At 40.5% G+C, this 144,179-nt stretch overlaps 1 pseudogene; it reads left to right on the top strand.

Annotated features, from left to right (window-relative positions):
- The first annotated feature begins 22,551 nt into the window (after window positions 1-22,551).
- LOC132955117 (U2 spliceosomal RNA) lies at window positions 22,552-22,712 on the top strand (annotated as a pseudogene).
- The last annotated feature ends 121,467 nt before the right edge of the window (window positions 22,713-144,179 follow it).

Consider the following 144,179-nt stretch of genomic DNA (forward strand, 5'->3'; position numbering starts at 1 on the left):
CTAACCTGCCTCCGAAGTTTATTCATTAATTTGATTCACTCCGAGTTCTTACTTATTAAGAGCATAAATAAGAACTTGATCATATGAACATCACCATGTCCATATATGTATGTAAAATTATCTCAGACATTAAACATTTCAAACAAATATGCAATGAATAGGCATTACGTCAAACCTGAGGACAGTTAGACGATTTCTGCCTGTATGGAAATAAAACCAGCGTTATAACAGTCAACATTCTCAAAAACACATTAATATAGTATGAAAAGTATAAAATCATATCTTCAAATACTATTTTCTATAACTAGCACAATCAATTAAAAAACTGGACTACCACAAAACCATCACCATATCCTCAACTCTGACAGCCTGGTGGAAAACTCATAATATCACCAAGTCATCACTATCACCATGTAGATACACCCCAATATGGCATTACCCAGACTTCCAGCTATGCAACACCCCCATCTACTTCCCATCATGGCAACAAAAAGGAATCACTCACCTCAATCACCTGTTTCAAAACAATCAGTTTATGTCACTCAATACATTAATCCAGAAGTACGGGGTTGGGAGGGACCAGTTCCTACAGTATCAACAATTAAAATCAATAGTCAAATCCAAAATTAATATAACTAACAACACTCTGCGACCCTCCCAACTTAGTGAAGAAATCATGAAAATCAACAGTTCAAATAAAATCATCTCTAAACTTTATAAACTTATAGCCACATCAACAACCTCCATTACACTCCCCACTACAAAATGGGAAAAGGATCTGATGCTGCCCCCCAACCCTGACTTCTGGACACAAATCAATAAAAACATCTTTTCTATGACCAATAATACTAATTTACGACTTATACAATACAAAACCATCCACAGGACACTCAAGGTAAAATGTTCAAAATGGGTTTAGCTAACACAGACATCTGTTCACAATGCACTCATGATTTCACAAATGACTATCTTCACGCCACTTGGGCTTCTCAACCAGTTCACTCATTTTGGATCACAGTCACTGAAAATCTCTCCACTATCTTGGGCTGCAGAATCCTCCCGTCCCCATTACTTTGCTTACTTGGAGACACATCACAAATCACCATCCCAAATAACTACAAAAACCCGCTACTCATTTCTCTATCGCCAAGAAAATCATCTATCAGAACTGGAAATCAAAAAGATACTGCCACATAACTCACTGGACCAACCTACTCACAGAACACATTGTAATAGAAAGAATCGCAGCCTGCAAGAATAACAATATATCAGCCTTTAATAACACCTGGAATCCATTCATAATTCACCTAAATCTCAGAAAAATCATACCTCAAACTGAAATTAAAATTTAAAATGTTCTTCTTTCCTTTAATGTTGACACATATATATCAATCAATCAATCAATCAATTTTTATTTGTATAGCGTCAACTCATAACAAGTGTTATCTCGAGACACTTTACAAGAAGCATGTAAAATACCTTACTCTTTGTCTGTTAACATTACAAAAGAGCAGGTAAAAAGACCTTACTCATTCTTATGTTACAAAAAGCAGGTAGAAGACCTTACTTATTGCTATGTTACAAAGATCCGGCCTATCCATCATGAGCACTTTAGCAAAGCAGCAAAAGTTACAGTGGTAAGAAAAAACTGCCTTATTAAAAGGCAGAAATCTTTGGCCGGATCCCCGGCTCATGACGAAACAGTCTTCACAGGCCTAGACTGCGCCGGGCTTGGAAAGGGATAGGGGGAGAGATGGGATAAGATGCAGGAAGAGGGATAGAGAGCAAGGGGGTGGGGGGAGGTAGACCGTCCATCAGCAATCCGGTGGGGAGGGGAGGGGGTGTGTGTGTGGGGGGGGTTGTTCTGGCAGGCCGCCAACCCACAATCCGGTGGGGAGGGGGTAGTGGTTTGGTGGGGGTTGTTCTGGCAAGCCGTCAACCCACGATCTTGAGGAGCCTAGGAGAGCTCAAGAGCTCCCAGGAAAGTAGGTGGTTAGTGACTGAGATTTATAGATAGATACCAGTACCAGTTGAAGAGTCTTTAGAGATTTGCCAGAGCACCCTGACAAAAGAGAGTTACAATAATCCAGTCTGGAGGTAACAAATGCATGAACTAGTTTCTCTGCATCACTTTGCGACAGGATATTCCTGATCTTGGATATATTACGAAGGTGAAAGTAGGCTGTTCTTGAAACTTGACTGATGTGAGAGCTAAAAGACATATCTTGATCAAAAATAATTCCTAGATTCCTAACAGTGGTGCTAGATGCCAGGCTGATGTCACTAAGGACAGTCAAATCACTAGAAAAAGTCTCTCTGAGGTTCTTATGGCCTAGCACAATAACTTCAGTCTTGTCTGAGTTAAGTAGCAAAACATTTCTGGTCATCCAGGTCCTAACGTCCTTAAGGCACATTTCTAGCTGACATAACTGACTGGTACCATCAGGCTTCATTGATACATAAAGCTGAGTATCATCTGCATAACAATGAAACTGTATGGAGTGTTTCCTCATAATATTTCCCAGAGGAAGCATATATAATGTAAAAAGAATTGGTCCAAGCACTGAACCTTGTGGGACTCCATGGCAAACTTTAGTGTGCATAGAGGACTCATCATTAACATGTACAAACTGAGATCGGTCTGACAAGTAGGATTCAAACCAACTTAAAGCAGTCCATATAATTCCAAGCAAATGCTCCAGTCTGTACAACAGGATCCGATGGTCAATGGTGTCAAAAGCAGCACTAAGATCTAACAAGACGAGCACAGACAGAAGTCCCCTGTCTGAGGCTAGAAGTAGATCGTTTGTAACTCTAACTAGTGCAGTCTCAGCGCTATGGTGGACTCTAAAACCTGACTGGAACTCCTCAAATAAACTGTTGTCATGGAGAAAGTCACACAGCTGTTTAGCTACCACCTTCTCCAGGATCTTCGAGAAAAAAGGAAGCTTGGATATAGGCCTGTAATTAGCCAGAGTTCCTGAGTCCAGAGTAGGCTTTTTAAGTAGAGGTTTGATTACCGCTACTTTAAATGCCTGTGGTACATAGCCTGCCAGTAAAGACATATTGATCATATCTAATATGGAGTTGCTAACTAAGGGAAAGTCTTCCTTAAACAGCTTGGTTGGGATTGGGTCCAAAATACAGGTTGACGGTTTTGACGCAGAAAAAATGGAATATAACTCTGAAAGGGCGATTGGAGAAAAACAGTCGAGACTAATATCTGGTCCTGGAACTGTCTCTGCCGTATCAGACGTATCCGCACCAGGTTAAGGGCAGGAGGTTACCAATTTTGTCTCTGATGTCTAGAACTTTGTTGTTGAAAAAGCTCAGGAAGTCATTACTGCTGAGGGCAGCAGGAATACAAGACTCAATGGAGCCATGACTCTCTGTCAGCGTGGCTACAGTGCTGAAAAGGTATTTAGGATTGCCTTTGTTGTCCTCGATTAGAGAGGAGTAGTAGGCAGCTCGGGCGTGATGTAGAGCCTTCATATATCTTCTATGACTATCCTGCCAGAAAATACGAGATTCTACCGTTTTGGTCGAACGCCATATTCTTTCAAAATTCCGCGACGATTGTTTCAGAGTACGGGTTTCTGAGTTGAACCATGGAGCCACTCTCCGCCGCTTGACAACCTTCTGTTTCAGGGGAGCAATCGAATCCAGAGTAACTCTCAACGAATCCACTGCACTATCAACAAACTGATCTAGCTGAGAGGGACTAAAGCTATCATAAGAGTTTCCAACTGGGTTGAAACACGGTACTGAATCAAAAACAGCTGAAATAGCTTCCTTAAATCTAGCCACAGCACTATCCGACAAACTTCTAGAGAGCACACCTCTTCCAGGCAGAGGTAATTCTGGTAGGACAAAATCGAATGTAATAAAAAAATGGTCTGATAGCAGAGGATTTTCTAGGAAAACTGTAAGGTTATGGATTTCAATTCCATAAGCTAAAACAAGATCCAGGGTGTGGTTAAAACGATGAGTAGGTTCGTTTACACCCTGGGTGAAACCAATAGAGTCTAATAGTGACATGAAAGCTGTGCTCAGGCTATCATTATCAACATCCACATGGATATTGAAGTCACCTACAACAATTATTCTATCACTGCTAAGGTCTAAGTCTGATAAAAATTCTGCAAATTCAGATAAAAACTCAGAATATGGGCCAGGAGGGCGGTAAACTACAGCAACTAGAACTGGCTGAAAGGTTCTTGAGACTGGATGTGGAAGACTAAGAACAAGGCTTTCAAAAGAAGAAAAGTTCAGCTTTGGTCGAGGGTTAACTAAAAGACTGGAATTAAAAATAGCTGCTACTCCACCACCTCGTCCGGTGTCTCGAGGTATATGAGTACAAAAATGACTGGGAGGAGTGGATTCATTCAAACTAACATATTCATCTTGACACAGCCAGGTTTCAGTCAAAAAAGTAAATCAATGTGCTGATCTGATATCAGATCATTCACTAAAAGAGACTTGGATGCTAAGGACCTAATGTTCAAAAATCCGCAGTCAATCCTCCGATCTTGTAGCAAAATCGTATTCGTAGTTTTGATTCTAATGAGATTTTGATGATCCACGCCGTTTGGATGACTTATAAAAACGGGTCTGGGCCGGGGGACAGACACAGTACCTATAGTATAACTACAGTTCGATTCAGAATTACAGCTATAGTGACTGGGAGACAGATCTAAGGGAGGCGCAGAGAAGTGTGTAAGACTGCAGCTCTGCCTCCTGGTCTGAACTCTGTGTTGTTGTCAGGGATTTGGTCTAATAACCTCTGCTATGTTTCTAGGTAATAGAGCTGCACCGTCCAAAGTGGGATGGATGCCGTCTCTAGCTAGCAGACCAGGTTTTCCCCTAAAAGACTGCCAGTTATCTATGAAGCCCACATCATGTGCTGGACACCACCTCGACAGCCAGCGGTTGAGTGATGACATGCGGCTATACATGTCATCACTGGTGCGATTTGGGAGGGGACCAGAGAACACTACGGAGTCCGACATCGTCTTAGCAAAAGTACACACCGACTCCACGTTAACCTTAGTGACTTCCGACTGGCGTAGTCGGGAGTCATTTGTGCCGACATGAATTACGATTGTATCAAATCTACCTTTAGTCTTTGTCAGCAACTTTAAATGAGATGCGATGTCGCCCGCTCTGGCCCCGGGTATACACCTAACTATGCCTGCTGACTTCGCTAGCTTCACGTTACGGACTATGGAGTCTCCAATAATCAGAGTTTTATTCTCAGTGGGTGTGTCGCTGAGTGGGGAAAATTTGTTTGAAACGTGAAGTGGTTGGTGGGGAACCGTGTGCTTCGATTTTCGACTATGCTTCCCTCGGACAGGAACCCTCGGAAGCCAAGCTATGTCGGCCAGCACCGGCTACAGGTGGCTGGCTAACTACTGCTGCTTATGATGACTCTGACTCAATGGTGCGGAGCCGTCTCTCTAACTCAGACACCCTCGCCTCCAAAGCTAAAAGTAAACTAGATTTCTTACAAGTATCATTATCACTAAAGGAGGACGAGGAGTAACTTAACATCTGACACGTAGCGCAGGAGAGAGCAGGAGAGGGAGAGACAGAAAAAGAAGCCATTGTAAAGCTAACTGCTAAGCTAAGCTAAGAGTAGGTACACAGTAACACAGTGCAGAGGAGGACAGAACAAGAAATTATGTAATACGCTCACCGTAGTACGCTGCTCTGCTCAGGTGCTGCTCGCTGCTCTGCTCAGGTGCTCTGCTCAGGTCAACTATGTGCAGTAGTGATCAGATGTTTCGTTTATCTAATTCTGTTTTTCTCCCCTCTTTTCTCTTCCTCTCAATTATCTTCAATTTTGTTGTTATTTATTTTTCTTGCTACTTCCCACTCAGCCACTCACTTTAATGTATTATACTGCCACACACACATTCACACGTTTCTTATACACTACCTCAACTTACTACTTTTATTATATCTACTTAATTATATTTGTCTTTGCTAATGTTTTGCGTATTTTGATTTTGTTTTGTTTATTTCTGTTTTGTCTGTTTTTGTTTATTTGCCGTCGCTTTAATTGTCATGTCTATGTGCACATTTTTGTTTTGTACTTGTTCACCTTATCACAATAAAAAAAAAAAAAGTAAGAGTTCATAAAACTGATGTGATCTGACTTCCTGCGCTTCTTGTGGTGGCCACAAGGTGACACCAGCCAAATCCCCAAAGAGTACTGGATGCTTGTACACATATTTGGTGCAGTGTCCTCCCAAGCTGCTCAAGTTTTGCCTTGCGAAAAACAGCTGATGACAATGGAAGCTGTTTCCCCCCTTCAGGTAGCTGAAACAGTTAGACACAATTTTTATGTAGACGACTGTGTAAAGTCTTTGGCAACAGAACCTGAAGCAATTCAGCTGGGCAAAGATCTCACAACACTGTGCAGCCAAGGTGGGTTTCAGCTTACTCAGTGGGTTAGCAACAGCCGAGCAGTTTTAGCCTCCATTCCCAAAGAACAAAGGGCAAAGGAAGTAAGGACATTGGATCTGGACAAAGACAGTCTTCTTGTTGAAAGAGCAGTAGGACTGCAATGGTGCAGGATTCTGACCATTTCAAATTCAATATCCATCTCGGACAAAGACCACATACCCGACGAGGCATACTGTCTGTTGTAAGTTCAATCTTTGATCCACTTGGATTTCTTGCTCCTCTCATTCTACCAACGAAGCAGTTGCTACAGGAGCTATGCCAGAGAGGCTTTGGATGGGATGAGCATTTGCCTCAAGCTATCTCAGATAAATGGATGGAATGGATGAGCAGTCTAGAAAGGATAAAGAACTTCAGCATTGCACGTTGTGTGAAACCTCAAAATTATGGAAAATCAAAATGTACAGAACTGCATCACTTTGCAGACGCCAGTGAGAGTGGCTATGGTTCAGTCAGCTACATCAGGCAGGTTAATACTCAATATGTTGTGTATGTCACCTTTGTTCAAGGAAAGTCCAGAGTTCTCCCTTTAAAGCACATCACAGTACCTCGTCTGGAGCTGGCTGCAGCGACACTTCTGGTGAAGGTGGACAAAGTGTTGAGGAGAGAACTACACCTTGAGCTCAAACCCTCAGTCTTCTGGACAGACAGCCAAACAGTGCTCAAGTACTTAGCAAACAACCATGCAAGATATAAGACATTTGTAGTCAACAGAGTGTCTTTTATTCGTCAAAACACAGATCTTTCTCAGTGGAGACACGTCAGCAGCAAAGACAATCGTGCTGATGATGCTTCAAGAGGATTAAGTGCAGTTAGGTTCATGCAGCAAAGCAGGTGGATTCATGCCCCCAGAGTTCTTATGGGGGCCGGAGGAAAGTTGGCCAGTGGAGGGAGCATTGGGCTCCAAGAAAGTTTTACAGGACGATCCAGAATTCACCACAGTGGTGAAAAGCACTGAAACTCCCACAGATCAGCTTATTTCTTTTTTCTCAGATTGGGTGAGATTATTAAAAGCAGTGGCATGGTATCTGAAACTGAAGAAAGCTTTGATGTTGACAGTCAAAAAGAAAATGGAACTCACCTCAGGTCACATGGCTACCTGTGCATCCAGCCAAAAGGTGGGCATTCACCTTGGCATTCAGGCAATGCAAGTTTATTTATATAGCACATTTCAACAACAAGGCAATTCAAAGTGCTTCACACAAGACATCAAAAGCATCATGACAGAGGAAAGAAAAGAAACATTAAAATAGAAAATGTAAAAATCACTGAAATTATTAAATCTGAACATATGTTCAGGACCACACTTGGTGGACAGCTCCTAAGCCTGGGAGAGATCTTCCACTGTGAGGAGTTAATGTTCAGAGACAATCATTCCCACTTCAAATGGAAACAGTGCAAAAATTCCCAGGAAAAGTGAAAAGGAACAGCAAGATCTGTAAGCTTGACCCAGTACTGGATGAAGAGATCATTAGGGTAGGTGGCAGATGTAGTAGAAAAATACTATCTGTCTGTTGCCTTGGTTTGACCTTAAAAGATTAGGTTGATCGTGCGTCATTTAGCAATTAGAAACTGTTTCTCTGTATGGCCTTGGTCTGTATCTCCAACAGGTACGCTCCTCAGGATCTGGGTACAGCATGACCCTAAATCAGTGCCCTCCTGACAAAGGAGTTTCTGTTGGTGTTCCTCTGTACCAGGTGCCTTATAGAAGCTTGCATAGATAAATCACCAGGCAAACTAGCAGAAGGCGTAGTCACTAGGGCAAGCTGAAACCAATGACGATGTATCACTCATGTATATGCAAAATACCTACACCCTGTGAAAGTATAAATATGCTCTGCAACCGGGACTGCCCCGGGAATCTTTGATGCACTTGTGACTGATGTTACTTTTGCAGCTGATTACCCCTTTTGCAAAATAACTTTTTATTATATGCAATAAAATACACAAAGACAAAAGACTTTGACTTGAGATCTTTTATTACCAACAGAAAAATCCACAACACAGACTTCACAGATCTGCAATGCCTGAAGAAACTAAACACTGCCTGTATCTTGCCCAAAGATGCCCACATCTCAATTCTCGTATTAAGACAAATCCACAACCGCTATGGGCACAATGGGAGAGTTCCCTGAATGACAAGAAAATCAGTAATGCTCTACTTCCTGATGGAATTCAGTGGAGTTTCAATACACCAGCAGCATCACATCATGGCGGGATCTGGGAAAGACGAATAAGATCTGTCCGCCAGGTGCTGAACTCCACCCTCCATCAGCAAACCATCAATGATGAAATTCTTCAAACTGTCTTCTATGAGGTGGAGTGCATTCTCAACAGCCGCCCCGTTTCAACAGTTTCCTCTGAACCTTATGACTTAGAACCACTGACTCCAAATCACATCCTCCTGCTCAAAACACAGCCTATCTTACCCCCTGGAACCTTCCTTAAATCGGACCTGTACGCAAGGCGCCGCTGGAAACAGGTCCAGTATATGGCCAACCTTTTTTGGCACCTATGGACGAAGGAATATCTTCTGCTGCTTCAGGAGAGGCAGAAGTGGACTAAAGTACGAAAGAACTTTAATGTTGGAGACATTGTCCTGGTGGTTGACCTCACTCCTCCTCGGGGCTCATGGCCACTGGGCAGAGTCCTGGAGACCAGACCTGATGGAAAAGGTCAGCTCAGTGAGGCTAAAGACTAAGACCTCTGTCCTTGAAAGGCCCATCTCCAAGCTGTGCTGCATCTTTGAGTGTGCAGAGTGACTCCCTTCAATTAAAGTAACACAGAAAGGGATGTAATGTATACTTTATTTATTCAAGCACATTCATTAATTATTGTAAATGTATGGCTCCTTTTGTAGTTAATGATTTAACTGATTAATCACTAATCACTAATCACAGTGTTTCAGAGCCACATTTAAGTTTATTGTATTTGCATTTAATTTATAATTAATTTTGTGTGTGCGCCCTCCATAGGCAGAGTGGCGCGTCTATAAGTGGGAGTGCAGAGCACACCTGGGAGGAAGACGGGTCACAGCACATACCGTCATTGACCACAGGCTCAGCAGTCGTCTTTAATTATAGGAATTACATGTTTTTTAGGTCATTGGAGTTAAGTCAAGTTATACTTTAAGGAAAAAGCCCTTATAATAGAAAGATGCCACCTACATGCATGTTTTGTGATTTCACTGGGTAAATGCTACAATCAATCAATCAATCAATTTTTATTTGTATAGCGTCAACTCATAACAAGTGTTATCTCGAGACACTTTACAAGAAGCAGGTAAAATACCTTACTCATTGTTATGTTACAAAAAGCAGGTAAAAGACCTTACTTATTACTATGTTAAAAAGATCCGGCCTATCCATCATGAGCACTTTAGCAAAGCAGCAAAAGTTACAGTGGTAAGAAAAATTGTTCTGGCAAGCCGTCAACCGACGATCTTGAGGAGCCTAGGAGAGCTCAAGAGCTCCCAGGAAAGTAGGTGGTTAGTGACTGAGATGTATAGATAGATACATGCAGTAATATGATGTACTGTATATGCACACAGAGAGAGAGAGAGAGAGAGAGAGAGAGAGAGAGAGGAGCTCAGGGTGCCAGTTCCCCCGGTAGTCTAAGCCTATAGCAGCATAACTAAGAGCTGGTCTACACCAGCACCAGCCCTAACTATAAGATTTATCAAAGGAAAGTTTTAAGTCTAATCTTAAAAATACAGACTGTGTCTGCCTCCCGGACCCCGGCTGGAAGACGGTTCCAGAGGAGAGGAGCCTGATAACTGAAGGCTTTACCCCCCATAGTACACTTAGAGACTGTAGGTACCACCAGCAGGCCTGTACTCTGGGACCGTAATGTTCTCGAGGGACAGTACGGCACTAGTAGCTCCTTCAGGTAAGATGATGCCTGGCCATTTAGAGCTTTGTAGGTGAGAAGAAAAAAATAAAAAGAGAGCGTTACAGATTACCTGCAATTCAAAAGAAGTGTGGTGTACAATATGTTTTGTGAGCAATACCTTTGAATAAACTCCAGCGTTGTGACTGCTTCAACCTGATCCAATGTTGAGGATGTAGAAACTGGCGAACAAGACAGCCAAGGCTGTGGCGAAATCTGGAATGGGAGGTGAACTTGGGATAACATAGCCCTCTATGGACAGAATCCACTTTTTAGCAGACCACAACGTGTCTCCTGCAATAATCAAACATAAAACAATTCAAGTACCGTACAATGTAGAGGAAAGAGTTGCGCTTCAACTAGGGCTGAAAAGATTCCTCAAGTAACTCGAATAATTCGGGGATAAAAAAATCCTCTACGACAATTCTTTGCATCGAAACTTTGTTTGTTCCATCACATCTCAAAATATTGATCAAGGCTCACATCCAAAAACAAACACTTTACACGTTTTCTTCTCAAAGACTTCAAAGTGCTTATATCTTATTTATTTAGTCAGAGGGCTCTGATGAAGTCACATTTTTGACGTGAGCCTGAATAAATAATTACAATTTAAGTTACTCAGTCGTTTTTGATCAATATTTTGGGATGTGCTACTTTTTGCGTTTTTTTGGCTTTGTTATAAATTCAATTACATACAGTAATGTCTGTCTTGCTGTGAACACTCAATTGTATTGCACTCAATTTATCTTCTAAAGTCTACTTTTATTGAAGGAGTCTTACCAAGGACAATGAGGGAAGGGAAGGGAGAGCTGGGCCTCGGCATTGGCAGGAGTTGTAGTCACCTATGAGTATTAGAATTTAGATGAACAAAGGCATAGAAAAATACTCAAATGAATTAGTCTGAAGAAGAAAAAAAATTACAGCCTGGTCTCAATATGATCTGTCAATAATGTGCAAGCCAACAAGCAATACATTAAAAGACCACTTTGCTGATTTTCAATCACATCTCTAATCCATCCGCATTATCGAGATGGATGATTGTGGGCCATGTTCTTTGTAGCTCAGCTTAGCGCCAACCCTAAAAATGTGTCAGTATAAACAGTAAAAACCTAGAATAAGCAAAACTCCACTGATGAAGTAGCTGCCACAGAGACACAGAACATTGCCAACAACTGCAGGTTATTTTCACACAATAAGTACCCTTTACTTTTTAAGACCTTTTTAATGCCACCTTGAATTAAATTTAAGACCGAAAACACTATAAATACAGGCGATGGTTGGGGGATCCCGCTGTATTACAACCCAAGCATAGCATGTGTGTCACTCAATGAGACTCATTCAAGTTTACTTTTTGTCTGTTTATTGAACATAAAGTGATACTCAGTGCTCTCTGGTTCAATAGCTGTATGTACAAGTGCAGTTTAACTGCATGTTTCCGACCAAGTATACAAAAAAATATACAAAAACACAAAATATACAAAAAAATATAGTACATTTATTCAAACAGTAGTGTGCAACTGGAAACATCTAACAAAAAAAACTAATGGACCTACTGAACACGCATGTCATGATGAGCCTCAGTTCTGTGGCCTTAATCTCCAGTTCTGCCTCTATTTTTTTCAGCTCACTCAATTTATCTTTGTACCTCTTCCTGAGGACGTTTGACTTTGTGATGAGCTGAGCCATCAAGGTGCCGGACTTACCCTCAGCTTGCACAGCAAACATGTCTGCATCCTTCTCCAGAGAGCCACATACCTCCAGGAGAGTTTGCTTTTTCTTTTTAAGCTCAGCGATGTGGTTTTCTGCAGCTTTGCTCTTCTGCCCTTGTGCAGCGCTTTGGCTCTCCCTCTTCAGGTCAAGGTGTTCTCTGTATTCTGACCTTGCTGATCCCACCGAGGTCAGCAGCTCCTTGGTGAGAGGGACATTGGCAACCCCCCCACAAACTGCAACATAGTCACACCACCATACTGCTCAGCGTGCTCCTGCTGTAGAAGCTTAAAGAACTTCCAATTTACATTGGGTCCATCCATGGAGATAGACACCATGTTCCTCAGATTCAGCTTCTCCACACACTCCTGAGAAAGACATGAATATGATTATAATGACATGATTGCCAGTGGTTCAGCGTAATTTAACATTCTGTCTGCACACATCCTCAGTTAACATTAACTCTCTCCCTCTTCCTCATCCATTCACTCCCTCTCTCCCTACCCCCTCAGATACTCCCTCTCCCCTGCCCGCTCCCGCTCTCAGGTCCCCTCTATCACTCTCTCCCTCTTAGTGGCGTGGTTCAAAGTCTCGTCGAACATTAAAACAAAAAAAGACTTGTTGATGCTGCAGATTAGCTCGCTTCTGATGAAAGGCGCTAGTCCAAAACGAGTTATATAGACCATCTTGTCCTTTCCAGAAGTAAACATGCTCGCGATTGTGAGTCAGGGAACATCAAACGGAAGAGATCTCCTATCCCCTTATTGGAGTTGTAAGACTGGTGCTTGACCACTGTGTTTAAAATCCACAAAACCTCCAATTTCAGTGTTGGTGTCGCACCAAATGCTGCTCTCAGGTCAGTGCTAGTAGCAGTGGGGACCGTTGTCTGCGGCGCTGGCCCCGGGGCAGAGACGCAAAACTGTGATATGGCTTGGGTCTGTTGGCTCCTGGCAGCGGTTTTGTGCTTTTCGCACTGCATGTGGCTCTCGACAGCCTTAACCCCCATGGTGCCGAGCTTGAAGGTCCTTTTGCACAGAATCCATCTGGCCTCATTTGGGTTGGCAACAGACGTGAGCCAACTTTGAAAACGGACGTCGTCCAGCCAACTCTCAATAAATTTGCACTTTCCCATAGTCGCAGACTAGCTAGCAAGCATGCAGATAACCATTTATATCAGCAGCTAGTAAGAAAGTAGCCTCTCTACATCTCCTTCTCGAAAAGTCCCGCGAGAAAAAGAAAAAAATATATAACATTAAATAGTCCTGCCCCGACAAATTTAAGACCTTTGAGTAATGTATTTAAGACCAGCATATAACATTTTTAATGAATTTAAGACATTTTAAGGCCTTCATTTTAGATACATGAATTTAAGACTTTTTAAGACTTTTTAAGGATGCATGGACACCCTGTTACAATATGATTTCTACAAGACAAACAGTGAGAAAAAAAACCAAAAAAACTTTCATCAGCAAGGAGAAAAAGGGCCTCTTCTGCCACTTTGAAATGTGCCATTGTGACCAGCATCGACGCAAGATCATCGGTGCCCTCTCTGTCCTCCTTCAAGGCTTCTTTCAGAACAGCTTTAACATCCATTCATGAGAGCAACCCATCCGGGTACTTTGCCCAAACGATGCTGGCCCCGCCCTTTCTGGGTGAAATCATTCCATCTGAATGAAAGAATGCTGGGGGCAGGGTCTGCATTGATGTCCTCACGCTGTTTTATATATGTGATTGTCATTAGCTCCTTTACCCTCCCCCTCTCTGTTGCCCTTAGCCCTTCTGACTGAATATATCCCTCATCTCTTTTCTCTTTTCTTCAAGTGATGCTGATGTTTCCCCCTCTGGGTACTCCTGTGGCTGCCAACTTATACAACCATAACTGTCAATTCTTGCACAGTTGGCAGCTGACTGCTGGCAATCATCACTTGCCGGAGAGCATCTGGGCTTCCTCAGACGGGACAGTGTGTTTCCTCTATTAACATACTCAAGTCGGGTCTTGAGCTGGTCCAGTAAACTGAAGTATCCACAAACAATTATTTCTCCCTCCTCAGTTTTATCTAAAAAGCTGTCTGGATACTTCTGGGTTATAGCTTTTGCTACAGCTGCGCAGTCTTTGCGTGTCAGGTTCACAGAGTGCTCTCTCATAGAATGGACAGTGACTTTCACCATGTGTCGACGATCTTCACCCTCTGACCTCTTACCAGCATCGATGGCACTTTTGAGAGGGGGCCTCATTTTGTCCCATGGCACCTGGTAGCTTTCCAACCAATTGCTGTTCTCACATGGAGTGGTTATTTGACTGCAGGAAGACACAGTCCTGGAGCGAGCAACTGTCTCAGGTGAAGAGGGGACTGACTGGGGACTTGTTGGTGTTGGATCTGCATACAAATAAATATGAGCACAGAAAAAAAGTACAGTTAGTACCTTAATGATAACATATTTTGCCTACATTGTGCAATATGAATGGGATCCAGTGTTACCCACTGAATTACGCGATATATGGGCGGTGGAGTGAACAGCGTGAAGTCGAACCAACCGTTTGACCGGATCATGTGTGTTCCGGACTCGGCCTGTACGGATCAACTTTATGCTTTTGCACTTAAAGTAAAAAGTTGCGCTGGCGCTCCTGTGTGTGTGTGTGTGAGCTGTTGTGCAGCAATGTACTGTATGTTGGTGTGTCTCGCAATGCTCACAGTCATGACAGTGTAACGTATTGACCTGGAGTAAACTCAAACTCACCAAAAAAAACCTTTCCTGTTTGCTGATAAGAAACACAACTCATTTCAACTGTTTGAAAGATACTTTGCATTGGAATGTGAAGACAGGACGTCATAAAACCCTTTGAATAATCCTTTAATCTACATTGGTAAAACAGAACACTTGGATACGTGTGAACGACCTCAGAATAAACAAAACTCAGGAACACAGCCGTCTGCTGAGTTAATCAATACGTCAGGGGATGCCTTTGATGTGCTCTGGACTATCTCAGCAACTAACCTAACAGCTTTAGACCTGTTGAACAATCTGTCCTAACCAACATACTCAATTTCTGATATAAAAGAATGTCAGTTGAATCAGATATATATAATCATGACATCAAAAGTAACATTTTCATGTGAGTTAGATTCAAGAGCGCTGCACAAATCTAAGCTTCAGGATTGAAGAAATGATGATACGTTAATTATGTTATTTTGTTCTAGGAAGGGAAGGTCTGCAATTGAAGTGGTTTTACATTGTTTTTTTTTCCAGTTCTAGCCATTGGTTGTTGTGTTTTTCTTTTTTTTGCGTCCATTTGAATAAATATTGTAATTGATTTGACAGATGGTAGTAGAGAAAGTTTGGTGCTTCGAGGCCACCCTGTGACTTATGGTTTTGTAATGTTTTTAATGAAATTCTAGCTCTTTCGTTTTTCCAGTAAAATTGTGATGATAATGAATCTATTGTTTTAAACCATTTGTCAGTGGGAGTGATGGGGAGCATTGAGAATAAATAATTCATCTGTGGTAAGGTTTTCATTTTAACTGTGGCAATTCGTCCAATGAGAGTGAGTGGTAGTTTGGTCCAGCGCTTAAAGTCATCCTCTATTTTTTTTAGCAGGGGGGTGTAATTAAGGTGAAATAATTCTGACAGCCTGGCGGAAATGTTAATGCCTAGGTATTTTAAATTGCCAGTGTTAAATGGGAGGGTGAGATCTTGGGCTGCAGAATCCCAGGCTCCTTCTGATATTGGCAGGATGGTTGATTTATTCCAGTTTATGGTATAGTGAGAGACGGAAGAAAAATTTGTAATAATATTGAAGGTTTCTTGTTATGACGCTGAAGGATTTTGTAGGTGTAATAATAGATCATCTGTGTCTGTTTTTGATAAAACCAGTTTGGTCAGGGTGGATTATCATTGGAATGACTGTCTCTATTCTTGTTGTTAGTGTTTTTGTAATAATTTTTAGATCAGTGTTGATAAGTGAGAGGGGGCAGTAGCTGGAGGGGTGGGTAGTGTCCTTATTGGGTTTCAAAAGTAGTGTCATTACAGCAGTGTTCATGTGTGTGGGTATGTTGGAGGTTGCCTTAATTTCTGTAGTTACTCTATGGAATAGTGGTGATAATATGTCCCAAAAGTGTTTGTAAAATTCTGCAGGACATCCGTCTGTTCCAGGAGATTTATTGCTTGGCATTTTATGTAGGGCTTTGTGTAGTTCTTCAGTGGTAATGGGTGTATCTAAAAAGTTGGCTTGTTCTGATGGCAGGGTTGGTAGTTCTAGGTTATTTAGAAAGGTGTCTATTTCTGATTGGTTGGGTTCATGATCGGGGGAGTACAGGTTGCTGTAAAATTTATAAAATACTTTATTTATATCTTCTGGGTTATGGGTGATGGTGCCGTCAGTGTTAAGTATAGATGGGATTATTGCTTTTTCCTTTTTGAATTGTAGAAGATTAGCCAGGTATTTGCTTGATTTGTTACTGTATTGAAAGTTCTCATATTTGAGCTGTTGGATAATGAACTGTGCTTTTTTTATGTATGATGCTTTCCAGTTGGCATTTAAGTTGATTCAATTCATTTTGTGTTTGTTCACTGGGGTTATCGCTGTGTAGTCTTGTTAATTGTTTGATTTTTGTGTCTAGATCATTTTCATGTTTTTGTTGCTGTTTTTTCTTGTGTGATGAATATGATATTATTATTCCTTTTATTACTGTTTTACCTGTTTCCCATAATAGTGACGGTGAAATGTTTGGAGAGTCGTTCATCTCCAGAAAGAAAGCCCACTCTCTCGTAATCAATGACATATAATCAGGGTCTTGTAGAAGTGATGTATTAAAGCGCCATCTTGTGGGTGGCTTGATGTGTGATTTGATGTTTATTGACAGGGAGACTGGAGCGTATCACTGATTATGATGGGATGAATTGTATTTTCTCTAATATGTCGGGAGAGTGAATTACTTATGAGGAAGAAATCTATTCTGGAGGATGATTGGTGGAGGGGTGAAAAGTAAGAATATTCTCTGGATGATGGATTTCTCATTCTCCAACTATCGCCAAGTCCAAGATTCTTCATGTATTGCTTAATTATTTCAGTGGAGTGCCAGATTCTTGAGTTAGCAGGGGTGCTCTAGCGGTCAGTTGTGGGGTTGATAACAGTATTGAAGTCCCCAGCTATGATGATATTGGATGAGTTATTTAGTAGTGAGAAGAAGTTTTGGAAGAAGGATGGGTCGTCGTTGTTGGGGCCGTAAATGTTTGCAAGTGTGAATGTTGTTTGGTTTATTGATCCATTAATGATGATAAATCTTCCATCTGGGTCAGTGAGAGATGAGGTATGTGTGAATGGGATGTTTTTATTTACTAGGACTGAGACGCTTCTTTGTTTGCTGTTGAATGTTGATGAATATATTTTATTGAATTGTTTGAAGTTGAGGTGTTGTGTTTCTGAGTGTGTGAGGTGGGTTTCCTGTAAAAAAAAACATCTATCAGCCTTTAACTTTATCAGATGATTTATGATTTTGATTCTTTTAGGTGGAGTACGGAAGCCACGTACATTCCACGTTACCAAGTTAAGTGAGTGCATTGTTGTGTGTTATGTATGTCTTGGTCTGAAAAAAAGGGGAGTGGTGGTGGGGGGGGGGGGGGGGTTGAGGGTGACTGCATTGATTGCCTGGGGCTGTCTGTACAAACAGGTATAACATAACGTATAATATAACGTATAACATAAATACAGAGAGACATACACATCACAGGACATAAACGTGTTAAGAGTGAGGGGTGAAGAACAAAAACAAAGCAAAACATAAGCTTCTGCACAAATGACAGAAGGGAGAAAATCTGAGGGGTCATGGGTAGGTCAGGATGTCGGGTAAGAAGCTTAGAGTGTAACAGAGAGCGATATATATATTATTTTAGGAATGTTTAAATCAGATTAAGTCCGTTCATTTAGAAAAGCCATGGTGTGATTTTTGTGTTTCGGAATAATTGTCCTTCAATATACAGCTTGTCAACGACCAGAGATGCACGGTTGTTGTTGCTCCTGTTTTCTTTCAGAATGGGGTAAAGTATTTTCCGGCGTTCATTTATTTCTCTTGGGTATTGGTCATTCATTCCAAATTATGTTCCTTTGAGTTCCCTTCCTTTTTTTTTTTCCTGTTCTTTTTGCTGATAGTGTTCAAATTTTCCGATAATTGGTCTGATGATCTGCCGAGGCGGTGAGCTCTGTGAAATGTTATGTTTTTGACGGTGTTGGCTGGTATTTTCAGGCGAGTTGTCATGAAGTTTTTGATGAGAGATTCCGGATTGTCGGGTGTTTGTTCGGGAATGCCGGAGAAGATGAGGTTGTCACGCATGGAACGGGTTTGTATGTCCAGCACGGTTTCTTTTAACAGTTTGTTTTTTAGTAGCAGCATGCATTTGTTCATTGAGAGCTTCGACGGAGGTTACTAATTCCTGGTTTGAGATCTGTAGTGTGACGATGTTTTGATGAGCGAACTCCAGGCTATTGCGAATGTCTTTAATTTCTTCGTGCAGTGATATCAGGAGGTCTAGTTTTTTATTGATGCTCGCCAGTACACTCACCTCTATTTCTGTTGTTTGTAGGTCGTCAGTGTCTGTAGAGGAGTCTTTTGCGTTTGTTGGGGTTTGCTGTGTCCGGGTCCATGGTGGGTTGCAGCTGGTTAGAAACAGTGATTGATGAAAGCCTTGAGGTCTGTTAAGTCCTCCACCGTAAGGGTCTTACGTTCCGGGTAGATGGGATGTTGATGATTTTAGATTGTCTTCGGATCCTTTGACTTATTACTTTTAGATTTAAGTTACAAAGTAAATGAGAGAAAGCTCGTTCTGCTAGATGTGGTTTCCAGCGTTAGGGCGCCGCCATGTTGAATCTCGCTTCGTCCGACTCTCGCGATACACGCACTCACACGGTCATCCTTCGACTGTAGTGTCCTAACAGTTTGTGTTTGTGCTGTTGTGGGTGCAGAGCTCTTATGAACTCTTACTTGATGGAACATTGATTCTATGTCAGCCATGATCCCAATCGGCTCTTTGTGAAATCTTAAAATGACTCCTAGAAGAGAGTTGGTCAAGTCCGGACCCTGCAGAAGCTCTGTGTTGAGGGATACTCCTTGATAAGAAGCTGCGCAGTCAAAAACAACCATGAGCTTTTTCTTTTTGGGGTGGTACACCTCATGGTGTGGTATGTACCAAGTTTTTCCAGGTGACTGTCTCAGCTCTTCCTGTGGGATCTCCTCTGCATATTTATTCTCCAACATGTCGTCCATAAATCCAACATAATCCTGTTTGTACTGTTTGTCTTTTTCCATTTTCCTTTTTAGGTTCTGGAGGTTCTGCAACTTGATGGTTGTTTGGCATCTGGACATTTGCCTTTCTGAATGGTAACCTCAAATGGTAATGTCCATCTTGTAGGAATGCCTAGTCAACTATCTGCAAAAACTTTTTGTCCTCCGTTGACATCTCAATTTTTTCCTCAGATGTCACCTCACTGAAATCCTGATTATACTGAGAGATCAGAAGCCTTTCCAAACTAGCTACTGATATCCTGTTAACAGTAACATTCTCTGCCCTACCATCACTACCACCTCTCAGCAGCCCATTTACTACCCACCCCAATAGGGTTCTAACTGCATAGGGCCCCTCCCCTTGGCTATTGATAACTTCCCATGGCTCTAATAACCTTGGATACTGGGAAGTTTAACTTTACTAATGTACTCCCACTGAGCTAAGCTATCTTGCATGGGGATGTTGTTTGTTGAGACAGGCATTTCTTTCTGTGTGAAAACTTCGGGCAGCTTGTTTTTCAATGAAAAATACTAGGTGTACAATTCTGACCCTACAATGGCGTTGTTCTTGCAGCTCATAAGCTATTTTGCGCCATCTCTCTCTGAGTTTGAATGGCAGCTTGAGCACAATGCTTCTCATATTGGATAAAGTGTCCAATTCCTCCATGTACTCCATTTCCTCCATAGCATTGCAGCAGCTTCTTAAGAACATGGCGTAGTCCTGCAAACATCTTGAATCCTCCGATCGTATTTGGGGCCAAGACAGAGCCTTTTCCAGGTAAGCACAAGAGATTTTATATTCATTTCCAAAGTTTTCTTTTAATAAAGCCTTTGCTTTTGGGTAGCCTCTGTTTGGTTACATGTACTCACAGCTTTTAACAAGTCTTTGCGCTTGTCCTTTAGTGAACTGAATAAGAAACTGCAGCCTGTCTCTGTTGTTGTCTGTCTTATTTTCAATCATATTTTCAAAAGAAACAAAGTGAGAAAAAAAGTGGATGAAAGACTTGTACTCAAGAATTTGTCCGTCGAATGGTGGCAGGCATCCATGTGGTAGAGAGGACTGAAGCTGCTGTTTCACCAGAATCCTTGTTGTATGTGGCTGGGAAGACATTGGACGGTCAAAGACCAGGCTATGAAGGTGAGAGAGGTGATGAGGATGGTATCTGGAACTGTTCCTGGAGGGTTCCTGTCCAGCAATGGCAGGACCCTCAGGGCTTTCAGGGTCTGAAACATCTGCCATCCGTGATAGTCCTGGGACACAACTGTGGTTACGTTCATTATCAAGGCCAGCCCAAGCCGGAAGTGCGGTGAGCAAGGACACCTTGCAGAAGCGTGTAAGCAGATTATTTGTGGAAAGTGTAGAGAGATTGGTCATACTTTCGAGGAATGCACCAATGGCAGAAAGTATAATCTTTGTGGAGAAAGCAACCATCTCTTCAGAGATTGCCCGAAATCTTTTGCCAACAAAGTTAAGGCAGCAAAGAAGGTCGGAAATTAAATAGAAAATGGCGGACAGGATGCAATGTTTAACGAGCTATTTGGAGAGCCTGAGACACAAAATTCAAATCTCCCTCTAAATCCTGTGACTAGAGGAGAGGAGTCGAGTGAGGAGGGAGAGGGGGAGGGGCCTGCAGAAACTGCCCCTCAAGTGGAGAGTATGGAGGAGGAGGAGGAGGAGGAGGAGGATGCAGTGCAGGTAGAGGGCGGAATTAGCTCTGACTCTTCTTGCTCTGGGAGTGAGAATGAGGAAGTGCCCCTCCCCCCGGCCCAGCAGGCTAAGAGGCCATCATCAGAAATGTCTCCGGAGTCTCCAGTAGTCTTGGAGAAGAGGGGAAGAGCTGGGAACTTCTCAGACAGTTAATCTGTGGAGGAGCCCAGAGTCTTCCCCTCAGATTCCCCCAATGAGGCCTTTTTTTTTAAACATAGCTCTGCAATCAACCCTGAAGGACTCGCAGTTTAACAAAAGACTGCAGGAAAGGCCACCCCCTAGAGTCCGGAAGGGAAATGGAGCTCAACACCCTCACACTTCTCCAGTAAGAGTGAAGGAAGAGCCTCATTCACAAGAAATGTAACACCTGTTTATTTTTAAGTGTTTTTAAAATGCTCTGTCTGTTGGTTTTAAACATACTTATGACTTTCATCCCCTTTTGAGAAGTGTGACATTGAAAGTTAGAGCTCGTGGTTTTACCCCATCTTGACCATTTTATGTCAGATGTGTTTTTAAAACAGGACGGATACCCGCTGTTTTTAACCCACCAGCGTTATTTCAAGGACTTGAAGGGCAGCACTCTAGTGGGAAACAGTAAAAGCATCCTTTTAACACACTTGACTTTTATTAGCTCACCAACAGTTTTCTTTTAATCTGACCATTTTAAGAGACCTTGGTTTTAAACAAGAGTTGTATTTTTTAACTAACACTGTTCTCTCCTATTGTTGTGCAGGAGCGAGTACCAGTGAGTCCAGCGCGCAGGATTGCACTAGGCAAAGCCACCACTGTTTGCCGCAATGTGAACCATCTACTCTGCCAAACAGACTCCGGGACCTGTCAGCAATGGTGGCTCATGAGATCCTCCCTAATGCACTCCCGGAGCTCAACAATGCACTCAACTCGCTGCCGACCAGGTTGTGGCGTCCCTGAGTCCGGCAAGGCATCACTCCGGGAGTGCAGAGCTGCCTTCAAACAATGGGCACTAGCCGGCTCCTTACTAATTCCTGTGCTTGCCAGCAAGGGAGGTCCCAACAGCGTAGCTGGTTTTGCACACAAGCCGCCCCCAAAAGCGGTGGCCTGACTCTCTGGGAGAGGCAGGTGGGAAGGAGCAGCAGGGTGAGGGTCTCCTCTGAGCACCAGGACAGGATCCCGAGAGACCACATCTGTTTGGGAGAGCATACTGAGTTTTTCTTGGTAAGGGCTCACTGCGCTCCTGCACAACAATTAACTTTTGAGGAGAACCTTTTTTCCAGCTTCGCTCTTGAATTTTTTTTGCATGATTTAAAAGCAACACAACAATAAAACTTTTATGTGCAGTCTTTAATTATTAACATCCCTGTAACGGTGAAACATATTCATTTATTTATCGTTTTTATGCATATTGTAAGTGTTCCACTCATGTTCCATCCCTTGTTTTAATTGCAGGAAATGTTTATTTATTCAAGAAGTGATTTTAAAAGTTTGATCACTTGTTAGAAATTGTCTTGAAATTGTTTTTGTGACAATAAAACTTTTTTGAAAGAAATAAATCTGTTCTTATCAGTTTAATATCTGATACGTCATATATTAAACTGATTTTTGGACTTAGGAGATGGAACAGGGGCTTGCGCCGTCCACTCCACGCATTGACTCGGTATTGAAGTACCTCCGGGAATGGTGCACCCTCCTCTCTTCAGTGTTTAAAATAATGCTTTGTTTTCACTGCATTAAAGAGAAATGTGTGTGTGTGTGAGTCCGGCCTGGCTTTGTCACTGCATTGACAAGCTGCCGGGACGCAAGCTTTTTGAAATGAACAGGAATTTTGGTCAAGTTTGGGGTTATTTGTCTGCCAATTCCCCCATTTGCTACTCCGTGTATGCTATTGCTGTAGTAGCACACAGACACACAAGAACATATCAACAGAGAGGCAAATGTTTTCACCTACTTCTTTTTTACGCCATCGTTTAAGCTGCCGTCATGCGCTCAGTATACAACCTCGTCCCCATTCCAGAGCACTGGGTGGCAGCAGTTGCAATGTGAGAATAAAGGGAGATGCCAAATGTTGTTGCCTGTCTTTCTTTCCTCGGCATCTTAAATGTGGGTCGACCGATTGAGCATATTCTGTCCGTGTAGTCACAAAGTGTTGGTGTTTTTAGCCTAGCTGCTGCTTTGACTGTTCTTTTGTTGGCGGTAACAAAACACACACACACCACACACACACACACACACACACACTGGTTTTAGTGTATTAGAAGGAATATTTTTTGCAACACTAAAGTGACACCCCTTTCCACTTGTGATAGAAATATGTAGTAAATCTTTAAAAAAAACATTTTTGAGCTATACAACACAAATCTCACTTCAAAATTTGAATAAACACATCAGAACTACCGTGAATGGGTGGGTGTGAGATGTGGTGTAAAAGCACTTTGAGTAGTCAGAATACTAGAAAAGTGCAATGTAAGCTGAAGTCCATTTACCATTTACCATGCTGTATTAAGAGGACAAACGTTAATTGGGTACTTAGCTCCGCCCATGACACAAATAGTAATTAGCAGGGCAAACTTTATTTGTCAGGACCATGGCCATACACATACACAAACATGTAAGTTCTGTGTATTAAAGGGTCAAACATGGATAAATGGAACATGGCTAAACGAAGTCAAGTGGACTGTGTGATACAGTGCCTTCACTTCAGTATTAGAGCAACAGAATCCTATTTGTGAACAGAAATTAAAATTAATGAATGTTAAGCCACTGTTAAGCCAACTGACAGATTACACATAATCAAATTGAGTGAATGTTAGTACGTATTTTCATGGATTCATTCATCTTGATAACTTTGTGGATATATCTTTGAATTGTGTCAACCATCTTAGGGTAATTCTTCTTTTGGGTCTGTGAAGCTGTAACCTTATATGGTGAAACATCTAAATTGTAGCAGATCTATGTTTGGATAGGAGCCAACCACATGTTGTCAACAACTGTTTGCTAGACAAAGAGTCTACATCTGTTATGTATACAAATCAGTGTCATATCATCTTTATTGTTTTATACTGATGTACCCTAATGGAAAGGAATTTGTGGGTTGTACCTTCTAGCAGAATACAAGAACACTGTGTGATGAAGACTTTGCCATTCGGCCACTTTGTCCATGATGGCCACTTGGCCAATGATTGTCAATGATTGCAAGTGTTGGGCCACGTAGGCTTAGGACAGTCTGTGCCTTTGAGTTATTTACTGAGATCACAAAGAGGCCTAAAAGGACTCTTTATCCCAGAATCCCCTGCGGTACTTCACACCTACGTGTGACGTAAAGGGGGGACCGGAACCTGAGGTAAACCCACAGGCAGCTCCAGTCTTTAAAAGCAATCACCAGGCATTGCTTCCTTCTCTTCAAGTGTGGTCTGCCGACACCAGAGGATAACCTCTCCAACAAGATGGACTCCAGCATTCGAGACAAAGCCTTTCCTCCTCTTGGCTTACATAGGTTAAACTCCAGAGCTGATCTCCTAGCTCAGTATAGGTAGCTCTTCACATGCTGAATTCAAGCATCAGAGGATTCAGCTGACTACTTCCACGGCATATTTTTAGGAGTTTTGGGCGCAATCAGATGCTATCAGGTTCGAGCAAAAAGAAGAGTTTCTTTCCTTTGATTTTTCGTAAGACGTCATTGAACGCAACTGGACAGGAGCGCTGAAGGAAGCCCACTGATCCCTGAATCCACAAGGACACATAAAGAACTCGGCTCCTGCAACCAGAAGACCCTATAGAGCAGCGCTCTGGTCGAAGATCTGAATCCTGCTACCCTCCTCCTACATCTGCCACGAAGGAACCCTGCCTGAATCTGATGATTCAACATTCAACAGAGTGACGATCTAACCAGCTTTGCAACGATCACCAGGAGTTACCCCAAGTAAGAGCTTTGGTCTGGGCAGAAATAGTTTCAGAAATAGTTATGTTTCTTTTATAACCACTGATAATTATGCATCATTGTTGACGACATGTCACATTCTGTTTATTATCTGTTGTCAACTGCTGCATTTGTTTTATTATAATGAACTGCTGTGTTCGCCTATGTATGTAATGCTATGCTAGTTTACCTTCAGTCAACGGCTTTCACAATCAGAAAGACCAGTGTACCCGCCGTTGAATCAAAGTCCGGCCACTGGCTTTCTGGTGTTTAAGTAACAGTTACTGAACTCAGCTCAGAGAGCTCAAAACTATTTCAAAAGGTAGCCACACGGCTTCTTTTGTTGTCCACCACAATGCACCATGTGACTTCGTCACATGGTGCATTGTCTCTCTCTACCATCTTGTTTTCTCTCTCTCTCTCTCTCTCTCTCTCTCTCTCTCTCCTACACACACACACACACACACACACACACACACATTTACACCTCATTCACAAGGTGTGCTTGATAATGTTTGTTGCTTAGATTAGTTTATAATAGTTATTTGTTTGATTAAGTTCATTGATTTTGGATTGATGTTGCTTTGTTTAAATAAATTCTGTTATAATTTTAAGAGAGCAGTTGTTTGTGATTACTGGTTGTATTTACATTGTGATATAAGCTGGGTGCGAAGGCTTTGTGTACGGATTTCATGCCTTCAATTTATTAAATATAGTTATTAATTATTAATAATATTAGTAATTAAGTAACTAATTTGAGACTGATTTGAGTGATATTTTGGTTATATTTCCCTGAGTACAGGGTGGTGCCCCAAAACGAGATTAAACATAGTTTAATGATATTTTATTTATATTATTAATAATTAGAAATAATTATTAAAGAATATAACCAAAGTTGACTTGATACAACCCCAACACAAGCGATTGTGAGATCTTGGTCAGCATGGGTCAGCGATGGTCTGCACTTTGTCATCCATGTGTGTTGTGTTTCTGTGTTGTCTGACCATGGCTAAATAAATCCTAAAATGATCCACAGTCTGTTTCACAATTTCATCATTGTCCATCTACTATAGAAATAACTCCCACCTAACAGTAGAAATAAAGCTAAATCCTTTTGTATGAGAAGTACAGTAACCGATCCACACCAAACAATATACAGTATACTGTATAACTATCAGTATATAGTTCTGAACATATTCTGTTCAACAACCAGTTTGCCCTTATAGCTTGAACACTGTCAGCTCTCCTCTCCTCCCTCCTCCACAAGCTGAAATATTTAAATTGTCCACCAGTGATGTCATCAGAACACAGAGATTACTCATGTTCTAACCCTGAATATTCCACATGTCCTGATGACATCACTGGTGGACAATTAATCACATTCCCATATTTTATCCAGGATTTTCTTTTCTTTTCAAAGTCACGCCCCGATTCCTTACAAAATCTCTTATGTTTTGAGTAGAGCAGTGCATTGCTGGCATTCAATCATAGTGGCCAGTTTTCCTTTTTTGATATGTTCGCCAAAATGCCTCATGAATGCAGCAACCTCCATGGGAGACCATTGATGCTTTTTTGCTCTCCTAGCACTTTTCAGAGAAACTAGAAAAAAGACAAACAAATCATCAATCAAAACAAACTCTACTTTTAAATAAACAAAGTACGGAAATGTATGTTTAGTAAATTATTTATTTGTTGTAACAATGTTTCTTGGCTATTAATCATGTACTGATGTAATGCCTGTTTATTTCCCTTTTAAAATGTGCATTCATAATCAATCAATCAATCAACTTTTATTTGTATAGCGTCAACTCATAACAAGTGTTATCTCGAGACACTTTACAAGAAGCAGGTAAAATACCTTACTCATTGTCTGTTAACATTACAAAAGAGCAGGTAAAAAGACCTTACTCATTGTTATGTTACAAAAAGCAGGTAAAAGACCTTACTTATTGCTATGTTACAAAGATCCGGCCTATCCATCATGAGCACTTTAGCAAAGCAGCAAAAGTTACAGTGGTAAGAAAAAACTGCCTTATTAAAAGGCAGAAATCTTTGGCCGGATCCCCGGCTCATGACGAAACAGTCTTCACAGGCCTAGACTGCGCCGGGCTTGGAAAGGGATAGGGGGAGAGATGGGATAAGATGCAGGAAGAGGGATAGAGAGCAAGGGGGTGGGGGGAGGTAGACCGTCCATCAGCAATCCGGTGGGGAGGGGAGGGGGTGTGTGTGTGGGGGGGGTTGTTCTGGCAGGCCGCCAACCCACAATCCGGTGGGGAGGGGGTAGTGGTTTGGTGGGGGTTGTTCTGGCAAGCCGTCAACCCACGATCTTGAGGAGCCTAGGAGAGCTCAAGAGCTCCCAGGAAAGTAGGTGGTTAGTGACTGAGATTTATAGATAGATACATGCGGTAATATGATGTACTGTATATGCAGAGAGAGAGAGAGAGAGAGAGAGAGAGGAGCTCAGGGTGCCAGTTCCCCCGGTAGTCTAAGCCTATAGCAGCATAACTAAGAGCTGGTCTACACCAGCACCAGCCCTAACTATAAGATTTATCAAAAAGGAAAGTTTTAAGTCTAATCTTAAAAATACAGACTGTGTCTGCCTCCCGGACCCCGGCTGGAAGGCGGTTCCAGAGGAGAGGAGCCCGATAACTGAAGGCTTTACCCCCCATAGTACACTTGGAGACTGTAGGTACCACCAGCAGGCCTGCACTCCGGGACCGCAACGCTCTCGAGGGACAGTACGGCACTAGTAGCTCCTTAAGATAAGATGGTGCCTGGCCATTTAGAGCTTTGTAGGTGAGAAGAAGGATCTTGAATTCTATTCTAGACTGTATAGGGAGCCAGTGCAGAGAAGCCAGGACAGGAGTAATGTGGTCCCATTTCCTGGTTCTGGTCAGTACACGAGCTGCAGCATTCTGGACCCGTTGAAGAGTCTTTAGAGATTTGCCAGAGCACCCTGACAAAAGAGAGTTACAATAATCCAGTCTGGAGGTAACAAATGCATGAACTAGTTTTTCTGCATCACTTTGCGACAGGATATTCCTGATCTTGGATATATTACGAAGGTGGAAGTAGGCTGTTCTTGAAACTTGACTGATGTGAGAGCTAAAAGACATATCTTGATCAAAAATAACTCCTAGATTCCTAACAGTGGTGCTAGATGCCAGGCTGATGTCATTAAGGACAGTCACATCACTAGAAAAAGTCTCTCTGAGGTTCTTAGGGCCTAGCACAATAACTTCAGTCTTGTCTGAGTTAAGTAGCAAAAAATTTCTGGTCATCCAGGTCCTAACGTCCTTAAGGCATGTTTCTAGCTGACATAACTGACTGGTACCATCGGGCTTCATTGATACATAAAGCTGAGTATCATCTGCATAACAATGAAACTGTATGGAGTGTTTACTCATAATATTTCCCAGAGGAAGCATATATAATGTAAAAATAATTGGTCCAACCACTGAACCTTGTGGGACTCCATGGCAAACTTTAGTGTGCATAGAGGACTCATCATTAACATGTACAAACTGAGATCGGTCTGATAAGTAGGATTCAAACCAACTTAAAGCAGTCCCTGTAATTCCAAGCAAATGCTCCAGTCTGTACAACAGGATCCGATGGTCAATGGTGTCAAAAGCAGCACTAAGATCTAACAAGACGAGCACAGACAGAAGTCCCCTGTCTGAGGCTAGAAGTAGATCGTTTGTAACTCTAACTAGTGCAGTCTCAGTGCTATGGTGGACTCTAAATCCTGACTGGAACTCTTCAAATAAACTGTTGTCATGGAGAAAGTCACACAGCTGTTTAGCTACCACCTTCTCCAGGATCTTCGAGATAAAAGAAAGGTTGGATATAGGTCTGTAGTTAGCCAGAGTTCCTGAGTCCAGAGTAGGCTTTTTAAGTAGAGGTTTGATTACCGCTACTTTAAATGTCTGTGGTACATAGCCTGCCAGTAAAGACATATTGATCATATCTAATATGGAGTTGCTAACGAAGGGAAAGACTTCCTTAAACAGCTTGGTTGGGATTGGGTCTAAAAGACAGGTTGACGGTTTCGATGCAGAAATAATGGAATATAACTCTGAAAGGTTGATTGGAGAAAAACAGTCGAGACTAATATCTGGTCCTGGAACTGTCTCTGCCGTATCAGACGTATCTGCACCAGGTAAGGGCAGGAGGTTACCAATTTTGTCTCTGATGTCTAGAACTTTGTTGTTGAAAAAGCTAAGGAAATCATTACTGCTGAGGGCTAGAGGAATACAAGGCTCAATGGAGCCATGACTCTCTGTCAGCCTGGCTACAGTGCTGAAAAGGTATCTAGGATTGCCTTTGTTTTCCTCGATTAGAGAGGAGTAGTAGGCAGCTCGGGCGTGACGTAGAGCCTTCATATATCTTCTATGACTATCCTGCCAGAAAAAACGAGATTCTACCGTTTTGGTCGAACGCCATATTCTTTCAAAATTCTGTGATGATTGTTTCAGAGTACGTTTTTCTGAGTTGAACCATGTAGCCACTCTCCGCCGCTTGACAACCTTCTGTTTCAGGGGAGCAATCGAATCCAGAGTAACTCTCAGCGAATCCACTGCACTATCAACAAACTGATCTAGCTGAGAGGGACTAAAGCTATCGTAAGAGTTTCCAACTGGGTTGAAACACGGTACTGAATCAAAAACAGCTGAAATAGCTTCCTTAAATCTAGCCACAGCACTATCCGACAAACTTCTAGAAAGCACACCTCTTCCAGGCAGAGGTAATTCTAGTAGGACAAAATCAAATGTAATAAAAAAAATGGTCTGATAGCAGAGGATTTTCTAGGAAAACTGTAAGGTTATGGATTTCAATTCCATAAGCTAAAACAAGATCCAGGGTGTGGTTAAAATGATGAGTAGGTTCGTTTACACCCTGGGTGAAACCAATAGAGTCTAATAGTGACATGAAAGCTGTGCTCAGGCTATCATTTTCAACATCCACATGGATATTGAAGTCACCTACAACAATTATTCTATCACTGCTAAGGACTAAGTCTGATAAAAATTCTGCAAACTCAGATAAAAACTCAGAATATGGGCCAGGAGGGCGGTAAACTACAGCAACTAGAACTGGCTGAAAGGTTCTTGAGACTGGATGTGGAAGACTAAGAACAAGGCTTTCAAAAGAAGAAAAATTCAGCTTTGGTCGAGGGTTAACTAAAAGACTGGAATTAAAAATAGCTGCTACTCCACCACCTCGTCCGGTGTCTCGAGGTATATGAGTATTAAAATGACTGGGAGGAGTGGATTCATTCAAACTAACATATTCATCTCGACACAGCCAGGTTTCAGTCAAAAAAAGTAAATCAATGTGCTGATCTGATATCAGATCATTCACTAAAAGAGACTTGGATGCTAAGGACCTAATGTTCAAAAATCCGCAGTGAATCCTCCGATCTTGTAGCAAAATCGTATTCGTAGTTTTGATTCTAATCAGATTCTGATGATTCACGCCGTTTGGATGACTTATAAAAACGGGTCTGGGCCGGGGGACAGACACAGTACCTATAGTATAACTACAGTTCGATTCAGAATTACAGCTATAGTGACTGGGAGACAGATCTAAGGGACTGCAGCTCTGCCTCCTGGTCTGAACTCTGAGTTGTTGTCAGGGTTTTGGACTAATAACCTCTGCTATGTTTCTAGATAATAGAGCTGCACCGTCCAAAGTGGGATAGATGCCGTCTCTAGCTAGCAGACCAGGTTTTCCCCAAAAAGACTGCCAGTTATCTATGAAGCCCACATCGTGTGCTGGACACCACCTCGACAGCCAGCGGTTGAGTGATGACATGCGGCTATACATGTCATCACTGGTCTGATTTGGGAGGGGACCAGAGAACACTACGGAGTCCGACATCGTCTTAGCAAAAGTACACACCAACTCCACATTAACCTTAGTTACTTCCGACTGGCGTAGTCGGGAGTCATTTGTGCCGACATGAATTACGATTGTATCAAATCTACCTTTAGTCTTTGTCAGCAACTTTAAATGAGATGCGATGTCGCCCGCTCTGGCCCCGGGTATACACCTAACTATGTCCGCTGACTTCGCTATCTTCACGTTTCGGACTATGGAGTCTCCAATAATCAGAGTTTTATTCTCAGCGGGTGTGTCGCTGAGTGGGGAAAATTTGTTTGAAACGTGAAGTGGTTGGTGGGGAACCGTGTGCTTCGATTTTCGACTATGCTTCCCTCGGACAGTAACCCAGCCACTGCCTCCCGGCTGCTCGGGAGTTACCGGGGGGGAAGCCAAGCTCTGTCGGCCCGCACCGGCTACAGGTGGCTGGCTAACTACTGCTGCATATGATGACTCTGACTCAATGGTGCGGAGCCGTCTCTCTAACACAGACACCCTCGCCTCCAAAGCTAAAAATAAACTACATTTCTTACAAGTATCATTATCACTAAAGGAGGACGAGGAATAACTTAACATCTGACACGTAGAGCAGGAGAGAGCAGGAGAGGGAGAGACAGAAAAAGAAGCCATTGTAAAGCTAACTGCTAAGCTAAGCTAAGAGTAGGTACACAGTAACACAGTGCAGAGGAGAACAGAACAAGCAATTATGCAATACGCTCACCGTAGTACGCTGCTCTGCTCAGGTGCTGCTCGCTGCTCTGCTCAGGTGCTGCTCGCTGCTCTGCTCAGAGACACTCTGTTATTCATAAATAACATACATTAGTGTGACGAGCTGCAGAAATGAGTATGTGGGTTGCACCGATGAAAATGTATTTCTGCCAATGCCAAACAGCTTATTCTGCCATTGACTCTTGCTTGGTACGTTTGGTTGATTGGATGATTGAATTCCGAAGAAAAGACATATTGGTAATTTAACAATGTATTAATTTGACAAATGGGCCTCAGTAGCGTGTAAAGAACCATCCATAGCCAAAACAGGCTAGCCCCTCCTCCTCATGCTGGTCCCTAGCCTTGTTTTTCCAGTGTGAGAGATCCCACTCAGCACCATCACACTTAATCCATCAAAAGATGTTTCTCTACAGGTGCAGCGTCAGCATAGTGTTCTTCACATCTTCTCCACACTTTGACTACGATTCAACTGCCATTGGCAGAATCTTGACTCATCGCTGTTCTATTCATTTTAATACAAGGTAAAGTTTTACATGGTATGTAGGTGGTAATTTATCTAATTAAGTCAGTTGATATAATTGGCTATCTGAGTTGTAAGATTACAGTGTCCTGCAGAAAGATGAGAATGGTCACCATATTGCCTTTGGGTGGTGTGGATAATTTCTTTTGACCATGCTTCAGTTATGCTTAAGTAACTTGGCGTTTAGTGACTTTTGTTTATGTGTGGCAGCATTTTCATTGTTTATTCTTTTTTCTGCTGGGCTCTTTGTCCTTCTTTTTTAGTTTTCTGTTGCGTTCTTTGCCCTTACCATCTGCGTTTTTACTTTGTGCTGAAAAGAAGAAAGAAAAGATTTAAAACACAAAAAATAACAATTGTCACTTTAAGCATTTATTTTTTGTATTTTTCAAGTACTATGAAGTTCAAGATGCTCCTATATTGGGTCAAGCAACTAATGGACCCTTTAAATCATGAATTTAGTCTTTGTAAGGTGAAATCCAGATTTGCAGCCTGGACTTGTAGTTCACAGTGACACATATGGATGCATGCTATGCCCAGTACTACTACAGCTTATACCAAAAGACATGGAGCTGACTTATGCACTTAAAAAAAACTCCAGTGGTGAGTGGAAAGTTGACCAGCTCATCCAGTTGCTGCAAAAGGGGCGAGGATGTGGAGAAATGTTTGATTAAAACATTTAAATACAGTTCAAGTTGGATTTGTGTGTACTTTAAAATCAGCTGAAAAGGAAAGTTACAATATGGTTTAAGTTAAAACATATTTACATTATTTACAGTGACTGAGAAATAAACAGTTGAAGGGCTAAGAACATTATTTGCTTATAAGTTAATTCATCGTTGTGAATGATTTGATAGGAAGTGCTTTTATTTTGAAGTGGAAGAGCAAGCTGAGACTCTGTAGTTGCTGTTGTGTGCATTGAAAAGCGGCAGCCATGCCTATGTGCATTGTTACACTGCAACTTTTTAATGAGTAAATTGTTAGATTGAAAAGAGTGTGTCCTGGTCTACTACTGTACTCTACATCCACATCACTTGAAATTTAGCTCGCGTGCCTCCCATTTATCTGAATTGTTGCTGTGACAACAAAATTGAAACAAGTGAAGGAGGTCTGAATGCACTGTGCATTATTTCATAACCTAAAAGCAATCAAAAAAGGTGACATGTTAGTAGACTGAGGATAAGGGCTAACCTTGTGATAATGGCGCAGACATGCCTGGAGGTTCCTCGACAGGTTGCCTAGCCATCAGCAGTCCTGCAGAACCTGTAATAAAATTTAATATACTCCATTAAATACATACACACAAATAACAAAAGATGAGTAGAAGTATTACAGAACTTGCCATGTGCAAATTAGACAAAGGTAACGTTTACTCTCCTGTATCTCGTTTCTCCAAATAATAATGAGATATCCTATGTTTCTTTGCCTCTTCCACTGAAACTTTTAATTCCATGTGACTGAATTTCATTTGGCGAGTGCAGTCAGTCTACTTTCGTCCAAACTCTTCGCAGAACATACCAGGAAACGTTCAAAAATCTAATTGGTATACTACACCCTTCGCCATCTTTGCATGTGACCTCATATCAGCCCACCTGTAAAATGCAAACTAACTGTGTGTGCAGTCTGTTTGTGTGAGCGGTCAATTGCTATCTGGGACCTAAGTCGATCAGGCCCTTACTGTTTTCTTGTATTTCAGATTCAGCATTGACCTCACTCTCTGCACTTGAATCAGTCAACTGTAGGTTATCTAACAAAATACATTTTATTACCTTGATGAATTATGAGGTTAAATTGCTATAGATTGCCTACATGCAATGTGTGTTCCATTTTGCTACAACACATTTGCTAGAAACAGTTCTAATTTTTAACTTAAACATAACTTTAAATGGCATTACCTTCGATTTCAATCTCCTCAAGTGTTTTGCCTTGAAGGCTTCTGAGAGACCCTTTCTCCATGGCAAGCAGTAGTTTTCATATTTTGGCCAGCTGGGTAGTAGCCTCTGGAAGTCTGTAATATTCCCGATGAATGTGAATATAATGGCCAATGAAATCAGCAACTTGGTCCAACTCGTGATTCTTGAGGTTCAAGATCTGTGACAAAGTTGCAACATATTTGCGTAGACCTGAGGAGTTCAGGGTTTTCAGCCCCACATTCACTCGCATAGAGCCTCAAACAGTCCTGTCCTCTGTAGGGAGTCAGACAATGAGGTCTGGCAAACAGGAACAGGTTTTCTGCCAGAACACCACAGTCTTTTCTTTTCTCTATTAGGCGTGTTATGGTCTTCACCATGTCTGGTGAAAGTAACACTGCTACTTTCCGGCCTCTTTTACCCCTTAATTCAACACGACTGAAGTGATTCATTGATGGTAGCTTTACAACGTTCACTATATGATTTTGGTGAACTGTGGTCTTCCAAGTCCTTCAATGCTTGTTCTGTAGTCTTCTCCAGATGTCTATGAAGACACTGAACATCTTCTGTGAAAGGAAGAGTGGAAGACTTGTTAAAGTGCCGCTCATTCAGCGTAGTTAAAGCGGTGTGGGAGATGAGTTCAGACCACTTTGTAGCATAGAGGGTTTTGAAACTCTGGGTTGACTTTATCAGCTTACTGTCTTGTGCCATCAGTGCTCTGCAATTTAAAATGTCACTGACTTTCTGCAGCGAGTGACCTAACTTTAATGCAAGGCTTGGAGTACGGTAGCAGTGCTTTTCTTCATCATACCCATACACTTTCTTGACCGCTTTGATAACCACATCAAAATTTGCAGGTCTCACAGCATCCTCAAGAGTATGTATTGAGAATTCCTTGCGAAGCATAAGCAGTAGTCTTCCACTTTCTCTGAGTGTCTGGCGAATATAGTCATATTTGGTGGGATCTTGTCCATCTTTGTTAAAAAATGACTGGGCCAGCTGAAGAAAAGATTAGTCACTTTGCACAGTAGCAGTTATCTCATCATCTTTCATGACAGCTAACATTTTCCAAACACCTGGGGATATTTGCTGACACAGAGCTGACTCATTCATAGAGGCCAAAGACAAGACCCTTTTTCTTCCAGTCTCTGAATTGGCTTCTACTGGTTTTGAAGAACATTTTCGAACATGTCGCCACAGATCTCTACTGTATGGTGGCCCTGAAGTGCTAAACACAACAACAAATAAGAAAACACAACCACAAATCACAACCACAAATCAAAAAACACAAATCAAAAAACACAACCACAAATCAAAAAACACAAACACAAATCAAAAAACACAACCACAAATAAGAAAACACAAACACAAATCAAAAAACACAACCACAAATAAGAAAACACAAACACAAATCAAAAAACACAAACACAAATTACAAAACACAACCACAAATCAAAAAACACAAATAAGAAAACACAAACACAAATCAAAAAACACAAATCAAAAAACACAACCACAAATAAGAAAACACAACAACAAATTACAAAACACAACGACAAATCAAAAAACACAATGACATTAACTTAAACCGGAAAAGGTAAGTACCTGCAGTCGACAAGGATCGTCGCTGATGAACGCAATGGCTGTCTTTTTAACCGGAAGCAGCATGCTTCTGCGAGTTGATTTCAAAACATGAGCGAAACCGGAGAATCAGACTCTCTACGCTCAGGGAATATTTTGATGCAGGCCATACATATGAGGTGATATTGGATATGCTGTCAACCTTTCACAACATTCATATGAGTATCCGTACGCTAAAGACACGTTTAAAAGAAACAGGTTTGTACAGACGATGGAACTATTCTCCACTAGCCGAGGTTCAGACTGAGCTGCAGGGGCCCGGGCAACTCTTCGGCTATCGGACTATGTGGCAAGTTCTTCAACAAAAACACAAACTACGTGTGAAACGAGAAGTAGTAATGAGCTTGTTGAAACAACTAAATCCACATGGGACGGCTTTGGGAACACGCCAGAGGTTTACAAGAGACACGTATCATTCCATGGGTCCGAACTACATATGGCATGCAGATGGCTATGACAAACGGAAACCCTTTGGATCGGCCCTCTCAGGATGTATAGATGGCTTTTCGATGAGAATAATGCAGCTTGTTTGTGGAACTACTAACAACAACCCATCTGTCATCTCGCACAATTATATTAATTGTATATTAAAAGTGTTGGTGTGATCCCAATGAGATTAAGAACTGACCTCGGAACAGAACATGGGACAATTGCAGCAACACAATGTGCCCTCCACCATGCACATACGTGGCTCGTCAAGCCACAGTTACGACTCATCAACAGGGAATCAGCGTAGCGAGTCCTGGTGGTCCTTTTTCAGAAGAGGAAGCTATGTAACTATGTATTGCCTAGTGATCAGATCAATTATTCAATATTCACTATTATGAATTATTGTTCATAATAATTTATGAGATATTGTATTTATCTCTTTAAAATGCTGATAACATTCCTCAGCCCTCTAGATTATTCAATCAATTAAACATTTCTCCTCGTGTGTAAAAAAAACAACAACTTTACACTTAATGTATTCTTAGGTCTCAGTTTTGGATGGACCTGTTTGGAGACCTAAGAGACTCTGGACACTTCAACGGTTGCCATGAACACCAATGCTTACTGAGATTCTGCTTCAGTAATGTTCTGCAGAAAGACCTGGATGAATGTACGGACCTCTGGAACAAGCACAGGATTCGACCATCCAGACTTGCCTCATGTCCTGGAGGGATTCCAAACAAACTCTATTTGTTGCCTCACAGGTAATCCACATCAACTCAAGAGTTAAATGATCATAAACTGAATATTGTATAATAACAAATTGCACTGCACTCGTTATGGTAACTATATTTGGATTATTGTATATTTTTGTAAATGATAGTATTTAATATAATTTATAGGCTAGTTGTCCTGCCTTTGTTTACTTTCACATTTCTGTATCAACAAGCAAACACATCTTATTAACAATGGCCACTTCAAACTACATTTCTAAAATCTGGTTAAAAAACCCTTTCATAATTCTATTGTCTGAATTTGCAGGTTTGGTTCAAGGGACTGTGGATTTGCTGTTGAAGACAGGGAACTAAATGTGTTTCCGGAGGCCAGGCAAACAATTGATTCATGAGGTGACCCAGACATTCAGGTTTATGTACAACAGGCTGTGGAACAAAAATGGATTACAGCAGCCACAGAATAGCTGGATTATAGATATGGACTATACTGAAGCCCTTACCACATATTCCATGTTACAGTAAACCTATAACTGAGAAAAAATGTTTCTGCTTTAGCAGGGGATGGCTTTACATTACATATATTACTGATTGGACTGTAAGTGCTTATATTTTGGGAACCACTGAGTCTTAATTGTGAACTGACATATAAGTGGCATAAAGGGTTTTAATTGTTAATAAAAGGACAATCTACCAAAATTCTCAAATGTGGTCCTTTCTATTTTCAGGTTTGGTAACTGGAATTCTTGCAAGCACAAAATATTGTATTCTGTGTGAACTGATATTACTATTTACACTACATGTAGAACATCTAGTAGACAGTTTCCTTGTATAGTATGCCATGTTAACAGCAGATACTGTGCATTAATGCTACAGAAGTCACAAGCTAAAGAAATCACAACATCTGTACACACCAGTATTTTACCCTCATAAAGGTATTTGTTTTATTTATTGAAAACCAACATATGTTGCTGGAAAAAAATGCAGAATACATCATATTTGTTAGTGAATAAAATGTCATAGCATTTTTTTCAAATGAGAGTAAGCCATGAAAACAAAGAAACAGTAAAATAAAAAATAAGGCGCTAAAATCAGGACAAGAACCGTGAAGTGTGAACCGTCTCCAAGGTTTGAAAACATCTAAATACATTAACAGATCTGGGGCCCGTTTCTGAAAGAAGGTTTTGTGTAAACTCTGAAGAGAGTATATAATGCACTTCTTGTCAAAAGTGACAGGTCTATTGTTCTTATTGTTCTGTGTGGACCAATGAGAATGCAGCATTAGGATCAACCCCCTCCCCCTGTCCATCCAATGAAAATGCAGCATTAGGATAAGTCCCGCCTCCTGTCCATCCAATGAGAGGCAAGGTTACCTCATCATTCTTCTGATCGGGGGGTCGACGAGACGCAACATTGTCTAGTTTTGTTTAGTCTATACTTTTTTAATCTTTTTAACAACCGAATTAAAAAATATATTTACAATGGATCGAAAAATAAAAACTGCAACGATGCGTTGTAAACAGAAACCGTTAAAAAGACACACAGAAACAACCGAGGAATGTTTAGTATCAGAATCTTTAGCGATGCGATGGAAACTAGATTCTACAAAACGAGATAGCAGGGTGCTTTCTGAAACTCCTGTGACATGGTTTCAGGAAAAATGGGGAAGTCCAAAGAAACGTATAGCACATCTATGCCGCCTTCAGGCACCCCCGCCTATGCTTCTCCATAAAAATTGGCCGTTGTTTTATGGTGGTTGCTGGGGTTACTCGTTCAACTACAGCTCTAACGAAGCCTGTTTTTATCAGCTTCGAGAAGGGGAGATCTATAGCCCTTAGACAGAGTTTAAGGCCAACCTTACCTCCACAGATTGGTCTATCTTGTGCGTGTTTGGATCAACAACGTCAAAGCCAGAAGCCCCTCAAAATGGTGAAAATGGAGAAAGAATTGTATCCAGCATGGTGTGGGAGTCCAAAACTTCAGTCTCCGGCAAATGATACTTTAGAGCTAGCCATCAGATGTGTACAGAAGCAGAGAAGACCGTCGAGTATTTTGTCCTGGAGTACTTTAGCAGCAAATGTGGGATATTTCAGCCAACATTGCGCATTCCTCTCGAGGAATGGTTGAAAGTGATGGAGGTAGAAGACCCCAATGTTAAGCAGCTATATGTTATCAGCCGAACCTTCAGCAATATAATGAGGGTGAAGACGGTTTTGTAAACCGTAGACACTCCCATCTTCTCTACAACAGCCAATCAGGAGCTTCTCCCTCCTCCTCCCCACAATCTAAAGTGTTTAAAAGACACGAGAATTTGTATCTACAAGTACTTTTTTTTTGGCCCGCCTCGAGACAATGGAACTCACTCAGGAAAATCTGCAGCCCACTCCTCCTCCTTCACCGCCTCCTTCTGACCCTGAGTCAACGCCGTCGCCGACGCGTAGACAGCCAAGACCAACCATCCTGGCGCTTAAACCTAAGCGTACAGCTTCACCACGGAGAAGGGTTAGTAGTAGTAGTCCTTTTCCAGAGTGTCGCAAGAACTTGTTGAATTTTTTTTCGGAGCCTGAGCTTCCGTACCATTCTTGTTCTTCTCTACCATCAACCATGCAGGAAGAGACCGAGCCAGGGTCTCTGCTCGACTCTCAACCATCACCACCGGCGGAACCTCAACCGCTAATACCGGTGCCACCTCCTGCATATTCACCGGCATCACCATCAAACCCGCCATCTCCTGAGCAGCGAGAGGACGAATCAGAGGACGTTTCAGAGGACGACTTGGAAGCCAACAAAGAGAATGAGACCGACGGTCATCTGTCAGCCGTTCTCATGAACACGGTGAAAGCTGTGGTGGTGTACGTGTTGGACCACGTACTGAAGTTGTATCGACAGGAGATTTGCAACGGCTGTGTGGTGAGTCATCCTAGCCAGCATCAGCACCCGTGCTTGGACGAAGAACCCGACTTCTTCTACATGTCACATTTTGAACCTGTGAACAAAAGGCTGTTGAAGGAGACGCTTATTTCAGCCGTCTCAGGTGCTCTTGAGAGACGGTTCATTCGTATCTCATCCGGCAGGATCCTCGGGCTCGTGGAGGCCTTTCTGTATGATCTGAAATACGCCACTCGCATTAGCAGTAAAATACAAACGGTACTTGACACGTTGGTTGGCGACAACAGAGCTAAGCAGTGCATGTTGAAGGATGCATTTGAGATATGGGAAGACAAACAACCAGAGGAGGGTAAAATTGTGCGTGTGGAATTCTAAATACCGCAAGTTGTGTTGTCGTGATTAAAGATTTCTTCATATTCTCCTGAAAACAAGTAAAAAAAAAACATGGGGAATCTTCCTCAAAGAATGTGGGCCTGTGTAGAAGAACACATGATCGTTTAGTATCTGTTTTGAATCATGTTATTAAAAACAAGACAAATTGCTATCTGTTTAGAGATGATGAGGTTATTCACAGATTGTGTTTTTTGCTCTTACTTTTGTTGTAGCTAAAATAATGTGTTGTGAATAAAAAACATAAAATGCTATTCATGTTTTGTCGTTTTTCATAAACTTTGGAGAGACGTGGGGTAAACATGTCATGAAAAAAAAATGTTTTTTGCTCTTACTTTTGTTGTAGCTAAAAAAAAAATGAAAATAATGTGATGTGATGTGAATAAAAAAACATAAAATGCTATTCATGTTTGTCGTTTTTTCATAAACTTTTGGAGAGACGTGGGGTAAACATGTCTGAGAAACGTGTCATGAAAAAAGTGTATTATAAACCCTCTCACCCGGGGAGTTTTGGAGGGTTAGATAGACTACACAGAGCTGTGCAGGATGAAATCAGTGAAAAAGTAAATATCAAAAAAGTCAAAGAATTCCTCTCAGAGCAGGACACTTGTACTCTCCATAAACCAGCCAGAGTACATTTTACCCGAAATAGAGTGTTTGTACCCCGACCTCTGGTTCAATTTCAGGCTGACCTTCGCGATATGCAGGCTTTGGTGAAACACAACGACGGTTACAATTATCTCTTGACCGTTATAGATGTATCTTCAAAAAAGGCCTACGTAAGGACACTAAAGAGAAAAACAGCCCTCGAGGTTGTCAAGGCCTTTGAGTCTGTTTTGATAGAGAGCCAGAGCCCTGAAAAGTTACAGACAGACGCCGGTAAAGAGTTTTTCAACAGAAATTTCAAGAGCCTGATGAAGAAACACGGTATTACTCATTTTGCCACAGGGAGCGATCTCAAAGCTTCGGTGGTGGAGAGATTTAACCGCACGTTGAAAACGAGAATGTGGAGGTATTTCACAGCCAAAAATACATGCAGGTACTTGGATGTGTTGCAGGATTTGCTCAAAAGTTACAACAACAGCTACCACAAGAGTATAAAAATGACCCCTGTGCAGGTCACGGTTGAAAATACTCCTCAAGTTTTTCAAAACCTGTATGGTTCTTTTCCTCTCCGCTACAAAGAAAAGTTTAAGCTTAATTTTAAGCAGGGGGATCTGGTGAGAATATCTAAACTGAGAGGTGTGTTTGATAAAAAGTACGAACAGAGCTTTTCCGACGAGTTGTTTACTGTATCTGAATGCACTCCTCGTCTACCTCCTGTTTACAAACTCAAAGATTTTGATGGGGAACCAATAAAGGGGACCTTTTATGAAGCCGAGTTGCAAAAAGTACAGGTGGCTCCCGACAAAATCTACCGAGTGGACAAAATTTTAGACAGGAGAGTAGTACGAGGTGAAAAACAGGCTTTGGTACGGTGGAAAAATTGGCCCGAAAAGTTCAACAGCTGGGTCAAGGTCAAGGATCTGAAAGACGCATAAAACCGCTTCTCTACCACCCCACAACCTTCACTCTGTTACTACAAGTACTCCATCATGGATCAACGGCTCAAGGAGGGTTTTTACATTACCCTACCCTCTAACGCTAGCCTCAATGTGTTTAAAAATAACACAGCCTCTAGATTTCAGGTGGATTTAGCCCAACATATAGATTTAGAGGGTCCCTGGCAGGTTGCATTGACGGAAATCTCCTACCCTCACACCTGGTTTAACGTGCCTATAGACACGGGATTCTTTGAATGGAGAGATAAACCTGTTGAAGGTGCCGCTTCAGAGCCCGAGGTCAAACGTCAAAAGATTAGAGGAGGTTATTACAGTAACCTGACTCAATTTACACACGAGTTAAATGCCTTTCTAAAAAAATTGGAGCGGATGTGCAAGTAGTCTATAGCAACATTCAAAAGAGATATGAATATCAGGCAGGGGGTGCAACTCATCTACGCTTTCATCCCCCCTTGGCCTACATTATAGGGGAAATTCCCGGGAAATGGGCTATTTTCAACGAGAGGATGGCTCCCTACCCGGCAGATATAAAGGGAGGATTCTATCACCTCTTTTGTTACAGTGACATAGTAAGGCACCAGGTGGTGGGTGATGCTTACGCTCCTCTCCTGAGAATCGTTGATGTGAAAGGTACATTCGGGGACGTGATTACCCAGCATTTTAACCCACCCTACTATCTTCCTGTAGCCAAAAACCACATTGAAAACATTTCCGTCGAGATTAAAACGGATCAAAATCAACCGCTCAAGTTTACCTTTGGCAAGACGGTGGTGAAATTACATTTTAGACCCGTTTCTTCTCAGCTGTAAAAATGATGCATCAAACCCTCGACCCTCACCGTTTTGTGAGCTATTATGAAAATCAGGTGGGAGGAGCCCTCCCTGGTTTTTACGGGGCCCCTGTAATGTACGGGAGAGGGATAGGTTCTATATTTTCAAGGCTATTTCGTTTTGTATCGCCTCTGGTTAAGAAAGGTTTTGCCATTGCTAAACCCCATCTAAAAACTGCTGCTAAAAACATAGCCTCACAGGCCATCTCCCACACCATGAGCAGAATAGCTGGAGAAGGAGATTCTCAAGAAGGCTCCGGAGGTATTATGGTGTTGGCCAGAAGACCCAGGAAGAGACCCCGGGGGACCGTGTTTTAGCAAGGTCTAAAAATAACCGATGCGGGGCAAAGAAGAAATCAGTAGGGAGAGGCCTTGCTAAGGGAAGGAGGTCCATCGCAGGCAGAAACCTAGACTCTGGAGACATATTTCTCTAAACAAAAGTTTCAGAGAAAAAACAAAACAAAACAAAAAATAAAATGGCTTTATTGCATCACAAATCGGCAGAGTGTAGCATGGCTGAGCTGGATTTATTTTCAGCTCCCATGACGCAGTTGTCTATCGACGAGAAACTCTACACAGAGGTCATGCCTCTGTCGGCCATTACAGATACAGGTCCTATAGAGTTTTTTATACCAGGGGACAGTGAAAAATATTTGGATCTAAATGACACCTTGCTCCATCTCAGGGTGCAAATTACCAACGCCGACGGCACAAACCTAGTGGCCGATGCCCCTGTAGGGTTAATCAATTACCCTCTGAATACAATCTTCAGCCAATGCGATATTATTCTGGGGGATAGACTGATATCGCAGTCCAGCGCCACACATCCTTACAGGGCTATGATTGAAGCCCTGCTCAACTTTTCAGAAGCTACTCTACAAACACAGTTTAGCTCAGGGCTGTTTTACAAAGACACCGCCGGCTCTATGGACTCTGTGGTGACCGTCAATGGTCCCAATCGCAGTCTACGCAGCAGAGCCGAATTTACAGAGCACTCCAGAGAGCTCCACCTGTTGGGACCTCTCCACGCTGATATATTATTCAGCGAGAGGCTCCTTTTGAACTCTGTGGACTTGAGAATTAAGCTGACCAGAGCGTCCGACTCCTTTTGTCTCATGGGCGCTGCCAACAGCACCTTCCGTCTGAAAATACTGGGGGCTGCTCTGTTTATGAAAAAAGTCACCGTTTCTCCACCCGTGCGTTTGGGTCATGCTGCCGCCTTGATGAAGGGCAACGCTCTCTACCCTCTGTCACGGGTGAACGTGAAAACCTACTCCATCCCGCAAAACTCGAGGATATGCAACCAGGAGAACCTCTTTCTGGGTACTATGCCAAAGTATGTGGTTATAGGCATGGTACACCACGAAGCTTTTACGGGGAGCAGGGATCTGTCTCCTTTCAATTTCATCCATAACGATGTGGAATACCTGGCCTTGTGTCAGGATGGAAGACAGGTGCCGGCCAAAGCTTTTCAGCCTCAATTTAACAACGGTGTGTCTGTCAGAGAGTTTTACAACATGTTTACAGCTACAGGGAGACACTTGAAGGATTTACCTCTGAGCATCAACAGGAGAGAGTTTGAACAAGGATACTCTCTGTTTGTCTTTAATCTCAACGCTGGGGAGGATGCTGACGCCCTATCCCCCGTCTCCAACGGGAATTTAAGGCTGGAGATGAGATTCAGAGTCCCTTTACCTCAGACCACTACACTGATTGTGTACGCCTGCTACGAGTCTATTTTGGAGATCAACTCTAAAAGGCAGGTCATGGTGGATTATTACTAAAAAAAAAAAAAAAAGAAGAACATGATCAGCCATCAAATAGAGAGTCTAATGACACGCTTGGTGGGAGACGCTTTCTGTGGAGTGTGGGCCTCGGATCAGCTGCAGCTACTGATGTCATCTTTTAAAACCCCCGCCTACTTCATCGTCAACACACACCCTGCGCATGAGCCGGGGGAGCACTGGCTGGCCTTAACCCTAGAGAAAGATGGAACGCCAACTTTTTTCGATTCATTTGGATTTCCTCCTCGTTTTTCTCACTACCCTAAACACATTTTACAGTTTTTAAAAGACCGTTCCAGCGCTATTTTATATCACATATCTCAGTTGCAGCATATCTTCTCTTTAGCCTGTGGTCAACACTGTGTTTATTATTTATGTCATAGAGCCTGCGGGCAAAGTTTTGAAAATGTTTTAGCGTTGTATAAAGAGGATGAATTAAAAAATGACGAGACTGTAACTGCGTTTGTGAAAAAATATCAAAGCTGTGTGAAGCGTTATGAATGTCAATCTTTTCACCACACCGTGTGTTCTTTACAAATGTTTAAACATTGTTACAACTTGTGAAATAAAAGACAAGAAAGACGAAACCTTTTTTGAAATGACGAGTTTTTATTATTATTAATAGCAAAGTTACAACTATAAAGTAAAACTAATCCAAGGAGATTTTGTATTTTTTGTTTTAGTTTGTCTCTTAGTTATAAGCGGGGATGCATCCCAAGCTTTGTCTTCTCCTTCTTGTTCTCCTCCATCGCCTGCCCTCTCGGTCATAGGCGTGCTCCACTTTGGGGATAAAACAATTGTTCTCTTTGACCCTCGCTCAGTCTGCGGTATTGTTCACGAGCATCGGGGTTGTTCACGGTGGATAGAGGGATGTTTAACACGCTCAGAGTATTTAAAAATCCAAACCACCCCTTGGGCTCAGATCTCTGGGCTCTTTTGTAAGATAATGACAGGTGTTTAATCAGATCCATCATATGGGAGCCTCTGATCACTTTTCCCTTGTAAACAAATTCACTCTTGTCAGTCCATAGCGTCTCGCCGTTTTTACTCATTTTTCTCAAGATATAAGAGGCATTTTTTCGATCCCTCTGGGGAAGGGATTGTAACAATTCAGCAAATGTCTCATCAGTCCATTGTTGTTGCCGTTGTTGTTGATGATGCTCCTCTTCTTCTTCTTCTTCAGAGACTTTAGACGGTCTTGTGTGACTTTTCTCGTCTTTTACATCTTGTTTGATAAATGCGAGATATCTCTGCAACAGCGCGTTGTATTTTCGCGTAAGGATTTAGTCCAGGTTCGTTTAGCACTGCCCTCATTTGTTCATCCAAATCACCTTCAGCCGTGCGTCTCATTGATTGAGTCTGGGTCTCACCGACCATCGTGGGCGTAGGGTTTGAATGAGTCAGACGACTCATTTGCTGAGCGTTCAGCAGATACATCTTTTGAGTTGCTTTTTGCTGATTTGCCATCTCTGTCCACAAAGTTATCCTCTATTCACCAGACCTCCTACAAGCTGAGCAACGGTAAAAGAAACCCTCCCGATTGTCTCACCAAAGCAACGTGTCTGTTTTTCAGAGATTTTTTTTTATCAGCCAGCAGTCTGATGGTTTTTTTCTGCTTTTTCAGTTTCTTATATTGACAGGGCCTGAGAGGGACGTTTCCCTTTAATAGATTTAAACAGATTTCACTGATACACTGAAGAAAGTCTGGTGAGCAGCGTCGGAGAATATCTCTCCGCTTCCGAGGTGTGCAGTGACATAAAGCGCTCAGCAGAGGAGCGTTCCTTTTTATGCGCTCAGACATTTTTAGGCAGATAAACCACGGGCCACTGATGAGGCAGTATGCCGGCTCTTAGTCTGTAGCGCTCTGGACAACTCGGCGTGAGATCTACAACTAAATATGAAAAGGGGTTCTGAGTGGCGTCTTCAAAACTCTGAAGAAAAAAGCTTTTTCTCCCTGGAAATATTTGCTGAGCCAGCACATTGATCTGCAGCTTGTCTCGCGGGTTGTTAAAGAGCACCAGGTAGTTGGTGTTCAAGCTGATGGTGCGACTGTATTTACCTTTGTAAAAAAGATTTTGAGTAAGCAACATCACGCTCATATTTTTATGATGCCTGTATTGCGTGAAAATTCTTGCCACTTCAGGATGCTCAGCTGCCTGCAATAACACATCGTCCAATATAACGAGGTGAGTTTGATGAGGGGGAAACAAATCAGGGTCGTCAAAAGAATCAGGCAGTCCTTCGATGAATTTAATATTTTTATTATTTTGTTGCAGTTCATCATACATCGGTTGACAAGAAGTATAAATCCATACAATATTGTCAGGGACTCGTTGCATAACATCTTTGCAGTTTTCTAAAACATTTTTTACAAAATGGGTCTTCCCGCAACTACTAGGTCCTACAATCTGACATGAAAAGGGAACACACAATCTAGGATCAAACTCTATTTCTTCAGCCATATGTGACATTTTTTTTTTTTTTTTACCCCCTCAAAAACCAAAAGGCAGAGTATAACCGTTAGGCAGCAGCCTTCTCTTGTCAAACACTACACGAAACCTTTTTTGAAATGACGTGTTTTTGAGAAGGAAACCTTTCTTATCACGCTGAATTCCCTGTTGGGGGGTTTCAAGAAAAAACCCCTCCTCATCCTCCTCATCCTCCTGCTCCTCATCCCTCTCTGCACCCTGCGCTGCAGGGTGTCGTCTGCGTGAACGCTTCACAAAACCCTCCACCAGTTTTTTCACACTGTCAAAGTTGATTTTCTCACAGCACGCGTGTGTCTGTGTTATACCCTTCACCTTCAAAACCACTTTGTTTTTTTTCGTTTAATAGGCATAACTTTTTGGCCCCGCGGCTGCAAATTCCTGAATGGTCTCTCCCCCCAACTCGTCCGTCAAGTCCCCCAGATAATTACCCAGCTCCAGCGCATTCTCTCCTGTTTTAGTCGTGTAAATGAGGCTGTCTGTATCAAAATAAAGCACTCTCTCCTGCAGCCGTTGTAAATAGTCGTACAATTTTAGACGCCCGTACGCCGTTGTGAAAGCGGCGATGAACACGTTGTCTACTTTATTCGGAGGGGCAATGTACCGCTCGCCGTAGATCCACTGGACCAGAGCCACTCTGTCGTTTAGAAAAGAAAAGTATCTGATAAAGTGTTTTTCTGAGAACATTAACGAGAAAAACTCTTCAGGCTCTGTAACGAGCACCGTCTGGCAGAGGTTGCTTCTCTGCGCAAACTTTCCCCAAAAACTGTTGAGGCATAATTTCGAGACTTGTCTTTTGGCAGGATTTGGTTTAATTTTGTTAGCGTCCAACAAGATGCCCTGATGCTCTTGATATTCCGTGATGTATTTTTCTCTGCTCTCCTGGTCTACAGCCTCGGGAGGGTAACCCGATGCCTCTTGCTTTCCTTTTAAAAACGTCTGCATGTACTTTAAAAAGATTGAATCGTCGCGACGTTCAAAATGCCAGACCTCTGTGATTTGTGACAGGCGATAATCCATCTCCAGAGCCTTGTTAAATTCGGGAGTGACCCATACCCCCTTTAACGCTCTGGCCTCATCGTCATGACTACAGGGTCCGCTTTGAGCATTCAACTCAGCGCAAGTGCGGCACAGTGTAAACACCAGTTTACCAGCGAGTGTTCTGTAAGGTAACACGGGAAAATACAAACCCCTCGGCGGATACACCGTGGCTCTGATTAACCCAAAGTAGGCGCTCGGATCTTTAAAATCTCTGTAAATGATTTCCGGGTGACCTAGAGGATAAGGGAAGCTACAGTTTACATACAGGTAGAGAGACTTGACGTCTACGTAACGCACGCTCTCATTCTGTTCTGCCGTATGTCGCAGTCTCACAGCGCAGGTCCTCCCCCCATACAGAGCGTCGCGGGGAAGGAGCGGCTGCGGGGGGTCGTAACGCCTGAGGAACTCTTTCATGCTTGCGTCACTTTTTTTCAATTCATTCCATCTATGCTCCCTCATAACTATCACTTTTACCCCATACACAGATTGTAGGGTTTCCAGCCTCCTCATGGTGCTCGAATGAAGCTCTTCGAATGTGGTGTGGGTGAGCGGACAGCGGTCCTGCGGCTGAAAGCACTGGGGGCATCCGTGATAAAAACAGCCTAAAAATTCCCACACATACTTATCGCCCCCCCTCTCTGCATAACCGTCTACACAGTAGGTCCCCAGCTGTTTTTCACCCGCGTTAAGCGCGTGGCGAATAAAGATACCTTCTTCGTGAGAGACCCATTCCAACCATTGTATGCTGCAGTGTGAGAATGATCTGTATTGTCTTTTGTAGTGGTCGGGTGAAGGTATGGCCAACGAGTTTGGGGTCAGAAAATTTGTGAGAAATACTTTCATGCAAGCCGAGGCTAGTGGAGCGACTAAATGGATCTACTCCCGTCTCCTCAATGAAACCTTTTCTAAATGTTGTACAGGCTTCTGCGAGAATGTCGACGTCATTTTCACAATAAAGGAGCGACTCTTTTGCAAAGTTAAACACGCCGTGACGTACCTGCTCGTACCACGTCTCAAATTTAAGTTTGCCTTCTACCGTCATGCGCTCTGTGCCGTAGGCTTGGGATGAGGGATAGGGACCCACGTACTTCAAAGTCGCTTTTGAGCTAAATCTGTGAGGAAAATAGCCTTTAACTTTATCTTCAAAACCCAGAGCCCTGGGCAATGCTGAAAGAGGCATAGTTAAAAAACACAGAGAATCTATGTATTTTTGTTGAAAATCCGGTTCTGTAAAACAGATTACTTTACTCCCATGCATGATAAGAGAAGGTTTTATTCCTAGAGCTATCATAGCGTTGAGAACTAGGTACCCGTCAAATCCTTTTGAATTGTGCGCTATAAACACAGCGTTGCGATAGGATGTGTTTCTGAAACGCAGAACAAAGTCGGTGGCACACGAAGAGCCCCAAGAGCTCCATTTCTCTCCCTTTAAGGATTTTGTGCACACCAGGAACGGTCTGTGCACGGATCTCTCGTCTGCGTATGTTTCAAAGTCGTAAAAAACAATGTTTTGTTTGTGATCTTTGTCGGGTTTTAACTGTTGAATGAAACACTGGTGTTTTTTTTGTCATCGCCGTCGGGAAGTATTTCTCCACATATTTTACATTTAAATTTTTCACATACGTGGGTTTTACAACCGCCGTCAACCCCTGTGTACCATAAACGGTGACATTTCTGGCATTGTTTATACAAATCGCATTGGCTGCGTTTGACGGAGGTTTCTCGCGGAGCCGAGCTTGTTCTATCCACCTGCTCTTTATGCTTTCTCATACAGTAATCCGAACGACACGTACGGTGACAGTCTGCGCAAGAAACGGGCTGAAATGTCAGTTTACAACACCGGGGGTCTAAACACACAGAGCAGTGATCCCAACAGCGATGGCTGCATACGCTGTCGTAGCCTGTATAGCACTCTTTACAGACATAAGAAGTGCCCAAAAAAGACTTTTTTATGCCATAATAATGATTTTCATGGAGAAAAAGATACGCTGTTTTGTCTTTTTTGGGAGTTGCTGTGTGAAATTTAGCGAGGGTGCGGCTGCCTTTATTTCTGTAAAACACTACGATCTTACAGTCTTACAGCCTTTTCAAAGAGTGACACATCACTAAAACTCACATCTCTGTGATCTGTGAATCCCACTCTGTTCTGAAACTCTGCCCCTATTCTCTCAGCCTCGCTGTGACTGATGGACGGGTGTAGCAGGAGAGCCAGATTAATGGCAAAACACAGATTGTTGTCTGGGTTATCTACAACGTAGAGAAATCTTCTCCTCTTATTAACCACTTCGTTATCTAGCATAGAATCCAACTTTATTCTACCTGCACCACACGGGTTACGAATCAACTGAACCGCTAATTCTAGATCCTGATCGGTCATGAGTGACATATTAGACTGAACGAGTTCATCCAACAAGTTTTGAAAAGTTGCAAGACCTGTGTCATCTTCGTTTGTTCTCGCTAAGCGGGACACGTTCTTACTAAAGTGTTGTCCCCTCAGTTCCATTTGAATAATATCCTGCGCTTGCGCTTGGGAAAAAATTCTGTCACACAGTTCCTGTGCCGTACCCATGACACTACCGTAGAACCCCCTTACCCCCTGTCTGAATTTCCAAAAGCTCCAGGGCATCATCTAAATCTCTGAAGCGTTCTATTTGTGATACTCCGGGGTCGGGTTCATTGTTGGGAGAGCGTGCGGCCCTGTGTGAAGGCGTGCAGGGCTCTGAGAGGTATGAATTGGAGGTTTCATTCTCTAAACTGACAGTCTCTAACAACGAGTGAAAATGATCTAAACTTTCGACAATGGAATGAGCATGATTCAAATTCTCTAATGCATTGTTTAAAGCTAAAAATGGGTCCTCATGAGGATCCATGATTTACTAATAAAAGATAATAATAAAAAATAAAAAAAAAACATTAAAACATAATACCCCTTCTTGCGTTGTTGTTGTTGCAAAAGTACTCTAGAACCCTTTGGAAGTTTTGGCAATATCTACAGACAGGACCCCATGGTACGTAGGTGTAACGGCTTCTCCTCCTGTCTCGTCTCACTCTCCGTTGGCGTCCTGGATTAAAAAAAAATAATAATAAAATAAATAAAAAAAATAGGGTGTGTGTGTGAGAGAGAGAGAGAGGGGGGGAAGAAGAAAAGGGGGAGATGGCTTCGTACCCACGTGGTCTCTCACGATGGCGCACCTAACAAAGACCTGGGTGTGTGCGTGCATGTGTGTGTCTGTGGATGAAATAGAGATAGAGGGGGGAGATTACTCCGTCCCACGTGGTCGCCTCTCCGATGGCGCACACCTAACAAAGACCTAATGTGGCCTTAATGTCTAAAAGAGACCGAGTTCGGCCCTACACGATCTGTGTCTCTGAGGCGTCTGGATGGCCGCGAGTGTATAGATCTCTCTTTGTGTGTGTGTGTGTGTGTGTGTGTGTGTGTGTGTGTGTGTGTGTGTGTGTGTGTGTGTGTGTGTGTGTGTGTGTGTGTGTGTGTGTGTGTGTGTGGCCTATGTGCGTAATAGCGCGATGGTGGATTTAGTCTCCAGATGTACATCTACCCGGGAATGTGTGTATGTGTCTGTTAGTAAAAGGGGGAGAAAATGGGAAGAAAAGAGGATAAAAGAGGAGCGTAGAGGAGGAGAGAAATGCGTGCCTGAAGAGGCCGGATCACAGTCTGAATCCCGCGCCACAACTCGGAGTAATTCCCTTCATTCACAGAAACAAACCAATGGCCGAATTCAAGTTAATACGGCTTACACTGGCCTTTCTGATCAAAAGAATAATACCCGGTTATAACGCTGTTACGCTAAACACATACAGGACGCAGCGGTCCGAAACAACAACAAGAGTTTTAAACAGGTAAAACTCAGGACGTGACGTGGTGTCAACACCAGGAACAAAAGCGGTTTTCAGAAGCGCTACCACAAAATGCACAGGGTTATGGAATAAGGCTAGTCGGTCAACGGTGGCCGCAGAGACTGTGCATGATGTTATTTCAAAGAAGCTGTTAGTCCCATGCACCACAAGATGGAACTCATTTTATGATGCCCTGGCTCGTATATGTGGGATTCCTATGGTTGAGCTGAACAACATCTCGTCCAAGTTCGGATTGACAGCCATCACAGAGCGAAAACACCAGTTCATTGGGGAGTACTGTATGGTCATGAAGCCACTTACAGTTGCCTTAGACATTCTTCAGGGAGAAGATCATTGTTACCATGGCACACTCCTACCCACACTGGAGACATTGATATTCAAGACCATGCAACTGAAGAGTGGCCTGCACATCCTAATTGACCTTCCAGAGGCAATTATCACAGTAAGAACTTTAATTTATTTTAGATCTTTAACAAATTGCCCAATAATTTAATTTCATTGATGTAGATGGATGGGAAAAGTTAACTCTATTCTATTCTAGCCTAGCTTTTACAGTTATGATACCGGTATTAGGACTATAGATGATGGACCTTCAAAGCGTTGTTGTAAAGAAATAGAATGTATAGGCATTATTTCAAAATGTATTTAACATATATGGAAAGAAATATAGGCTAATGTAAAATTAAATATATATAAATATGCTCATAATAATCTATTATGCTCTCTCTCTCTTTCTCTCTCTCTGGATAGAGAGATACAGATAATATAATATGGACTTTGCCTCCTTATGTATCAGTTCAGGCAATCAAAACAAGATTTGCAGAGGTGCTGGAAAGCGAGGATGCTGTCTTGGCTGCTGTGACTCTGCCCAAGTTCAAACTACGTTGGCTGCGGACACAGGACAGGAAGGACAAGGCCAAGGCAAGTCTGCTGGAAGAGTGTCGGAAAATTGTCCTGTACCAAGACCAGCAAGCATGTACCAGCCCACCAACACGCCACCTCAGCACATACTCTGCCATAGAGGATGAGTTCTTTTACTTTGAGGATGAGGATGACACCTCTGCTACTGCTGAAAGTCAAGTCGCAGATTATTTCAAATCAGGAGAACAAGGGATAGACTCTCTTAATGGATTTGCACTGATAAAGAAAATTTCACTGCAGCATAATGCAGCCACTCCACCCAGTGCCCCAGTAGAGAGACTTTTTAGCCTGGGGAAGCTAGTCTTGACTCCAAAGAGGAACAGGCTCTCTGACCAGAAGTTTGAGAAGCTTTTGGTTTTGAGATACAACCACTGGTTCAATGGCAAGAATGGATGGATGGATAGGTAGATAGGGTGGCTTGGATGGATGCGGAGAATGGAATGATGGTTGGATGACTTGGTTGGATGGATAGATTAATGGATAGATGAATGAATGAATGTTCAGGAGCTAAAGTTGGATACAGTATGTCTACCTGTTGTCTGAAGTTGTGTTGCATCTTATTACATTTGCACTAAAAAGCGTGTATATATTTTTTTGAATACATTTATGGTACATTGCTTAAAGAGCATAATTTAATTTAGATTTATTTGTTGGCTGGCTGTGGCCTCTTGAGGTGAGATTGTCAATGAGAAAGTCATAGAGATTTATTTGTAATGTATTTTTTGTTGTTCATGTATTACCTGTTTATATTTGGATGCCTTAGTTTTGCTATACGTTGCACTTTTCAGTAATATTGAAAGCACTTCATATTGTTACAATGTTCTACTTTTTCGAGGAAGAAAATACTTAAAGTACAGTATGTCTACCAGTTGTCTGAAGTTTTTTTAATTTGCACTACAAAGAGTGAATATATTTGTTATTTATTTTTGGTACATTGCTTAACAAATATAATTTAATTTTGCCTTTGCGTTGAGGTGCAATAAATATCAAAAGTTCCAAAACATCTATTATGTCATTTTTACAAATCCACTATATAAACATAGTAATTATAATATCTACAATAATACATGACATTTGATTGGAGGCTAGTCTCACTTTGTCCCACAGCAACATTAAAATAGTTTAGATTTGTGTAGACTGTTTCTGTTAATTATTGATTGTATTAAGTGTCCATTTCATTATAATATTCAGATTTATCATAAATAATTGAACATGCACATGTATTTTAAGTTCTGTTAAAGAGTGGTGGAGGTGGGGTCCACATTCTTTGACACATTTGAGCATTTAAAAATGTACTTGAAAGTAACAAAATAGTTACTATCCAAAGTAACTAATTACTTTTATAATTTGTTACTCAGTAACTACTTTAGTTACTTTTTGGGAGAAGTAACTAGTAACTGTAACTAATTACTTTTTTAAAGTAACTTGCCCAACACTGCTCAAGGTATCCTCAAACAATTTTTATGTTAGGCCAAATTGAAGTTCATACATTTTGTGGTCAAATTACTCCAATATTACGAATTTTAGGATTTGGAAAATATATGTGATCTAATGCCTCTTGCGCATGCTCTATAATCACATTGCAAGGGTATGCGATGTCAGTCATGTGACCAGAAACAAGTTATGCTGCCATTTATCTGTTGCTTCATTTAAAATAACTCACCAGTTTCTCTTTAACCATGAATAATAATAATGATAACAAAAAGGTCTGATATCACATAAGTTCAGCCTATCACCAGATCAAACAGACAACTGACTGCTTTACATGCAGGCTTTATATGCAGAATGTGAGCAGACAAAAGAGCCCTGCATTATTTTATAATAATGCATTGTTGTCTTGTACTTTTAGTACAGGAATTCTATGCCAGTTAGCCAGCTAACAAACTATATTAACCTAATAATAAAAATGCAGTTTAAACAGTTTCAAGATTAAATTATTATTACTGTTTTTTTGTTTTTTTATTTCAGGTTCCCAGCAGTCCCACCATCGGTGAGAATAGAGAGGCTGTCATTCATTGTTTGTTGGCTTATCTTGGGGAATCTACTGATCAGCTCTTGAAAGAGTATGATGTAAGTTGAAGTCCATCTTAAAAAATGCAAGTGCTGTCAGTGTTAACGCAAGTTGTGATTTATTCAGAGACCCTGATGCAACTTTTTTTTTATGCATTCTGTGTGTGTGAGTTCAGGTAATTCTATGTATTTCTACAGATTTTGGACTTTTGCATTGTCTCCATTTTCCAACAGAAAAATGAAAATGCTAAGTTTTTAAACAGCGTCAACTCTGTTGTAGTGTAAACTGGCAACAAGCAGTTCCTCTAAAAACAGAACTGCATGTGCTCATTACGCAGCCATTAGTGAGTAGGTGTAAAACAACAACCAAACCTTCTCAGTGCCAGCGTCTTTCTTCAGTTGTTTTCAATAGGTAGAGAGCGTTCGCAGCCGCCTGAAGAAAAAGTGCAGCGCCCAGCGTCTTTTTTACAAGCTCTCTGCTGTCTTTGTGCGGCCGCTCCGAGCGCTTAGATTAAAAATCTTTCAACCTTTCAGAAAGGCGCTGTTGACGTCACGGGCGCTCTTTTCAAAATGTATGATATACCTCGTATTTTAGCCTCCTACAGATCGTATCTTGTACTCACATCGTCTTTGCTCTGTGTCTGCTTGGGTAAAAATGTATCTCAAATATAAAACATGCAGTAAAAAGTAACAGAGCTGTGTCAGTCTTACAGCGGCCGTTGTCAACAAACTGTTGTCATCGAGACAGGACGGATGCATGCAAACACTCCTGAGTGCACAGCCAGCGCTTTACTGCCCAGAAAAAACGTTAGCTGGACACGGGGCCTTAGTCACTGTTTTAAGCAGGGTGAAATATGTGCCATAGTTTTGATAGACCAAGGCTATATTGTCCAAAGGGGTGTAGAGAATTTGGTGATTATTAAATAATCAACCTCAACTTTATCGTCCCCTAGGGGAAATTAGTTTTTGCAGCCAGGTGAAAACAAATAAGGTGTGGATCACACAGGCACACAGACTCCGACATTAGGAACAACATTCAAAAACGTTAAATACATAAATACTCCCTCCTTATTAGAGTTCATTAGCTTGATCGCCTGAGTTTATAATAATGACCTTTGTCTGTACAGTCTGATATACACAATATTCTTGCAATTCCAGGATGCTGATGAAGACAGTGTGGCACGGGACCTGGCTGTACAAAGCATGAAGATCTACAGAATCAAGACCAATGTGTCAGAGGACCCTGAAGACATTGGAATTGTGGTTGACGGTGTCAAAGCTCTTACTGCTTTGAAGAACTTTCCCAGGGCCTGCTCCATGCTTGTTGGGCTGACATATGCAGTGGATCTTGCCTATCCAAAGGAGCTTCAATCCACATTTGAAGTTTTCCAAAAACTCCTTCTTAAACTGGATAGTTCAAAGCTGTCCCCAAAAGTTACCAGCCTCAAGAATAAACTGTTAGCTTGAATAAAGGGACAATTGAAGAATGAGGTGGATGTTAAAGTCACTGTCAGGTGTTACTCATAGACGTTCAAGTTCTTGTTAAATGCAGTAATTCCACCGCTCCTGATAAAAAAAGCTTGTCTGAGGATTTTCTAATGTTTTTTTGACTCAATATTGGCACAGGAAGCACTTTTTCTTCCAAATGTTTTAAACGGGTATTCCATAAATTTAATTTTGACATGTTTATATTACAAATTGCAGATGAATGTAAACGAATTATATATGTGCCAAGTTATAGCAAGATGTAAGGTAACTCTCCTAAGGTCACCCGATCTTATTGGAGCTTGCTGCTCAATGAAAATCTGATCAATCAGTTACTTGTTGATAAAACAAATTTCCTGAGGATTTCTATTAGTGTATGTTGTACACAAAATTTCATACAGTACAAAGATAAGAATACATACTTGCAGTTCAGAAATATTGTTCAAATGCTAAGTACTTAAAAAAAGCTAAGAATATTCTATGCTTGTGATGGACAGAGTTTATTGTGCAGTGTTGTTAAATGCTTATAAGCTTTTGAATCTTTGAGTAATGACAGGTCTTTGTTAGTACACTGATGGGAGCCTAGTAACTATGTGAACAAGACCCTGTGTTAAGCATTGTTTACCAAAATGATACACTATAAGGCCAGTGGATGTTCTTTGCCTGTAGTACACATGGTTTACAGCCTTTTTTGTAGCTCCTCCCAATATTTTATATGTGCATAATATAGCACTAAAAAAGGTTTTATAAGCTTGTTTACACAAAGTTGCCCTAATACATGTTTTTGTACTGTCCTTTAATGCACTGTGATCTTTTGTTGTGGTATTAAGTAAAGCTTACTACGAAAAAGCCAAAGTATTGAGTAGATTGTGCTTAGAAAATGTATGGCAACAAAGTGACAATCAAATGTATTGAATAGATTTAAAGCACTGTGATACTTAATGAAGCATAAATTTGATCAATTATTCTAGGTAAAAATAATTAGGAAAGGCCATGTAAATGTGTTGAATTGATTGTTTTTATTAATGTTACTAAGTGAGTCCAAATATCTTTTATGTAGATTATCCATAAAAATAATTCAATTTTGATTCAACAATTAGTAAATTAAAATACATTTCTACCAAATATTAAGTACATATTAATACGTTTCCTCTATATTTTCAGTAAATTTGAATTAAATTGAATTAATTCCACCAAATACATAATTAAAAAAAAGTTAAATTTCCTCAGTTACCCCATAAATATAAATAACTTTTTCTTGAGAAATTTTGTTTGATTTACTTTTTCTTTTTTTGCTATATAACTCATCTTTTGGCATCATGTTACTAAATGCAATACATTTAAACACATTTTTAAAATAGTATGTACTAATTTAGTTTTTTTTAATTTGGTTAAATAATTCAGTAGTTTTTATTTAAAGTTGAAGAACTAAATCTACTTAATAAATGTACGTGTCACTTTGTTGCCTTCATTTTTTTAAGTAACTAATAGTCAAACTTTTTACGGTGTAATAGTGTTAATCCCAGAGGACAATATACCCTGTATCTCTAGTATATTAAACACTAGTTAGGTGTACAGTTTACACCATAAATTGTTACTTGATCACTAGTGCAGTGTTGGTCAGTTACAGTTAGTGTCTCCAGTGAGTGAACTTTGAACACCGATTTAGTGTTCTTGTCATCCATTGTGGTGTTAAAACTTTACACTATTAAGAGTTTGTTTGGTAACACTGTCAAAGTGTTAATAATGTTTACTCATCCATTACGGTGTCAATATTTATACACTATTAGAGTTGGTTTTATAACACTGTCAAAGTGTTAATAAGTTAACTCTTTCAAAAATGTTAATTTAACACTAAACCAGTGGTTCCCATATAAACCCTCGGCGGGTGTTAATTTCAACTGGGTGTAAAATTTGTGTTTTCAAATTTGCTGTGTATATTCAGTTTCTATACTTAAAGCCTGAGCTCAGTGGCTAACTCATGTTTACTTCCAGCTGTTTTAGAAGTTGTGTTCAGTTACGGCTGCAGAACATAAAAAGGGAAGTCGTTGAAGACCATCATGACACCTGCTATGTGTGTGTTTGTGTGTTTACTGAGTTTAGCTTCGAGATATGCAAGTCACTGAGAGAGATTGAATGAAATGTCTTGCAATGTAATAAGATACATGAATTTTTATTCATTTTTGTATTCATGTTTTGTTTAGAGATATACATTTTTAAGCTACAGTTATTCATTTTCTCTGATTTTTGTCAGATGTTTGTAGCTATGTCACACAAAATGTTTTTTGTAATTTTCACATTTCACTTCAAAGATAATACATTTTTCATCAAAAATATGTTTGAGTGGAAAGTAAATCGAATTTTATTTCATGTTGAAGCATTATCTTGAAAGTTATTTAATATGAAATGTATTAAAATCTAAAATAAAATGTTTTTCTCCACAAAAGATGTCCTAGTGTGATTTTGTGGTTCAAAACCCCCGTTTTGTTAATGCTTTTCAAAAACATTACTCATCTTTATGTATTAACAGATTCATCAATCTTTACAAGCAGTGTTCCCACTTTAGCTCCAGTAGCTGCAAAGGAGCTTTATTAACTGTTAATACATGCATAATAAAAGATTTATTAATCTTTGTAAGGCATTAATATTAACCTCTTGTAGTCTCATAAATGTCATTAAACATCTTATTAACATTGATAAGTGGTCTATTAACTGTCAACAACTTTCTATAAAGTGCTAATAAATATCTTACAAGCCAATAATACATGTTTTTTTAAACTATTATTAGCAAATATTAAGTCTTTATAATGTTAATTAACATCTGATTAAGGTTCATAAGTGTTGGGACCAGCTATGTGCTGGACAGAGGACTCAGGCCTGTATCCCTTGTAAAGCCTGACTAAAGTTATTCCGGGTCATACAAAGAGGCTTAAAAGATTCCGACTCCCAGCAGCCCTTGCAATACACCTACATGTGAGAAAAAGGGTGAGCTCTACTCTCTATCTTCTCATTGGAGTAGACCCGAGGTAACTCCACAGGAGTCCCCATGAGCCATGCCTGGCTTTAAAAGCTTCAGCCTCCCGTTCTTCTTTTTCTTCAAGTGCAGTTGTTCCGTAAACAATGTTATAACCAGGGTAATACCTTCACGATCAGAAAGACCAGTGTAAATACTGTCTAACTTAAATTCGGCCATTGGCTTCTGGCATTGAAGTGAATTATTCCTGAGTTGTGGCACGCTGAGCTTTGAATAGAGATCCAGCCTCTTAAGGCACGCTTTCTTTCCTCCTCCTCTTCCTCTAACGCACACAGACAAACACGCGCCTTCCCGTATAGTCTCACATCTGGAGAGCGTCGGCGCACACCTACACACTCACACAGGGAGATCTGTACACTTGCTGCCAAAACGTCTCAGAGATAAGCCTACAGATCGGGCAGAGATCGAGCTTAACTCGGACAATTAGACAATAGACCACGCCAGGTCTTTGTTAAGTGTACGCCATCTTAAGGGCGACCATGTGGACACACCGCCACCTTCCCCCCTCTCTCACCCCCTCCTTTCTCTCTCTCTCATCCACACACACCGACACACACACACACACACACACACACACACACACACACACACAACTACACTCTTACTCCTCATTCACAAGTTTTGCTTGAAAATGTGATAATGTTTGCGTTCTTTAGATTATCTTGTAATAGTTATTTGTTTGATTGATTTTCATTGATTTTGGATTGATGTTGCTTTGTACTCTGTTATAATTTAAAGAGCAGTTGTTTGGGGCTGTTGGGGTTGTATCAAGTCAACTTTGGTTATATTCTTTAATAATTATTTCTAATTATTAATAATATAAATAAAATATCATTAAACTATGTTTAATCTCGTTTTGGGGCACCACCCTGTACTCAGGGAAATATAACCAAAATATCACTCAAATCAGTGTCAAATTAGTTAATTAATTACTAATATTATTAAAAATTAATAACTATATTTAATAAATTGAAGGCGTGAATCCGTACACCCAGCTTATATCACAATGCAAATACAACCAGTAATCACAAACAACTGCTTTCTTAAATTATAACAGAATTTATTTAAACAAAGCAACATCAATAAAAATCAATGAACTTAATCAAACAAATAACTATCATAAACTAATCTAAACAAACAAACATTATCAAGCAAGGCTTGTGGAAGGGGTGTGTGTGTGTGTATGTGTGTGTGTGTGAGAGAGAGAGAGAGAGGGGGGGAAGAAGAAAAGGGGGAGATGGCTTCGTACCCACGTGGTCGCTCACGATGGCGCACCTAACAAAGACCTGGGTGTGTGCGTGCATGTGTGTGTCTGTGGATGAAAGAGAGATAGAGGGGGGAGATTACTCCGTCCCACGTGGTCGCCTTTCCGATGGCGCACACCTAAGAAAGACCTAATGTGGCCTTAATGTCTAAAAGAGACCGAGTTCGGCCCTACACGATCTGTGTCTCTGAGGCGTCTGGATGGCCGCGAGTGTATGGATCTCTCTTTGTGTGTGTGTGTGTGTGTGTGGCCTATGTGCGTAATAGCGCGGTGGTGGATTTAGTCTCCAGATGTACGTCTACCCGGGAATATGTGTATGTGTCTGTTAGTAAAAGGGGGAGAAAATGGGAAGAACAGAGGATAAAAGAGGAGCGTAGAGGAGGAGAGAAATGCGTGCCTGAAGAGGCCGGATCACAGTCCGACTCCCGCGCCACAACTCGGAGTAATTCCCTTCATTCACAGAAACAAACCAATGGCCGAATTCAAGTTAATACGGCTTACACTGGCCTTTCTGATCAGAAGAGTAATACCCGGTTATAACGCTGTTACGCTGAACACATATAGGACGCAGCGGTCCGAAATGGGAACAACAAGAGTTTTAAACAGGTAAAACTCAGGACGCGACGGTCCAACAAAGGTAAAAATTACAGTTTCTGCTTCAATCAAACAATTGTTAAAAACACTCTCTAAAGATAATTCTGCCCAGACCTAATTAAGCCTCACTTGTGAATCGCTTTGCCTGCGATCGGTGAAGGAAAAAGGAGTCCGGCGATAAAACAGATCTTCTGTCCGTCCTGGTGCAGAGTTTTTTCAATACAGGTTATTAATTATTAATAATATTAGTAATTAATTAACTAAATTGAGACTGGTTTTGGTGATATTTGGTTATTTGTTCTCTGATCTCAGAGTGGTGCCCCAAATTAATTAAACTTAGTTTAATAATATTGTTAATTTATATCAATAATTGATTAAACATAATTATTAATATTCTAACCAAATCTGACTATATAAAACCCCAATATAAGGGATATATAAACTGTTAGTTCTTAGAAGAGCCTGTAAACACTTGATAAATTCACACACATACACACCCATATACAGCAATCTGCCCTTCAGTGCTACATTTTTTATCTGGCCTTTTCTACAGCTTATGAATTTTAATAGGCCTCAATCAGAACATCTCAGCATTGTTTTTCTACCTCCCAAACTAATGGACTTGAACCACCTGAGAGTTCTTAGTCAGCTCTGTAGTCCGAAAGCAAAGGAAGTCCCACTGAAAAAGGAAGGAGAGGAGGCATGAATGATTTCCATAACATGGGTTTTAATTCTGTATTCATGACATCATCTGCATGTGTATCCTTCCTGAAAGAGGGATAAAGAAAAAAAAATGTTCACCTGTACAAGTCAGTGGTAATGGGATATTGTTTACTGTGAAGATTATTCAGCCAAATTTGTTAATTTTTGGTGACAAATTAATAAAATATTGTGTACGATAGTTTTGTAGTAACTTAAATGATTTCATGGAGAAGGCCCTTTTCTTTGCAAGGAAATGTATTGACAAACAGATGAGTACTGAGGTCTGCAGAGTCCAGAACTGAACAATACACAATTACGTTTGTGTCTCTCATTCTCAAACCTCTTGCTTTTTTTTGTATGAGGAATTTATTGTGTCATACCAGTGTTTTGACGTTGAATTGTTGACTTATCTTTGTATCATTTTTGTATTTGTTTTGTGTCAGTGTAATGGCACTAGGGAAATGTTTTCTCAAATGTGTGAATAATTCCATAAGCAGTGGATAGTGTTTAGACCAGACACAAAAATAAAGATTCATTAATTCATATATTTGTGTATCATTATGATTTCCTTCCCCTGGTTGAACTTATCAACACTTTTCTCCAACCAAATATCCAATTTCTGTTTTAACTTGAGCATGTCATTCATGTCACTTGTACTGATTGGTTAGACTTTTCCTGCTTGATGAACTGATATACCCCCCCCCCCCCCCCCTCCATTTGCATATCCTATTGATGTAATGCTTTTACAACCCCCAGGATTAGTCAGTCACACATTAAAGAACTTGATGTCTTTGCTTTTCTGAACAGAACTCTTTATAAGGGAAACATCCAGACATTTTTGGTAGGACATTGCAACTATATTTGCAGGTCAGGTTACTGTATATGGCTTGATATTGTTAAATATCCTAACCAAACATTAATTTTATTACTTGAAAATCTAATGATACACGCAGATATACTTCAGGTTTAATTATGTATCAAATTTCCGAGTGAAAACAGCTCCAACTCCTCCCTTGTGGACACAGAACAGAGCTATGGTTGATGTTACTAGAAACATATGTATCTAACCTACTATGACATCATTTCCTATTTGCATTCACAAAAGAAATACAAATATTTAATGAGCAAATCCTCTTTTGTCTTGTAATGGGCAAGATGAACAGAATAAAATGGCATGGATTTTCAAGGTATACTTTCTTATTATGGTATGAAGCTCGGGGTCCTCTTTCCATCCACCAAAAAAATCTTAAAAACACAGGCGTAGTCGCAGACTGCAAGTGAAGTGTTTTTATTTTTGCTGGCCTCCCAAAGTGCAGTGATAGATATTTACAAAAATGCAAAAAACAGGAAAAAATGGTATTTAAACTATTTACAAAACAAAAGTCTTTCCAAAAACAAAATCCACATAACTGAGCAAACAAATTGTACTTAAAAAAAAAAGTCTCTGCAGTAACATGTTACCTTTACTGTAACCATCCTACACAGTAAACCTGAACAAGTTGAAAGTACTCAAAATGTTTGTCGTAACTGATTACCTCAAAGTTTTTAAGTAGTAGAAATAACAATTTTGAGTAGAACTTAAGTCAAAATGTTTAATTCAGTTAACTCAATTGTTTTTTTGTTTTTTTTAAGTTTTCCCAACTCAAATTTATTACTTAATTGTTTTAACATTTTTAAGTTATGCATACTAGGTTAAATTGATTTGATGAAACTCATTTAAATTAAATCCAACTGACATTCTGAGGTATATTATCCAATGGAACATTATTAAATAACATTAAGGTAAAACCTACATTATTAATATAACTTGCTGTAAGCTTCAGTAAACATTTTGAACATACTGATTAACAGTAAGGAAGTGCATTTTGGACTTTTCTGCCAGTTTGTAACATTCTGTGACAAATCCTCTCAAGCCTCCTTTAAATTACAGTTTGAACTCATACAACTTGACAGATTTCTTTACACACATGCCTTCAAACTTTGAACAACTCATTTTTTAGACTCAGCAGGCAAGGTTTGAGTGGTCTGTTATCATCCAAACACATGAGTATTTTCTGAACAAAGGTAAACGTGTGGATGAGTTTCTTTGGATAATCTAAATGCAATGCATAGATCAAGCCAAATAAGATAACAAGCGCATCGGCCAACCTGGTGAGACCTGTAACTACGAAGTCATCTTCAATGACGACAGAGATGCTGTCGGGGTTGAACTCCATGGTTCCAGTGGAATTTTCCGTTACCACGGTGAGGATAGCAACAGGAGTTTCTGCAAAGTGTGGCTCATCGTCCAACTGCAAAATACAAGAAAATAAAAAAAGATTATGTAGACAATTCCAGTAACAAGATTGCGAATACTGCACTCTTTGCTCGTGCTCCTCACACAATTTTAAGGATGTTGTATTTCTTACAGTTCTGCCTTGCCTAAGACCATATTGCCTCATGGAGAGGAAGAACGATGACAGTCTTAATACTATTTTCCTATTAAGATACACTTTAGAAAAACCCAAACATATATTTGCTTCTATTAAATGTATGTAAAATCCGCTGCCAGGGGGCTCTCAATCTAAACAATAACAAAAGATGACATTGACTTATTAATTTAGATATTTGAAAGTAAATATTGTCTTAAAATTCTACATGTTATACATTTCTTCTTCCTTCTTCCTGTACAAGGCTAGAAGTGTTGGTGTGTGCCTGTCAAGCTGGCTATAAAATGTGTTACGTAGGTTCACATTTGTGATTCGGTGAAACTCAGCAAACACTTACAGACACACAAACAAATAAATGGATAAAGATTCAGGCAGACGTTTGAACAGTAAAATTTAATGTATTTATTACTTTTTTAAGACGCATGGCCTACTCTGTGATAAATAAATAAAAAAGACAGTTTTCACCTGTGACTCCATTTTTAGGGCTGGCCATCGTTCCAAAAAGCCCCTCACCTGTGGACTTCCCTGCACGATCTCTTTGCGGCGAAGGGCAAATGTCATCTGCATGAACTTTTCAATCAACATTTGATCTTTGTCTGTCTTTTCAACTTCTTGAATGATTTCTTGTCTCATTTGTTCCAGAGAGTCCTGGTTTTCTCCTTTGGGAAAATTGGGTAGGTAGTTTACTTCAGCTTGTGTGGCTCTTTTGATGTTGGAATGGGAAGGCTCACTCTCAGGGTGGTTTCTGCTCCGCCTGCCTGCGTTGATGGACACCTCTGCACAGCCAGATTTGGCCAGCTTAGTATGATAGTTTCCCATCTTGAACTTCAAACAGACCTTCCATCCATACCATCCATTCCTGCTTCCAAGTTCATGGAGACATGGATATGCTGTAACCAACGCTTCAGCTGCCATACCCACCTCCCTGTCATTTGGGTATGGTTTGAAGCTGTACATGGTTTCTGCCATGTTCTCCAGAATGTTGTGCTTCTGTGACCTTGTCAATTTCACAGTCTTTCCAGAACTTTCAAACACAGTGTTTCCTTCTTGAAGTACATGGTCAACTTCAAAAGAAAAAGCCGGCAGAGGGAAACAATCAGGCCAATTCTTCTGACGTTGTGTTAGAGGAACATGCGGGAGGATGTCCGTATCAGAACTTGCAGATGAGCTTGAATCATTTTCAGATCTCATGACTTTTAATGTGCCCTTCTCTGGCAACTCTTGAATATCTACAAGAAGGGTAAGTTGTCCGTCAAAGTCCGGATCCTCATATTGCAAGCTAAAGTCACCGTCCAGTCTCGGCTTGAACCGTTCTTGCATTATACTCCGTAGCTCCTCTACTGACTGTGGTCGCTCAGTTAGAGTGAGCTTCATTGCAACATCTGTGGCAACAAATACACGAAGCACAAATTTGTTGGGAGTAGCCATCTCCTGATTTGTGCTGGTGTTTCAACGTTCTGTTAAAAAATAAAATAAAAAGCTAACAAGTTAGTTTGCAAGAGGTAAGAAACTTTTCAGAAGAGCTGCAAGATGTTACAAAAAACAGACATAGCAATATCTTTTCTTCTTGCAATATATTTAGCTTTGTTTTTTAGTCTTTTTGCTGTTCATCATGTGACATGTCCCTCCTGAATCCAAAAAGCAGGGTTTTTTTTGACACCAATAAATATGAGGGTAGCTGATAGTAAGCTTTTGCTTCATCTGACTGCATTAACATGTTGTTGAAGCATGGCCAGTAAACCTGGGCCTTCGTTACAGAGGTCAAATGTTCACTCACTGCGTGAGAAAAAGTCTATTCTTAAGATTTTTTTTTATTGTGAAAAATGTAGACTTTTGCGATGTGTTTATTGTGAATTCTCACATTGTGTTACTGATGCCCATTGGGATTTATTTGTGCTGCCATACTTTTCAGTACAGTAATATGAACCGCTTGGGTGATAACAGTGTTGTATGCAGAGAGAGGTGATGTGTCATTGAGCTCAGATAAGTTGTATACAGTTAAACTACCTGGGGACAATTCATAGGATCGCAGGTGTTCAATGTAGTATGATTTGTGTTGCCGGCAAAGAAGGACAATGACATTGTTTAAGAGGAGAATCTGCTCAATTTTGCAAAACTGTGGCAGTCCACCCTCTTGTCCAACAGAAACAAACATTTCAACACCATAATCAGTTCCATCAATGGTGACCTTTGATGTACTGTAAATCATGCTGCTGTCTGTTATTTGGTCAATGTATGCCCTCGCAACATCAGGAAGCGCTGATACCATCACCGAAGATACATTTGATGTCTGCTGATGAGGTTTAAAAAATGACGGGGCGCTAAGATAGTATGCCAACATTTGTTGATGCCTGTTTGCTAGAGTTTTTATCACATTCTTAAAGTTTTGTGTGTCATGCACAACACGCTTAAAAAAGTGGTGTTTGCCCTCAAATCTCATCGTCCACAGGTGGACAAGGGGCCCAAAACAGCGTATGAGGTCCGGATAGTGTTCAATGTAGTGATGTTTAGGCCGTAGTTTGAAATCAGGAAAAACCTCCTGCAGCACGTGTCTGTGATCCTGTATCTTTGTCTGCAAATACTGAATGGATTTGTCTGTAAATGCCAAGCACAGCACTATCTCAACCACCTCCTTCAAATCCATCAGCACAGTCCATGCTCCATCTCCCTCAGGAACCATATGACCAATCATCAAAGGGAGCAGTCTAAGCAATGTAGTATTTTCATGGCCATTGCCGCCAATGGTTTTCTTTCCAGAAAAGGTCTTTGGAATAGGATGTGGTCTGTCAACTTTGTCTGTGTGCTGGTATGGAAATGACACAATTTTCCTGTTTAAATACTCAAGGGTAAAGTATTTGTGACGGATCATCTCCCCAATGCACAGAGCCAGTTCTACAGGGACAACACCCTCAAAAAGATCATGGAGGACATCAGGTGGGAAACCAGTGACTGTGTGAAAATGCTCCAGTGTCTGGCTCAAGACACACTCTGCCTGAACACCACACTGAGCCTGGCTATCTCCATGCATTATAGCATGCACATCTTTGTCATGACTGGCTTTAGTCCTACAACTAAATTCTCCACTCCCGGCATCATGAGACTGAACTTTGTCTCTAGTGGCCAAGCAGAATCTGCAAAAATATTCTGCTCTGAAACCTTGCAGCCCACACTTTAGCAGGCTTTATCTTGGTAAAGCCTGCTAAAGTGTGGGCTGCAAGGTTATCAGAAACCACAAACATGACTGTGCCATGAACTGCCTTACCGATGGACTCAATGAATATTCCATCTTGCTCAAGAGTCTTGAGGTCTCTTAACAAAGGACCAAGGGCTCTTTCATAGCCAAACATTTGAATGTCAGACACTTTACATAACGCTGCAAGCTGAATCACATGCAAGCTTGATCTGTATTTACTGGGTAGATCAGCAAGTATCCAGTACACTGAACTGAGTTTGTGGATTTTCCTTGATGTGCCAAGTGGATTTGCTATTTCAAGATCATCAATGTACAAAACTAGTGGCAGCTTTAGCTCATCTGAGGAAGATAAGAATTCATTCTCTTTAAAGTATGAACCGTCTTGGTGGCTCACATAATGACCTTTTTGTGCCATCTTTGTTTCTTTAACTTTGTCCAGAATGTCAGTATGTCTGAAAAGTTTCTGGATCATCTCAAGAATGGGAATGTGCACTGCTGTGTGTCCTGGCTCTAGCACATACTGTACAGGATTTACCACAGGATAATTTTTCTCAAAAAATGTTCTTCTTCTCTTGGTTGAAGATAATGCTTCCCCTTTAGCTGTAGCATTGACAAGGATGTTGCTGTCCATGACAGCACTGACTAACTCATCCAAAGTTGTTTCACTAGCAGTGACATCATGTCTCTGTAGGACTTCTCTTATAGTCTGTTTAAGAAGAGGTTGGGACAGAGAAAAGATCTCAGTCAGATGATTCACTATTTCACGAGATGCCATGTCAGACACGTGAAGGATAGTTTTCATCTTCAGGAATAATGATGCCATGTTAAGTCTTAATCTGTCAGTGTCACATTGACTCTCTATCTCAGAAAGATCAAATGCCTCTGTGCTCTCACACTGAGCATTTCCCTCACCAACACATTCACCAGTAGGCAGCTGTGGATCAATTGGTAGAGTCATCACCTCTCAACCGCAAGGTCGAGGGTTAGATACCCAGCTGGCCAAATGTCCGATGTGTCCTTGGGCAAGACACTTAGCCCCAAATTGCTCCTGCTGCTTCAGTGGTGGTATATGAATGGCATTAGTTACTTCTGATGGATGATACTACATAGTGATCACCACCATCAGTGTGTGAATGGGTGGGTGTGACATGTGGTGTAAAAGCGCTTTGAGTAGTTGGAAGACTAGAAAAGCACTATATAAGCTCAAGTCCATTTACCAGTAGTTAAGTCTTGGTAACCAACATTTTCTGCTGATATAACTGTATCATCAAAGTCTGAACTCTCTCCGTGTTTTCTACTTTTGTGTGCATTAAATGATGTGTATGCATTTGTGCTGTAATTGCAGTTTCTGAAAGGGCATACTACCATTTCATGAGTTTTTAAATGACTTCTTAAGTGACCAAACAGAGTTGCCTTAGAAAAGGGCTTCTTAAAGTCACACAAGGGACAAGTAAAAAATGCATGTGCTGCCTGTACGCCGTCATTTGCATCTATTCTGGCTATGTCATTATGATTACGTGAAAAATGAGTTTTCATCGCATTAAATGACTGAAAAGTACAAATGCAATTGCTGTAGAGACATGGCAGAGGGCTGACTCTTGAATAATTGCTATGTTGCAAACGACAGTGCCTAAATAACTTTGCCCGCGTATACAGGGATGTAGAACACAATTTGCATTTCCAGTCTATGTCAAGCCTGAAATTACATTAACAGGGGGTTTAAGAGTAACAAAGAGTTCATGCTGGCATTGTAATGACAGAGTACAGGTGTTGATGCACATGGCTCAAAGATCTTGCAATGTAGTGTTTTTTTTAATCTCTGGCAATGTCTCATGTACAGTTGAGTTCATTTATTTCAGGACATCAGTAGATCCACAGCTTCTAATTTTACAACTTATAAAGTGACTGATACAGAAATATAAAAATTGCAGACATACCTTATATGTTTGTAGTGTTAGTCTGTTATCTCTCGATCCTGGGGAAACAGATTCAATCAGCAATATGAATGATCAATTTGAAGGCACATGTTGAATTATGGCACATTGAACAGTGTTTCTGTTTTACAAAGACATATGTGTGTCATTCAGTACGGTTCATCAGACCACAAACTACAGATTCAACAGACACAGTCCTAACATATTTAAATATCTTTATTTATCCTTTAGGAACTTCATGTAAAAAAAGCTTCAGTGTGCACATAGCTCACATGAATGAGAAAGTTGTCACCACAGTGGATAATCTCCCTAATATTAAAATGTAGTAGCCCAAAAAAGATGATCATTATACTGTGGGGCAGACAAAAAGCTGAGGTCACAGTTAATTATATATGACACTTTCAAACATGCTTCAAACTATTTCAAAATACATCTTACCAAGATGACTTTAAAGCTTGTCGAAAGTCACTGCTCATCCCCGACTTACGCCTGTTAGGAAAGATCAGTCACAGCAGATATGAATTAAAAAACATAAAGATGTATGTTAGATAGTTACACAGTTCTCTATTTAAAGGTTAATTAAAGCTATATGTGAGAGAGTGTGTGTGTGTGTGTGTGTGTGTGTGTGTGTGTGTGTGTGTGTGTGTGTGTGTGTGTGTGTGAGAGATAGAGAAAACGTTATTTTTTCTCTCCTACTCCAAGAGTATTAGTGTTTGTCTGAAGCCTGGAGCCTCTCGGCTCATGCCATCTATATTCATTTTGTTTCAGTGACAATTTTTTATTCAATCAATACAAACAATAGCTATTGTGGACGCATTGCAGTAATGAGCGCTCACTACAGCTAAAACACAATATGTTACATTTGTGAATGATATACTGTTCATGAAAAATCACTAGCATAAAACATTGTGTTTATTTTATTTTTCTAAGTTGTGGACTTTAAAAAATAATGGCATTGGTATATCACCGGTTTCATGAAAATGACAATTAATATACTACATACTACGTGTGTTTGTATCTAACAGACTCGCTGACGGTTTGAAAATAACTTTGTTAAGTTGTATTTTTGACCCTATTCACATTCCATTGGAAATGCCCGGGAAAGAGCCGAGGGGGTGGGGTGGGAAAGTGCATGAGATGTGAGGTCTCCAGGCTGCAGCCATACCCGACTCTCCTTGTACAGTAATATATTGAGGAGTATTTATAAAAACTTTCAAAAGAAAATGACATATAATGAATAATTATATAAATGGTGATGTTTGATGGTCTGCATGCTCTGTACACATTAAGTCTTTAAACTGAAACACCAAGACACCTAAAACAGCCAGACCGCAACAAAAGTTTGCAGTTTTCGGCCGAAACTGTTGACGTGCAAAAAGGGTCCAAGCTCCGTCCTATTTCATCATACGATTTGACAAATAGTAAATGACGAAAATGACCTTACACGTTACGTTTAGCTCAGTAGTATATACACGTGTCCACAGCTCCATAGTAGGGCCACATAATGGCTAAATAACGTTGCTGAAGTTAGCCCAAGGTATTAGCATGCTAAAGTTACAGCTTCCATTTAACCTCACTGCACCTGTAAACGGACAAGAGAAGTTTAATAAACTTTTGTACTCACCACAGCCGAGCGCAGCCTCAGACTGACGTTCATCGCTCGGATATTTGTGTATACTTTTAAATTTAGTACTTCTCCGTCCCTTGCAAACTCGTAACTCGTGTCAGTATCACCAAACAGCAGCAAGCATGGCCAGCGCGGATATCAACAACATTAGCCTGAACGTACCGACGTCGATGACGATCCTTCTGTGTACTCAAAATATATCATTTAGACTTGGATATTAACTCAAAAACATTGATTCACATGCAATTAAAACACACCACTCGTTCAGAGAACGCAATTGTTTATTGTTGGGTTAACTAAATAGCTGTTTTTGAGTGCTGTACCCTTAATGGCTTTGAGTTAGTAATACTGTTCAGGTTTACAGTGTAGACTGCTTGAAAGCAGCAAGCAGCTCTCTTTTAAAAGCAAGAAGCCCCTCCCACTGGGTGTTATAAATTGCCTAACATTTTAAAGAAAACACATTATCTCATGAATGAACAATTTATACCCTGTTAAATTAATATGGTCTACTTACCCTTAAATTACACATTTTCATCCATATTTTAGTTACATCACTGTAATGTATCGGTGGCAATACTTTGAAAACAAACATTTAATTAATCAATCAATCATGTGATCACCAATGCGTGCCCCATCTGCCTATTTAGTATGCGGAAATGGGCCGTCTCTGTTTGGCACAAACGGGACACACAGGAGCGCATATGACACGCACCACCGGTAATCCTACTTCATTCTATGTATGAAACCAAAGAGAGAGCTTTCAAGTGTGCACCCTTGATCGCGCTGTGAAACGTAGAGGGAAAGGAGGATGATGGTGTGATTTACTGCGTGATTATAGGCGCACTGGCAGAGGGAAAAGTTTGGCGGATGTGTGTGTGTGTCGGTGTGTGTCAGCGTGTGTGTTGGTGTATGTTCTGACTGCAGTCAGTGACGGAGCTGCTCCGTCACATCATCCCCCTCCTCCCGGAGGTTGACGATGTGCGGCAACCTGGATAGGTAGTCAGCCACCACATTGGACTTTCCCGATCGGTGTCGGATGGTGAACTTGAACGGCTGGAGTGAAAGATACCATCTGGTCAGGTGACTGTTGCGGTCCTTCATTGAGTTGATCCAGGTCAGAGCTCTGTGGTCCGTTTCAAGATCAAACTCCCGTCCAAGTAGGTAGTACCGCAGACTTTCCAATCCCCACTTAATGGCCAGGCCCTCCTTCTCCACCGTGGAATACCTGGTCTCACGTGGCTGAAGCTTGCGGCTCAGGTACAGAATTGGATGCTCTTCTTCTGGATCTCCTTGGGCCAGAACTGCTCCAAGACCAACTGCAGAGGCATCCACCTGTATCAGGAATCGTCGGTTGAAGTCTGGACTTTTGAGAACAGGGGAAGAGCACAGGTGGGCTTTCAGGGTGCTGAAAGCTGTTTCACAGTCATCTGACCAGGTAACAGGATTTCTCTGGTCCTTGCTCGTGAGTGCTGTGATCGGTGCAGCAATCGTTGCAAATTGGGGCACAAATGTCCTGTACCGGCCAGCCAACCCCGGGAAAGACTGTACCTCCTTCTTGGTGCGAGGTCGAGGGCTTTTCTGGATAGCTTCAACCTTATCCACTTGAGGTCGCACCTCTCCCCGGCCCAGTAGGTAACCCAGGTACCTTGTCTCTTGCCGTGCCCACTCACACTTTGAGGGATTGAGGGTCAGCCCAGCCTGCTGGATTTTCCCAAGAACCAGGGACAGATGTTGTATATGATCTTCCCAGGTATTGCTGTAAATGACCACATCGTCCAGATAGGCGGCGCTGCAATGTCCACAATCCTGGAAGACTCTGTCCATCAGTCTCTGGAAGGTGGCTGGAGCTCCATGAAGACCGAAGGGCATCACGGTGAACTGGAAGAGACCAGCTGGTGTTCGGAACGCTGTGTACGGTCGGCTCGACTCTTCAAGGGGCACTTGCCAGTACCCTTTACACAGGTCCAACGTGGTGATGAACTTTGCTGCTCCAATCTGTTCCAGCAGGTCATCGATCCTTGGCATTGGGTAGGCATCAAATTGATATAGATTGAATTGAGTTTCCTGAAGTCAATGCAGATGCGGAGGGACCCGTCCTTTTTGAAGACGATGACCACCGGACTGCACCACTCGGAGTTGGATGGCTCAATCACACCCAGTCTGAACATTTCTTCTACCACCTGTTTCAGTTTTGCCACCAGATTTTGTGGGACTGTGTAGGGACGTTGGCGAATGGCTTGTCCCTCTTTCAGTCGGATGACATGCTCAACCACAGTGGTTTTCCCTGGATTGGCAGCAAACGGAGAAGAAGCCTCCTGGAAGACCTGCAGTAGCTGTGATGCTTGTTCTGGGGCCAGATGTACCAATACAGGAGAGACAGGCATTGCTTGAGTTTCTGGACCCGTATCTTCTTCTTCCTCAAGGTCCACCTCTCTTACCAGCAGAGCCATCCCTGTAGAAGCCACTTGTCGCTCCTTCCACTCTTTGAGAAGGTTGACATGGTAGGTCTGTTTCGGTCGTTTCTTCTCAGGATGGTAAACCTCATAGGTGACCGGGCCCATCTTGCGGGAGATGGTGTATGGGCCTTGCCATTTTGCCAGGAGCTTGCTGTTGGAGGAAGGAAGAAGCAGCAGAACATTCTGGTCAGGCTGGAACTCCCGATGTCGAGCCTGTTGGTCGTACCAAGTCTTCCGACTCTTCTGGGCCTCTCGCAGATTGACCTTTGCCTCCTCCTGGTATTTAACGAGTCGCTCCCTCATCTCCAGCACAAACTGGATCACCCCTCTGTCATTAGTAGTGGTGGATGGAGCCTCCCAACCCTTACGAAGACTGTACATCCCAGTCATACAGGAGCTCAAACTGAGAAAAACCTGTCGAAGCTTGAGGAACCTCCCGGTATACAAACAGCAGGAATGGCAGCCAGCGATCCCAGTCCTTCCCTGTGTCGTCAACAAACTTCCGGAGCATCCTCTTCAGCGTCTGGTTAAATCTCTCAACCAAACCGTCCGTGGAAACCGCGTTGCATAATCACAGATGACCAGGATGTACTGATGACCTCCACTGCTTTTCACCAGAGGGCCCACGATGTCCATGCCGATCCTGCGGAATGGTGTGGAGATGACAGGGAGAGGCTGCAGAAAAGCTCGGTCAGATTTGCGGGCAGTGCACATTTTCTGGCATGTAGGGCATGTGTAGGACAAGCGCCGGTGACCTTAGCTTTGCGTATGGGACACACAGAAGCTTTGTGGCTTGGCTGCTGGCAATAGAAGCAAACAAGGTCCTTACCCGATCCTCGTTGATTTGGAGCAGAGATGGTGTCACCTGAAGGTTCCTGGTGTCTCTCTCCCCTTGTAGGCCATGACTGAGGATGCTGGAAAGCTGGTCGGTGTGTTACACTGGTGAAACGTGGCGCTGGTGCATTGGTGAAACGTGCAGCTGGTACACCTCTCTGTGCATTCAGCTGAGAGTCCCTCAACTGGCTCGTGCTCCTTCACCCAGGTCCTCACCTCCGTTGGAAGTACCCGGAGTAGCTGCTCCAAGACGACGGCTTCCCTAATCTCCTCCTTGGTGTGCTGCTCGGGCCGGATCCAGCGTTGGTAGAGTCCCTTCAGGCGGTGGTAGGTCTTGGTGGGGTTCTCACCAGAGGGCACAGCGGTGGCACGAAACTGCTGCCGGTACGTCTCTGGAAAGATGTCAAATTTTATGAGTAGGGCTGCTCTCAAGTCAGTGTAGCAGTGAGCCATCTCCTCATCCATCGCAGTGTAGGCCTGCAGTGCCTTACCAGTCAGCAGTGGAATGAGGCGGCAGGCCCACTCACGCTCAGGCCATTTCCAGGTCTTGGCAATTTGCTCAAATCTCAGCAAATAGTTCTCAATGTTTTCCCCCATCTGATATTGTGGAATTTTGGGGTCTTGGTAGGGCCTCCACTCCGGCCTCGGCTGTTCAGGTCTACTGCTGGCATCCTGAGACGGAAAAGAAGGATACTCAGATGCTGAATCCTGATGTCCTCACCGGGGTGCTGGGGTCGGCAGCTTGAATCTTGGGCTACTCGCAGTGGCTGTACTTGGAGTTGTGACATGGGCTGGCCTGTTCTGCCCCCGCGGTGCAATAGTCTGTCGGGACTGGGGCACAGGTTGATAAGGCTGCTCGGGCCCTGGAAGAGAAGCCCTCAGGCCTTGGATCTCTGCCAACAGGCCCTCCTCTCTCCTTTGCTGTGATGCCAAAAAGTCTCTCATCATAGCCACCAGTTCTCCTCCTGCTTCACCTGCAGATGCTGGGCCTTTAGGAGCTTCATGGCTTCTTAGTGAACTTTAACAATATACCTGTGCCTCTTGTACCCGTGTGTGTGTGTGTGTGTGTGATTCATATGGAGCTATTATTGTCCTTCATATGGAGCTATTATGTGTAAAATGACAGCCAATGGAGAGGCCCGCCTCAGTTGTAAGCGATCATTTGTGTGTATTTTCAGGATTTACAGCTGAAAAAGTTCTCTGCCATTAATAAATAAGTAAATATTTCAAAATTGGTCTACATATTTGCAGATTAGTTTACACATTTGTGGATCTTTTTACGCATTTGTGGATCTGTGTACGCGTATTCAAATAGTTTTGCCACAATAATAGCTCCATAGATTCATTTCATCATCTGTTATCAAGCTGGTTCAACATGCATTGTTAATATGCACTTAAACCATACTGATTTACATGACCCACGTCCTTTCACCAAGGCATACACACACAGACATAAACACTCCAACACTCCGGCTAACAGTTTAACCCTAACCGCTCACTGCCAAGGGCCTTCTGCAGCACATTGTGTCTCCAACAGCCTAGGCAAGAAATAAACACTCTTTGTGTTTGTGTATCTATTAGAAGAAGCACCAGGGTTTGACAGGTTCAGCTGTGGTTTACGGGAAGAATTGGAAAGAGGAATAATGAAGTATTGATGGGACAGGACTGAGAATGACATGTGTCCTTGATAGATTGTATAACGCAAGAGGGTCTTTAAACAATCCCATGAAAGATAAAATAATCTATTAGAAAAAAAGAACACTAAAATCTTTGATACTGTATATCATGGTGTGTTGAGATTTAAAACAAATCTTAGGGCCCTGATTCATCATTGTACATTGTACTGTAAAATGGAGTAGGCTGGCCTGCATTGTCAATGCATATACAAAATCATTGGCATGTCCTTATTTATAAGGCTATATTAAACCAGCTTCCCTCATACCAGTGTAATTGTATTCATGTGAAAAATGCTGGAAGCCACTGTCTTCGCCCTGCAGCCCAGTCACAAAGCTTAATGTTGTTATCTGTTCCCAAAGTGCGTTTTGAAATGGGGAAAATGAGTATCAGGTATGCTGCTCCTGTGGCCTAGAATCTCCTCAGGATCTTCTGTGTCTGGGGGAGCTTGTCTCTTTAAATCTAAAAAGTAGATTAAAGGTGTTGGAGGAAGAAGCTTCATGTTGTAGATGCTTTGAATAAGTACTTTTCTTCCCTGTGACTCAGGATATTGTTGATATGTGTTTGTAATTGCTCTGTGTTTTATGTCTGTAACTTGTTTATTGTGCTGCTGCACCTCTTGGCCAGGACATTCTTGTAAATGAGATTCTTAATCTCCTGGTTGAAGAAATTTAAAATAAAAAAAGAAAAGGAAACATAGATGTTTTATTTTTCTTGTATGTTGATGTTTAATGTTTCATTAAATTATCTATATTTTAGACATATTACATGTCAAGCTGTTAAAGAATGTGCAGTTTCCCAACTTCAAAAGGATTAATTGGATCTCCTTTTATTTTTGAAACATTCTGACTTTAAGTTCAACAGTTTCCATGCAGCAATTGGCTTTCAGTAAGCAGCAGTTCGTTTTCAGTTCCTTTAGTTAGTTAGTTAGCTAACAATACGTTTTCAGCAGCTACTTTTGTTCAGTGGAAAAGCTTTACAATAGAAGAAAAAATGCAAACAAGCAACAAACAGCTTCAAATTTTGCAAAGGAAATACACATTCATGCATTTCAACTGCTGTGTTGGTAGAGTCGTTGTCTCTCAACAGGAAGGTCCTGGGTTCAATCCCCAGCTCCTGCAGTAATATGTCTGACATGTCCTTGGGCAAGACACTTAACCCCGATTTTCTCTTCGTCAGTGACGTTTGAATGCGTATGAATGAGATTAGAGAGATTAGAGATCAGTCTGTGAATGTCTGGAATGGGTAGGTGGGACATGCGCTTTGAGTAGTCAGAAGTCCATTTACCATTTATCAAGTCCATTTCAAATAACATTTTAAACTCTTAATAATACATCAAATGATTCAACTGTATCTTAGTCATTTACTTTTTTATCCATGTCTTTAGTCTGAGTAATTTAATTGTTTATGTTTTTGTGTTATATTTAATAAATTTACTTTGCATAATAACTTTTGTTATTTTAAAATAGTTAGTATCTTATAACCTGTAGGTTCATATATTTGCATGTATTCTTTATTTCTTTCAATCCATTTAAAATATTTAATAACGTTTTTTTTAACTAGACCACAAACGCAGGTTTGACTTGACTTTTCATCCAACCCACCGTACCCACACTTTAGGTTGTACACTGTGTCTTCTATTAAAATCAACAGTACAACTTTTACATAAAATACATTCTAATGGCAAGTTTTCTAAACATGTTAAAAATAAATATATGTAGGCCTAAATACGTTTTTTAACATCTCCATTTTTGCTAAATGTTTGTACTGAAAATGAAGTAATGGAGAGTGGTTGTTAAGAAAACTCAATGCAAATATCCAAAGGTTTGTGCAAATACCAAACATTATCAAGTGACTGTTGATTCAATTTCGTAAGGTCGATCATACATTTCACAGTGTGTTTTTCAAAACCAAATTTTCAAATGTTGCATAATATCTGTTACAAAATATATAAACCAGCAGAAGGGTCAAATGAAAACACAGGAAGAGGAGAAGAGGATTAAAAGCAAACTATGGTACAAATATTCATCGACACACTCAAACACTTGTGAATTTCTGCGCATTCAAATTTAATTGCTAAATTATGCGCTGATAATCTTTCAAAGTGTACATACAGTATTGATACTACATACAAGTAAAATGCTCTCATATACACACGAGAAATCTGAGCACTCACAAACACAACTGAAAAGCTCTAACATACTATACTGAAACCACACACATACAAGTTCATGCTCTCACATACACAACTGAAATCTCTCACAAACAAGCTGAAGAAGATGACAACAACAACAAAGAAGCTGGCAGGAGCTAGAAGAGATAAAAAAAAACCCCTCAACTTCATGTCTGAAGAGATTAGCAAAGTGGTCAAACAGCAAGTCAATCTCATGGGTCTAATGGAAGAGGTCCGTGACTTTAGGTCCAGAAACAACCAAAAGGACCAGAGGATTGAACTACTGGAACTAAGGATTGACGATTTGGAGCAAAATGTTATGAAATTTAATGGTTTGTTTGACTACAAAATAATGCAAATAATGTTTTGAGCAAAGTCAAAGTCACACCCAGACTCTATACAAAGGTTATTCACAGTTTAAGAGAGCAAATATGATTTCAGAGGTGTTTGTAAGTTTGTTGTACAAGATGCAAAAAAAAGGTATTCAAAGGAGATGTGTTTCAGTTGTTGGGGTTAAATTATGGAATGATGCCGATTATAAATTTAAAACCCTGTAATTCACTTTTTGTTTAAAAAACAAAACTTTGCAAAGCTATTTTTGATCATTATAAATGTGATGTTTCTTTTTTTGGTTTTCCTTCTGAGAGCTGGTAGCTTAATTTGATAAGAATGTAGGATAGGCATTTATAAGCTTTTTGCTTCTGCCTTTTCCTTTTCAGTTACTAAATACATGACTGTTAACTATGTTTGAACTGTCTGTATTGTTTATAAATATTATGTATAATGGCTGAATAAATACTCATACATACACCCCTGAAACACTCTCACATACACTAGTGAAACCGTCTTGCATACTATAATGAAAAGCTCTCATATCACAACTGAAAATCTCTACCATACACACGTTTTTTCGCTTGTGTAGGTTGTGTAGTATTGTGAAAAACCATTACACAAAATAATGGAAATTGTTAAGTTTATTTATTTTTTTTTTCAGCATTTAGTATAGAGTATGGTGTAAGCACTTAAGTATATGAGAGCATTTCAGTATAGTGTATGAGAGTGGGATTTCAGTTGAAAAGTAAGGTGGTTGAGGAAAGAGGGATTTTGATAATAAAGGCCAACAGGAATAGATAAGGTGTCATATCTTATTGTATCTTATGTCATTTTTTAAGGTTCAGTTGTCCTGTTTTTTATGCTGTTCCGGTTGTTATATAAGGATTGATAAGGTTGTTAAGCAAGTCAAATGTCTGTGTAAACTGACAATGTGTTATCTAATTTTATCGAGGCGTTTGGGGCACTCAGTGGAACCGTTTTTTTATTAAAGACAGAGTGTCAAGTAGACATGAAAATTAACTTATTGTAAAGAAAATGTTTGACCACAGAAAGTAACATTAACATTACAGCAACTTGAAGATTTAAAGCGAGTCTTGCCTGACACCAGCATGAGAAAGCCCCGCTGTGAGACACTGGGATGACTGGAGCTAGCTGCAAGGCTAACCTACCACTCCCTGTACTCAGCCTGACACCAGGCAAAGTCAGCTGGTAGTACTGCTAGCTGCGTGACAAACTGAGCCCCAGGGCAGGATAAATTTATACTTAGTGCCCTCAAAAGCTTAGTATGTGACTAAAAGCTCTTGTTAGGTCCTGACACATTGTCTTTAGATTGGAGAGAGTGTCAGATTTTAGTACTTTTAAAGTTTTTGCAAAGTCTTCTAGTGTATGGACGCAAATTATTGTTTTACGTTTCTCCACAACCATCTATACTCCATATTCATATATCCTAAGTTTCGTGTGAGAAAGCTCTAACACACACGAACGCACGCACTCACGCACTATGGTGCGCGGAATGGTTCATCACATGCACGCCGGACATATGTACGTACGTGTGATTATTTCATAAAAGTCCCACGCGTACACATGCACGTGCGTTGTCTAAGTAGTACACGCAGCCTGACTTGTAGACGCACGCATGTGTGTTTTTTAAAAGCGTCACGCGTACACATGCACGTGCGTGTGTATGTACTACACGCAGCCTGACTATGGAATGCCGATTGGACCATAACGTCTAGTTCGGCGTTCGCATTAAAACATCAAATCTGTACATCTTAATATGTAAAAATATTGAAAATGCCCTGTTAACAAGTACAAGTACAAGTGTTTACTGCACATTGCACATATTGCACAAGTTTACTTTTTCTTTAAATTTAATTTAATTTTATTTACCATTTTGTACCTTTTGCACAATTTAGAATTTATTACTGTAAATATTATTTATCTTATTTTTACCTCATTTTATTTTATCTATTTTACCTTATCTTATATTACCTTATTTTGGTTGTATTGCACCGCGGGACGGAGACAAACGAAATTTCGATTCCACTGTATGTCTGGCATATTTTGAAATTGACAATAAAGTTGACTTTGACTACATTTTAACGTATTTAGACGTTTAAATTTGGGTGCTACCACTTCATCAGTTTCTGAGGGAAAACCCTATATATACAATCATTACAAGAGAGAAATCAATTCCCCACCTACATTGTATAAATTGGGGTTAAGAAATAATATTGATTTATGGTGACATTAAACACCTGTGTTTTTTTGTACTGGTTACTAATTGCAGTACATGCAGCTTGTTTACAATATCATACATGACATGTTGTGTTCGCCTATGTGCCCACTAGATGGCAGCATTAGAGTACTAATGGCAACCTGTTGAAACAAACCACTGGTAGTGGCAGTGTTGTTTTGCTAGTCCTCATTCCTCTTTCACCACAACCATCAATCACTGTGGATGTACTGTGTTCTGCAATTGACCAGGAAACAGTCCCATACATATGTATCTGAAAGCTGCCATGTGGTCAGTTTCCTTACAAACTTACATGTGAAAAGCAGATGTATAAAAGCAGCCTTTCAGAGTTATAACATTTTGACCAAGTGAAGAGCTGTCGACAGTAAAATAGGTTCCTAAATAAACATGTATAAATATCAAAGATGGTTCCAGCTTGCCTCCCGAAAGTGCATAATTCTAACTTTGATTATCAATCAATACCACTGTCATCAGTTATTAGTGATTAGTGAATGTTATGTGCAAAAAGTGACAAACATATTTTAAATAAAAATGGGTTATTGTGTAGCTCAAATCACTGCCAACTCATTATTTTAACAATTAATATAATTTGTCTTTATTTAAAAAAATCATACTATTGCATACACGGGTCATTTTTGACCCATGTCTACAAACTTAAGGTGGTAATACAAAAAATACTTTTGTTCACTAAGTAAGAAAGGAAAAATTTAAATAATTTGTGACAATAAAAAACAAAATGTTTAATGAACACCTGAAATAATGAATGTTCAAAATAAATAGGTTTAAAAAATATATAGTAAAGAAACACAAATCCCATAGGAAATCGATGCAGGTCATTTTTGACCCGTGTTGTGCATTACTGATTATTACAGGGTTAGTAAGAATTTTTATTTTTATTTTTTTCAAAAAGATAAAATTTAAATATGGATTTGTGATAATCAAAAATTAAAGAATTCATGGAATACTAATAAAATACATTCATTACAAAGATATAGACAATAAACACTCTGCCGGGTCACTTTTGACACGTGTTGTGCATCAGAGGGTTAAAGTATGACCCCTGTAAATAGTGTGTTATTCTGGGCAGAACTGTCACATGCAATTCAAAAATCACTATCAGTGATTACGGCGGGCCCTGTGCCGGGACCCAAAGCTGGACAGTGGCTTTCTGAAAGTCTGGAGCCCTCTCTAACGAAAAAAGGTGACCAAACAGCCTCCACTTCTACTGGCTGTGGCCATCAGCTGCTGCACTAAAAACTACAAAGTCCCCAAGTCTGCAGGACCGCAGTGAAAAGGCACAGATCCCCTAATAGGCTTCACAAAAAAGGCACAAACAGGAGAGTCCCACAGCTGGGAACAATTAATTAATGGGTAATGTTCCAGAATGGTAATGCCCACAACAGGTAACAACTATACAACTAATTGAGTCCTGTTGCATTACAATTAAACAGCTAGGCTATTCTGCCCGTAACAATAATTTACTTGGTAGGTTGCATTGTTTATCAATCAAGTACAAGTCAATCGCTTCGGAGATGAATTAACATGATCTGAGATGGCTTATCATTTACAGGTGTGCAGTCTAGGAGAGGTACGCCTACGCTATTGCATAAAACATTGCTCATAGTTTGAGTAAGATGCTTTGGAGAGGTAAGTGTATGAGCAATAGGCCTATTCTGGAAGAGAAAGACAAGGTACGACATTTAGAAGTGTAGGAATAAAGTGATGCACACAGAGGCTATAATTATTGTTTATAGCACTGACTTAATGCGCACCATTTTATTGGGGGACACAAGACATATCAACAATTTCAAAGAACAGGCAAGAAAGTCTAAAAATTATTTTTAAATGTATCTGAATTGTTCATTTGAATTCAACAGTTCAACTTTGATTTTTTTTCATTAATATATATTTTAATATAGACAAAATTCAAAATATATATAAATATTCAATCGGGGGAGGAAAGTTCTGACCGTTCAATCATTTTTCAGGATTTATTTTCCATTAAAATCGTTTAAAGCATTCACTTTCATGATTACAAAATTAGCCTACTGCTCGTAAATCACCCTTTTGAAAGGATAATAATGTTTTAAAAAAATGTAAAATGTTTATCTCTGTATTTCAATTATTAGTATGAGGTTTGGTCTTAGATGTTCTGTTATTTGTTTTCTGAAGCTCAAGATCTAGGCTGACAGATATGAGCTTGATTCTTTTTAACAAATTTGACCTACAGCCAGGTGCATTTTATGCCAATATAGATTAACAGGTGCAGCAGGTCTTTTATATAAAACTTTTAATAAGTTAAAGTATGAAAAGTAAATGAAGTTAGGGGGGTCTGTGGGTTAGGAGGAAAAATCTAGCTATTCTAACATTCAAATGAAGCTTTTTGGATCATTTTGAGATTAGATAATGATAAATGAGGACCTTGTTTTTTATACTAATTAGGACAGTGGAATAAGAAGCCCACTCTGTTCTTAACCTTAAGCCTAAAGTAGTAACAACACAGACATACCCTCAAACAAGTTACAGAAGTTAAAACACATCAGACTTTAGTCTGGAGTAACAAATGAAAAATAGTTACTTTGCAAAAATGTACCTTTTACAGAATACTAATTATATATATTTTAATGCATTAATGTGTTCTTCATTTTGTTGTCATTGCTACAGTTGGAGCTAATCCTACTTACATACCTGTAGATGGATACCTTGTGAATTCCCGGGGAATATAATAAAGATATTCTTGACAAATAGTTTATTCATCCTATTTTACATTATAAATCTGAATCTGAGAAGCAAACAAACTTAAGATTTTCTATAAATTCAGTGGAGTAAGAAGTTGATAATGTTCACTACCACAATAAAAGCCTCCTATACACCGAGCCGACTTCACGTAGCAGATAAAAGTTCTGACTGTAGCCTACATTGAAATGCCACACAGGCGCAAAACTACACTTGTATTACAGGAAATTAGGAAATCCGTCGTAGCGACGTAGAACTTTAATCACTGTAAGTCACTTAACCCTGAAATGAGGGAAACTCTGGGTTTTCTGTTTCAGCAGGGGAGGTCACTCAAACCCGAGAAAGAGGGGTAACTCAGGCCTGTTCGAGAGGGAGAGGTTACTTCACCGATACTATGGTAACTGAGTCTGTGAACCTAACCTGGTCGGGAGCAGGTTTTCTTTAACGAGTTTCTCTCTGACTCCTCCCTCTTTCAGAGCCAGAAACGCCGATTCATTTCCTCATTCTTTCATTCAGTCCGTATCACGTGGGTGTTAGTGAAGATTCACCGTTTGTCTGAATAAAAATCCAGGTTGTTGTTTTAATACTAGTCTATATGTTAGGTAGGCTATAGCCTACTCTAGCGTATAAATGAACTATTTTGTCGAACGTGGAATGTATTTTAGTCAAGGAGCCTCAAGATGGAAGGGGCTGCATTACTCCGCAGGGAATTAGAGCCTACATTTACGTCAGGAGAGGTTATGTGTGTGTGAATACAGCATTATGTTGGGGATAAAGATAATGCACATTCAAATAGACTCTGAATGAAGTTGTTTAATATGATTAAAATACCACCATGAGCCTAGTTTGTTCTTATATTTCATTTTGATCTTTTTAAAGTCGCTTTTCTTGAGCCGGCAAAGGAACAGAGAGAGGAACACCTGCGTGTCAAGGCCAGTCTGACGTTGGTGCCCACTGAGCCACAGCATCCACAAGAGCTGAGAAGGAGGCAGTGTCAGACAAACACGCACTGCAAGTAAAATATGACCGTTGTCTCCTGCAAGGGGTGCAAGCACCCCGTGAGTGGGAAGTGCACCGTAAAGGTTGAGCACTTTTGCAGCAGGTTTGTGCATGACGTGCCGCGGCACTGTCCAAGGTGCTGATCGTTCATTTGTTCATCTGTTTGTTTGTTCGCCGCTGCGTTATGGAGTTCTACAGTTATTTTTGTAGGCTATATAGTTTGTCATGCCCATAGATATTTTTTGTTGTTGTTGTTGTTGTTGTTGTTGTTTTTGGCGTGCGTGTGTGTGTTGTTCAATGATGTCGAGGAAACAAACCCAGTTGCAGAGAGGAGGAGGAGCATCGGTGTTTATCTCTTTATTTGCAGTGTTTTTATTAAAATGCATAGCCTAATATAGTCAACAATGTAATAGACTAAAAATTATGTATGTTTCATTTTTGTAGAATGTGTTTTATCAACGGGACACGTGGAGCAGCAGTGAAAAACGGCGCACTAAAAAAGCCGACAGATATTGTAAATTGACATGCGACATTTAAAAGGTTACCAATCCTGCCTTATGCTGATAGTCTATTTGGTTTGTACATAAAAGAAAGTTATATTTAAATTCATCAAAAAAATGCATTATTTGTGTGCTTCTGAGCACAAACAATTACATTTGCTTATACTGTGCTTGGAGGGGGGTCTAGAATGTTGGCGGTCCTAGTGTTAAACAACTTCCGCCATGCTCAAAACTACCAAACATTCAATCATTTTTTAGGAATTTAATCCTTTAAATGCCAGTTTGATTACTTGATGTCACTGTTGTTTTTTATGAGAAAAAATGAGTTATTTTCCATATAACAAATATTTGGTGGCTGGGGGATTTTTTTTAAATCAGTCTTGGATATGACAAAGATTATCCAAAATATTGACTTTGATGCGTTGTTAGGTTTTGTGTAGCGTCAGTTTTAAAATGTACTACCCTCTTGAGTCATTAAGGACAAAAATGTCCACTTCCAAAAACCGCAATAAAAATAGTTCAGATTAATATTTTTTTCTACATTTTTGGTTTAAATCTTTTGAATGCCTTTAAATGACAGTTTGATTACATGATGCTAATATTTTTTATGAAAAAAAACTCAGAAATGAGTTATTTTCCATATAACAAATCTTGGGTGGCTGTTTTTTTTTTATTTTTTAAAATCAGTCTTGGATATGGTAAATGGTAAATGGACTTGAGCTTATATAGGGCTTTTCTAGTCTTCCAACTACTCAAAGTGCTTTTACACCACCTGTCACACCCACCCATTCACACACTGATGGTAGTGATGATCGCTATGTAGTATCATCCATCAGAAGTAACTAATCCCATTCAAACACCACCACTGAAGCAGCGGGAGCAATTTGGGGTTAAGATGCATTGTTAGTTTTTGTGTAGTAGCCATTACAAAATATAATCATGCATTCTGTAATATAAAGGTTTCATTTTTGAGAAAAATAGTAACATTTAACATTTTGACTGTTCACCACTAAAATCAGCCATTTTCCTATGCATAAAATTCTAGTCATTTCATTAGTTTTTGTGCTTGTGTTATTGAGCTTAGTAGGTTATTTTCAGAAAGTGTGTGTGTGTGTGTGTGTGTGTGAGAGAGAGAGTTTGCTGTTTCATGTGTCTTTGAAGTAGTCAGATAGATTGACCTTATAGTAGAACTTGTAATGTCTGATAAAATTACTTCATACACAGCCATGCATGCATTCTTTCAAGTAAATAAAAACATGGGACAAATGGTAAAATTTGATATTTTGACTGTTCACCACTAAAATCAGCAATTTCCCCATTATCAGAATCAGAATCAGAATCTGGGTTTATTGCCAAGTACATTTACACATACAAGGAATTTGACTTGGTGTATTGGTGCTAAACAATTAACAAGGAAATAAAGCAGAACTAGCAACAACTTAAATAATACAGTATAAGAAGATATTACAATATATAAAATAGAATTTAAACATGTAAAATATAAAAAATAAAAAACACAAAATGTACAAAAGGTGCAATGTAGGAGCTGTGCAGTGGACTATAAGAAAAAATCTTAGTGTGTGTAACTACTCACAGAGTGCATGTAAGGAAGATACATTTTAAAGTCCAGTGGGCGTTAATGTAACGCATAAAGAACAGTTCAGCATTCATGTTACTTTGATGTTTTACTGACTGTGGGGATGATGAGAGTCTGGGTTATGTGGGAGGAGGGGGGAGCAGGGACATTGTTCATGAGGCTGACAGCAGAGGGGAAGAAACTGTTCTTGTGGCGAGAGGTTTTGGTCTTGATGGACCGCAGCCTCTTGCCAGAGGGGAGAGTCTCAAACAGTCCAGGTGAGAGGGGTCGGCCACAATCTTACCTGCACGCCTCAGGGTCCTGAAGGTGTACAGGTCGTGGAGAGATGGTAGGTTGGACCTCAGGGTCCTGAAGGTGTACATGTCGTGGAGAGATGGTAGGTTGGACCTCAGGGTCCTGGAGGTGTACAGGTCGAGGAGAGATGGTAGATTGGACCTCAGGGTCCTGGAGGTGTACAGGTCGTGGAGAGATGGCAGCTTCTCTGCAGAGCGGATGATGCGCTGCAGTCTGCACTTGTCCTTTGCTGTGGCTGCAGCGTACCAGACTGTGATGGAGGAGGGGAGGATGGACTCAATGATGGTAGAAGTGAACCATCATGGTCTTTGGCAGGTTGAACTTCTTCAGCTGCCGCAGGAAGTACATCCTCTGCTGTCCTTTCTTGATGAAGGAGGTGATGTTCAGCTGCCACTTGAGGTCCTGGGTGATGATGGTCCCCAGGAAGCGGAAAGACTCCACAGTAGACACTGTGGATTCATCTGCATTTTTACTAAAGTCCATAACCAACTCCACTGTCTTCAAAGCGTTAAGCTCTAGATTGTTTTCGCTGCAGCAGGTCACCACATAGTCAGCCTCCCACCTGTAGGCAGACTCATCCCCACCAGAGATGAGTCCAATGTGTCGTCTGCGAACTTGAGGAGCTTGACAGACTGATGACTGGAGGTACAGCTGTTGGTGTACAGGGAGAAGAGCAGAGGAGAAAGAACGCAGCCTTGAGGGCAGCCAGTGCTGATGGTCCTGCTGTCTCCTGTCAGACAGGAAGTCTGTGATCCACCTGCAGGTGGACTCAGGCACGTTCAGCTGGGAGAGCTTGTTCTAGAGCAGAACCGGGATTATTGTATTGAAAGCAGAGCTGAAATCCACAAACAGGATCCTGCCGTAGGTTCCTGCTGAGTCCAGATGCTTGAGGATGAGGTGGAGGGGCCAGGTTGACAGCATCATCTACAGACCTGTTGGCTCTGTAGGCGAACTGCAGGGGGTCCAGGAGAGGGTCTGTGATGTCTTTGAGGTGGGAGAGCACAAGGCGCTCAAAAGACTTCATCACCACAGAGGTCAGGGCGACGGGGTCTGGAGTCATTAAGTCCTGTGGTCCTTGGCATTTGGGGACAGGGATGATGGTGGAGGACTTGAAGGAGGCTGGCATATGGCATGTCTCCAATGAGCTGTTAAAGATGTCTGTAAAGACTGGAGACAGCTGATCAGTACAGTGCTTCAGGGTGGAGGGAGAGACAGAGTCTGGTCCAGCTGCTTTGCGGGGGTTCCGTCTCTTAAAGATCTTATTTACATCTCTTTCAGTGACTGAAAGAAGTGTAGCTGGGGTGTGGGGAGAGAGGGCTGTTGGGGCAGACAGACGTTGAGGGTCCTGAATCCATGCTGTGGTGGGGGAGGTGAGTTGTGGAGTGGAGTCGTTGGTTTCCAGGCTGTCCCATTGTCTTTCAAAGCGACAGTAGAACTCGTTCAGGTTGTTGGTCAGACGCAGGTCACTTGCAGAGTGGGGTATTTTAGGATTGTAGCTGGTGAGCTGTCTGAGACCTTTCCAGACTGAGCCAGCATCTGTTGAAGGTGTATTTAGCCTTTTTAAAACTTTCCATGTCCCCGCTCCTAAATGCCTCCTCCTTTTTCTGCCTTAACTGTCTGAGTTTAGCTGTGAACCAGGGCTTGTCATTGTTGTAATTCACCGTAGTGCGTGATGTTACACACAAGTCCTGGCAGAAGCCGATGTATGACGTCACAGCCTCTGTGTACTCATCCAGACTGTTTGTGGCAGACCTGAAAACATCCCAGTCAGGACACTCTAAGCACCCCTTTAATTCTTCCACAGCTTCACTGGTCCACTGCTTTGATGTCCTCACCACAGGTTTAAAGAGCTTTAATTTCTGCTTGTATGAAGGAATCAAATGGACCATGACGTGGTCAGAGTGGCCCAGTGCAGCGTGGGGGACGGCGTGATAGGCATTGCTGACGGTGGTGTAACAGTGATCCAAAACATTTCTCTCTCTCTGGTCGGACATTTAATAAACTGTCTATACTTAGGGAGCTCATGACCGAGATTACATTTGTTAAATTCGCAATAAAGACAATAATTAAGGAGTCCGGGTTTGTCCGCTCAACACACAGTATCTGGTCAGCAAGAGCGCGCTGTGCCTCCTGCACGTTGGCTTGCTGTGAAATGTTAACACCGGCCAGAATGAATGAAGCGAACTTGCGGGAGGAATAAAAGGGTTTACAATGAATGAAAAAAAGATTCCAGCTCAGGAGAACAATGCCTTTGGATCACGTTTACATCTGTACACCAGCCACTATTGACATAGAAACAGATTCCTCCACCCTTTTTTTCCCCCCGGAAAGTTGTGTGTCTCGATCCGCTCTGAAGAGTTGGTATCCTGCCAGCTGCAGCGCAGAGTCCGGTATCACTCCACACAGCCACGTCTCAACGTCACAACGGCACCAGTTCGTCTGCCTCGTCTTCATCGTCTCACAGCCCTGACAAAGGTGAGGGCACCTTTGACCAGAATATCCAATAATTCCACAGATTCCGTCAGAAAAGTGGGGAATAAGTCTGGTGGAGTTGTAGCCCTTATATTCATAAGCTCTTCTCTGGTGAAAGAGCTCTGTGTATCTTGACATAAAACAGAGTTGACGCACAAAAAGGCATATGCATATGCATAAAATGCTAGTCATTTCTTGTGATAAAACATCTGTAAAATTACTGCAGTAATAGCATTTCCACTTTTCCACTGAAATAATGTTTTTAATCTGCATCAGATTCATCAACCAATAATTATTTTACATACATGGGTTAGGATTAGGGTTATTTCTGTGAACCACAATTCTGTGAACCACAATCAACATTCAAAGTCAAATTAAAGATTAAAAACAGAACAATATGTAACATAAAATCAGAAGATGGATTGACAAGTGATGTAAACAAACTATGTAGATTTTAACTTTTAGAACAATTTATAGAACAAAAAGTGTGTGTGTGGTTTGTTTGTGTGTGTGCATGCACGCTCGCTTGCATGTGGAGAGGAATGAAGTTTAGAGAGAGTTCAGTCCATCCAGCAGGACATGCAGCACGGTATTTTGTGCTCTTTGCAGGTGAAGTCGCCACACCTGATGCAACTGGTGTCAACTTTTTTTTTCTTGTATGTGCACATCCAGCACAGTCCTCTCTTCTTTGTGGAGCTGCTGGCTGTGGTGTCAGAGTCACAAGCCGCAGCAGCAGACCTGTGACCTGTGACTCCTGCACCATAGTAGCAGCAGGGAGTGTACGGGGGAGGCGAACTCTCCTCATCATTTCTGCAGACACCAGGTTTTTCCCCAACTCCTCCAAGAAAAGCCTCCTCCTGTTTGTCTTTGCATGGTTCCAGGTGGGATCCACAGTAGTAAAAAACATGAAGGCGTTGAAGGAGGACACATCAATCATGTTGAAGAAAAGAACCTGTGGCCAAAAAATCACCAAGACAAGCCCAGTATTTCCGTAAGAATAAGTAGGCTTAGTTTGGAATATGCATGCATGCAGTAATAAATGTGTAAAGGCTCATACCTTGTCCAGGTTGTCGACACCTCCCTTGCAGCGGTTATAATCTGTGATGATCACAGGTTTCCTTTTCTGATCCTCATTGACAGCTGCGTCTCCATGTTTGCTGCTGAGAAGGATTACATTTTTCCCCAGTTTGGGACTGTAGGTGGTCTTTGTGAAGGCAAAAACAGAGGACAGGGCAGGTCTCCCTCTCAGCTGCAGGAGTTTGGGTGGCAGCTCAGGCTTATTTTTTCTGATGGTCCCAACCAGGGCAACTTTCCTCTTCAGAAGTTCCTGCACAAGTGAATATGTTGTAAAAAAATTATCACATGTGACAGTGACCCCTTTGAGCTCCTCTGTCATCTCCAGGACAATGCGTTTTCCCTGGCCGACCTCCACAGCATTGCCAGCAGCCTTTCCAGTATAAATCTGGAGCTTCCAGGCATAGGAAGTGGCAACATCAGCAGTGACCCAGATTTCCGATCCATATTTTGCCGGCTTGCTCGGCATATACCGACGAAATCGGCACCGGCCTTTGAAAGCGACAAGCTGCTCATCTACACACACATCTCTCCCTGGGTTGAAAAGCATTGGCAGCCGATGTGTCCACATCTCTCACATTGAGCGGATAGGGGCAAGCTTGTCCTCTCTGAGACGAGAAGGTCTGTTCAGCTTATCATCAAACCAGACTGTGGAGTTGATTGCCCTGAATTTGTTGTGAGTCATGGTGGCCCGGAAGATTGGACGTCCTGTGTGGTCGTCCCATAGGCTGCAGGTGGATTCCCCCTTTGAATGGTACACACCAGCCAAAATCAGGAGTCCAATGTATGCTCTCACATTAGTGTTATCAATATCACTCCAGTTGCTTACGGCACACCTCCCATTGTCATCTTGACAATATTGGCTATGATTTCCTGAGTGAAGAATACATCAAAAGCGGATTCAACGTTGAAAATCCTGGCCATGGCATACAGCGCCAGCCCCGGAATCAAACCTGTGGCAACAGGTACATAGTGCGTTGTCTCTTCGTTGGTAGGAAACCAGACTTTCCCGCTTTTTGATGACGACGACAATGCAGGTGGAGGCTCCTCTCGTGTCCTTGATTGTGGACTACCTGACTGGCAGACCACAGTATGTGCGCCTACAACACTGTAAGTCAGACAGAGTGGTCAGCAACACTGGGGCCCCACAGGGGATGGTCCTGTCTCCCTTCCTCTTCACCCTCTACACCCCGGACTTCAACTACAACACAGAGTCCTGCCACCTTCAGAAGTTTTCTGATGACTCTGCTGTAGTATCAGCAAGGGTGAGGAGGCTGAGTACAGGGCTGTGGTGGGTGACTTTGTCGCATGGTGTGAGCAGAACCATTTCCAGCTCAACCTGGCAAAGACCAAGGAACTGGTGGTGAATCTGAGGAGGGCAAAAGCACCAGTGACCCCTGTTTCCATTCAGGGGGTCAGTGTGGATATTGTGGAGGACTACAAGTACTTGTTAGTCTACATAGACAATAAATTGGACTGGTCTAAGAACGCCGAGGCCATCTATAAGAAGGGCCTGAGCCGACTCTACTTCCTGAGGAGGCTGAGGTCCTTTAACATCTGCAGGACGATGCTGAAGATGTTTTATGAGTCTGTGGTGGTCAGTGCTATCATGTTTGCTGTTGCATGCTGGGGCAGCAGGCTGAAGGTAGCGGACTCCATCAGACTCAACAGACTGATCCGTAAGGCCAGTGACGTTGTGGGGGTAGAGCTGGACTCTCTGACGGTGGTGTCAGAGAGGAGGATGCTAACATGTTGCGTTGCATCTTGGACAATGTCTACCACCTTCTCCACCACATACTGGTCGGACACAAGAGCACATTCAGTGCTAGACTGATCCCCCCATGATGCACCACAGAACGCCACAGGAGGTCATTCCTGCCTGTGGCCATCAAACTTTATAACTCCTCCCTTTGAGTGACAAACACTCCGTCTGACCCTGGACTATTTCCGCCTGTAAAAAAAAAATATACTAAAATAAAAAATAACTGGAAAACTGTAACCTCCACCATAACTCATTATTTATTAAAACTGCGATATATTAATAATGAATATCTCCATGATAACAAAGTGCAATATTGAAACAAACAGTGCAATAATCTTGAAAATGTGTGTATATATTCCATCTGACTGTTATTTGTGTAAATATTTCTTGTACCTATTACTGATATCTTACTTACATTCCTATTCTATTTGATTAATGTTTTTATTCTATATTTCTACTGCTATATTGTATATTTTGGAGCAACTATAACCATCGAATTTCCCTCTGGGATTAATAAAGTATTTCTGATTCTGAAATAGTGGACCTTAGTGGGAGTGGCCTGCGGTGCTGTGCATTCTGGGATTCGGTGTCTTTCATCCACATGAGCCAAAAAGACACTTTCTGCCTTTTCTCGGCCAAGAAGGCACCAACTTCAAAATGTATTTCACATTTCTACTGCATATATGACCCAATGTCAATACAGATTCATGTTTCAATGGGTGAAGTATCCCTTTAAGGTTCATCACAGATAAAACCTGCTGACATGAATATGTTGTCACAAACGCACAGTGTCTTTAGCCCTATTCACACACACACGAAACTAAGCCCTATTCACACACACACACGCACACACACACACACACACACACACACACACACACACACACACACACACACACACACTGTTTGTTTGTTTGTAGGTACTTTGTTTGCTGTAGTCATGTTTATAATAGTTGTTTGTTTGATTGAGTTTCATTGATTGCAGTTGATGTTGCTTTGTTAAATAAATTATATTATGATTTAAAGAGCAGTTGTCTGTGATTACTGGTGCATGTGCATTGTGATAAAACCTGGGTACGGGGGCTAGTGTAGGGATTCACGCTTTCCATTTACTTAAACACAGATATTTATTAATTATTAATGGTATTTAACTATTTAAATTCAAGTGTAATTTAGTTATTATTCCCTGAATTCAGGGTGGTGCCCCGTTGTTATTAATTCTGATTAATAGTTTTGGAAATTTAAATGAATAATTAATCCAAATTATTTATATTAATTTAATATCCATATTTTCCAAATACAATCAGCGGACTCCAATATTAAACTGTAAATATAATATAATATAATCAATATGAATGTACAAAGACGTGATAACAGCTGAGCTTCGTTACTGCACTTTTGAAGTTTTCCCTCGGAAAAGAGCTTTAGAGAATGGGTGAGGAGCTTAGACAGGGGGGCACTCTGGCAAGCCACTATAATTTTGAATCGAAAGGATCCTGTTGATGTGGGTTGACTTACTTTGCCGGCTGCCACTGCAACCCGATTTCTGACAAGCAGAAGAAAATAGATAGATAAAGATTATGGTATGCTCATCTGCTCTTTTTGAGAAGAGTCTTGTTGTTGTGAACTGGTACTATACAAAAAAAAGATTGATTGATTGATAGTGATCTAGATGTATCATAAAATCAGAATGTCAACATATTACAAGCTGTCATGCGTTTCTCAAATATTGTTTTTAGGTTTCCTTTGCAGAAATGTAATAATGAATCCTAGTGAGTGCTCATTAGAACTCAGTATCATGGCCAAGTGTAAAATTAAAATACTGAAAATCAAGTCTACAATGATTATAAAGTTGAGATTGTAAATGTTTCAAGATATTTTGCCCAGTGTATGTTTGTGTTGATGTGAGTACAATGGTGTCTGGCTGTCAACATGCCAGTCTTGTGTTTGCATGTGAACATTTGTTAGTAACAGCCAAGTGGTTGAAATATAGAGTGAATCCTGAAGCAGAAAGACGGAGCAAGGAGGGAAAGAGGGGAAATAGAGAGAGTCTCTGTGTGTGAAAGAACACTTTCATCTTCACCCCAGATTCCCTGGTGAGGCCTTCCATGCCAATCCATTTCCTGGAGTTGGCTTCAGTCTCACCCATAGGGACAGCACACACATACACACAAACTTGGCTTGTTTCATCCTACTGTGAAAGCTCTGCAATCTTGCACACACAGACATTTACAGACGCACACACTACGCCCATTGAGATGACAGCGAGGAAGTGAAAAGCAGCAGCTGGGAGGTCCCTTCACTCCGTTACAGAAACTGTAGCTCCCTAGAGGCATCGCCTAGCCCTATCTTTACTCTCTGTCCCCACATGTGCGTTTGAGTATGGGAGCATGTTCTTGTGCTGACAAATGTGTGTGTGAACAGAAATGTGTAAATTTCCCACAGTTCCTGTCAGGCTTGCCTCATGCTTCCAGCACTCTTGCACAAGATTGCGCTTGTGTTTTAAACTTTCATTAAGAAAAATGGAGGACAGATAACCTAGACTAGAGAGATGTAAATAAAAAACCCACAAAGACCTTTAGACTGCCCTGCACTCGGAATCTTGAAGGCAAGGACTTACTTTTTTGTGTCCAAATCCAAATCCATTTTTCTAACTTACTGAGTATATAAGTGTGTGTGTGTGTGTGTGTGTGTGTGTGTGTGTGTGTGTGAGAGTGAGAGTGTGAGATGCTAACTGCAGGCTTTCATGTCTGTTCATTAGCAGGCTTAGCTAGTGGAGGGAATTATGTAAAGATGACTAATGTTAATTTAGGATCTCACCGGCATCCCTCAATCTTGCTTTCTCTCCCTCTTTCTCCTTTTTCACGCTTCCTCTCTATCACTTTCTAGCCTTCATACACACACACACACACACACACACACACACACACACACACACACACACACACACACACACACACCCCACACACACACACACACACACACACACACACACACACACACACACACACACACACACAACTGCCAATTCATTAAGTGAATGTTTTGAGCCCCAGACTGTACCAACTGGTAGAAGCAAACTAATCTGCAATGCGCCAGTGGAGAGGGACTGAGCCAGAGAAACAGATAACATTCACCAAGGGGGACATTCCGTCTTTGAAAACAACTATTAGCATCAACATTTGGGAGGGCCTCAACTTTAAACAGGACACACAGGACTGCCATTTGGTTGTGAATAGACAACAAAACATAAAACATACACTGAATTCAAGAGCAGTAGGTGCATAGTGACGCTATTTGGCACTTGTTAATTTGCCTTAGTAAGAGCTGCCGGTAAAAACTCACAAAAATCACTTCTCACTTGCTGTTTACCTCCCCCAGTGTCTCAATCATTTAGTATTGTTACATATATAGTGAAGTTGAGCTACATTTATAGCTTCATTACATAATTTATTTGGACGACTGTCTTTCTCCCAGTTTACAAGCAATATGAGATAATCGATTTGATGTAAGCTCTTCTATAATTTTTTTACATTAGAAAATCCATTGAAAAAGCTGAACCAAAAATAAACAGAAATGTATCCCACTTACAATAATAATCTGTAATAACCTTGTAAATTAATATAATTGCTCTGAGTGTTTGAGTCAATGGCAAACGTTTTGTAAAGGATTACATACAGAGTTTGGGTTGAAATTTTTTTTTAATTACTATGATTGAAACAGTCACTTGTGAGGCTTTTGGAAGACAGTTGTGCAGCACAATGATTATTTTTCATTATGATAAAGTCACAAACACTTTACACACTTGTAGGTTTAGGATTGGTATATTTTTGTAGGTGTGCATACATACAGTGTCTTATACATAACAGGAGTGCTTTTTTGCTAAACATCAACATGGGATTGTTGAGGATGTACCGTATTGACCCGAATATAGGATGACCCTGTATATAAGACGACCCCCCCCCCCCCCCTTTCCAATGCTCATCTTTTGGAAAAATACTTTCTGAGGACCAAATCTTGTTTAAATAATGAAATTAATTTTATTTGAAAATAATAAAACACATTGAAAAAAGCAAATATGTCAGTAGTTTTTAACTTTATGATCAAACTTTTAAATGCTGGTAGTTTATTTACCGGTAATTAAATAATAAATAAATAAAAAACATGAATTTGTCACATTTATCACATACAAACTGTCAGAAATGTAGTTCATTACCAGTACGCTATAGTGCAAAAACATGTCCCAAATTTATAAAATATTTATAAAATAGCATTAAACATCAACTTGAACACAAACTGTAGAACATTCTAGAAAGAAATCTGACTTCATTGCAACAAAACTTTTCCTTTTCAGGTGTTACATCTGTCTATTACTCACAGAGGTCCTCTGCCTCACTGTCCTCTTCACTGTCAGTGTCCACACTCACGTCCTCTGGCCCAGCGGGCTCCTCCCACAGCACATCATCCTCGCTGCCATCCAAGGTATTTGAAAAGCAACATTTCTTAAATCCTTTGATGATGCTGTCTGAGGAAATTGCCGCCCATGCGTGGAGAACCCATTCACAAGGCAAACGCACGGCAGGCTTTTGGATTTTTCCAGACGGTGTTAACGTGTGGATGCCAGACAGGAGCCAATCTGTGTATCTCTTGCGCAGATTATCCTTGAATGGCTTGTTGACAACCACATCCAACACCTGTAGCTGGCACCCCCCCCGGTATGATAACGAGGTCGCCCTTCATCTTCCGTACCTGAGTATTGACAGGCTCAGTCAAGTGTCTGAGGAATGCATCCAGAACGAGCATGTTCCTATTTGTTCTGAGGGCCCCACGTCGTCTCCCCCACACAACTTTAAGCCAGTCCACGACAAGCTCAGTCTCCATCCAGCCCTTATCCTGGACACGTACAATAATGCCAGCTGGCATTGGCTCTTTCGGTAACATCTTGCGTTTCAGCACCACGTACGGGGGGAGTTTGGTTCCATCTGTGAGGCATGTTAGCATGACAGTAATGTGGCTCTTCTCGTTTCCTGTGGATTTCACAATGACAGATTTGTCACCCTTTTTAAGGACAGTGACAGATGTTGGCATGTCAAAAAACACAGACGTCTGGACAGCATTGCCCATCTGATCCAGGGGGTATGAGTGCTTTCTTTGCAAGTTAATCACATAGCGCTGAAAAGACAACAGCTTCTCTCTGAAGTCTGAGGGAAAGTGCTGGGCCAAACTTGTCTTGCGCCGCAAACAAAGTCCATTTCCCCGCATCATTCGCCGGCACCAGCTGACGCTGGCTTTAAACTCAGTGGCGGAAATTTTAAGCTCTCTGGCGATTTCCAAGGCTTTTATGTGAATGATGGCCCAAGTAATTGGCAGTCCCTCCTCTCATTTTTCAATCACATACAGACACACCCTCCGATCAATCTCATGGAAGCGGCCGGTTTTGGGACCACAGAAAGCTTTTCTCTGACTGTTCGTAGTTTTAAGACAGTCTTTTTGGGCTCGCCATTTCTGTACGTTACATTCTGAGACACCATATTTTTACGCTGCTTGACAGTTATTGGACGACTCTGCCAGGTGTATCACCATCATCTTAAAATTAGCATCAAAACTTCTCCTCATCTGTCTGTTCACTGAGTCTCTCCATCATTAGGCGAACTGTCACTGTTGTGACTTTTGATTGACAGCTCCTCCAGTCATGGGGGCACATTCAGGTTTCGGGGATTTGGCGCCACCTGCTGGTGTGGATGTATATTGCTGTTTAAATTTGTATGAGCCCTCTTTTTCAGATATATTTATAAGAAAAAAAACTTGTCTTATATTCGGGTCAATACGATATTTACTGGGGTGCTGGTGGTGCAGTGGTTAGTGCGCGTGCCTATATGCATGTATGGGGGCTGTAGTCTTCCAAGCGGGCGGCCCAGGTTCAAATCCCACCTGTGGCTTCTTTCCTGCATGTCATTCCCCACTCTCTCTGGTAACATGTCTACACTCTTGCGCTTTAACATATACATCAGTGATTGCACAGCTCTGAATTTTCACAACTCTGGACAGCTCTCTATACGGTTACTGCACATTTACAACTGTCATCACTGTTTTTGCACATTGCCAAATTATCGTACATTTGACATTTACTGCGATTATTGATTACACATCGTACAGAGGGCAAAATTATGGTACGATAGTTATCATACATCTGGCAACACTGAGGCAGAGGGACCAGCATGGTTTTTGGGATAAACCATTCAAGAATGAGGGGCGGGGGTGCGGCTGGGCGTGTATGGTGACTTGACTTGATACAGCCTACTACAACAGGTGCAGACATATAGGCAGGCAGGGGCTGCAGTTTCCTTAATATAAGAAATATTTTTTATAATTTATAATTTTTTCTGCTCTGTATTTTGAAGGGGATGAATCCCCCCACCCCCCCTTACTTTGCATCTATAGTTTGAGTCAATTATCCTGTATAAACAATTATTCAAACCTCAAGAGCAGCATAATTCCGAACAATGGATAAAGGAAGTGCAGTACATTTCCTGCAATTTTTTTTATTTCAAAATGAATAACATACATTTTCATTGGAGTATTTGTAATAGGGGTGCTCTTGAATTCATCCAGCCTTTTCTATTTCACAAAGGCATTAGCAACTGCAAACAGTAGGTTGGGGCAACACAGACAAAATTATATCAGATTTAATTCTGGTTTGTGACTTGTAATTGTAATAAGAAATTACATTAACTGACACTTTCCCCCCTGAAATCATAAACACATTAAGAAATATAGACAGACATCCGACACCTATCCCTGCTCTAAGTATAAAGGACTGTATTTACTTTTTGTTACCATGGCTGTTTTTAGTTAACTTTCTACACACCTCGATACATCTCGTTTCTGTGTGTTCTGTTAAACTACCAACCCATTGTCATGTATCCTGCAAACTAATTTCTGCAGTGATAATTACAGTATGGGATGTAAATCCCTTAAGAACCTTTGAGCATATCCAGTCAGGATCCAAAGCAGGGTGTCTGTTTGTATCAATATGTAAGACTCTTTCACCGTCTCCATAGCTGTGTTAATCATCCTAGCTGCCAGTCACTCTCAAGGTCTTAGTGGCCCTCTGTTGAAAGCTGTAATTCCAGTTGAAAAAGAAACTGAAAATGGTGTTGAACTAAGCACAGTGAATCAGTAGTAGTAGTAGCCTTCAACAGCGCACTGTGGGTTCAAAGGGGTATCATTACTTTGCTAATCCTGCTGAAATAAGCTTATAGGTTAAAATTAAAATACAAGTTACAAGAGCTTTAGCATAAGTGGAAGGAATTGGAGCCAAATGCTCCACCATGGTTGGACATACATTTTTTCTTCACTTCTTGGCCAATTTAAGATAGATCTCTTTCTGAAAATAGGTATGCTGTCGTAAAGTTTTAGTGTCAACTTGTAATAAAAAAGATATATATCCTTCATTAATATTCTATTGTAAAATGTCAGTCACACACATGCCATCTATTTTACCCTCATTGGATTAATCACTATCTTCAAGCAAAGGCAGATCCTAAATTACTTATGATGAACTTCTTAATATTTTTTTCACAATAAAGCAACAGAAAAACACCGTATGGATCGCTGTTTATCTGACTGGCTCTTTGGATTTCCAAATTACCAGCTGCTATTAAAATTGTAATAGTTATTTTTAAGTGCAACCTAATTTCGCAACAAACCAAAAAGCCAAATTCTTAACAATTTCACGACTACTACTACTATGCAGTGGATCTCAAATTTAGGTAAAGACGACATGTTCTCTTATTTGCAGCTTTTTCCTGATTCTCAACTTGACCTCAGGTAGTCCATTGCCAAGGTGATATTTTTTTGTCAGGCTCACTTTTTCGAATTTATCATCTGTGAGTGCGCCAACCGGAAGGTCGAGGGTTCGATCCCCAGCTGGGCAACATGTCCGATGTGTCCTTGGGCAAGACACTTAACCCTGAATTGCTCCCACTGCTTCAGTGGTGGTGTATGAATGGCATTTGTTACTTCTGATGGGTGATACTACATAGCGACCACTACCATCTTATTTATTAAAGTTGTATTCAATAGTCTATGATAGGTAAGTTGTTAGCTCCAATATAAATTACAAAGTTAATTTGTTTCCTTCAACCAAAGATCAACAAAATGGTCTCTCAAGAACCGCTAAATAGTGTTGCGTTATGAAGTAACTATTGGTTCATGACAGTAAATAACATATACCAATCAGCCAAAACAGTATAACCTATGCAATATAATGCAATCCAATACAACAGCTACCGTTATTTCTCTTTTCTCATGTATGTTCATGGAGTGGGTAAAATATCAGGAACACCTTTTAATGTAATGCACTTTAGTACACCACCCCTACTACCCACTATAACTCCAATAATAATTACAAAATAAAATTATCACATTTTCGGTCATTTGAACAAAACTGAAAATGTAGAAGCTTTGTAAAAGCAGAATTTGAGGATTGTAATAATGGTTGTAATGTTATAGCTGATCGGTGTGTAGTATCAAAGACTTTAAAATAAATGAAAAACAAGAAGAAAAAGGCAAAGACTGTGTAATGGGGCAGCCTAAGTGAAGGTGTGTAAGATTACCTCTGGAATATCAAAGAGTGCCAACATGTATTCTGTCATTAAGCATGCTGAGAGAAAGAGAGAGACCAGCAGCCAGCTAATTGGAGTCGATTTCTACATGACTGAAGGTGTGTGTGCATGTATTTATGCATGTGCAAGTTCATGTGCATGTGTTCATTTGCAATATGTGTCCTGTATGTTTTCTGAAGCCTATGTGTTACTAAAATAAAACACAAGATTTCTAACCGCCGAAATTGAAAATGATACATTTCCCTGGATTGTTTTTGCGCGGTTTTATTTTTTATTAGTTATTGTTTCTATTTATAGACTTCATATATATGCGCGGGAATTTAACAAAGAGTGACAGATAGATAGGAGATACAGATAGATAGATAGAGACCATAGACAGATAGATACATGCTCATTCTTGAGCTGGCAACGGAACAGAGAGAGGAACACCTGCGTGTCAAGCTGTGGCAGTTCTAGACCATTTTTACTGAGGGGGCCAAATTGGGGCCAGTTGTTTTGTCAGAGAGGAACATTAAACCCAGGTGAAAAATAGACAAAGATGATCGCTTTAATAAATATATTATGCCAAATAATAGAGCACATCAAATACCATGATTTATATTTGTTTCAGAAACATAATTAAATACGAGATTGTGAGTCCGGTTGTTGAGTCAAATACTGTGTATGTGTTATTAGGGGGCTCTTCCTTTTGGAGGGGTGGCCACAGAGGGGACCAAGCTCAGAGTTACAGGGGCACTGGCCTCTGTCTAGAACCACCAATGGTGTCAAGGCCAGTCTGACGTCAGTGCCCATGGAGCCACAGCAGCCACAAGAGCTGAGAAGAAGGCAGTGTCACAAACACGCACTGCTCCTCCTCCCCAGAGAGGAGGAGCAGTACGTGTTTGTCGGGTATATACATTACGTGTTTGTCGGTGTTTTTTAGCATTTAAAAGGTTACCAATCCTGCCTTATGCTGATAGCCTATTTGGTTAGTACATAAAAGTAAGTTATATTTAAATTAATCAAAAAAAATCATTATTTTGTGTGCTTCTGAGCACAAACAATAACATTTGCATATGGCGTCTGACAGACGGGGTCTAGAATGTTGGCGGTTGTGTTAATACAATTTTTGATTTACTTAAACTCTAAAGATTTATTCATTTTTAATTTCATTTTCAGTTTGTAGTACTCAAAAGTATTGCCTAAAATATATTAACTTAGATTATAAACTTAGATGAAAACTCTAAAAACTCAAAAACTATACTTTTATAAATATTTAATTTAAGTTCAAACTACTTAGAAAAAACACAAACATAAAACTTTTTCTGTGCAATTAAAGTTTTTTTATTTAGTCCAAACATGACTGAATATATCACAATTTTATGAAAACACAGCTGTAGCTCAGGAGTGTCTAAACATGTGTCATGGAGGTCAAAGTCTATTCAGTTTTTTGCTTTCAAAGACTGAGGGAATATCAAATTTGTGTGCCTTAAAGTGCCTTGATTACTGAAATAACCTCATTTGCAATAAACCTGCACAGGCACAGCAAGATTTGACACCCCTGCTCAAGCTTAAAATTAACGTTGCACTTAAAACATCTCAATTTGTTTTTGAGTATGTTTGAGTAAAGTTGTGTGTAATAGTGTGATTGGGTGTGAATATGTACATCTACCAACATGTCAAAACAAGTAGAGAACTCTGAAATGTGCTTCTTGAAGTACTAAGCCAAGTTTTTTAGTTGTTTTTTAAATAACTTTATATTTACGCTTACGTTTGTAAATATGTCATTTAACACACATTTCCTGGAAATAAAGATATCAATCAAAAGGAAAATTAAAAATCAACATTTACAAAGTGCCTGATCTGCAAAACTAAAAACCAAGGTTTTCACAATGCAAATTAACTTAAAAACAAAATATTAGGTTCATTTAAAAAAATGAAATAAATAACTCGGACACCAAGTATTCCCTCCCAAGACCTGATAAAAAATGAATGACCAGGAGTGTGCCGATGATTTGGTGATTACCTCTATCTGCCTGTGTGACTCTGAAGTTCTCCAAGAAGATGACTTTGAGGCGCTCTCCAACCACAGGATCATTGTTGATGTTCAAAGCGACAACTTTTTCCAAAACTCTGAAACGCCAGTGCAAAGAAGTATTCTGGTGCATTTACAACCTTGCACACAAACTGCCTACTCTTGCAAGTCTACTGGGCTAGTCCAAATGCAATGCGTATATCAACCCAAATAGCAGTGCAAATGGGTATTTATTTCGTTGACAAGATTAACACTGCTGAGAATCCACTTCTTTTTCCTTCATTTGTTTTTTTTTTTTTTTTTTTTTTCTTTGTCTGTGTTTTATTTCTCTCTTGTCTCCTATTACGGCCCCCCTTTTTTAACTATTGTAAAGCGTCCTTGGGTTTCTTGAAAGGCGCTATACAAATCCAAACTATTATTATTTTTATATGCAATTTATATCAGAAAACAAAGAATCAAAATGTGATTGATTGAAAATAAAAGGCATTAAACAACTAAACTAGATAATGGGAAGGTTTAAAACACCCACAAACAAATTAAGTTTACACATGAAAAACAGTTTGTAATCACAGATTAAGTACATGTATAAACTGAACATGCAAATATAATGATGATATTGTGATACTTTTAAAGACATTGGATTTTTTTTCCATTTATCTAAATCAAAACGCAACCACAAATTGTGCCTAATATTTAAGCATCCAAGTAAATTAGTTTACATTTAAGTTACCGTGATTCTCGATAGGCTTGCAGATATAGAATAGAATAGAATCAGCTTTATTGGCCATGTATGATTACACACACACAGAATTTGTCTTCAGTAATTGTGCTCTCAATGTACAAAGTTAAACATTAAACATAATATAAGCAAAAAAAACCACTAATATATATAAGGCTAAATAAGACAATAATGAGAATCCACTTCAGCCTACAAAGGAATGACAATTTGAGGTTCAATTTAAAGTCACCAGATGTGGTTTCCATACTTAAAGAGTAACTAAAAGCTAAAACCACTTTTTTCAACTATAAACCTCTGTATTTGAGTATTAAGTAGTGTTATGGATCAATCCAAGTCCCAATCTCGACATTTGAGTACAAAGTATTGAAATTCGAAATATTGTGTTAGAAATGTGCATAGTGTCTGCCCTTCCGTTTGAAAAATTCTAACGGCTGTGTGGAGTACAGTATTACGTAGGAGTGAATTACTACGTCACCAAACCTATAAAAGCCTCATCACCCGACTCGGCGAACTGTATGTGTGTATTTGTGTGTGTGGGGCAAACATTGTATCATGTTGCGGCTGATAACAGCGCGAAAGGAGTGAGTGGGTGAGTTTACCCCCGTACCCCCCTCCCTCTCGAAGTTGATACATTGACATTCTAAATGCATTTTTTGAAATTCCAAGGTCGAGCACTACAGCTGAAAATATGGGGTTTAGTTACCCTTTAATATTAAACACATTCTTCACACTATAGACAACAATTTATTCAGATCACCTCACACTGCCTTTGAGTTGCTGCAGAATAGTTAACCCCATCACAGATTCTTGTGACTCGTAAACAGAGGAAGAGCAGCTCTGAGCCTCACTCGCACACACACATACACGTCCATTTACTGCTGTTACTACCTTTACTCTGACTTAAACCAGAACGCCGTTACGATGCTCAACCAGTTTGTAATTTGACGGGACCAAAGTAATCACAACAAAGCACCGGAGTATCTCTCTCTCACTCGCTCACAAACACATACGAACGGCATCGCTTCGTCCTTTTACTTTCCGTCCAGCTCTATCTACTGTACTATAATTGATGCGATGGTTTCTGGCATCTGACGAAAATAAAAGTCTTGCCTTTCTGCTGCAGAAAGCACACATATTGATCAAAGTAAAAACCCTGATGAACACCCTCTGAAAGTGTTGACAGCTATAGTTTTGCCTTAATGTGATATTTGCACCTAAATAATCATAAATCATAAATAATGATTTAACCTTTATCGTGATAATTATCGATATAGACTGATATGACATTTTTTGTGAGAACATTTTTAGTCATATAACCCAGGCCTAGATGTAAGTATTTAATCTGTTCACCTTTGGGCTTTATTTCACACCTAAAAATTTGCATTTAAATTGTATTCCGGCATAAAAGTAGTACAACAAAATTGAGGAGATCATTGTTTTTGTTGCATGTAGCTGCAACATCAATAGAAACAAAGGTATTTATTCATGTGAATGTGCAAGGATGTTCTTCATTTTCATAAAAAGTGGACTAATGATGTTAGGCAACGGAAGGTAATGCTCCAGTTTAGGTATTAGTCATAATAAAGTCAGCATTTTTGAAGACTGCAACATATTCTATGCTGATGCCCTCAAATGCTGCATAGAAAAGACGAGGAGCTGGCCTTGGTTTGTTTATTTTGACATCTGTCAGGACAACTGAGGAAGCATGTCTACCACCTGTCAATCACACAGGCACAACTCATCCTATTTATACCTATGAAATGCAAAGAGAAACAAACATTTTTACAGAAAGGGTGACATGAAATAAACCAAGACATAAATAAAACCTGCGCAGTGAAGCAGGTTGTTTATTCCCCAGTACAAAACTGGCAATTAAGTGTCGAAACTCAGCCAGGGCCATTCAATATTTAAACAGAGCATATTATTCACTTTAAAAAAAATATCTTTCTATGTGTTCTCATCCTAGGTAATCAAATAAAAACCTTTCTTACATTCCTTTGGCATCTTATTTAGAGCGTTATCCTTTTGCTTCTCAAACCGGAACACATGGTAGCGTCTTTTTTCCTATTACATTTTCTATCTCCCTAACGCTAGGGAGAGCAAAAAGCGACTTGTGCTTTTGGAACATATTCTTTAGAGAACAGTGAAAATATTTATTTTGTAAAATGTTAGTGAAAACATTGTTTAAAATGTTGGATTAACTAATTTTAATCAAAGCTTTGCATGACAGAGAAAATTAATGTCGTTTTTTTTTTTTTTAAAGATGTGCAAGTCCAGAATGCACCAACTGGGGTGGAATGCCATAAATCAAATGTTACATGTGTCTAGCCTTTTTTTTGTAAACAAAACAAATACCCATTAAGAATTAATTTACAACATTACATTAAGCAGAAGTTCATTGTTCATCTAGTAGACACATATATACACAGTGGCAGTATTTCACAGCAGATCTACAACCCACCTGAATACTTTCAAGCAGTTGTATAGGACAGTTGGGTTTTGCAGTGCACACAAACACGTTTAACGTTTTAGTGAATATAAGAAAGCATCACCCGCAGGAGCCAATCACTGTATCAATGCAAAAGAAAACAGGTGTCAAACAGTTTGTTCTTGCTGTTTTTACCAAGCCTCTGGATTGCCAAGCAGAGAGGGTCAAAGACTATCCAAGTTTTTTTGAGGCATGTTTATGCCTTGTGTGTATTATAAGTGTTCAAGCCTTATTACAATGTCCCAGCCTGTGCGCACATAACTGCCAATTTCCACATATTCCGTCTGTCAGCACTAAGGCGCCATTCGCTACCACTCTAGTCAAAGTGAGCGCCTCGGTGCCTCTCCACAATGCCAGCAGTGCCACTACGCTCTGCTCTGTTTCATATTATACTGAGCCCACCAGCTCAAAGCAGGGAGAAAACATCATGGACATGAAAGGCCGCTCAACTTTGGAGTTTGGAGATATTTTGGATATTTACAGTCCGACAAAAACAAGTAACATGCTCTGTTAACTGTGCCGAAGACAAGTGCACCTAAGAGGGGCAACACAAAAAAAAACTTTCCACCATTTGAAACAATATCATTCATTATAAACCAGTGAATAAAATAAATGACTAAACGACCCACACTAGTGTTAGTGTGGACAAACTGTTATATCAGCATTTTCCAGCACAGTACACTGTGCTTGTGATGGTTAAATGTTCCTCTGTTCAAGTATAGTTTGTCATGTTCTGATAATAAAGAATAATTAAACCACAATTAACCATATGGTTTCTTTTACTTTCACTGAGAAGCAAAAATCAGACTTTGAATTTGAAAGAAAAAATTATTTGCCATTTTTTATTGTGATAAAATGTTTAGCTATATCGCCCAGGCCTACTCATAGTGCTTTATCTTAAGTTAGGTCTACTTAAGAGGGCAATACTTTTAAGCAATACTTATGGCACTGCATATTTTACATATACACTGAGAATAACTCAAACTAAGTGGATTTACTTTGAACTTGAACTGTTAAAGGGACATGAATGGGCAATTATTTAAAAACTTTTATTCTGATTTGGACAGAGACTTGCTGAGCAGAACCAAAGTTTTAATGACTTGCCAACACTTCTTTACTGCAATACAAGACTAAAGGTACGTATACTGTCAAAAGCCATCTGTTAACATGCTAAAACCGGTTTCCTACTCACGCACATGAAAGCTTTCCCATCTGAAACAGTGTAGACATGCAGGAACACACAGGTAAATGAAAAGCAAAGCATGAAAGCTCCCCCCAGATACACTCATACACATCCAAATTACATCTTACATATGCGTACTGGCACATGTTAGAGGGGAAGATCCAAAAAGCTACATGCACGCAGATACACACAAACACACTGAGACACATGCAATGATCTGTTGTCATTTTTGTTGTTTTTCTGCCTTGCCTTTCATGTTCAAAGCTTAGCTTATGATTTCTGCAGCTCCACAGAGGATAGAGGAAGAGAGTATAATCTGTGTGACTGGGTAGAGGTGTAGAGAGAGAGCTAGAGGTGGCAGAACGAATGAAAGGCAGGGGAGAATGTATAATTGAGCAACCTTGGCGATCTCACATCCTTGTAACACGATTAAGACTAACCTGGCATCTAAATATGGAAAAGAATATGTTCCTGTAGGTGACTGCTGCCACAGGCCTCCATATTAAACATGATAACATTTCATAATAATTGTTGATTGCCTATTACCTGTAGGCGGGCAAGCAGGATGTTTCTACAGCTTTCCAGGCCTTTATTAACATCTCTGAGAACATGAGAGGCCACAATAAAAATACAGCAATTAAAAAATGGTGGGAGAAAAAAGTTAAAGTGAAGAATGTTATATGTGAACAGTTTGGAGAGTTCACCACCAGCAGAGACGATGGGGTCAGTAAAGAATGTGTCCACTTATGTGACAGTAACAGAGTCAGTGTAGCCCAGCAGATATTAACAGCAAATAGGCCCCAGAATCATCCCTGTCCAAAAAAACATGCACACATGCACACTCATTCATTTCACCTCTGGCATAGGGCCGAACTGAGCAGGCGAAAAGAGTGAGAGAAGCAGCAGTTGGTAGTATTTCTGAACTTTAATCTGTGAATGTGTGCATGTATGTTGACAGCCACATACTACATGTTTGTGTGTTGACAGAGACAGCTTGACATTAAACAGGAGCAGGTTGTTGGATAAATAAATGAGGCAGTGGGGTGGCCACCACCTCCCCTATTACTTAGTAGAAATGACCCAATTTGTATGCCTTGGATTCATATTTCCACTGTGTGGATTCAATGTGTGCAAGTGTTCGTGACATCTACTCACTTCCATGGCAGCTGGTATTTTTAAATCCTGATGCTGTGTATTGCACTTTTCCTCTATTTTTTCAATTGGCATTCATATTCAACCTTTCTTCTAGTAATTTCCTATTTTTTCTGTATTTTTTTTCAGTCATGGAAAGGAGGGGGGGTTAATGGTTTGATGGATGGTAGCGAAATGTGTTTAAGTGCATTTTTCACAAATCAGGTGACTGGTTTCAAGCTTTATGTTCAGGTATAAAGGTGTGAATGATCCAAATAAACTCCTCAAAAAAAGTTTGGAAACGTTATTATGGTGACTTATTTCGCCCCTTTAATAATATTAATTGGTGTTGTATTTCATATCGTTGGAAAGCCTGATTAGTCACCTTTACAACGAGGTATAACCTGTAAGGATCGTGCATTCATGGAAAGAGCAACACAGCTAAACGTGTGGGTAGCGCCCTAAATAAATGTGCCAAAAATCCCCTGCAATATTCTCCTGTTGGTATTTACTCCTGTTTTGAGTTGCTTGTGATAACTTTTAAAGCTTGTAGGGGGTCAGCTCCAAATTACATTGCTGACCTCCTGACCCCCTACGAGCCCCCATGCAACCTGATACCCTCCGGTAGGTCATTACTTACCATACCTCGGACCAACCTTAAAACTAAAGGTGACTGAGCCTTCTCTGACCGGGCTTCTAGGCAGAATGACCTGCCGGAGGAGATCAGGTAAGCAAACACACCGTCTTCTTTTAATTGACTTTTAAAAAATCATTATTTTAGACTTGCTAGCAAATAATGAAGCCAAGACTTCCGATCTGGTGAGCATGTGAGCACAACGTAGTCTCCGTCCCCCGTAACTCAAACTTCAATTTACTCTTAAAAACCCTACTTTTTTGCCACCCCTACAAGCGAAACTGAGGAATAAACAGCATTATTCTCTAATCGCTAAGGCAAGATGTCGAAATCTTCTAAACCGCAAAGGAAAGCCGAAGCAGAAGCCTCATGCAGTAACTCGTGTCTGACTAGCATAGCTAGCCTGCTAGAGGACCACAGAGCTAGTATCTCGACTGATATAAAGAAAACTTTTGCGGCTGTGGAATCTAGATTGGACAAAATACAGACCACGGTAACAGGACACGGACAACGTCTCGAGTCTTTGGAAAACAATGCTGAACTGAATATTCAGCGTATTCAAGCACTGGAAGAGAGGTGTGTAGCCTTGACAGATATTAACGCTAGGCTAGCGGCGAAGGCTGCGGACTTGGAAAGCCGGAGCTGCAGGAATAACATCCGAATCATCGGCCTCCCGGAGTCTATTGAGGGACCCAGGCCCACAAGCTTTTTCTCCGACCTCCTAGTTGAATTGTTTGGCGACGAGACCCTTCAATCTCCTCCCGAACTGGACCGTGCACACAGGGCACTCATCGCTAAACCACAACCCGGGTCGCGGCCGCGGCCTGTAATCATCCGTCTCCATTGCTACCAGACCAAGGACCTGATTTTACGGGAGGCACGCAAGAAACGAGGTACACTCCAGTACCGCAGGTCCCCTGTCCAGATTTTTGAAGACTACGCTCTGGAGGTTGTTGAGGAACGCGTTAAATATCGGGCGGTCATGGCTAAACTGTACAACCTCGCTTAGGCCGGCTCTGCTCTTCCCAGCCCGCTTGCAGATAACATTGGATGGCGGGGAAAAGAAGAGGTTCTTGTCCCCTGAGGAGGCTAACACCTTTGTGGCTAACTATCAACACACCTTGAGGCCTGATCTTCTGACTACTCAAAGCGCTTTTACACTGCATGTCAGTAACTAATCCATTCATACACCACCACTGAAGCAGCAGGAGCAATTCAGGGTTAAGTGTCTTGCCAAAGGACACATTGGACATGTTGCTCAGTTGGGGATTGAACCCTTGACCTTCTGGTTGAGAGGCGACGACTCTACCAACTGAGCCACAGCCGCCCCTGTGTGTGTGTGTGTGTGTGTGTGTGTGTGTGTGTGTGTGTGTGTGTGTGTGTGTGAGTGTGTTTTTGATGTTGAGCAACTTCAGTGTGATCCTTCTGTGGAAGGAGTGTGTTTTGATTGAGGTCTTATTGTTAGTTGTCTTTTGTTTTGTGTTTTGTAGAAGAAGCTAGTTTTTTAATACATCGTGATGTATTAAATGGCGGCGAGGGTCCCTTACGGCAAGAGCGGCTTTGTTGGTTCTCCGTCGAGTGGCAAGATGTCCGTTGATGTCCTTTCGTTGCAGGACAGAATAAGACCGTTATCTTTCTGATAATCTGTTATAGTATGACGCTCTCCAAGAAACTGAGATGCGTTCACTGGACAATCCGAGCTCGGGATTTAGAACACTGCCGGCCGCGGATTACCTGCGCGCCAAAATTTAAAACAAAGGAAGATTTTTTGCAGAAAACAGGAGGTGAGCTTGGGTCTCCGAACACTTGAAGTCAGCGCGTGGAAAGAGAAAGAACAATGGAAGTCTTGGAGCTTTGTAGCCTGGCCTGCTCCATGGGGGGTCTACCTCAGGTCCCCTCCAATGAGGAGAGAGAGGTTCCGGCCCCCCCTTACTTCACGCGTAGGTGTGAAATACCGCAGGGGATTCTGGGATTAAGAGTCCTTTTAGGCCTCTTTGTAATCTCAGTGAATAACTCAGATGAGGTGCAGGCCCCAGTCCATTGTTTGACTGTCCTAAGCCTGCGTGGCCCAACACCTGTAAACAACCCTCCCAGACCAACAAATAGACCTCTTAGTTTAAAGACAAGAATAAAAGTGCAAGATTGGAAAACTCACAGAAAAAATAAATAATAATAATGAAAATTGACGAGACAAACATAAATAAAAAATGAATAAATAAATGAACAAATAACATTAACAAGAATGAAAGTCGTTATGTGCATACAACGTAAGTAAATAGGAAAAACAGTATAACCTGTAAAAGAGACAAAATCACTCACACACTGCTCAACTTGATCAATAAAAGGAAAGACAACAGCTGCTCACATCCAGGCTACTACCTAAGCGGCTGAAGAACCCGCGCACAGAAAGAAGTATGGTCAGAACATAAAATTGGGTATTTAATTACGCACAGGTTTGCCCTGACTCAGGGGGAGAAAAAGGGGGGGGGGGGGGCGGCTGGACAGGCACGAGAGGACAGGATCAGTATCGGGGAAGGTAGCGAAGGTGTACTACTACAATACCTCGTCAGGTGAGAGTTTCTCAAAATATTGAAGCAGAGGTCTCCAGTGAGTGTAAAACCTATCAGAGCACCCTCTAAGAGAGAATTGAATTTTCTCCAACTTAAGGAGAAATAAGACATCGTGCAGCCATGCTTTGAAGGAGGGAGGTTGTGAAGATTTCCATAAGAGAAGGATTTTCCTGCGGGCAATCAAAGAGGCAAAAGCAATAACATTGTCCTGAGTGGTCGAGGTGGCAAGATTGTCAGGAGACCTACCGAAAATAGCTATATGTGGAGATGGATTGATGTTTATACCTAAAATGTCGGAGATCGACTTAAAGAAGGATTGCCAATAATTAACTAATTTAGAACAGGACCAAAACATGTGAGTCAGGTTGCAAGGAGCCTGAGAGCATCTACCACAAGTTCCATGAATTGTATCCGGAAATATTCTGGAGAGTTTATATTTGCTGTAATGAAGTCTGTGGAGCACTTTAAACTGGACAAGAGACAGCCTAGCGCAGCTAGAAGAAGAATTAACAGCCCCAAGCGCCTTTTCCCAGAAATCCTCAGAAAGGTTGGTTTGTAATTCGCTTTCCCAATCAGCCTTGATCTTTTTTACCACGGACTCGTCAGTTGTCAACAGGAGGTCATAAAGGAAGGAAACCTGACCTTTGGGCAAGACTCTTGCCTTGAGTGCCAGATCAATGCCACTGGGGTTTGGAACATGAGGAAATGCCGGTGAGTGGGTCTTAGCAAAATCACGGAGCTGAAAATATCGAAAAAAGTCTGAGCTATTTAAATGGAATGCAGAACGTAATTGGTCGAAACTGGCAAAAACATCATTAACGTATAAGTCACCCAGACAGCGCAGGCTATTCCTCTCCAAAGATGCAAATCGTGGGTCAATCCTAGCTGGTATAAAAAGGTGATTATTACAGATGGGCATCGCTTTAGGGAGGGAGAGCCACCCAAAGTGTCGTCTAATTTGTGACCATATTTTAAGTGTGCCTATTACCACAGTATTAGACGTGAAGCTAGAGGGAGAGAGGGGAAGGGTGCCACACACCAGAGATGGGAGAGAAGAGGAGCAGGAGTCAGCCTCTAGTCGGCACCAGCTGCACTGGGGTGAGATAAACCAAAGTATAATTTTGTGAACATTGGCTGCCCAATAGTAGCTGATAAAATTAGGTAGCGCAAGCCCACCCACTGACCTGCTCCTCTGGAGTAAAATTTTACCCGTTCTCGCACGCTTACCAGACCAAATAAAAGAAGAAATAATGTTGTTAATAGATTTAAAAAAGGACTTAGGGAGAAAGATGGGGAGACATTGAAATAAATACAAATATCTGGGTAGCACGTTCATTTTTACAGTCTGTACCCTTCCCGCCAGAGATAGTGGCAAACAATTTCACCTCTGTAGATCTGATTTGACTGCAGCAGTTAAAGCAGTGAAATTTTTTTCACGGAGTGTACGAATGGTATGCGTGATCATCACACCTAGGTACTTTATTCCTGTGTTAGATATTTTAAATGGTATGGACGACAGTGACATTTCTGCGGCCAGTTGATTAATCGGAAGACATTCACTTTTCAAAATATATAATTTATATCCAGAAATAACGTCAAAAGTGTTCAGGAGCGAAAGGATAGGCAGAATACTTGTCAGGGGGTCACACACATAAAGGAGGAGATCGTCAGCATAAAGCGAGACGCGATGTTCAACCCCACCCCCCCTTTTGATCCCTTTGAACCCTCCAACCAACTTTAAAGCAACTGATAACGGCTCAATGGCGAGTGCGAACAACAGCGGAGAGAGCGGACAGCCTTGCCTAGTGCCGCGAAAAAGAGGAAAAGGTCTTGAACGCTGTGTGTTTGTACACACAGATGCGTAGGGGGAGGAGTAGAGTAGCTTAATCCAGGAGATGAAGCTGGCACTAAAACCGAACCGTTGCAAAGTGAAAAAGAGATAAGCCCACTCCACCCTATCGAAGGCCTTCTCGGCATCGAGAGATATTACAGCCTCAGGCTCAGTAGAAGAGGACGAGGTGTGAATGATACCGAGAAGCCTTCTGACATTAGAAAAAGAGTGCCTCCCCTTTATGAATCCTGTCTGATCTTCTGAGATTACTGTGGGCATAATAGCCTCCAGACGACGGGCTAGGACCTTAGCTAGAATTTTAACGTCAACAGAAAGGAGTGAAATTGGGTGATAGGACGCACAGCTTGCTGGGTCCTTGTCTTTCTTGTGAATGAGAGATATAGAAGCTTGCATGAGCGTGGGTGGCATGATTGGTTAAACATTCTGAGTAGGAGTGGAGCAAGCAGGTCAGAAAACCGTTTAAAAACTCCACAGGATACCCGTCAGGGCCTGGTGATTTGCCACTGCGCATTGAACAAATGGCCTCTTTGATTTCAGAGAGTGTTAAAGGGGCATCTAATGTCTGACTATCATTAGGCAAAACTTTTGGTGAAATTAATTTATCAAAGAAATTACGTAACTGACTTTCATCGTTAGGGGACTCGGAGGTATACAGCTTAAAATAAAATGACCTAAATATGTCATTTATCTTATCTGGGTCAGAGGTTAGAGAGCCTGACTCGTCTCGTGTCTGGGTGATCTGGTTGGAAGCCAATCTGGCCTTTAGTTGGTGGGCCAGAAGGCGACCCGCCTTGTCGCCATGTTCGTAAATAGACCCACGAGAGCGGAGGAGGAGACGTTCAGCTTCTGTAGTGAGAAGAAGGTCAAGCTTCGTTTGGAGTCCTAGCCTTTCTTTGTACAAGTCAGGTGGTTGGGAAGTCGACAGTAAGACATCAAGGTTAGCTATAGATTTTTCTAATTCCCTCTGGCGAGCCCTGCGCAGCTTGTTCGCATGAGACGTGTACGAGATAATGTGTGCCTCTAATGAAAGCCTTCGTGGTTTCCCACAATAATGAGGGGGAGGTTTCATCATTCTCATTAGCAGAAAAAAACTAATCGAATCAGCAACGTATTTGCAAAAGTTGACATCGGCCAGCAATAGTGGATCTAGGCGCCAAACTCTGAATTCCTTTGGTCTGAGGTCAAAGCGAAGGTCCAGAATCACAGTAGAATGATCAGACACAGTAATAGGAGAGTATTGGGTGGAAATAATTGACGGAATAAGTGTTTTATCAACCAAAAAATAGTCTATCTGAGAGAACGATCGGTGAGCGTGCAAGAAAAAGGAATATTGTCTGGTAGAGGGGTGCGAAAACCTCCAGGGATCGACATAATCATATTGATCCATAAAGGCCGAAAGGGTCTGTGACATTTTTAAGAGTGGGGTGGGCCGTGAGCTAGATCGGTCTAATATTGGGTCTATGACACAGTTCATGTCACTCCCAAATATCAGAATATGGGAATTCAAGTTCAGGATAGAGGACAGTAACAACTTCATAAAATTATGGTCATCCCAGTTCGGAGCATAGACCGATGTCAGGACAACTGGCTTCTGGTACAGTGTGCCTGAGATAATCACGTAACGGCCGTCTGAATCTAGGATTGTGCTAGTAGGAGTGAAATGTAAATTTTTCCTTATTAATATGGCTGTGCCTCTTGTTTTCAAATTAAATTTAGAGTGAAAGACCTGACCAATCCACTGCCTGCTCAACTTCCGGTGAGCAGAGTTTTGTAAATGTGTCTCCTGAAGGATCATTATGTCGGCATTGAGGCTCTTGATATGTGTCATGATTTTAGTTCGCTTCACTGCAGACCCACCAGTATTTAAGGAGACGATCCTCACCGCCTGTCCGCCAGCCGCCCCCCCCCCCCACTGGTCACACTAGCCATGACAGGGCAGCAAAGGTTTCTGGTCAATCCTAGGATGCGAGCAGCAAAAGAGTGAAAAGCAGCGAGTACCTGAGCAACATAGCACAGTAACAACAAAGTTAACATGAATAAAACAAACATCACAAAAATGATAGGTTAACAAAGAGGTGCCCCTCCCTACACACCCGTGGAGCTGGCACTTCCTTCCAGCTTCAACTCTCCCTCCCCAAATAACCTCCCCATAGAAAGAATGATCCTCCTATCCCTCCCAACCCACTTTACCCATGTCCCTTAACAAATCCTTATCAACCAAAACAAAAGATGTGTACTTCCCTTTCTTTAAGTCTGCAAATATGCCTACTTACGGACAGGGTGCATAAAGGGCTCGTAAAGTCAGCGAGAGATCCCTCAAACACTTGACGATTTGACAGAGGGACAGTACTGAGCCCTCACAGACTTACCGGGAACGCACACTAAAGTCAGTGAGGGTGTGAGGGTGGACATCGAGATTGGGCCCTGCTCTTCATATCTCAGCCCCTGATTGCTAAATTGGCACAGGTGGCTGGGTAATCTGAAGCTGAGGAGCAACACCTGCCCTGCATCTCAGTTCTCTTAAATGCTGTCGCCTCGGTCCTCGCTCCTCAGCCGAACCGGAAGTAGTTTTAGACCCACCATGTTAAGGAACGTCCCAAAGCTCTTATAACTGAACCGAGGAGAGAGGATCGAGGAGGGAGATCCGAGGAGCGATGAGCGAGGATACACGGGAGCTGACTTTCCAGAAGAGACATTCAGCTGAATGGTATAAAAACTCCGCCCCCACATCTGGGAGATTTGAACGAGATGGTGGCGGACAAGTCATTCAAGTGTAAGTGGCTGATCTTTTTTCCAGATGAAATACTTTATAACTCCGGCTCAACAAGCTAAATTCCAAAACTCAGTAATGCCAAAATGTTGGAGAGATTGTGGAGAACTGCGTACTGAATATAGCCATATTTTCTGGTCTTGTCCTGTAATAGAAAAATACTGGGAGAATATATGTACAGAAATGACTCTTATTTTGAAAAAAGACAGTCAAATTAACTACGAGTTTATTGTGTTAGGAAAAATGCCAATGGAGATAGTTTGTACTAAAGATAGGTAACTTGATAAAACCCTTATTTTCACAGTATATCAATGCATATTGATGCTTTACTGTACGCTGATAAAAATGTATGAATTTAAAAATTTTCTTTTGAAAACTTCCATAATCATACAAGATATCTGTCAAAATTTGTAAATTGCTTGCCAGTTAATAATAAATTTATGTAGAATAACAATATGTTTCCATTAATATCACTTTTTTTTAATTTGACCATTTTAGGCCAATGATTTAATCTGTATAATTACAGTGATCGTCACTATTTTGTTATACACTGATGGGAACTGCATGTGTTTTCATATTTGTTTTCAAATGTGAGCATCCAGGGGTTGCACAAAAATCTGGCACTTATGCCATAGCAAGGCAACACCTATGGGCCTCGGTGTCTTGAAGCAGGAATAAACATAAAAGAAAAAAGATTGGTGCAGAGGAAAAAAAAGAAAGAGATGATAAGTTGTGATAAGAAGTCAGGAAAGGGCACAAAGGGACTAGAACAGTAGATTAGCAGGAACAGAGGGATATATATGACACATGGTAAAACATCAGCAGTGATTAAGTCAGGAACGGGAGAAGGTAAAGTGTGTTGCTATAACCTAGAAAAGTTCTGACAAGTGGAAGAGGGTAAGAAGCTGATAATAATGAGAAGGTGTAAGTGGAAATGAAAAAGCAGAGCAGCTTAGGTTAGAAGTGTTTTGATTATGTCTGTGTCACCCTGTAATGGGATTTTTCAGATGAAACCCTGAGACCAGGCCAGAAGAGCACCTATTTCACATGATGATATTTCACATGGCTTGGATACCCACTGAAGAAGGTCCTTTCTTCACTAGTTGATTTTGGCTTGATAGAAAGAGAGGTGATTTTTTTCTCTCTCAGTGGGGACATTAAGTGTATGATTAGAGTCGAGTTCTGACGAGAATAAAAACATTGGATAGCACCAAGAAATTAAGACCATTTTTATATTGGACTTTATTGATTTGATTATTCATTTCTCAACTTGGTACTTTCTTGTGTTGTGTTTATATGTATATATTTGTTTTGCTTTTGCAGTTTTATAAAGAGTGAAAACATAATACATGCCTATATGTAGAAAAAATTGACATTTGGCAGACAAGCCAAACAGGAATTTGTGATTTGAGAGACGGGACAAGACTAACTGGACTAAACCAGACACATAGGACAAACTGGACTAAACCAGACACATAGGACAAACTGGACTAAACCAGACACATAGGACAAATGGGACTAAACCAGACAGACAGGACAGACGGGGCAAAAGCCAGACAGACAAATAAGATAGAATCCAGGATGTGGTGGAGTCATGCTGATTGGGCTATCTAGAAGTACTGCAGATTATGGTTTGTTGTAGTTTCAGTAACAAACAAGAAATGAAAACGATTATAAATAATAGAACAAATTAAAAATAAAAATGAATGAATTGAAAAAACAGCAGTAAAAGACAAAAATAGTATATACATGGTTAGATTAGACAAACGATAATGAGAGAAGGACTTTATGTGATATGAGGAGTACGGGAGGAGTGTTGTGTTGTGTTCTTGAGTGCGAGCATGAGAAAAATAGTGTAGAGAATGTGCAAGGAAACAAAGATAGTGTATGTGTTACAGTGAATAGAAAATGCTGCACGGAGTTGTCAGTGTCAAGGAAGCGGATTTCCATGCCAACAAACCAATTGATTACTCTGAGCTTCTTTATTGAAAGTGACTGAGTGTTCCTGTGATTCCTGATTTTTTTCTTAAATAAATCAGGGCTCAGTATTAAACTCCATATACATATACATATAGGCCCACATCCATATATTTTATCTGCAGTAGACACAACATATAACAATTGTTGGGGTTGTATCAAGTCAACTTTGGTTATATTCTTTAATAATTATTTCTAATTATTAATAATATAAATAAAATATCATTAAACTATGTTTAATCTCGTTTTGGGGCACCACCCTGTACTCAGGGAAATATAACCAAAATATCACTCAAATCAGTGTCAGATTAGTTATTTAATTACTAATATTATTAATAATTAATAACTATATTTAATAAATTGAAGGCGTGAAATCCGTACACAAAGCCTTCGCACCCAGTTTATATCACAATGCAAATACACCAGTAATCACAAACAACTGCTTTCTTAAATTATAACAGAATTTATTTAAACAAAGCAACATCAATCCAAAATCAATGAACTTAATCAAACAAATAACTATCATAAACTAATCTAAGCAACAAACATTATCAAGCAAGGCTTGTGGATGAGGTGTGAATGTGTGTGTGTGTGTGTGTGTGTGTGTGTATATGTGTGTGTGTGTGTGTGTGTGTGTGAGAGAGAGAGAGGGGGGAAGAAAAAAGGGGGAGATTGCTTCGTCCCACGTGGTCGCCCTTCCGATGGCACACACCTAACAAAGACCTAATGTGGCCTTAATGTCTAAAAGAGACCGAGTTCGGCCCTACACGATCTGTGTCTCTGAGGCGTCTGGATGGCCGCGAGTGTACAGATCTGTGTGTGTGTTAGTCAAAGGGGAAGAAAAAGGATAGAAGAGGAGCGTAGAGGTGGAGAGAAATGCGTGCCTGAAGAGGCCGGATCACAGTCCGAATCCCGCACCACAACTCGGAGTAATTCCCTTCATTCACAGAATCAAACCAGTGGCCGAATTCAAGTTAATACGGCTTACACTGGCCTTTCTGATCAGAAGAATAATACCCGGTTATAACGCTGTTACGCTAAACACATATAGGACGCAGCGGTCCGAAATGGGAACAACAAGAGTTTTAAACAGGTAAAACTCAGGACGTGACGGTCCAACAAAGATAAAAATTACAGTTTCTGCTTCAATCAAACAATTGTTAAAAACACTCTCTAAAGATAATTCTGCCCAGACCTAATTAAGCCTCACTTGTGAATCGCTTTGCCTGCGATCGGTGAAGGAAAAAGGAGTCCGGCGATAAAACAGATCTTCTGTCCGTCCTGGTGCAGAGGCGTCTTATGGCGGCGAGGGTCCCTTATGGCAAGAGCGGCTTCGTTGGTTCTCCGTCGAGGGGAAAGATGTCCGTTGATGTCCTTTCGTTGCAGGACGGAATAAGACCGTTATCTTTCTGATAATCTGTTATAGCCTAACGCTCTCCGAGAAACTGAGATGCGTTCACTGGACAATCCGAGCTCGGAATTTGGAACACTGCCGGCCGTGGATTACCTGCGCGCCAAAACTTAAAACAAAGGAAGATTGTTGCAGAAAACAGGAGGTGAGCTTGGGTCCCCGAGCACTTAAGTCAGCGCGTGGAAAAAGAGTGAACGAGGGGAGTCTCAGAGTTTTATCACCTGGCCGCCTTCCTGTGGGGTCTCCCTCAGGTTCCGGTCCCCCCTTTACGTCACACGTAGGTGTGAAGTACCGCAGGGAATTCTGGGATAAAGAGTCCTTTTAGGCCTCTTTGTGATCTCAGTAAATAACTCAAAGGCACAGACTGTCCTAAGCCTGCGTGGCCCAACACAATGAAACATAACGATTGCTTATGATGTTTATGCAATGATGCGTATGAAAAGCTTGATGTTATACTTGTTTTAACAGATCAGAAAACAATCCTTACATTTTAATGGTAATCACACATTGTGAAAATAGATTTATTGTGAATAATGTGGTAATAATATGGGTCTCCTCTTCATACAAAAAGTAAAGAAACTGTTGTAATTATGAATTGAGTGGCATGTCTGAAAGGGATGTAAGTACACCACCAGGGAATCAATTAAACCTATCTTTTCTTCTTTTTACACCTCTCAAATCAGAAGGGCTTGATTTCAAACCCACTGCAAAACTCCCCCTCTGTATTCATCTCCGAACCCAATTAAGACTATCTTCAAAAGATTGCATTAACACCTTTAGCAGTGGTAAGGATGGAACTTCTTTCATGAACTAAGGGGCGGTTTTCTGTGCAGCTTATTTCTAACCTCTGGTGGGGGAATCTTGCAACAGGGACATGAGCGTAAAGGGAATGATAGCAAAGCCACAGTTTCAAAATGCCAAAGATGGTTTGCTGTGAGAGAATATTTCTGGTTACTCTTGATATTTACCTGTACAATACGATGTTATCTAATGTGCTAAGGAGGCTTGAAGCTATGATGCGTAATTAATTTAAAAAAAATATATTTTTCTCAAGCATACAAACAGGTGTGAGTAAAAAATATTAAGGCTTTTTATGACTGAAGCTATGATAACATAATTTGTGTCTATCTATTTATATTATGATGGAGAAAAAATACTAAAAATTAGTAGTTTTCCAGTGAAGACATCTTACTGGGATGGTCATACGTTTTTGATGCTATAAAATTCTATGTCTGTTTGGAGAATGCTTAAAAGCACTATTTTTTAAAATCTGCCTTGCAATAACAAGAGGCTCAAATGTTTTGAGTACACTTACAGAGTGCCTTAGAGGGTTATCATTCAATCGGTTGTCTCAGTCCAAATATTACGGCTAATGGCAGTCATTGTGTGTGTGTATGTGTGGATAAGATCCTAACTAGCAGCCTCTGCATCCGTATCAGTATTGAGATTATAAATGTGTAAGTGTGAAAATAATGTAAAGCTCTCCAAGTGGTCAGAAGACCAGAAAAAAAAATATTAATTAATAAAAGGTAATTTACAATTCAAGTCAACGTTTTTATTGTTCAGCTTTTTATAAAAAAATCTTCAAAAATTTCCAGAAAACACTTTGGCTCTGTAGAGTCCATGCACCCAGGGGCCCACTATCTCATAATCTGTCTATGGCTCAGTTCAGGTGTCATTGACATTTTCCTCCTGATTGTCATGTCCAGCTTCCATGTTCGGTAAAAAAGGAATTAACTTGCCCATGTAAGCATCCATGGGTGATTTTTTTTTTTTTAAATGCTGTCTTGTCAGACATACAGGTTTAGGACACAGAAAGTAACTGCAACATAAACCATCTCAAACATTGTCTAGTCTTGAGTCCATGGCACAGTAACTCTCTATTTAGGGCGCAACACAGTACACTTCTTTGGCCGCATCACTGTTGGAAGAGGTGGACTTCAGCACGGTTCAGTTGCTCATGCATGAGCACGAGAATGCAACGTGGACATATGAATTGGATGCCTGCCTCACATAATCAAGGAATCTAGGTTCGTAAGAAGATCTGACCTAGACTCACAAAGTCGGTAAAGTTGCAGTCATATTCACTGTGTTGTTCTCCACTGTTAGACTAGACTTGAGAAAATTCCCTGTGGTGCTATTATACAGTCTATTGATGCTTTTTGACGGCTACTGGACATTTTAAAGTGGAGTTTTTTTTTCCATGTTACTATGTACATGAGTTGACATCATGAATCCATCAAGCCACCTTAGTCAAAATAATAACTGAGCATTGGTTGTTTTTATCAACATACAGTTTAGTGATCAGAACTTGAAGCACTCCAAAAAGTGTTTCTGTATTCAACCGGATTATGCAAACTGCAAATATTATATTTCCTCACTTGGAGTGCCGTTGTGATGGGCTCGGGCAGCACTACACATATCATGAGGTATTCACAGCGTGGTCAGGCCAGGTTAGGCCTAGAGCAGTGTGAGTGCAAGCCAGTGTTGGACTGGGGAGGGAAGACAATCATGCTTCAGCATAGTATGTGACCTCACAGAGGATGCATCATACGGAAGCGATTAGTGATCAAAATTCAAATGATAAAGCTAATTTGAAAATTCAAATGCTAATTTGAATTTTAGTTCTCAACTTCAAAAATGCACATTCTTTGACTAAATTAAAATGAAGAAAATTACATTTGCTTTATCATTTTCAAAAATGCCCCGCTAAATCTGTATCATAATTCAAATGAAAAAGCTCATTTTAAAATGAAAATACAGTAACAGAAACACTTTTTAATTTTCAGAATATAGGTGCATTATTTGACCTATATTTAAAATGAATATTCAGTCATCCAGTTTGCATTATACTTTTGCTCTCCATGTATGCATATTGTGTGACATAATTCAAATGAAAACTAAAAGGTCTTTGGCTTTTCGTTTTCAAACTTGCCGTGCTAAAATCTTCTAAATCTAAATCTAATCTAAAGATCATAATTCAAACCAACTTGAAAACGAAATGGCAAAGTGGACGGCGCAGGAAAGTGACGTCAGACTCCAGCTCCCAGGCAGGCGAACATAATATTTACAGTCTATGAGGCAAGCGGGCAGAACGCGCAGTATGATCGGTGGCGGAGTGAATGGACATATCAGTAGTTTACTGCAGCAGGAGGATTACAAAAATCAGAGAATGACACCACGTCGCTGCTGCATTCACCCTGTCCTATGTGCCAAAACATCCACCGTTCATCATTACGCACAAGTATATCTGCAATGTTTACATGTTTACAGGACCCACACTGACTTCTTCATATTGTCAAGAGTGCTCACATCAGTCAGCAGTCTGCCTCACTCTATCATATTAGTAATCAAAAGTTTGATCAACGAACAAAAACGTTTGATTGTTGGCCCCTTTTTTTCGTGGGAAACTCTGTCTGCTTTGTGAATAATTATGAGGATATATAGGCCTAATGATCCTGTCAGAGATGCCCCGACTTCATGTCCATACTTGAATTATTTACAGAATAAATACGTGCAGATGATGAAGATGTGCTGAGTATGGAGCAGGCGAAATGTGTGAAGCCACCGCTGTGTCTCTGTGCGTCTTGACGCAGTCATCTTTATTAAAAACTAAAAACCACACTTGATGATAAATGCACGATATTGAAAGATATAAATGAAAACTGGTGGCTCCATGGTTTTTGTGTTAGTCTAATTTTTAACTGTAATCAGTGGTTACATTAGTGTAGAAGTCCGGTCCTCTGAGGATGCAATATGTCTGTGGCGGACTTATATTATTTATTTGTATTTTATGTTTGTATATTGTCATAATGAAAGTTACTTATCGGAAACGGCTCACTACATGCGCCATTATAGCCTAAATAAAATCGTCGGTTTGAATGATTATGATGATGTGGATCTGTCAGTAAAGTTTGATATTTAGTGAAATAAAATGTGGGAGAGACATCAATATGTATCTGCAGGCTTTAATTCACCACTTCGCCGTCTGTGTCACCAATTTCCCATGCCTCCAAAATGAACGTACGCCCGGGTCACAGTTTTCTTACCGGTGCGCACATTTTACCGTCAGGTTTGTTTTTATAGATCACAAACTTTGCGTGGGAAAAGGCGAACGCCAGTTTCAGACCCCGTTTTGTGCGTACGCAACGGTTATAAATGAGACCCCTGATCTTTAATGATGCTGAGGTCCTTATTCATGCCTTTTTGTCATCTTGGTTAGATTGTTGCAATGTCCTTGAGGTCAGGTTTGGCAAGGAGTTTTCAGGATCTGCAGATGGTTCAGAATGCAAGTGCTGACCTGATTGGTACATATGACCATATCACCGTGTGACCTTTAAGGTGCTGTGCATCATCGTACTTGACTGGCCTGGTGACCCTGTATGTGCCTGCACGTGCTCTGCATTCCCAGGGTACTGGTCTTCTGAGGGTCCCAAAGGCCGAAAAGAAGACAGTGGTTTAGCAAGTGTTTTCATTCCATGCACCAATGGTGATGGAACAGTTTACCTCTGGACATTAGGCAGTCGTGTTTTTGAGCTATGTACAGCACTTTAATTGGAAGCACATTATAAATAAATGTTTTATTATTATTAATAAAACAATTTAAAGCACATTTAAAAAGACAAAGTAAATCATACTAAATGTCACATACACTTCTGATACAGTAATTTTATTTTCATAACACATTGTTATGTGTCAATGTGTCGTGAAATCTTGCTTCAAAATAATGATAATGTTCATAAATACTGTCAGATATCTGGTTTTGTTTAAATAGTTTCTATTTAAGAATATTTCTGAATTAACACAGCTCTTTCTCACCACTCGGTGTGTCAGAGAAATCTCAAAGGCCCGTGTAAATTATATGCGTGGTCGATGTGTGCAATGGGCCATTTACATACAAGATTTATACCTTTGGTAGTCTTAATTATCTCTGCCATTTATTTTCTTTGTTAAGCAAGAAACAAAAAAGACTGTAACAGGCCTGACTTTCCAATAATAAATCAGTAGGAATGGTTTGTTGGTTTTAGACCTATGCTGTTTAGTCTTTCTTTGTTCTTTCTTGTAAACCCTCTCCTTAGTTTTTCTATTTTCACTTCACCCTCTTCACCAAACATCACATTTCCTAGTGATTCTTCTTCCTCCATTTTAACTACTAAACCAGTTTTAAAAGTAATGACAATTATTTTTCAAGTGTTGTTAGTCAAATGAATGGGACTTTAAAACCTTGAACACTATGTTTAAACTGGTTGACATAATCAGAGTAGTAGTAGTAAAAACAATGCCTCAACTTCTCCTTGTCCTTTCTCCCATCAGCCATTGTTATATAGGAGCAACAGATATTGCTCAACTTGACAGTCCTACTGTTGTGTGGGCTAAACATCTATATCTACATTACTCGTTCTAGAGCAAAGATGTATTTGTGATACAATGGAGATACTTGAAAAAGAAAACCAGGGGGTGTATTCACAAACATTGTGAGAATCCTCTCAGAGAGCTCCTAACTTAGCTTAAAAAATCCTAGGAAGGAGTCTTAGCCTAGGAGCGATTTAAGAACATTGTCAGATCAACTCTGAGCAAAGAAGGGACAGAAACGTTTATCTTAGTGAGGAGGCGTGGTCGACCCCGTTGCTAGGTATGACACATTTTTTCAGAAGCTGTGATTGGTTAATCAAAAAAAAAAAACAAGATAAAAAGTCAAACATATAATCTAGTCAGACAGTGTGTAATTATGAACACTTTGAAATTATCATCTGTGTGATAATTTGTAAAATGTACTTTATAATTACATAGCCTACAAGATGTTTGAAATCACATGGTCACTTGTGCAGCAGCTTCTTCACATGCTGATCGTTACATCAGCAGGTAAAGGGTCTTAATTAGTGAGTGGACGCACCTGTTGGAGGTAACCACCTAACTATGATTCAAAAATATTCCTCATGTAGTGAGTGATTAACATTTCTCCATTTCCTCCTCTTCTTCAGAAACTCTTCATCCTGTTAAAAGTCCGCCTCACTACTCTTCACAGTTTTACACCTCTTAAGGGTTAAGACACTTTGTGAACAATGTTCATCTTTACAAGGATCTAGTCATCACTTTGAGGGGATATTCTTGGAAAATGTCTTGATTCTAAGAATGTTCTTAGAATTTTGTCACTCGGAGCGACTCTTAGTACTTAGGAGGCTTCGTGAATACGGCCCCAGATCTCTAAAAAACATTTGCTTTATGTTACTAGCCAAGATAGACTGATCACTGTTAACTGTCTGAATCAATTCTTATGTTATTTGGCTGTTGGATTAGTTGCCAGCAACTGCCAATCAAATCTGATAACTATAACTGTCCGTAAGAGAAAATGAACAAAAACAAAAAACACCAGTTTCTTTTCCTGTGCCCCTTTAAAAAAATAAAATATTAATGCAACAAAGGTAACACTGGCCATTCATTATCTGTGGGCATGAATGATGACAGGTTACCTGGCACTTCATCCTTAAAGTTATGTTAATTTAGAACTGTTATCTAATATGCTACAGCTATATTCCGGTTTTTGTGGTTGAATAGTGACTATGCATTTTGTCTGTTAGTTTAGAGCTGCTTTCCCTTGAAAAAAGAGTTACATCAACTATATACTGTACACTGAAAAAAACGAACATGAAGCGAGTATATGCAATATGATCAATTCATGTTCCCTTTGTAAACATGGTTTAATCATGTAGACTTAAATTGTTTATGGAGATTACTGAATGTACTCGTGTCTCTCACGTTAATTGACAGTGATTGAATTAAAAAACTGGAATCAATGTAATCGCGTTTGGTTCAAAAGCGCACCAGGAAGTGTAATTTGCACTGCCGAGCAGAGGGTGGCACTGCTCCTAAAAGAAGAGGAGTGCCGTTGATCCGTTATTAAGTTCATGCCGTTGAGCGCGAACATGCTGGAAGGTTCTGCAGCTGCAGTCACATTGCTGCAGAAGAAAAACACAGAAAACACAACGACAAAACACAACAACAAATCAAAAAACACAACCACAAATCGAAAAACACAACCACAAATCGAAAAACACAACCACAAATAAGAAAACACAACAACAAATCGAAAAACACGAACACAAATCAAAAAACACAACCACAAATCAAAAAACAAAAAACACAAATCAAAAAACACGACGAACGCAATGTCCGTCTTTTTAACCGGAAGCAGCGTGCTTCTGCGAGTTCATTTCAAAACATGAGCGAAACCGGAGAATCAGACTTACTACTCTCAGAGAATATTTTGATACAGACCATACATATGAGGTGATATTGGATATGCTGTCAACCTTTCACAACATTCATATGAGTATCCGTACGCTAAAGACACGTTTAAAAGAAGCAGGTTTGTACAGACGACGGAACTATTCTCCACTAGCCGAGGTTCAGACTGAGCTGCAGGGCAACTCTTCGGCTATCGGACTATGTGGCAAGTTCTTCAACAAAAACACAAACTACGTGTGAAACGAGAAGTAGTAATGAGCTTGTTGAAACAACTAAATCCACATGGGACGGCTTTGAGAACACGCCGGAGGTTTACAAGATGCACGTATCATTCCATGGGTCCGAACTACATATGGCATGCAGATGGCTATGACAAACTGAAACCCTTTGGATCGGCCCTCTCAGGATGTATAGATGGCTTTTCGAGAAGAATAATGTGGCTTGTTTGTGGAAATACTAACAACAACCCATCTGTCATCGCGCACAATTATATTAATTGTATATTAAAAGTGTTGGTGTGATCCCAATGAGGTTAAGAACTGACCTCGGAACAGAAAATGGGACAATTGCAGCAACACAATGTGCCCTCCGCCATGCACATACAGACTACTATGGAGGCTCGTCAAGCCACAGTTACGACTCATCAACAGGGAATCAGCGTAGCGAGTCCTGGTGGTCCTTTTTCAGAACAGGAAGGTATGTAACTATGTATTACTAGTGATCAGATCAATTATTCAATATTCACTATTATGAATTATTGTTTTCAGACCACTTTCAAATGCTGATAACATTCCTCATCTCAGCCCTCTAGATTATTCAATCAATTAAACATTTCTCCTCGTGTGTAAAAAAAAACAAACAACAACTTTGCATTTAATGTATTCCTAGGTCTCAGTTTTGGATGGACCTGTTTGGAGACCTAAGAGACTCTGGACACTTCAACGGTTGCCATGAACACCAATGCTTACTGAGATTCTATTTCAGTAATGTTCTGCAGAAAGACCTGGATGAATGTACGGATTTTTTTTATATTGAGAATCAACCGATACCGAGTCCCGATCCGATACTTATATTTGCCTAGATAAGAGATGGTCCACATTTTTAGTATGACAAAAACAATGTTTGTAAACATTAAGTAACTACAAGATGTCTTCAGCTTATTACATTCAACTTCACATTCAAGTCCAGCTGGTGTTGTTGTAAAACTCACATATAAAATCAAATTTCTACTCAGAATGGTGCAAAAGCGTTTACCTTTAATATTCAGTCATGAAAACAAATGACACATTCACTTAGTGCTTAGTTAAATAACAAGTACACTTAAATATAAATTGTAGATCCACTTTAAAGTGGTATAAACAGCTTGGCTGTAATAGGCACAAGTTTAACAAAAAATGAATTCTATAAAAACAAATTCAAAACATCTAATTTCCACATAAAAGTGGTGTAAACAGTTTCACTTGAATAGGCACAAGTTAGAGAAAACATGAATTCTCTAAAACATATTCCAAAAATTACAATTCCTATTATAGCATCCTTAAATCAATAAAAAACATAACTTTCTGTAGAAGTATTACAATAAAACCTGAACATCAAAATATAAAGCACTCTTAACAAAACAATTTCTCAAAGTGCATTTGGAGCTTCTACAGTGTTCTTTAATCTATTCACTGTCACTTCAAAATGAAATGAAGGTTCTTGTTTAAGAAAACCAGCATCTCTACCCTGTTGGCAGAGAGGCGGTTCCTCTTCTCATCAATGATGTTGGACAGCACTAAAGAGTCTCTCACTGTCCACACTGGTGCATGGGGCACAGAGAAACCTAACTGCAATAGCAGCCAGTGAGGGAAATCGTGCAACATTTGCCCTCCAGAAATGTAGTGGATTGTCTGATCTGGGAATGGTTTGCTCTGTGAGGTAGGTCTGCACCTGAACAATAGCTGATGAGGCAGTCACAGATCCAATCTCCAACTCACTCTCTTTTAATATCTCATCAAAGACAGTGCCCAGGCTGCTGCTTTCAGTGTTTTGACGTGGTACATTCTCCATAGGCTCTGCCTCGTCTGGCACATCACAGACAGCCGTCCTTACCACCATCTTCTCCACCTCTTTAATTAGAGCATCCTTGGCAGGCCCCAGGTTATGTGGATTTGTGAAGTATCTGGAAAAATAGACAAATGGTTTGTTATTAAATAAAGAAGTATCCAACCATTAAACTAAACTACATACAAAAAGAAAATATTTAAATATTCTTAAATACTGCAGACTTAAATTTAAATCAGTATAAATTATTATATTTATTAACCATGAAGCAAAACAGACTTAATACGGTATTCAAGAGGTACATTATTTACTGGACTTGCCTGTCTTTGTATCTGGGATCCACCAATGTCGCAATTGAGTACAGTGGATCAGTCTCAACCTGGCTGAAGCGTCGTTGCACTGCCTCTAGCAGAGTGCTTTTCATTGTCTTGATTCCCTGGTCAGTGGTCTGCTCTCGGGAAAGAACACGTTTCAGGGCTGTTAGGGCAGGGATCACATCAGCTGTAGTTGCAGTCTCTGCACTCACAACCCGTGTCAGCTCTTCAAAGGGAGATAAAACCAAGACGGCCTTCTCCATCAGTGCCCACTGGTTTACTGTCAGTGTAGCTGGGAGGTTGTGGTCTGCAGCCTAGACACTCAGGGCATGCTTTTGGTCCAGGAGACTCTTTATCATATATAGAGTGCTATTCCATCTTACTTGCACATCTTGCTGAAGGCGCCTGACTGGTATATTCATAGTATTCTGGATATCTTCCAGTCGTGAGTAGGCCTGTGGTGAGTGCTTGAAATGACCTACTATCTTTCTTGCGTTAGCAAGTAAGTCTGTGATACTGCGCTGTGACAGCAGACCCTCATGTACAGCCAGCTGAAGTGAGTGAGCAGTGCAGCCTACGCTCGGTACCCCCATATCATCCATTGCCTTTTTCATATTTCTTGCGTTGTCACGCAAAATGACATGTACTTGTTGCTTGTTTATTTCCCACTTATTCAGCATCTCTTCGATAGCCTGTTTTAAATGATCTGCTGTATGAGACCCGCGAAACTGGTGTGCATGCAACACTGCACGCTTAAGCTCGAAAGTGGAGGAAGTTATCCAGTGCGCAGTGAGGCTCAGCAATGTCATGGGACAAACATCAGCGCTCCAAATATCTGTCGTGAAGCTAACAACAGTCACATCATGTTTTAAATCCCCTAGTATGTTGTCACAAACTTTGTTGTACAACTCCGGTAAAGCGGTGTCAGAAATGTAGTGACGAAACGGCAGGGCATAGCGTGGATCCAAAAGCTCCAAAAGACGATTAAAACCTGCATTCTCTACCACGGAGATGGGCTGATTGTCCAAAGCCATGAATTCAACCACCTTCTCTGTAATCCTTTTGGCCTTTTCACTCCCTCGAGGATATTTATCCTTTGTTTTAAAGTCCAGAGTTTGTTGCTTCGGTGCAGCAGTTTTTTGCTCTGTTGCATTAGCGAACGCGCTATATTCCGTAGCATGTTTGGTTTTTAAATGTCTTATGAAATTGGTGGTATTAAACGCAGCTCTAGTGCTACCACCTCGTGAAACGATGGTATTGCAGACGTTGCAAGTGGCTGTTTGACTTGTTTCGCTCTCTATTTTAAAATACTTCCACACTGCTGACATTTTAGCCACAGTGTTGATACATGTGCGGTGTTGTTGATACTACTACGTCACTCGCGTGTTTGCGGTCTGCCACAAATTGTGCTAGGTTTACGTCAGCTGACGTAAAAGATCGGGGTGAGCTGATCGGCCTCAAATTCCCGATCACCGATCAGTTAATAAATGCCCAAATCGGCTCCGATCCGATACTTGAGATCGGGACATCCCTAGTATTTAAAAAAATTTATAGGCTAGTTGTCCTGCCTTTGTTTACTTTCACATTTCTGTATCAACAAGCAAACACATCTTATTAACAATGGCCATTTCAAACTACATTTCTAAAATCTGGTTAAAAAACCCTTTCATAATTCTATTGTCTGAATTTGCAGGTTTGGTTCAAGGGACTGTGGATTTGCTGTTGAAGACAGGGAACTAAATGTGTTTCCGGAGGCCAGGCAAACAATTGATTCATGCGGTGACCCTGACATTCAGGTTTATGTACAACAGGCTGTGAAACAAATGGATTACAGCAGCCACAAAATAGCTGGACTATAGATATGGACTATACTGAAGCCCTTACCACATATTCTATGTTACAGTAAACCTATAGCTGAGAAAAAATGTTTCTGCTTTAGCAGGAGATGGCTTTACATTACATACATTACTGATTGGACTGTAAGTGCTTATATTTTGGGAACCACTGAGTCTTAATTGTGAACTGACATATAAGTGGCATAAAGGGTTTTAATTGTTAATAAAAGGACAATCTACCAAAATTCTCAAATGTGGTACTTTCTATTTTCAGGTTTGGTAACTGGAATTCTTGCAAGCACAAAATATTTTATTCTGTGTGAACTGATATCACGATTTACACTACATGTAGAACATCTAGTAGACAGTTTCCTTGTATAGTATGCCATGTTAACAACAGATACTGTGTATTAATGCTACAGAAGTCACAAGCTAAAGAAATCACAACATCTGTACACACCAGTATTTTACCCTCATAAAGGTATTTGTTTTATTTATTGAAAACCAACATATGTTGCTGGAAGAAAATGCAGAATACATCATATTTGTTAGTAAATAAAATGTCATAGCATTTTTTTCGAATGAGAGTAAGCCATGAAAACAAAGAAACAGTAAAATAAAAAACAAGGAGCTAAAATCAGGACAAGAACCGTGAAGTGTGAACCGTCTCCAAGGTTTGAAAACATCTAAATACATTAACAGATCTGGGGCCCGTTTCTGAAAGAAGGTTTTGTGTAAACTCTGAGTCAGTTCACCCTGAAATGAGGGAAACTCTGGATATTCCATTTCAGAAGAGGAGGTCACTCAAACCCGAGAAAGAGGGGTAACTCCAGCCTGTTTCAGAGGGAGAGGTTACTTTACCTCTGAGTCAGTTACTATGGTAACTGAGTCTGTGAACCTAACCTGGTCGGGAGCAGGTTTTCTTCAATGAACCCAGAGTTTCTCTAGGTCTCCTCTTTCAGAGCCAGAAACGCCGTTTCATTTCCTCAGTCTGTATCACACCGTGTTAGTGAAGATTCACCGTTTGTCAGAATAAAAATCCAGGTTGTTTTAATATGATATGTTAGGATGGCAATAGCCTACTACAGCGTATAAAACAAACTATTTTATCGAACATGTCATGTCTTTAAGTCGGTATGAAGGCGCTGCATTACTCCGCAGGGAATTAGAGCCTAGGCTACATTAACGTCGGGAGATGTTAATTTAATAGGGTTAATTTATAAACTAAACAGTATAAAGGTGAGAGCACATTTAGCCTATGTGTGTGAATACAGATTTATGTTGAGGATAAAGTTAATGCACATTCAGATAGACTCTGAATGAAGTTAACTATAAATCTATATGAGCCTATTATGTTATTATATTTCATTTTGAGCTGTTTAAAAGTCGATTTTCTTCTGCTGGATTGCATCTTAAAGAAAATAAATTGTATAGGTTTAATAGCCTACCATTCCATCAGTTTTGACCTGCAATATTTTAATTCTGATTAAATATTAAATTAATAGACTTTACGAGGAGCTGTTTTCTCTTACACCACTTCTCTCTCCTTTGCCGCTGCGCTGCAGCAGTTTTACTTTTTTTCCTTCTTAAAACCTGTTCATATTCGCCGTAGCCTGTGGCCACATGAAGATATTGATGTATTTCGAGATGGTTAAAGTAGGAGGATCTCTTTTTTGTCACCTGTTGCCATGGTGAATCGTAGAATCGGGGCTCCATTCATGTTGGCTTTTTATCATCGTGGTGCACACGCTGAACAACAAGTGGACCTACTCAGAGTTAATTTAACTAATTCAAATCTGCTGATCTGGAACCCAAAACTCAGAGTTTCCCATCTGAGAGTAAATCAACTCAGAGCTCAGGGTTAGACTGAGGGTTTCTTCAACCTTCTTTCAGAAACGGGCCCCAGGTCTGTAAGTGACTGCCTCAGAGTCAAACAATGTTTATCAGCAGCCACAGGGGATAATACAATCACTCTTAATGGATGTAAAGTCTCATAACCTCTTGCCACAACCACTGCAAACCACGGCCGTACATTTTCTGGGAGCTCTTTGCCACAATTTGGGCAATACATCATGCATTTTAAATCTCCGCTTACTTCGTTGACAGTTCTCTGCCGGGCTCCAAAGGCGTATGAAGCATTTACTTCCGGTTAAAAGGACGGACATTGCGTTCGTCCAATCAGCGACGATCCTTGTCGACTGCAGGTCAAACCTTTTCCGGTTTAAGTTAATGTTGTTGTGTTTTTTGATTTGTGTTTGTGTTTTTTGATTTGTGGTTGTGTTTTTTGATTTGTGTTTGTGTTTTTCGATTTGTGGTTGTGTTTTCTTATTTGTTGTTGTGTTTTGCACTTCAGGGCCACCGTACATTTCACCTCACGTGCCTCCAACGGACACGGGCTTAATTACTGAAAAAGTAAGTTTATCAAATTGTTTTTTGTTCGTGTTCAAGCTGTCGATATTTCCACTAGATTGCTGCTTTCTTACACTATATTACAATTAAAATAGTTAGTCCACTTGTTTGTGTGTACATATATATGTTTGGCTTTTAGCTAGCTTGTGTGTGTGTGTGTGTGTGTGTGTGTGTGTGTGTGTGTGAGAGAAAGAGCGCACGTGTCGGTAAACGCTTGGTCAGTGTGTGCATTCGTGCATATATGTATGTGTTGCACCACATACAGGGGCTACAGAAGCTATGACAAGGAGTTTGTGTGCTTTCGTGAATGTATGTGTCTGCATGCGCGCCTGTGTCGCAATTGTCGGTTAAAAGCGCGTGACGGGGTGCCGACCATAGAATATATTAGGAGCCAATGTGACACGATAAAGCCTGTGTTCGTGTCAGTCTCCATATTTCAAATACTCGCATTGAGAAAAGTATTCAACCTTCTAAAAGTCGGACTCAACTGGATTTAAAATTATTTTAAGCCATTGTGTCCAACATTAAGCAGTATTACAGTAAATATGTAAGTTGTCTGTTTGTTTTATTTGTTTTTCTTTTCACTTGCTGTTACTGTCATTCCCTGTCTCTCAACCAAAGTATTGTCCGCTGTCCTGCGTCTTGTCTTATGTCTCATAATTAAATTCAAAAGTAAAACAAATAAATGTAATATCTGATGCAGCTTTTCTTTGTGCATTTGTTATAGTATTTCTTGTAATTAATTGAGACAATCTACTGAGTTCATGTCTCTAATTCTATTTTTTTTCTTTTCAAAGGTCCATTATCATATTTGCCAAACATACACATAAAGGCTTGATAGTGGTAAGTGCTGTCATATTTTCTTCACTTTTTCAATACCTTGCAAAGCCTTTCATCTGCATTTTTGAGTGCTTTTCCAAAAATAATTTAATAGTTTGTTTTCATTGGAATAATCTAAATTGTTTGTTTCTCGGTTGATAATAATAGAAAATATAGACTTTATTTTACTCTTAACAAACATTGCCACTCTGACCAAGTCTTTAATGGCATTACAAACACATTTAGTGGCTGTTACGTGTATTTCCTTGTTTTTAAAGACCTCTCAGTTCATTTGGAAGTGTTAGCAGATTTACATGCGTTTTGAATTTTGGTAGTTTGTTTCTGAATTGGAACTTTAATGAAGTGACTAATGATGATCTTGATGTATGTTACAGGGTTAGGTGGTGGTGATGTGGATTTGTAAGGGGTGCAAAGAAACTGTGTCAAGTAGGTCCAAGCTTTTGCATCACTACAAGTTAAAGCATCCACATTTTGGATGTAGTTCTCGCCTCCCATGTACATACCAGAACTGCCCATGCACATTTAAGACGTGGAATGCCCTTATTGTCCACCAAAGTAAAATCCTCTCCACAGGGCTCACTCGCAAAGAGGAAGCAATATTCAGTTGCCACATTTGTGCTTGTGGTGATTTAACATCAGAGAGGTGTTATTTCGCTCACATCAATGCACAAATCAAAACAAATGAGACAGTCATATGTATGTTTTATGACTTTTTTTTAAAACAAACATTTATTGTACATTTAAATCACACAAAAACCATTCATACCCTGATGGTAGTGATTGCTATGTATCCATCAGAAGTAACTAATCCCATTCATACACCACCACTGAAGCAGTGGGAGCAATTCAGGGTTAAGTGTCTTGCCCAAGAACACATTGGACATGTTGCTCAGCTGGGGATTGAACCCTCAACCTTCCGGTTGAGAGGCAACAACTCTACCAACTGAGCCACAGCTGCCCTTAGTGTGTGTTTTCCCCACCCCCCTCCTGGAAAGCCTGCTAAACGTGACCCTGTGAGTCCACCAATAATTTTGAAAGTCAAGATTGTGATGTGATTTCGATCAATTTCCGACATTCAATTGAGATTGTGACACCCATAACAGTTAGTAGTAGTTGACTTTGAAAGAAAGCAGAAGGGCTGAATTCAAGCACTAATCAAGAATATTTCCTTTCAGTGTGATGTAGATGTCGGACGAGAGTGCATTATCAAGGGAGTCTGCATCTACTTCTAAACCTTGTGCACGAATATGTGGTATGTACATGAATCAGTGATAACTTATTTCCCCTATCTTCCACTCTTTTTAAAACTTATGTCATACTTAATATCTACATTTAATTTGTTTTGCACTATTGCATCTCTTTGCACTATTGTCTTCTTTATGTCTTAGATAATCTTGTGTATTCTTCTCAATACATTCAGTTTGTGTGTTGCAGAGACTTAACAATTTCATTGCCAATGACTGCTTCTGTATTTGCTGTGCATATGATAAATAAACAAACTTGAGATCTATATTGTCAATAAACCTGCCCAATTTCATTTTTTTTATTCTTCTTGATAATGCTTGGTTAATAGGTCTTATTTACCTTTGTCTGTTTTGTACAGGGCATGAATGAAGACGCCATCAATTCGGCTATTGAAGACACCGTCGTCGGGATTTATGTTCTTAAAGAGCATGATACAAGTGATGAATCACAAGACATTGGAATCGTCCTCGAAGGCGTCAGGGTGTTGAGAGATCTAGAAAATGTAGCATTAGCTGTTGCAATGCTGTTTGGACTGATGTATGCCCTGAACCTCAATTACCCTGCTGGCCTCCGGTACACCTTCGAGGTAGTACAGACGATTTTAATGGATATGGATGGGGGCAAACTTCCGAACAAATTACTTACACTAAAAAACAGGCTCTTTGAATAAAGGGATCAGAGACACTGCACTGCCACTCAGTTTACCTCAGTTAAGTTCTAGCTTTAACTTGCATAATTCACTCTGTGCCTTGCTGTTCTAGGTATTTACATGTGTTGTCTATTGATACAGTGATAACAGTTCATGTTTTTGTGTTTGAAGTCACTGCTGTAGAAAGTAATCCAGTTTAACAGAAGAAGCAAACTAATGTGCTAGTTAGTATCTCAATGGATCTGCACTTATTCACTGCTGTTGATATACAGGGTACCACTTTGCGCATTTTGATTCGTGTGACATCTGTATATGGCAACTGCGCGGATTTGTCAAGTTTTCCTGAATGTTTTAATGCTCAATACAGCAAATTTGAATACAGATGTCTGACTCTGAAATTCGTCTTCTTTATGTATATTATTTTGTATTTGCGCACACACACACATGGAACCGATGTCTACAATACATTTGGATAGAGTTAACTTGAACAAATCAAGTTAGATTTACAGACGTAACTCACATACCAGGGACATAATGAAATTGCTTAAAGTTACATAATACCTTTGGATAATATTAGCATTAAGAAATCTAGTTGGAGTTACAGTTGAAAATCAGGGATCCTTGACATGATAAAATCACTTTAACATTACACAATTAATTGGTATTAAGGTTACTTACACATAATATGAATCAACATGATTCTTTCAAGCAAGTCTAATGTGAATCAAATGTTTTGGTTTAACAAGCAATTAGTTTGCCACATTCTGATCATGTGGGACCAAGGTACACATAAATCATGTAAATTCAAAGAACTTTTTTTTTCAGTGTATGCAAGAGAAATGGTGCCATCTTTGTTTGCACGAGTAATGGCAAAAGCTATAATTTCCAGGAAGTGGATTCAGAGAGCTCTTCACATGAATGAGCACATAAATAAAAATGAAGTTGTCAGGATAAAGGGGGAGAGAAAGAGGTATGAAGGGGGGCTGAGGGGGGATGGAGAAATGTAACAAGTTCATATAAAAGCTTAGACTGAAGCATAGTTCGTAATGGGTCTGCACTCAAAGAAATCATTTGTTGGGTGAACGTAATAAAATTATGGAAAGAATTTCCACCTAATTAAAATGCTTTCATTTAGCGAGACACAATTTTGTTGAACCAACTAATTGTAAATATGTTGAGTGAACATAAAGTATTAGCGTTACCACTACTTATTTGCAATGTTTGGGTCCAACTTAATTTGTAAAAGTTGTTTCAACATATTTACTAAGGAAGGATCTGACTCAATTGTCTTGGGTCACATTAACTTGTATAATATGATTATGGATAACTTATTTTGACATGGTAGGTACAGCTACATTTTTTTAAGTGGTACAATAACACTAATTAATCATGCTGACTGTACAACACTTAAGTTCAATCATCAGAAATTATTTAAACTGTGAGACAAACCTTTTTATCATGTGAAAATAAACTCTAAAATAGTAATTATTCAGAAAAACACACTTTTGACATCAAGAATGTTTACATTTAGCAGTCTAAATATGTCAACTTAGTTTACCCCCAGTTGGTGTCAAGTTTGGAGAAAGACAACACAACAGACTGGATTTGTTGGAATAGAACTGTATTCCCAATCACAATGACTTTCACAGCAGCTTGAAAACATGCTTATAGGTGTAAAAATACAGCAACCAGATTCAACCTTTGAAATGCTGACAGATTGTGCTATCTGCTATCTGTTTTAAAAAATAAGCAGACAAGCAAGAAAATCAAAAAACTGGGGACCACTGTCTGAACCTGCCCCCTGTTAACCTCCCACATTCAGCCTAAACATCCAAAATGTTTCCATTACAGTATATAAAATTTATTAAAAAGAAAATCAGGCAGAAGCTTCGGTTGAAAATGGATCTTGACTTGGTAGCCATTAAAATAAGTGCTTTTTTGCTATGATGCAGTCTGCATCATACATTCCTTCAAAATGTTCAAAGACTAAAGTAGAAAACCATTTAACAGTGCATCATTAAGTGTCAACATTTAATATGGAAACCTACGGTTGCCCTGAAGTGCAAATCACAACGGCAAATCAGAAAACAAAACAACAAATCAAAAAACAAAACAGAAAACACAACAAACTATCAGAAAACACAACAACAAAACAGTGTGTTTTTTGATTTGTTGTTGTGTTTTCTGTTTTGTTGTTGTGTTTTTTGATCTGTTGTTGTGTTTTCTGATTTGCCGTTGTGATTTGCACTTCAGGGCAACCGTAGAACCCAATATTTAACAGAAAATATCCTAAAAATTTAGGAATTTTTGCAGCCTTGTCAGGTTCTCATTTATATTAAGAAAACACTGTGCATAAATCAACAGATATGAAACCAAAATTTTCATTAAATGGAGTTTTGAATATCGGAACACTGAACTCTTGTACAGTACAGTAGCTGTTTTCAAAATCACTCAATTACCCATAGTATTACCAAATCCAGTGAGCTACAATAAAAAAATATACAGCTTACCCGTTACCAATAAAATAAACAAAAGTCTACAAAGTTATGTGCAGATGAACCTCTGGCAACTGATAGCAAAGAAAAATGTTGTGAGGAAAAAATGGAAAAGCAGCACTGTGCAACATTTGAAGTACTAAACAGAACTAAATCTATATGCAACAGTTTCTTTTGAAAATACTCTGTTCATTTTTAGTTTCTCTGAGGAACATTTCAAGCCAAAATAATTTCTCTCAAACAGCAACAGTTGACCTTTTGGTCACTCTACAGTGGATCACGTACGTGAAAGCAGGGTTTTCAGTGCTTGAGCTTTTCTTGAGAGTCGGTTTCCATCAAGCTCCATGATGATCTTCTGCAGAGCTTCGAAGGTGTATCTTAGCTCTGAAGGGTAGCTGAGGTTGAGTGCATAGACCAGAGCGAACAGCATCGCAACAGCAAATGGGACATTCCCCAAATCATCCAGAACTTGGACACCCTCCAAGATGATACCCACATCGTCTGGGTTATCCTCTGGCTCTGCACCCTCTTTTCGAATGGCATGAAGATCATCTCCTTCATTTCATCCTGGTTGCGTTCAACATCTGCATCCTGTGGGGGGGGTGGGGGATAAAGAAGACAATTTTCATTCATGTTATACTAGTCCCTTTTAATAAATGTAAACAAGACAACTGTAAACAGCTATTATTAATTGACTTTACATAGTCAAAGACTATAACTGCATTGTCTTTTTTTAGTGAATGACAAATGTCAGAGTAAGGCCTGGAGGACAAAAACTAAATTCCACACCATGTAATCTTTCACCAGCCTCTCGGGCTCTTCGTTGAGGTACACGCACAGGGCTTTGAGGATACACTCTCTTCTGACATCAATGATGTGTTGGTCTGAGGAGTCTCAGTGAAAGTATGCTACAAAACATAAAAAATAAGGAACCCTGTTTTCAATAATGAGGACAGTAGATGTAACAAACATAATACAACATTGTACAAACAACATTTTTTTAAGTCAAAGTATGTAAGCATTGGTAAGTCACCCCAGTGTCTCAAAGATTTTCAAGTCTAAATCCTAACTTTTCAAATTAAAAATCTGTGCAATTCTTTAGTTTTCATTAAATAATGTGTCATTTATCAGAGAAAAATGTTGATCTAATCAAATTTCTTCTCTCTAAATGTCAAGTTTTCTAAAAACAAAATTGAAGGTATTAAAGCTGTACAGGTTTGACAGTCTATAATTTCTATTACCATACCTGGGATGAGGGAACCATTATGCTCCTGATCTTTCTTCCTTGAGTGCCACCTTTCTTGCCAAACACTCTGATAAAGTCTGAAAAGTTAGCATCCAGCCCAGAGAAGAACCTCGACACCAGACTGACTGTTGTAATCCTCTTCAATTCTGCAGTTACCTTAACACAGAAGCAAGTTTATAAATCATGACACTTAAGCATCTATTTAGTTAAACAATTGTCATCTTTCACCAAATATTGAATCAGTTTACCAGTTAATTGAATGGCTTGCTCATATTTTGTCAGGCTCATATGTAGCACAGTGTAAATTGGGCCTGAAGGTTTAACAGCATTAATCATCATTGGAAAATGACCATACATGATGAACTTGTTGCAAGAGACGCCTGAGAGGAAATTATATGAAACATACACACCCACACCAGAGCTATACTTTTGGTAAACAAGCAGCATTTGACCAATCAGGTGGATCCCCAGGATCAGTTTTAATTTTGACAGCAAAATATATAACGCAAAATGTGATAACAGTGATTACTCGTCAGCAATTCATCATACTGCAGTCTTTTGAAATCCTTAGTTGTTAGTTAAGTAGCCCATCCCTTTCATTCTTGTAAATTATTATTGTTTTGAAATGACGAGTTAGTAACCATTAAAGACACTCTGACACACTGTGACAACCAACCCAATTACAGTTCTTTGAATAAAATGTAATAACTTTTTACTAATAACTAGACTAGCATCTGAGTTTTTGTTGACAAAATTGGACTAAAACTGCAGGGGTGTGTATTTATTGAATATTACTATTATTTGGGAGGGGAACATTACATTTTAATTAAGAGTTCTATCCTTTATGTAGTTTTCTTTAAAACATTTAAGATAGTGGAAATAAAAAATAATAATATCGCCTTAAATTTCTTTTTAAACAAGGAGCAACATAATGTTTGGGGTGTAAAAAAAAATATGTAAAGCAGAGAGACTTAGAAACTGTAGAGCTATTACACACACTTGAAATATTTGTTTATAGCAAGAAATATCATCACATTAAACATTTGTCGCAGATTGCAAAATTTCCCCATACCAACTTAGCTGACTGTACATATTACTGGAATATAACAAACAAGCGCTGTGCACTTATTTACTTACCTCACGTACACAGAAGAGAGCTGGCCATCTCGTTTTGAAATGAGCAATCATGGGTGCATCTCGAACAACTTCTTCCCTTCTGTGTGCAAAGGTTTTGTCCATCATGGCTGCCACTGTGTCCTCATTGTTCCTTTTCTTTACTTCCGAAAGAAGGGTCTCACTTATGGTGGGGCAGTAATTCACCTCAGCCTTTCTTGGCTTCTTAACACCAAAAGCAGGACTACATTTGTCTGCAGGTTTATTGTTTAGGGAGTTCAGTTCAACCTCTGGGCATCCAAGCCGCTTCAGCTTCCGTCTGTAGTTGGCAAGCTTGTACTTTAAGCTCATCTTCCAACCGTCATATCCAGTGGTAGAGCCTGGTTCTTTCAAACATGGATGAGACGATACAAGAGCTTCTGCTACATCTTCAAACTCACTGTCAGAGGGGTACACTTTGTGCTTAACAATTGCTTCAGCTAAACTGTCAAGAATAGCAGTTTTTAGTCTAATCTCAGGATTCAACAAAGCTCCAGTTTCTTTGTATGCAGTATTGGCTTTATCCAGCTCCAGCTCACAATCATACGGGAATCGGGGCACAAGGAAAACAACAGGCTATCCAGAGGATCAAGAAGAGCTGGACTCAGGAGAAGACAAGATGTATGTATCACATGATGTCACTGACAAAGAGTCATCAGAGGAGAAAGATGTAGCAGGAGTCGAGTAAGGCGGGGGCGGGGATCCACCAGGCAGGGCAGAGGCATCTGAGTCAAAGATGAGCTTGATACTACTTTTGTCCTGGATCTCTGTTACTGAAGTCAAATTTGTAAATTCATTGCCAACTCAGCATCCATGAATTGAACCCTGAAGTCTGCCTCTACCCCACACTGCCTCTTGATGTGCTGAACAAGTTCAGAAACAGTCTCTGGGAATTGTTCTCTCCAAGTATGATTCTGAGCTTCACTGGAGCCATTCCTGTGAATTAGAAAAACATTGTTTTTACATTAATAATTCCGATGTAAGGTTGCAAGTAAACAATATTTATATTGGTTATCTGAAAATATAGTTCAAGATTCGTCATTTTCAATAAAAAAAAAATCTGACAAAAAGAAACCTCCAGTTTTCAAAGTCCAAGCCTTTTAAGTGTTTTCTTTTTGTAGAGAGAAACCAAAAATATACATAACCTGTATCAAACTCTGTATAACAGCCAAGGACCATAGTGTCTTATTTCATAGAAAGCTAGTGTGTAACAAATTCATCAATAAATTTAGGTCAACTTGACAATTAATCATTGCATTTAACAAACAATATAAAACTGAAAGGTTACTTTTAGTAGACGGGTGTCAGATCTATGTAAAAACGCAATCTTTTTGTAAGTGTGTTTAACCATGCCTGTACACAGACACACAAACACATGCGCGCGCATACACAGGGAGCCGAGCACACTCCGTATAGCGGCGAGAAAGCAGGAAAATAACCACAAGAAACGCAGAAAAAAATAAAACCTTTTTAAGCGCTCCCAGGGCCATCTCTGTGAAGATGGCAACACTCGCTCTCCTGCGAGAAAATTATACATTTTAAATTATAAACCCCGCTGGCGCCCATGATCCTGCACTTCAGCTGAAAATGAGCACTTTTGCTTCAGCCACGAGTTATAGTTTGCAGGCTAGTGAACAGCAAATTGTCATTTAATCACTAATTTACCTACGTACCAACAAACTTACTCATCTACTGTCACACGTGATGTTTAACAGTTAACAGCACTTTAGTTTCTTCAGTTAAAAAGCAACTACATGCTTAAACTAGCTAGCAGACATAGTTAGCTGTGCAAATGGTGACAGTCGGAAATATATAAATACACTGAAATAAATAAATAAATAACAAAATAAATAACACACAATAGAAAGGGGAAAATAACTTACTGATTAAGAAATTTCAGGTTTAATGGTTTAATGGTCCATCATTATTGGACGCTGCTGCGGATCATACTTCAGTGAAACTTATCAACATCAGCGGAGTTTAATAACGAAGAAAAGACGGACATCATCAGACATTTACAGACTGTAAACATCTGTCTTACATCTGATTTAAAAAGTGTTTGACATGAAGATTAACAACAACATATTAAGTATGAGTTCCATAAATTAATATATTAGAGTAGGTCAAGGCAGGTTTTGGTATTCTCTACCCAATCCGATTTCCATTTACATACCACATGCCCATGTTGTGTACAGGGTTAGGGTATGAACTTGTGCTCATGTTAGTACCCATGGTCTTAAAATGAGGACAGGCACAGGCTGGCATGTTCCCATCTTAAGGAAGCAGAAAGCAACGGCTAGGCTACTATCCTTGTTCAAGTTTACAAGCACCTGGGAAAGACTTGATTTATAAAGAGGAAGTCAGACTCTGCAACAGTAGGTGATATGCCCCTTTTCAGCTATTAAAACTTAATACAAGATCAAAGTATGTTAAAGACCTCTGAACACATGTTAAATATTTGAAATGTTGTGTCAAATGTCTGTATCTTTGTATCAAGTCATTACATTTTATGTTTGAAATGGAGCTGCTGTGATAGAAGACAAATTTCAGACTTCGTCTGCCAATAAAGTTATATTATTCAATCAATGAATTGGTCAGTAACGACATCATGCTGTAAAGTAGTTGTAAGTAGTGCACCCTAAAATGGAGTACATGTGTCTTTTTACATGTGAACATGTTTGTGTATAGGCATATTTTTGGTTTACTGTATGTATCTTTTGCTGTCTGAGCCTCCAGGTCATTGGAGGACATACTCCTTTCTTAATAGGAAGGGGAGGAAAGCGCTGATGTCAGCAGTGTGTAGGACTGAGAGCACACACAGCTACATTTACAGCACAATATATCTATCTCATATCTTTGGTCCAGAGTCTGCATAATGATATCAGCACTGATCTGGAGAGCCACACATGTCGCAGCCCTATCTATTTAGAGGCTGGATTTATCGCATCTTACTCATCCCTCAGTGAGCTGTGTATATTTTTGTTTTGTGTATGTGTGTGTGTTGATACTTATCTAAAATCTATTGTGTTCCAGGCCTTGTTGGTGTAATTTGAACTGATCCTTATCTATTTTATTCATTCTCTTTACCCAGTAAAAAAAAGTCAAACTAAATATTGGGCCTGGGTAATTTTATCCTTTTAATAACAACCCCTAATAGGTTTCAATACAGATCAAATTGTTTTAGTGATGTGGTTGGATGTAGCCTTCTGCTCTGTAAATATAAAAATAACAAAATGTCTTCTCCAGAATTTCCTCAGATAAATGAACAGATTCATTACAAATTGTATTTATGTATTTAATGGTTTATTTGATAGGGACAGAT

This window comes from Labrus mixtus, chromosome 2 (genome assembly GCF_963584025.1).
Source record: "Labrus mixtus chromosome 2, fLabMix1.1, whole genome shotgun sequence".
Classification (NCBI taxonomy): domain Eukaryota; kingdom Metazoa; phylum Chordata; class Actinopteri; order Labriformes; family Labridae; genus Labrus; species Labrus mixtus.